At 39.6% G+C, this 144,179-nt stretch overlaps 1 long non-coding RNA gene and 1 pseudogene across 1 annotated transcript; one reads left to right on the top strand and one right to left on the bottom strand.

Moving 5' to 3' along the window:
• Positions 1–26,318: 26,318 nt before the first annotated feature.
• LOC129042712 (large ribosomal subunit protein eL6-like) lies at positions 26,319–27,148 on the top strand (annotated as a pseudogene).
• Positions 27,149–35,235: 8,087 nt separating this feature from the next.
• Positions 35,236–130,900, bottom strand: LOC129042894 (uncharacterized). Its single transcript, XR_008504230.2, has 3 exons — positions 130,513–130,900; positions 90,213–90,355; positions 35,236–37,810 (listed from the first exon to the last, which is right to left on the bottom strand). It is a non-coding gene; the product is annotated as an uncharacterized LOC129042894 (long non-coding RNA).
• Between the last annotated feature and the right edge of the window lie 13,279 nt (positions 130,901–144,179).

Raw genomic sequence — 144,179 nt, 5'->3', positions numbered from 1 at the left:
CCACATCCATAGGAAAAAGGGGAGAGTACTACATCAAGGGAACACTCCTTGGGACAAAAGAAGTTGAACAACAGCCTTCAGAACTAGACCTTCCCTCTGACAGAGCCTACCCACATGAGAAGGAACCAGAAAACCAACCTGGTAATATGAAAAAACAAGGCTCTCTAACACCCCAAAAAAATCACACTAGCTCACCAGCAATGGATCCAAACCAAGAAGAAATCCCTGATTTACCTGAAAAAGAATTCAGGAGGTTAGTTATTAAGCTAATCAGGGAGGCACCAGAAGAAGGCAAAGCCTAATGCAAGGAAAAAAAAAAAAAAAAATATATATATATATATATACACACACACACACACACACACACACACACACACACACACATGAAGTGAAGGGATACATATTCAAGGAAATAGATAGCTTAAAGAAAAAACAATCAAAACTTCAGGAAACATTGGAAACACTTATAGAAATGCTCTGGAAAGTCTCAGAAATAGAATTGAACAAGTTGAAGAAAGAAATTCAGAGTTCGAAGACAAAGTCTTCGAATTAACCCAATCCAAAAAAGACATAGAAAAAAAAGAATAAGAAAATATAAACAAAACCTCCAAGACATCTGGGATTATGTTAAATGACCAAACCTAAGAATAATCAGCGTTCCTGAGGAAGAAGAGAAATGTAAAATTTTGGAAAACATATTTGGAGAAATAATCAAGGAAAACTTCCCCAACCTTATTAGAGACCTAGACATCCAACTACAAGAAGCACAAAGAACACCTGGGAAATTCATCACAAAAAGATCATCACCTAGGCACATTATCATTAGGTTAACTGAAGTTAAGGTGAAAAGAAAGAATCTTAAGAGCTGTGAGGCAAAAGCACCAGGTAACCTATAAAGGAACACCTATCAGATTAACAGCAGATTTCTCAGCAGAAACCCTACAAGCTAGAAGGGATTGGGACCCTATCTTCAGCCTCCTCAAACAAAACAATTATCAGCCATGAATTTTGTATCCAGCAAAACTAAACATTGTATATGAAGGAAAGATACAGTTGTTTTCAGACAAACAAATGCTGAGAGAATCTGCCACTGCCAAGCCACCACTACAAGAACTACTAAAAGGAGCTCTAAATCTTGAAACAAATCCTGGAAACACATCAAAACACAACATCTTTAAAGCATAAATCTCACAGGACCTAAAAACCAAAAATACAACTTAAAAAACAAAAACAAAAAAACAAACTACACAGGCAAAAATAGTATGATGAATGCAATAGTACCTCACATCTCAATAATAACATTGAATAAAAATGGCATAAATGCACCACTTAACAGATACAGAACTGCAGAATGGATAGGAATTCACCAAACAACTATGTGCTGCCTTCAAGAGACTCACCTAACACATAATGACTCACATAAACTTAAAGGGGTGGAAAAAGGTATTTCATTCAAATGGACACCAAAAACAAGCAAGAGCAGCTATTCTTATATCAGACAAAAGAAACTTTAAAGTAACAACAGTTTAAAAAGACAATGAGGGACATTATATAATGGTAAAAGGCTTCCTCCAACAGGAAAATATCCCAATCCTAAACATATATAACATTGGAGCTCCCAAATTTATCAAATAATTACTAATAGACTTAAGAAATGAGATAGCATCATAAAAATAGTGGAAGACTTTAATACTTTATTGACAGCACTACACAGGTCATGAAGCCAGATAGTCAACAAAGAAACAATGGATTTAAACTATACCTTGGAAAAAAATGGACTTAACAGATATATAAAGAACATTCCATCCAACAACCACAGAATACACATTCTATTCAAAAGCACATGGAACTTCCTCCAAGATAGACCATATGAGAGGCCACAAAATGAGCCTCAATAAATTAAAGAAAATTGAAATCATATCAAAAAATATCTCAAACCACAGTGAAATAAAACTGGAAATCACCTCCAAAAGGAACCTTCAAAACCATGCAAACACATGGGAAACAAATAACCTGCTCCTAAATTAGCATTGGGTCAAAAATGAAATCAAGATGGAAATTTAAAAATTCTTCAAACTGGAAGACAGTAATGATACAACCTGTCAAAACATCTGTGAGATAGCAAAGGCAGTGCTAAGAGGAAAGTTCATAGCCCCAAACGCCTATACCAAAAAAGTCTGAAAGAGCACAAACTGACTATCTGAGCTCACACCTCAAGGAACTAGAGAAACAAGAACAAACAAAACCCAAACCTGGCAGAAGAATGGAAGTAACCAAGATCAGAGCAGAACTAAATGAAATTAAAACAAAAAAATACAAAAGATAAATGAAATGAAAAGCTGGTTCTTTGAAATGATAAATATAATTGATGGACCATTCACAAGATTAACCAAGAAAAGAAGAGAGAACATCCAAATAAATTCAATAAGAAATGAAATGGGAGATATTACAACCGACAGCACAAAAACACAAAAGATCATTGAAGGGTGCTATGAACACCTTTATGCACATAAACTAGAAAACCTAGAATAGATGGATAAATTCCTGGAAAGATATAACCCTCCTAGCTAAAATCAGGGAGAATTAGATACCCTGAACAGACCAATAACAAGCAGCAAGAAAGAAATGGTAATTTTAAAATTACCAAAAATAAAAAAATCCAGAACCAGATGGATTCAAAGCAGAATTCTACCAGACATTCAAAGACAAATTGGTACCAATCCTTTTGACACTATTCTACAAGATAGAGAATAAAATCATTCTATGAAGCCAGCATCACCATAATACAAAAACCAGGAAAGTACATAACCAAAAAGAAAAGAAAACTACAGACCAATATCCCTGATGAACATAGATGCTAAAATCTTTAACAAAATACTAGCTAATCAAATTCAACAACATATCAAAAAGATAATCCACCAAGATCAAGTGGGTTTCATACCAGAGATGCAGGGATGATTTAATATATGCAAGTCAGTAAATGTGATACACCACATAAACAGAATTAAAAACAAAAATCACATGATCATCTCAATAAATGCAGATAAAGCATTCAACAAAATCCAGCATCCCTTTATGATTAAAACTCTCAGAAAAATCAACATAGAAGGGACATACCTCAAGGTATTAAAAGCCATGTATGACAAACCTACATCTAATATAATGCTGAACGGGGAAAAGTTGAAAGCATTCCCTCTGAGAACTGGAACAAGACAAGCAAGCCCACTCTCACCACTCTTCTTCAACACAGTACTGGAAGTCCTAGACAGAGCAATCAGGCAAGAGAAAGAAATAAAGGATATTCAAATCAGTAAAGAGTAAGTCAAACTATCACTATTTGCTGATGATATGTTTGTTTACCTTGAAAACCCTAAGGACTCCTCCAGAAAGCTCCTAGAACTTATAAAAGAATTCAGCAAAGTTTTTAGATACAAAATTAATGTACACAAATAAGTAGATCTTCTATACAACAAGAGCAAGCAAGCTGAAAATCAAATCAATAACACAACCCCTTTTACAATAGCTGCAAAAAAAGAAAAAGAATACTTAGGAATGTACCTAACCAAGGAGTCAAAATACCTCTACAAAGAAAACTACAAAACACTGCTGAAAGAAATCATAGATGACACAAAAAAATGGAAACACATCCCATGTTCCATGGATGGGAAGAATCAATATTATGAAAAATCATCATACTACGAAAAGCAATCTACAAATTCCATGCAATTCCCATCAAAATACCACCATCATACAACACAGAATTAGAAAAAACAATTCTAAAATTCATATGGAGCATTCAGGGGAGGAGCCAAGACGGCCAAATAGGAACAGCTCCGGTCTACAGCTCCCAGCGTGAGCGACGCAGAAGACGGGTGATTTCTGCATTTCCATCTGAGGTACTGTGTTCATCTCACTAGGGAGTGCCAGACAGTGGGCACAGGTCAGTGGGTGAGTGCACTGTGCGCCAGCCGAAGCAGGGGCAAGGCATTGCCTCACTCGGGAAGTGCAAGGGGTCAGGGAGTTCCCTTTCCAGGGGTGACAGATGGCACCTGGAAAATCGGGCCACTCCCACCCGAATACTGTGCTTTTCCGACGGGCTTAGGAAATGGTGCCCCAGGAGAGTATAGCCCGCACCTGGCTCAGAGGGTCCTATGCCCACGGAGTCTCACTGATTGCTAGCACAGCAGTCTGAGATCAAACAGCAAGTCGGCAGCAAGGCTCGGGGAGGGGCGCCTGCCATTGCCCAGGCTCACTTTGGTAAACAAAGCAGCCTGGAAGCTTGAACTGGGTGGAGCCCACCACAGCTCAAGGAGGCCTGCCTGCCTCTGTAGGCTCCACCTCTGGGGGCAGGGCACAGACAAACAAAAAGACAGCAGTAACCTCTGCAGACTTACATGTCCCTGTCTGACAGCTTTGAGGAGAGCAGTGGTTCTCCCAGCACACAGCTGGAGATCTGAGAACGGGCAGACTGCCTCCTCAAGTGGGTCCCTGACCCCTCACCCCTGAGCAGCCTAACTGGGAGGCACCCCCCAGCAGGGGCAGACTGACACCTCACACGGCCGGCCACTTACTCCAACAGACCTGCAGCTGAGGGTCCTGTCTGCTAGAAGGAAAACTAACAGAAAGGACATCCACACCAAAAACCCATCTGTACATCACCATCATCAAAGACCAAAAGTAGATAAAACCACAAAGATGGGGAAAAAACAGAGCAGAAAAACTGGAAACTCTAAAAAGCAGAGCACCTCTCCTCCTCCAAAGGAACGCAGTTCCTCACCAGCAACGGAACAAAGCTGGACGGAGAATGACTTTCACGAGCTGAGAGAAGAAGGCTTCAGACGATCAAATTACTCCGAGCTATGGGAGGATATTCAAACCAAAGGCAAAGAAGTTGAAAACTTTGAAAACAATTTAGAAGAATGTATAACTAGAATAACCAATACAGAGAAGTGCTTAAAGGAGCTGATGGAGCTGAAAACCAAGGCTCGAGAACTAGGTGAAGAATGCAGAAGCCTCAGGAGCCGATGCGATCAAATGGAAGAAAGGGTATCAGCCCTGGAAGATGAAATGAATGAAATGAAGCAAGAAGGGAAGTTTAGAGCAAAAAGAATAAAAAGAAACGAGCAAAGCCTCCAAGAAATGTGGGACTATGTGAAAAGACCAAATCTACGTCTGATTGGTGTACCTGAAAGTGACGGGGAGAATGGAAACAAGTTGGAAAACACTCTGCAGGATATTATCCAGGAGAACTTCCCCAATCTAGCAAGGCAGGCCAACATTCAGATTCAGGAAATACAGAGAACGTCACAAAGATACTCCTCGAGAAGAGCAACTCCAAGACACATAATTGTCAGATTCACCAAAGTTGAAATGAAGGAAAAAATGTTAAGGGCAGCCAGAGAGAAAGGTCGGGTTACCCTCAAAGGGAAGCCCATCAGACTAACAGCGGATCTCTCAGCAGAAACCCTACAAGCCAGAAGAGAGTGCGGGCCAATATTCAACATTCTTAAAGAAAAGAATTTTCAACCCAGAATTTCATATCCAGCCAAACTAAGTTTCATAAGTGAAGGAGAAATAAAATACTTTACAGACAAGCAAATGCTGAGAGATTTTGTCACCACCAGGCCTGCCCTAAAAGAGCTCCTGAAGGAAGCGCTAAACATGGAAAGGCCCAACTGGTACCAGCCACTGCAAAATCATGCCAAAATGTAAAGACCATCGAGACTAGGAAGAGACTGCATCAACTAACGAGCAAAATAACCAGCTAACATCATAATGACAGGATCAAATTCACACATAACAATATTAACTTTAAATGTAAATGGACTAAATGCTCCAATTAAAAGACACAGACTGTCAAATTGGGTAAAGACTCAAGACCCATCAGTGTGCTGTATTCAGGAAACCCATCTCACGTGCAGAGACACACATAGGCTCAAAAGAAAAGGATGGAGGAAGATCTACCAAGCAAATGGAAAACAAAAAAAGGCAGGGGTTGCAATCCTAGTCTCTGATAAAACAGACTTTAAACCAACAAAGATCAAAAGAGACAAAGAAGGCCATTACATAATGGTAAAGGGATTCATTCAACAAGAAGAGCTAACTATCCTAAATATATATGCACCCAATACAGGAGCACCCAGATTCATAAAGCAAGTCCTGAGTGACCTACAAAGAGACTTAGACTCCCACACAATAATAATGGGAGACTTTAACACCCCACTGTCAACATTAGACAGATCAATCAGACAGAAAGTCAACAAGCATACCCAGGAATTGAACTCAGCTCTGCACCAAGCGGACCTAATAGATATCTACAGAACTCTCCACCCCAAATCAACAGAATATACATTTTTTTCAGCACCACACCACACCTATTCCAAAATTGACCACATACTTGGAAGTAAAGCTCTCCTCAATAAATGTAAAAGAACAGAAATTATAACAAACTATCTCTCAGATCACAGTGCAATCAAGCTAGAACTCAGGATTAAGAATCTCACTCAAAACTGCTCAACTACATGGAAACTGAACAACCTGCTCCTGATTGACTACTGGGTACATAACGAAATGAAGGCAGAAATAAAGATGTTCTTTGAAACCAATGAGAACCAAGACACAACATACCAGAATCTCTGGGATGCATTCAAAGCAGTGTGTAGAGGGAAATTTATAGCACTAAATGCCCACAAGACAAAGCAGGAAAGATCCAAAATTGACACCCTAACATCACAATTAAAAGAACTAGAAAAGCAAGAGCAAACACATTCAAAAGCTAGCAGAAGGCAAGAAATAACTAAAATCAGAGCAGAACTGAAGGAAATAGAGACACAAAAAACCCTTCAAAAAATAAATGAATCCAGGAGCTGGTTTTTTGAAAGGATCAACAAAATTGATAGACCACTAGCAAGATTAATAAAGAAAAAAAGAGAGAAGAATCAAATAGATGCAATAAGAAATGATAAAGGGGATATCACCACCGATCCCACAGAAATACAAACTACCATCAGAGACTATTACAAACACCTCTATGCAAATAAACTAGAAAATCTAGAAGAAATGGATAAATACCTCAACACATACACTCTCCCAAGACTAAACCAGGAAGAAGTTGAATCTCTGAATAGACCAATAACAAGAGCTGAAATTGTGGCAATAATCAATAGCTTACCAACCAAAAAAAGTCCAGGACCAGATGGGTTCACAGCCAAATTCTACCAGAGGTACAAGGAGGAGCTGGTACCATTCCTTCTGAAACTATTCCAATCAATAGAAAAAGAGGGAATCCTCCCTAACTCATTTTATGAGGCCAGCATCATCCTGATACCAAAGCCTGGCAGAGACACAACCAAAAAAGAGAATTTTAGACCAATATCCTTGATGAACATTGATGCAAAAATCCTCAGTAAAATACTGGCAAACAGAATCCAGCAGCACATCAAAAAGCTTATCCACCATGATCAAGTGGGCTTCATCCCTGGGATGCAAGGCTGGTTCAATATACACAAATCAATGAATGTAATCCAGCATATAAACAGAACCAAAGACAAAAACCACATGATTATCTCAATAGATGCAGAAAAGGCCTTTGACAAAATTCAACAACCCTTCATGCTAAAAACTCTCAATAAATTAGGTATTGATGGGACGTATCTCAAAATAATAACAGCTATCTATGACAAACCCACAGCCAATATCATACTGAATGGGCAAAAACTGGAAGCATTCCCTTTGAAAACTGGCACAAGACAGGGATGCCCTATCTCACCACTCCTATTCAACATAGTGTTGGAAGTTCTGGCCAGGGCAACTAGGCAGGAGAAGGAAATCAAGGGTATTCAATTAGGAAAAGAGGAAGTCAAATTGTCCCTGTTTGCAGATGACATGATTGTATATCTAGAAAACCCCATTGTCTCAGCCCAAAATATCCTTAAGCTGATAAGCAACTTCAGCAAATTCTCAGGATACAAAATCAATGTACAAAAATCACAAGCATTCTTATACATCAATAACAGACAAACAGAGAGCCAAATCATGAGTGAACTCCCATTCACAATTGCTTCAAAGAGAATAAAATACCTAGGAATCCAACTTACAAGGGATGTGAAGGACCTCTTCAAGGAGAACTACAAACCACTGCTCAAGGAAATAAAAGAGGATACAAACAAATGGAAGAACATTCCATGCTCATGGGTAGGAAGAATCAATATCGTGAAAATGGCCATCCTTCCCAAGGTAATTTACAGATTCAATGCCATCCCCATCAAGCTACCAATGACTTTCTTCACAGAATTGGAAAAAACTACTTTAAATTTCATATGGAACCAAAAAAGAGCCCGCATTGCCAAGTCAATCCTAAGCCAAAAGAACAAAGCTGGAGGCATCACACTACCTGACTTCAAACTATACTACAAGGCTACAGTAACCAAAACAGCATGGTACTGGTACCAAAACAGAGATATAGATCAATGGAACAGAACAGAGCCATCAGAAATAATGCCACATATCTACAACTATCTGATCTTTGACAAACCTGACAAAAACAAGAAATGGGGAAAGGATTCCCTATTTAATCAATGGTGCTGGGAAAACTGGCTAGCCATATGTACAAAGCTGAAAATGGATCCCTTCCTTACACCTTATACAAAAATCAATTCAAGATGGATTAAAGACTTAAATGTTAGACCTAAAACCATAAAAACCCTAGAAGAAAACCTAGGCATTACCATTCAGGACATAGGCATGGGCAAGGACTTCATGTCTAAAACACCAAAAGCAATGGCAACAAAAGCCAAAATTGACAAATGGGATCTAATTAAACTAAAGAGCTTCTGCACAGCAAAGGAAACTACCATCAGAGTGAACAGGCAACCTACAAAATGGGAGAAAATTTTCACAACCTACTCATCTGACAAAGGGCTAATATCCAGAATCTACAATGAACTCAAACAAATTTACAAGAAAAAAACAAACAACCCCGTCAAGAAGTGGGCGAAGGACATGAACAGACACTTCTCAAAAGAAGACATTTATGCAGCCAAAAAACACATGAAAAAATGCTCACCATCACTGGCCATCAGAGAAATGCAAATCAAAACCACAATGAGATACCATCTCACACCAGTTAGAATGGCAATCATTAAAAAGTCAGGAAACAACAGGTGCTGGAGAGGATGTGGAGAAATAGGAACACTTTTACACTGTTGGTGCGACCGTAAACTAGTTCAACCCTTGTGGAAGTCAGTGTGGTGATTCCTCAGGGATCTAGAACTAGAAATTCCATTTGACCCAGCCATCCCATTACTGGGTATATACCCAAAGGACTATAAATCATGCTGCTATAAAGACACATGCACACGTATGTTTATTGCGGCATTATTCACAATAGCAAAGACTTGGAAGCAACCCAAATGTCCAACAATGATAGACTGGATTAAGAAAATGTGGCACATATACACCATGGAATACTATGCAGCCATAAAAAATGATGAGTTCATGTCCTTTGTAGGGACATGGATGAAATTGGAAATCATCATTCTCAGTAAACTATCGCAAGAACAAAAAACCAAACACCGCATATTCTCACTCATAGGTGGGAATTGAACAATGAGAACACATGGACACAGGAAGGGGAACATCACACTTCGGGGACTGTTGTGTGGTGGAGGGAGGGGGGAGGGATAGCATTGGGAGATATACCTAATGCTAGATGACGAGTTAGTGGGTGCAGCGCACCAGCATGGCACATGTATACATATGTAACTTACCTGCACATTGCGCACATGTACCATAAAACCTAAAGTATAATAATAATAATAATAATAATAATAATAAATAAATAAATAAATAATAAAATTCATATGGAATCAAAAAAAGTACCCACATAGCCAAACCAAGACTAAGCAAAAAGAACAAATCTGGAGGCATCACACTACCTGATTTCAAACTATACTATAAGGTCATAGTCACCAAAACAGCATGGCACTGGTATAAAAATAGGCACATAGGTTAATGGAACAGAATAGAGCACCAGAAATAAACCAAAATACAGCCAACTGATCTTTGACAAAGAAAACAAAAACTTAAAGTGGGAAAAGGACACCTTTTTCAACAAACGATGCTGGGATAATTGGCTAGCCACATGGAGAAGAAAGAAACTGGATCCTCATCTCTCACATTATACAAAAATCAACTCAAGATGGATCAAGACTTAAACCTAAGACCTGAAGCCATAATAATTCTAGAAGACAACACTGGAAAAATCCTTCTAGACATTGGCTTAGGTAAGGATTTCATGACCAAGAACTCAAAAGCAAATGCAATAATAACAAAGATAAATAGCTGGGACTTAATTAAACTAAAAAGCATTTGCATGGCAAAATGAACAGTCAGCAGAGTAAACAGACAACCCACAGAATAGGAGAAAATCTTCATAATCTATACATCTGACAAAGTACTAATATTCTGAATCTACAATTAACTAAAATCAGCAAGAAAAAAACAATCCCATTGAAAAGGGGCTAAGGACACGTATAGACAATTCTCAAAAGAAGATATACAAATGGCCAATTAACATATGAAAAAATGCTCAGCATCACTAATGATCAGGCAAATGCAAATCAAAACCACAATTCAATAACAACTTACTCCTGTAAGAATGACCATAATCAAAAAATCAAAAAACACTAGATGTTGGCATAGATGCAGTGATCAGGGAACACAAATACACTCCTGGTGGGAATGTAAACTAGTACAACCACTATGGAAAACAGTGTGGAGATTCCTTAAAGAACTAAAAGTAGAACTACCATTTGATCCAGCAATCCTACTACTATGTACCCAGAGGAAAGTAAGACATTATACGAAAAAGTTACTTGCACATGCATTTATTTATAGCAGCAAAATTCGCAATTGCAAAACCGCGGAAGCAGCCCGAAGGCCCATCAATCAATGAACAGATAAAGAAACTGTGAGATATTTTATATATATATATATGTGATGGAATATTACTCAGTCACAAAAAGGAATAAATTCATGAGGTGGATGAGATTGGAGGCTATTATTCTAAGTGAAGTAACTCGGAAATGGAAAATCAAACATCATATATTACCACTTATATGTGTGAGCTAAGCTATGAGGACACAAATGCATAAGAATGATACAATGGACTTTGGGGACCTGGGAGGAAGGGTGGGAGGGGGCAAGGGATAAAAGACTACAAATAGGGTGCAGTGTATACTGTTCAGGTGACAGGTGCACCAAAATCTCACAATCACCACTAAAGAACTTACTCATGTAACCGAACACCACCTGTACCCTAATAACACATGAAAAAATAAAAAATAAAAAATTTAAATATTTAAAAACTAGAAAAAAGACAGAGCTATTAAAGGAATTGAATCTTTTAAATCCTTTGAAATTAAAGGAATTTTCCAGTGCCTCCTCTAAAAAAAATTTAAAAATAGAAAAGCCTAGATGATTTCCAAACATTTAAGGGGAAAAAAAAAACACCAATTTTACACAAATTTATGCAGGAATTTTTTTAGAGAGAAATGTTTTCCAGCCAATTTTGTGTGACCAGCATGCCAGCATGGCATTAATACTAAAACCTGAAAAAGAAAATTAGAAGCCAACCTTCCTTATATCAAAATTCACTTAAAAATTTAGCAAACAATTATGGGACATATAAAATAATTCTCAATACTAAGTGGGCTTGATTCCAGAAATGTAAAATTGGTTAACACATTTGAAAATCAATTAATGTAATTAAACACATTAAGGAGAAAATTTCTATTATTTCAATAGACATAGGAAGTGCATTTGATAAAATTCAATACCCATTTGTGATACTTTTTAACTCTTAGTAAACTAGAAAAGGAAGAGAACTTCTTCCTTAGTCTGATGAATAACAGCTACAAAAAAACCTACAGCAAACATAAAGTTAATACTAAATATCAAAAGCTTTCACTTTCAGATCTTAAATAAGATAAGGTTGTCAGCTAACATCCCTTCCATTCAACAGTGTACTGACTATCTTAGTCAGGACAATAAAGCAAAAAGAAGAAATAAAAAGCATGATAATTTGAAAGAAAAAAGTAAACTGCCATTATTCAGAAACCACGTGATTACTACATACAGGAATTCCCAAAGAATCTACAATTAGAATTAATAAGTAACTTGAAAAATGTCTATGCAGATATTTTCCTATGCCATGTTCTAGAGGCTTTATAGTTTTACTTGTCATACATATGTAGAGCTACAACCCATTGGAAATAATTTTGTGTATTTTGTGTAAGGTAGGGGGTCAAATTTTTATTTTTTTATATAGGGATACTAAATTAACTCAGTATCATGGATTTAAAATACATCCTCTCACCACTTCTCTTCAGTGCCATGGATTTTTAAATTAACTATGAATTCCATGTGATTCTGAACCCTCTCTTCTGTACCATTTACCTCTGTGTGTGTCCTTGTGTCAATAGCACATTATCTGAAAACTCTCCAGTATTATTCATCTTTAAAATCACCAGGCTGGGCACGGTGGCTCACGCCTGTAAACCCAGCACTTTGGGAGGCCACGGCGAGCAGATCACGAGGTCAGGAGTATAAGACCAGTCTGACCAACATGGTGAAACCCTGTCTCTACTAAAAATACAAAAATTAGCTGGGAATGTTGGCACATGCCCGTAATCTCGGCTACTCAGGAGGCTGAGGCAGGAGAATTGCTTGACCCCGGGAGGCAGAAGTTGCAGTGAGCTGAGATTGCACCACTGCACTCCAGCCTGGTCAACAGAGAGAGACTCTGTCTCAAAAAAAAAAAATCTCCTTAGCTATTCTTGGCCTTTTACATTTCTATATCCATTTTAGAATCAGCATGCCAACATTCACAAGAAAGAAAAATTCTTACCAATTATATATTATACATATATAATTATTATGTTAAGACATATAACGCTTATAACATATCTTTATTATCTCAAAGTTAATATACTTGTTAAGAAATATTTGCTGTGTATGCAGTAACATCACTTCTCTTAGTAAGTCAGATGCACATCTGTTAACACACAGCATGCCCTTTAAAACATCTACATATAGTGCTTAGGCTACTTATTGTATTGGGGAAATCATTTTGAGTTATTTCCTGAATTTTATTTTGTTTAAAGCGTTTTATTGAGTTTAGGGCATGTAAATATACATATTCACTGCATAAACATCCACCTCAAAAATGTCCCAGTGAGAAATATTTACGCCTCATCAAGTTTGGTTATTAAAAACCAAATGGCATCAAACAGGAAGATGTTCTGAGAGGTATGCCAGTAGTCACTTCATGGAACAAGAAGACAGAAATGCCATGAAATGTCACCTGTTGGCCAGGTATGGTGGCTCATGCCTGTAATTCCAGCACTTTGGGAGGCTAAGTTGGGAGGTTCTCTTGAGATCAAGAGTTCAAGACCAGCCTGGGCAACATAGGGAGATTCCATCTCTACAAAATAAAAATTAGCCAGGTGTAGTAGAATGTACTTATGGTCCCAGCTATTCAGGAGCATTGCTTGAGCCTGGGAGGCTGAAGCTGCAGTGAGATGTGATCCCACCACTGCATTCCAGCCTGGGTGACGAGGCAAGAGTCTGTCTCTAGAAAATAAAATAATAAACAGTCACCTGTTATTCTGAATCTTGGCAATCATTAATTTAAAAAGAAGTCAATGTTCTGTTGTATGGTTTCTATCCAGAAACATTTAGTTACTCTGTGATGAACAAGCAGAAGGTGAATAGTTGGGTTCTAGCAGGGCTTTGAAAAAAAGAGACAAGTTGTGGGTTTGCAAGGGAATGCTTACAGGGATGGGCCATGGACTCAGAGCTGAGAGAGACAACTGCAGAGACTGATGCCCAGTGAAAAAAATGTCCCGGTACTTTTCTATTATGGAAGTTTTAAAGAAGACTTTAAGAAGGTTTCTGTTATTTCCAAGATTGAAAGTGATATATGAGGCTTATTTGACCAAAATGTTGTCAAAATGGACTAGGCTGATGAAGAAAAGTCAAGATCATCCCTCCCACCTTCTTCCTTTCCCCTCTGTTTTTCTGATTCTTGCTTTTTTTTTCCTTTCTCTCTTTCCTGTATCTTTCTCTTCTTCTATTTTCTCAATTTCTAACTTCTCTAGCCTAATTTACTCTTTCATTTCTAATTATTTTCTACTTTCTTTTCTTCCCCTGTTCTATTTCCAGATTCGATCTTATCTTTCTGTGGCACGCCAGGATTGGAGAAGAGTGGACATCCAGGTGACAATGATTAGTAAATAACAGTTCTCTTTCAACCCTCCTTGTCTCTCTGCTACTTACAGACATCGTACTGAACTGTTATTTTTATAGTCTGTTTCTTTTTATCTTTTTATTTTTTTGAGATGGTGATTTGCTCTGTCGCCAGGCTGGAGTGCAGTGGCACGATCTCAGCTCACTGCAACTTCCATCTCCCAGGTTCAAGTGATTCTCCTGCCTCAGCTTCGCAGGGAGCTGACATTACAGGTGCATGCCACCATGCCCAGCTAATTTTTGTATTTTTAGTAGAGACAGGGTTTCACCATGTTAGCCAGGATGGACTCGATCTCCTGACTGCGTGATCTGCCCACCTCAGCCTCCCAAAGTGCTGGGATTACAGGTGTTAGCCACCATGCCCAGCCTTATTTCTTTTTAAATAGTATCTTACCTATACATTATGTGTTATGTTTTTCAAAGGCACATTGTATTAATCTGTTCTCAAACTGCTATGAAGAAATACCCAAGACTGGGTAATTTATTAATATGAAGAAAAGAGGTTTAATTGACTCATAGATCCGCATTACTGGGGAGGCCTCAGGAAACTTACAGTCATGGCAGAAGGCAAAGGAGGAGCAGACACCATTTTCACAGGATGGCAGGATGGAATGAGTGCCGAGCAAACAGGAATCCCCTTATAAAACCATATAAAAAGAACTCACTATCATGAGAACAGCATGAGGGGACCCACCCCCATGATTCGATTATCTCCACCTGTTCTACCCTCGACACGTGGGGGTTATGGGGATTACAATTCAAGATGAGATTTGGGTGGGGACACAGAGACTGACCATATCACTCCCATATATATTACATCATGCACGTCTCATCACACCTCACTGGCAAGTTCAAGGAAACCTGTTTCTCCAAGTATTCTGCTCAGTAGGGAGGGAGATCAGTTATGGGCACAATCTTCTACACGCCAGCCATTCCTGTTCTTTCAGAGAGTTAACTATTTGCCCTTCAGCCTTAATTTAAAAGTTTTGAATTCATTAACAATGCAATTTTCAAAATGAGGTTTGGTACAAGATGCTTAATAACTAAAACCTAGATTCCATGCTGGGATTTCAGAGGACCAAGCTCAGACCCCGGAAGGCAGTAATTTGAACTCAGACAGAAGAATAATACTGACACTACAGTCTTGGGTAACACTTTATGGTTTACAAATCACATCTCTATGCATCATTTCACTGCAACTGGCAACACCCTTGTAGAGGACGTGGGTCTACCTTTAATTAATGAGAACTGTCGGTTGCTGTGCTCCCGTCCCACCTTGGAGGTGGCAGCATTTGTATCACCCAGACTGGGGCCTCTGGCCATGGATTGTACATTATGCAGCACTAACGATGCAATTAATCCCCTACATTAGCTGACACATCATTCCTTAAAGTAAAAATTTCCAAGTTGAAACCTTAAAAAAAAAATAGTTGAAAAGGCAAAGCTAAGAACCAGCTAAAAAAGACTTGTACAAGGAGTCTTAATTCATTCTCGGCTTCTGCCTATTATATTGACAAATACACTACTTTAATCTCTCCCTACCAGGCCTTGCACACAGTGGTCAAGAGGCCACTTTATTAGAGTTTATTTTTTTCATCCATTGGTTGGAAGAAAGGTTATGGGTACAAATACCTCACAGCCAGTATTAAAAGGACATACTGGCAGGAAAAAAAATTATATAGTCAGTCTTGCTAAATTAGTTTACCTAAAATTGTATGTGTGAGTGATTTTAATCAAAATCTAATTTCCCCTCTTTTTAGAGTAACTGAAATGAGATTTTTCTAATTTACTTTTTGCAGTTCAAGTTTCTCATAATTCTTCTATGGTAGTGACAGCACCGTGAACGCGTCTGCTGCTACAAAGCATTAAAAAAAAATTAGATTTTCAAATTGATGTGCTAAATTAAAAATGTTTAATGTTTCTCATCAAAAGGCACAGGAGTATGCAAGGGGCCTCCAGTACAGTTTAAAGCACAATATTTTTTTTCATCTGTTTCTTTAATTCACGACCCAGGGCCACTGTACTGTGAAAATTAACAAGCTATAAGTAAAAGAGTCCTTGTAAGCAGTGTCCTCTGAGAAGCTTCCTTTTAATTTCCTCCCGTCCCTTGACATGGTGACCTTAAGGATGCCATACTAAAAAAGGATGTGAATGCCTTGGGTTTGTTTTTTGTTTATTTGCTTGTCGTTGGGTATGTGGGGTGTGTGTGTGTGTGCATGTGTGTGTGTTTCTTTCTGCCCCTGTTGGAATTTGCCAGATGTTATTAGGGTTTGTGAGCCTGTGAGTGATTGTAACTCCCATGCTTGACTAGCTAATTCCAATAATTTAGAAAATCATATTGCTTCTGTAAATTGGCTCCAGTTGTTATATTAAAATCCAAGCTTCTGCCCTGACTAGATGCCCGCTGCCTAGCTCAAGGCAAGCTGGACATATCCCAAGAGCCACATATCCAGACTTTGGAAGATGACTCAGCAGGTGAAGAAGGCTTGGAAGGGGATTTGCAGCCTTGTACTCAGCTTTTACGTGCATTAGATTCCCACAGGTAGCGTGTGAGTGTTTAGAACCATCTCTTGCTGAAATTGAATTTTATTTCTGAGATACTGGTAAACATAAGATCCAGTTATCAGATACCACAGCATTTTCTGCTTTTATGAAATAGGGTATAAGGTTCCATTAGAATTGAGGCAGCTACTCCTATATGGTCCCTCTCTCCACCAGTCCTGGCATTGTGTGGTTAAAGAAAATGGGTCTCTAGAAAGAAAAACAAACTTGCCTAGGGCCACACAGTAATTCCCAGCAGAGCCAGGCCAAGAACCTAGGTAATCTGGTACCCATTTCAATGATATATTAAATCCATGGATTTAACCCATCCCAGTGAAGTGTCTCTTGCTGCCTGATTTGGCTCAGAGCAAAACCATCAGCTCCCATCCCGCAAGCAAGCATGAAAAAACATGTTACCATTTAATGCTAAGTAATATCAGCCATACATATTGATAAGAAACGGGTAAAGAAGAGAGAAGGCAGAGACCATGGTTCCTTCCACCTCTCAATGGCCAAAGCCTTTGACACATTTTTCTAAAGTCACTGAGATTTTAGAGCAGCTCTAGTTTGTTTTTCTCTCCTTTCTCTGCCATCCACAATTCATTCATTAAACCATATCACTTTCTTATTATTTTTTGCCAGCTCATATCTCTCCCTTAGATCAAAGTGATCCTTAATGGACTCTAGATCACCAAAGCCCTGCTATCTGGAAGTTCCAATAAAGCATGTGTTGGAAACAGTCTCCAATGCAACAATATTGATAGACTGGACCTTTAAGAGGTGATTAGACCATAAGGGCTTTGACCTCATTGATAGATTAATGTCATTGCTGCAGGAATAGGTTCTTTATTGCAAGAGTAAGTGTTATAAAAGCAAGTTTAGTCCTTTCATGTTTTCATGCCCTCTCTTTCCCTTCCATCATGGGATGACACAGCAAGAAGGCCCTCACCAGATGCAGCTTTTGGTCTTGGACCTCCCATCCTCTGGAACCTTGACCAATAAGTTTCTGTTTATTATAAATTACCCACTCTCAAGTATTCTGTTATAGCAGTGGAAAACAGACTAAGACATTACCCAAGACATTAGACTTCTAAATAAATAATAAGCTCTTGATCTATCCACAGAGTACACATCTCTAGAAAGCACCTACATAAAAATTCTAATGGTGGGAATTTTGGTTGCTGTGGGTTAAGGGAAAGAACTATTGGAAGTCATCTTAGCCTTGAGGTATCTTGGGTCACACCACACAAAGAGCAAGTCTGGCTTTGCTTCTCCATCACCAGATAAAGCAAGCTTTTGTGCTATTACTTTCCAACACTATTAGAAGCAGTGAAGTAATATGGAAAGGTCAGCAAAGATTCCGTCTTGATGGAGGATAGTAGAGAGATCCTAGTTCATTGTTTTTTCTGCCTTCACATGTTCTATCAGTTCATGCTGACCTAGGCTAAAATCTTCACCCACCCCAAACTACCCCCAAAAATTCAGTTTAATTTTTGTTTTGAAAAAAATTCCATATTCTTTCTCCCTATTCACTCGTTCTGGGATTTTCTATATGTCATTAGGCTGCTTTGTGGTTTCAAATAATTTTGTGTATTATTTGTTCTATGGAAGCTGCAATTAAGCCAAGTAATAATGTATTGAGGTCATTTTCTCCCTTGGCATAGTGTAAGCATAATGAAAAAGGTGACCGCACCAGTGCTGTGAAGGTGATACTTTCTGCATAGTGCTGTGGGTATTAAAGTCTGAGGACAAAAAAAAATCCATTCTCCTAGAAATTAGAAATACAATTATGATGAAATTAGCCTCCTCTACCAAGTTGCAAACAAGTTTCCTGAGACTGGGGCTGTATCTTATTCATCTTTGTACAACCCCTATAACTTATTCATGGTAGGTATTCAACAGTTACTGACTTAATAAAGAATTTAAAGACTTTGATGGCAACCCTGGTTGTCAGTGACCATCAGTTATCATTTCCTAAACTGCAATGCTTTACCCCATAGGAACTGATATTTCCTGAACTGTACTTAGGAGCCTTGGAGTTGGCAGGTCCTACGGGGCAGTAAGACAAGAAGGGGTCTAAGGTTCTACTAGGTACTAGGACATGTAGGACAAAGGGTAAGAGGGTAGGAGCAGGAGAGATAGCCAATGGCTCACTGAGTCAAAGAGCTTGAACCTCAAAGAATCTCTTTTATTTTTCAGCTTCAACTTGTACCTCAAGCTAGAACAAAATGAGGAAGCAAAACTTCTGAAACAATGGGGTAACTGTGAAGACAAAGCTTGCAAAGACTTCATGGTTTCAAGGCTTAGCAATGAATGCTTACATGAAAGAAGTGTGTATCCAGGGCTATGTTGTAATCCCAACTCATCATCATTCAAAACATCCTAAACATCACTTATCTTGAAGTTTTAATAATAAGAAAATGTAAGTTTTAACCTTTTAACCAACAAATTTTACATAGAATGAATGAGTCGGAGTTCTGCAGAGAAACAGACTAATAGGATATAGATATATATTATATATAAAGGGAGATTTATTATAGGAACTAGCTCACACAGTTATGGAGGCTGAAAAATTCCATTATCTGCCACCTGCAAGATGGAGAAATAAGAAAGCCAATCGTGAAATTCAATGAAAGTCCCAAAGCCTGAGAACCAGGAATGCTGATGTCCATGGGCAGAAGAAGACAGATGCCCCAGATCAAACAGATAGAGCAAACTCGCCCTTCCTCTGCCTTTTTGTTCTATTCAGGCCCTTTAACAGGTTAGATGATGCCCACCCACATTGGTGAGGGCCATTTTTTTTACTCAGTCGACCAATTCAAATGTTCATCTTTTCCAGAAACATCCTCACAGATACACCCAGAAATAATGTTTTCACAGCCGTCTGGCCATCCTCTAGCCTAGTCAAGTTGACACATAAAATTAACCATCTTATAGGGCATCATGTAAATAAAAGTCTGGCAATGAAGGTACTCACAAAACCATTTAAGGCAACAAACTGTTTTTAAGTACTTTAAAAGCTCACACTGATGTATAAACAATAAAAGTTAATTACATATCATTCTGATACGTTCACAAAAAGATCTATATTTGGCAAAACATCCTGGCAATGTTTTGTTAGCCTAGCATATTTACTGCACTCATTTGAAAGTAATAAAGATGGCATTTCTGAAAAAGTATCCCATAATTCAAACTATTCACTGCCCCCTCTGTAAGCACAAACCACAGAGATTTCACTGTAAATCTTGAAAAAACGCTCTGCCTTATAAAATGCTACCAATTCGCACTTTAAGTTGCTTAAGTACAGAGTCAAGAAGCGTTAACTAGTCACAGAGTCTTAGACTACTGGAACTAAATAGGTAAATTCTAAGATTACTTTGCCTCACCACCACATTATACTGATAAAGCAGTCTTGAGAAAGTTAAAAATTTTGCCCAAAGTAAAGCAATAATATGTAGAATTAGGACTTTAACCTTTGTGCCTCCTACCTCCCAAGCTATATTAATTCAAAAGATTGCAGATCTAGCACCTTATGTTGCTATCTTTTATTCTGTAACAAATAATTTTGGAATTACAGAGGAAGCTGCTGTGGAACAGAGACTCCAGCTGACTGCAGGATTCTAACTGCACAATGATTTTGTACGTTCCTGTTCTCTTCTTCCATATAACAGCAAACATAGTGTATTTCTCCTTTTCTAAGGTATAGCACTTGCTTCTAGACTCTCCATGGGCCTGTTTTGTGGATGGGTCTAATCACACAGAGGAAACTTCTTTCCTTACTTGATAGTTACATGGGGAGATAATGTATTTTTTTGCAGCTTAGCCCCAAAGCAATCAGTTGACAAGTCCAGAGAAGACCCCTGTGGTAAAGTGAAATATAAAGACTCTCTGGGTAGCAGGTATTTCCCTTTTAATGACAGCTTAACTGGTGAAGTGTTGAGCAGAACACTGCTGTTTATTCCTGCTGTTTGCATTGGGCTGGAAGCCAGCCCAAACCTGCCTTGGTGACATTTCAGGTCAGATTATTATATCAGGAAATTCCCACATAGCCAGTGGACAGTGGAGGGCTGCAGCCTGCACACTTGTAACTAGATCCAGAAAAGGAGAAATTCAAGGAAAGATGGGCACCCTAGGTCTGTGGGGCATAATGAAGGCTTTAAGGGGGCAGAAGAGAACAAAGTACAGGCTTTGCCTGAAATCTACATGTCTCTGGTTTAAGAAGAAAATTACATAGTAGAATGACAACATGAATGGAGGACAAATGAAATCATGTTTAAGGCTACAGTGACTCATCTTCTCATTCTTTCACACAGTAGATTTATGTCATTAAGCTCCTCGAACGGTAAAGTACCCACTAGTCCATGGATGAGTATTTGAAAGCTAATATGCTTGAAACTTCATTAAATGTGTAATCTGGCAGAGTGGGAAAAATGTATACAAATAACTTTTAAGTGTAGTAAAATTGACCTAAAAACAAAGTTCTTTCCTAATTTGAAGGCTGCAGAGGATACTTTTTGAAGGCTGCAGAGGATTTGAAGGCTGCAGAGGATTTGAATTTGAAGGCTGCAGAGGATACTTTTGAAGGCTGCAGAAGATATTTTTCTGATCAAGAGTAATAGAAATTTTAAAATTTGAAGGCTGCAGAGGATACTTTTCTGATCAAGGGTAATAGAAAAGACTTAAAGGAAACATGAATTTGCATAAGGAGTAGGACTTCCATCAATTAGGAGAAATAAAATAACTTCATAAGTTTAGCAATCAGTATGAATTGAAGTTTGGGAAAAGGGATGCGGACATGTTAGGGAATACTAGGAAAAAAGAAGGACCCCTATTTTAAATGGAACGAGGCTCTTTGTAGGAAAATAATAAAAATTAAGCCTGAAAGTACAAACTTGGCTAATATGGTTGAAGTGCCTCATAAATGTGAATAAGAAATGTTTTCTTTCATTGAGAGATATTGAATGTTTTTGGTACCAAAACACCAGCCATTTGGTCTAGGTCCCATTGCTCACTGCACAGAAACCCCATCACAGAGACAAGTATTGCCAAAGAGGAAGTCTTTATTCAAGTGCTTCAGCCAAAGAGATGGGAGATCAGTCTCAAACACATCTCTCAAACCACCTAAAATTGGGGGTTTACATAGCAGAGAAGGAATGTAGTATGTGTGAGAAAGCAGGGATTAGGGATTAGGAGGGTAAGAAAGAGGAGCTGGTCAACAGAAAGCAAGCAGTCGGTAGGTAAAACAGGAATTAAGGAGAGGTAAGGAAGATGAGTTTCACTTCCTTAATACCATCTGGGAGGCCTGAGAGTCAGTTTCCTAAGAAGGAATTCAGATAAGACAAATGTAAATTTCAAGCTTTAAGACCAGGAGGCTCAATTTTTATTTGTCTCAAAAACAGTCGTCTATGGGCTGGTTTCATTTTGACCAAGGGAGTGAGGACATTGTTTCAGTCTCCACCCAAGGCAGGCAGAGAATAGAAGGAATAAGACAGGATGGAAGGGAATGGTAAATGAGGAAAGCAGGGGGAAAGGAGGTCAAATGGGGCTGGATTCCTGATGAAAAAAAAAGAAAAACATAGAAGGGGAGAGTGGTAGGAAGGGTAGGAATGAAGTAGGGCTAACTTGGGGCAACAGGAAGAGAAGCATAGATACATGGCAGCTCAGAAAAAGGTCTAAAGAAAAAAGTCAACCAAAGAAAGAAATGGCACACAAAACCAAAGCTCTGGGCTCTCTGTCTTAGACTGTTCAGGCCGCTATAACAAAATGCCACAGACTGGGTGGTTTATAAGCAACAGAAATTTATTTCCCACAATTCTAGAGACTGGGAAGTTCAAGATCAAATCACCAACAGATTCAGTGTCTGGTGAGGACCTGCTTCCTATTCATAGATGTCCATCTTTCGGCAGTTTCCTCACATGGTGGAAGAGGCAAGGGATCTTTCTAGGGCCTCTTTTATAGGGCACCAATCACCCTCCAAAGGCCGCACCTCCTAATACCATCATCTTAAGGGTTAGGATTTTAACATAGACACTTTGATTCAGTCCGTTGCAAGTGGTGTTGAGGCAGGATGTGGTTGGGACCCAAAATTGCAAACAGAAGGAGCCCAGAGAAGTTCCCTGAGACAACAGCAAGAAAAAAGAATGATCCACTGCTCAAGAACCTTGCAGTACAACACACACCAGTTTCAGTGTCTAATGATATATGTCACTAGTTGGTTGGATATATTGAAAATAAGCAGCCAAATGAAAGAAAGGGTTTGGTTTACAAAATGCTTTTCATCCAATTTGTCAACTCATTGACATGACGTGGGGTGCAGGAAAAATGGGAACAGAACTAAAATATGGAATGGCTGGACGATGCTGATTGCATTCATTTAAAACACAATTTTAAATGCAGATTTTTTAAAAAATAAAAGCTGGTTTGTTAGGAGAAAATGGCAGGTTTGATGTGAGTCAGTGAGTTTGAGAAGCTAGCAAAATGTCCAGACAGTGACATTTAGACAATTGAAATTCATGGATTCAGCTCAGAAGAGCAAATGTGTTGTACAAAGGATCTAGACTTTTAAAATATTCACACATTGGTTAGAGTTGAAACGAGGGGTTGTGTAGAAAGACAAAAATTAATAATAATCATACAAATTCAAAAATACATGTTCTAAGTCAGTACATGGGAACCACAGTGAGGAGACCATCAAGACCTCATAAATGAGTTTCTCCTTAGAGGTTTTATATATCTATATATATCTCAACATAAAATGGATCCAAAAAAAGACAAGAAGAGATACTTCAAAATTTTAAAGAGACAGAATGATTCCTGAAATGAGCTCTATCCCATACTCATAGAACAGTCTTGGCACACGATAGATGATCAACAAATATTGGGTTATTGAAGATGAATATGAATTGATTGTAATTAGAAGATCCATGTCTAAGAAACAAAGACATCAGTGAGAAGTTGGGTTGATCAGAGCTAGAGCAGCGGAAAGGCAGACACTTCATCATTCTCTGTAGCCCCTGGGCAGACTAAATCATACAGTGGAAAGGAACAAATGAGGATATTTCAGGCACAAACTTCCAGGACTTAGTTTTATGATTGAGTGTTTAAAGGCTTCAGGCTATTAAAATCAGAGAACTCTCCCAGTTATGTTTCTAGGCATACCTAGAAACCTTCTGATTATAATTTGGCTCCCATGCAGTTTTTCTACAGGAAGATGTGCTGTCAAATATAAATGAATATTTGTTCCCTTTGGTCATTATATTTCTCGCAGTAAATTAATAAATTTCCATTTTGTTTAACATATCATTGTCTTGTGAACTTTATCTCTTACGTCCTCCAGCATGACTGAGTTCAGTCATTTCTTGGATAGCAAAAGGATTACATTTCTAGGTTTGCAGGGCTGAGAGCAAGACTCTGAACCACAGGGAACCCAACAAGTTACAGTATTCTGAAAGATCTCTCAGGAGCCGGCCTACTGACATCCTTTAATTAGCTGACAGGAATAGTTCTAGATGGAGCCACACTGTACATGTTTGGCAAATTAATTTGAAACTCAATAAATTTTAGCCAACTTTCCAAGAGTAGAAATGATGAACTTTCAAGTTTTCACTGGAATTATAGCAAGCCTTTCTTTCCCGTATTGACAGAAAGAGAAGTATAGTATAGTATAGTATATTAAGAACATATATTCTGGCCTTAGGTTGCCTGGGTACCAATTCCGCTCTCCACTTACAGACTGTGTGAATTTGAGAGAGGAGTCTGATGTCCATATTAATTTTTTCATTAATAAAATTGAGATAGTAATACTATTTATCTCACAGAGTTAAATGAATTAATATTAGTAAATATTTAAAATAGAAGCTGCTACATTTAAAAAAATGACAATGCCAAATGTTGTCAAGGAGACAGAGCAACTGAAACTCTCATATATTACTGGCAAGAATGAAAAATGTTACAGCCCCTTTGGAAAACTTTGGCAGTTTCTTATAAAGTTAAAGATATACTAACAATATTATCCAGCAATTTCACTCCTAGGTATTTACCCAAGGGGAAATGAAAACAATGTTCACATAAGAACCTGTATGCAAATATTCAAGCTACTTTATGCATTATTACAAAACACTGAACATAACCCAGATGTCCTTCAGCTGATGAATGGATAAACAAACTGTACTATATCCATATAATTGAATACTATTCAGCAATAAAAAGGAACAAGCTCTTGATATACTTAACATGAATAAATTTCAAGTGCATTATCCTAAATAAAAGAAGCTAGACTCTGAAGGTTACATACTATATAATTGCAATTACATAACATTCTGGAAAAAGTAAAATAAGAAGAGAAAAGAGATCAGTGGTTTCCCAGGGCTAGGATAACAGGTGTTTACTACAAAGGGATTTAAAGGAATTAGGAGGGCGGAGGGATGAAACTGTTCTGTGTATTGACTGTAGTGATGCTATACTATTATATGTATTTAACAAAATTCATAGACCTATACACCAAAAATGCTACATTTTACCACAATAAAAATGATATAAAGGAGGAAAGGGAGGGGAATAAATTAAGGAAGAGAGGGAAAAGAGAAAGGAAGAAGGAAAGGGAGAATGGGCAGGAAAAATGAGAGCGAAACACTGTCTGGAACATAGTAAGTGCTATAGAAATGTCCGTTAAATAAAATTTTTTTAATGTGGCATGTTTTACATAATCATAAGACTCTTGTCTAAAAAAATATTGGTGAAATTATTTCCTAAGTCCTTATAGGAATAATACCTGGAGTAGATAAGGAATTTATGTTCCTTATGGGAAAACAATAGAAGATACAGATGAGTAAAACAATCACATATAATTCCACCATCTAAACATGACCACAACTGAAAATTAATTCACAGCCTGCCAGCTTTTTACTACAGGTGAATAAACCATTTTTTAACTTAGGAAATTGTTTTATACCATATATTTTGTTTTGGAACTACTTTCCACTTAGCAATATGTTCTAAAAATACATAGATCTGCATCATCACTTTTGAGGACTGCTCATTTATGCTACCAAGACTGTTGCTGAACATTTCATTTGGCTCCATTTCTTTGGTAGTATAAACCAGACTGTGTTAAATATTCCTGGTATACATATCTTTGTACATACAACATTATTTCTTTATGGTAAATTTCTAGAATGGGAATTGCAGTATTGAAAAATAAACATTATATAATTTTTCATTCATAATGCCAAATTACTCCCCAGAAGATTATATAATTTACTTTCAGCAGCTGTGAATGACATTTGGGGCTGTATTTCAGTGGTTCTTTTCCTTCAAAATCTGATAATCCTTTTTTAATACTACTTTGCATACTATAAATGTTGGGGTTTTTAATGAAATGATTATTAAATGAAACTTGAACACTAGGAAAATGTACTGAATTTTTATCAAATGATATTAAACATGATTAGGGTTCTTTCCCATCTTGCAAGATGGCAGGTGAAAAAGGTGAGAAGCCGATAGTAAAGAGAAGAAACCTGAAGCCAAGAAGGCTGATGCTGGTGGCAAGGTGAAAAAGGGTAATCTCAAGGCTAAGATGCCCAAGAATGGGAAGCCCCATTGCAGCCACAATCCTGTCCCTGTCAGAGGAATTGGCAGGTATTCTTGATCTGCTATGTATTCCAGAAAGGCCATGTACAAGAGGAAGTACTCAGCCACTAAATCCAAGGTTGAAAAGAAAAAGGAGAAGGTTCTTGCAACTGTTACAAAACCAGTTGGTAATGACAAGAACGGTGGTTAAACTTCACAAAATGCCCAGATAATATTCTGCTGAAGATGTGCCTGGAAAGCTATTGAGCCACTGCACAAAACCCTTCAATCAGCACGTGAGAAAACTGTGAGCCAGCATCACCCCCGGGACCATTCTGATCATCCTCACTGGACGCCACAGGGGCAAGAGGGTGGTTTTCCTGAAGCAGCTGGCTAGTGGCTTGTTACTTGTGACTGGACCTCTGGTCCTCAGTCGAGTTCCTCTATGAAGAACACACCGGAAACTTGTCATTGCCACCTCAACCAAAATTGATATCAGCAATGTAAAAATCCCAAAACATCTTACTGATGCTTACTTCAGGAAGAAGCAGCTGTGGAAGCCCAGACACCAGGAAGGTGAGATCTTCAACACAGAAAAAGAGAAATACGAGAATACAGACAGCGCAAGATTGATGAGAAAGAGGTGGACTCACAGATTTTACCAAAAATCAAAGCTATTCCTCATGTGTTTGCCCTGACAAATGGAATTTATCCTCACAAATTGGTGTTCTAAATGTCTTAAGAAGAACCTAATTAAATAACTGATTAAAAAAACATGATTAAGAAAATTAATCAGTTGAGCATCTAAAATAACTTGTGGATTATTTGGGGGTGTCGCCTACACTATTGTTGGCTAGTTTTACTAGGCAGTTTGAGGAGAGGTCATTTCATTTTGTATGAAGTGACTTTATTTTGTATGTGGGGACATTTCTTAGAAAAACGATGATATTCCAAATGTCTCTAGAACATGTAAATCATGAGACTTTGAAATTTTGTCTTATTGTTTAGCATATTTACAAACGGTCTCGAAGTACACTTGCCAGAGTGGCCTCTCTCTTTGGAGCAGGACCCTAAATCAATGACCTTCTACTTTTCTGTTAGATAGACAAATGCATTTTCTTCATCCAGTTAAATCAAATGTTTTCAGAATCCAATAAGCACCAACCTAGCCTGCTACAATTTCCCTGAATCCACAAACAAAAATCTGAATTTCATTCTGCCCAAAAGATTTATACTTTGTAAAACATACATATTTCATCCCCATACTGCAATCCCTCACAAAATCATATTATGGTTTTGGAAACCACCTCTAGGTTTATTTCAAGTAAATCTTGGTCAAGAGAAGAGAAAGTCAATTGCAACCTCAACACCCAGAACTAAGAAGCAAAAGTGAATGTGTATTTAGCTCAGACAGGATAACTGGGTCAATTTGGGGACCTCAACATTCTTAAAAACTGAAGAACTCTAGTAACATGCATATTCCCAGATAACTGCTAGCCTATGTGTGTTTCTAAGAATATACTGCTCTGAATTATTTTCCTTAATAATCTAAACTTTCCAAAGAATTATATTCTAATTCATCTTATATGAATATTATTGTGGATTTATTTTATTTGTTAATTGCCCCCATGAGACAGAAAGAGTAACAACCTGATAAAAATGTTTGCGCAACATATTCAGTAATTACTTGACACATCATGATTGCTTTTAAATTAATATATATTAACATCTAATTACATGCTGGGTATTGCATTAGGCTCTAGGGAAAATTGATGCTCATGCAATAAGTCTTCATGGTCATGGAATGTGCAGTGCAGAACCTTTGTGACAGACAGGGAGCTTCATGCTCAGATATAAGCGACTGGACTGAAAGGCGGTTGAGTTCCTGTCATCCTCAGCTGGTTGCTAGGCCCTGTCGTGTATTGATTATTGAAACATTTTCATTCCACATGCTCTGGGAAACTGACCTGAGCTCAAATATTTCAGTTGTTTGGAAAGCAGAGGTGCTGGCAGGAGTTCAGCTGAGCAGGGAGAGAGAGCTGAGCCTCCAGGTGTTAGAGGAGCCGATTAAAGCAACAAGCCAAAAATGAAAGGATTAAACCTTCAATCACTTACTGCAATCGCTTATAAGAGGCTAAAACCTGAGAAACCTGTACCAACTCCCCTTATTCCATCTTCCTCCAGAGAACAGCACACTGACAGTGGGTCAGATGAATCGACACAGACTGCGGGGCAGTCTGACTGTTGAGGGAGCCCCAAACAGCTGCATGGACTCTGAGGTGGAGGGAGGAGGGCAAAGAGGGAGGGCTAGGAGTGGACATGGACTGGGTCTTCAAGACTTCCCCTTCCTCCCTGCATAGGGAGGCCCCAGCAGAGGAGCCTGAAGAAGCCCCCTGCCTAAGGCCTCAAATTTTGTTTTTAAGCTAGCTTGGTGTGGTGGCATGCACCTGCGGTCCCAGCGATTCTGAAGGCTGAGGCGGGAGGATCACTTGAGCCCAGGAGTTTGAAGCTGCGGTGAGCCGTGATGACAGCACTACAATCCAGCCTGGGAAACCTCAGGAATGAAGGTGCCAGCACCAGGAATGCAAATAGGGAAGAGCATGACCTGCCAGAGGGGCCTGAGGGCTTGAGTGCAGCTCCCTGCACAGATTAGAATACACTGGTTGTGCACTGAGTCTGGTGTGGGGAGAGCAGCTTCTCCTAAGAGCCTGCCAGGGAAAACCTTTGTAATTGCTGATAGTCAAGCTTCAAAAGAGAAAGTCACCATTGGTTTTTAACCAAGAGCCAAGTTCCTCAGGTGTCAGTATGATTGAGATCTTAATCATAGACATCTATGTCTAATAATGAGAACCAATGATTTCTCCTAATTGTTCAACTCTCTCCAGAGATTTGGGTGGGGGAAGTGGGAAAGTTTCTGAGGGCTTCATCACCTGGGAGAATTCCTATAAATCCCAACACTAGAATCTCTTTACGTCTTGAAAACTTGCCAGGATTCTTGTGCCTTCTACAAAGAGTTCTAAAGGAAGAGCAATACCTTAAACTGCTTTTTTAAATACCTTCATTGTAATCAGTCCAGAAATCTGAAAGCAATGCCCTTGGAATTGAAACTAGGATAAATAACTGAGGGGAGGGAAGAAAGAGAGAGAATTAAAATTAAATTAGCTGCCCAGGCACGGTGGCTCATGCCTATAATCCCAGCACTTTGAGAGGCTGAGCCAAGGCAGGAGGATTGCCTGAGCCCAAGAGTCGGAGATCAGCCTGGACAGCATAGTGAGACTCTGTCCCTACCAAAAAAATAAATAAATTTTTGTTTTTAAGTTAGCTGGGTGTCGTGGCATGTACCTGTGGTCCCAGCTACTCTGGAGGCTGAGGTGAGAGGATCACTTGAGCCCAGGAGTTTGAGGCTGCAGTGAGCTGTGATGACACCACTGCAATCCAGCCTGGGCAACAGAGTGAGACCCTGTCTCAAATAAATAAATAAATAAATACATTAGCCGTAATTTTCCTAAGGCCAAGCTTTGGGAGAAAAATTATTATTTCTTCATAATTACCTTTTCCAATAGTTCAAGATTTTTATCCCAGCCTGCTGTTTTATTTTCATTACAGTATTTTTTCTCCAAGAAATGTACTCATGGCATGATTTCTTAAGATTCATGGTGTCTTCAAGCTCATATAACCTAAACCACTCATTTTTAGGTGTTCTCTGGCATAACCCAACTCATACAGCCCAGTTATTGAGGGAAAGAGGAAGCCCCTCGTTCTCCTGAACCCCCATCTGGGGCTCTTCTGACAGCACACAGGAGCTCTTCTCCACTGTTTCCTTTTTCAAATCTGATGTGACTTAAAGTCTTAGAGGAGCAAAGCTTTAACTTCTTCAAAGAGTGTCATCTATGTCTAATAACAGAATCAGGTTTTCTGTTACTATCAGAGAGAGATCACTTTGAATTCCTACACCAAATCTTCGGTGTCCTTCAAAAAGCAAGTTGTTAATAGTCATATTAGGATAAAAGAAACATTTTCAGGGAAGGAGAGGGTTCAAAAACCTGCACTAAAAATGCTTACTCCATAGATCAGTAATCCTGGGGTGTAATAATTAATATAGCCTACAAATGCTTAAATTTAACAAAGGAAATATCAACAGGTACATTCATTCTAGTTTTTATTGTATTGTGAAATTCAATAATAACTACTTGGAAATAATCTAAAAATGTGTAAATCATGGCATTTGCCTCCAGGAATTTATAAGCCAATACAGAAAATGCATATAAAAATATATGTAGTACAAGAATAGAGTTTCCAAGAAGCAAAAGGAGTCTCTTGACTAAGAAAATGGAGCGCTTAAATAATGAGTGAGGTCTGGACAGGAGACATGTTGAGGGATGGGTCATTTCAGATAAGGGGAAGAAAGAATCTGGTAGCAGGAAATTACAGGAACGTTTAACAAAAGATGAGTATCCTTGATGACTAAGTGTAGGATACAAAAAAGTGCACAGTGGAAGGAAAGACTCCAGCTAATATTGAAGACACTTTGTAGAGGGTATTAAAGGCCAAGCTTTGGTGTTCTTTCCTTTTTACCTGATGTGGTGGTCACTGCAGGCTACAGGAAGGCTACAATACATTCATGGGACCATTCATTCCATTTACAAAGCCTTGCCTCGGTGGGGTTTGCATCCTGTTTGTAGTTTCGTTGCTTTATCAATTAGCTAGGAATTACCTCAGTGTGTTTGGGTGGACAGGAATCAGAGAGTTGGCATCCTATTTTTTTGGAGTCATTAAAAGTTGATTCTGACTGGGCACTGTGGCTCACACCTACAATCCCAGCACTTTGGGAGGCCGAGGCAGGTGGATTGCTTGAGCCCAAGAGTTCGAGACCCTATCTCTATTTTTTAAAAATGATCCTTTCTATGGTTTCCAATTAAAAATGTTCAGCAGCTTAGCTACCAGGGAAGTTGGCCATCTTTACCTGGCAGAAAAACTTTCAGAGTCAATAGACTGACTTTCATTATTTAATTGAGCTTCATTTTTATAACATTCCAAATAGTATTGTGGCTGTCACTTTCACCACTATAAACCATGAGAATACAACGTTTCAAGTCCAGGATATCTAGAATCTCAGCCTAGAGTATCAGAAGGGGCTGTTCTCTGCCTGAGGACCTCTATGACTCTAATGAAAAGACAGGCTTTCCTGGATATTTCCTGGATCCCATCCTGCTTGGGATTTATCTCTTCAGGGAGCTGACAGTCAGAGAATAATCACTTTCGTGAGTCGTGCAGGTCTGGTAAATACCTCAGTGTCTTGTCACCAATTCTTTGCCATATTCATGAAATCCATGAAATGACTCTGCTAAGCTATTGGCACCATGCATTCTCTCTGTAAGGAACCACAGGAAATTCACCCACATCTCATTCTCCCAGTATCAATCCCAACTCTACTTGAACATGGGCAGAAACTTTTGTCCTTCTTTAGATTTGGTCTTACACTATAAACCCCTGTGCTGGCCAGAGGATGATATAAGGTCTTAACCCATTTCATGGTAATTCTAGTCATTTTCCTCCTCTCCAGTTGAGTGTTCTTACCTCTCCAGTATAGTGTGCTACTAATGGAGCTAATATATCTTTTTAAAAATGAAAACAAAAACAAAACAAAAAACTTTTCTGAGGGGAGCTAAGCAAATGATAGTTTACACACTTGCTAAAGAAGGCATTGACCAACTCAAGTTCAACTAGCATAAAACTATTTAAGCTGCATCTCCACAGGAAAAGCAGCATTTTCCACTATGTTCTAATTTGTTTTTAATCAAAGTACATTCCTCCTCATGAATAGCTGCTTTCATCTGCTTAGTTATATATGATTTAACTTAAATGTTGGCTATTTCAGAATAGCAGGTAGAATGCTTAAATTCTTCCTGCACCAACTGCATTACATATTAAATATCTCTCATATCAATTAGTACAGTCCCAAATACTGAGCAGATTAGAAACAAAAGCTTACATTATTTCTGGATCCTAATCTAGAGGGAAGATCATATATTGATTCCTCTCTAAACTGATGCTAGAATAATCTTGCTAGTTATTTTCAACTCCAGGGTGCAAAGTAATAGCTGTTCTCTTTATGGTTATGTGATGTGAACTATTGACAAAATTACACTGTAATTACTATATAGAGTCAAGGTAATTACATAGCAATTGTCCTATAATTATTAGATTTTGTATCTGATTTATAAACTGCCATATGAATTATGTGGTAATTAATACTGGGTCTTCCTGGTGTAATTTAGTTATTATTCATTAGTTCATTAGGAAATTCTGCATTCACACAGATCAGTGTGTTTAAGCCATAACAATCAGTGTTTAAATCTCTAAGACTTAGGAGTCTGACTCATGCATTCAATAACTCAAAAACTAGTGTAAAGCTATTTATGGTTTGACAAAATTAACCAAAGTAATCAAACATGATTCTAATCCAAATTATAATATTTAGGAAACACATATATTTTTCAATGTTTAGGTGTGTGACACACACTTTATTTTTGCAAACTACTACCAGTTCCATGTCCACTCCTACCAAGCTGATAAATGTGGAGTGTCACTTACTAAAAAGAGAAAGTAAAAGGAAATCTGACCAAGCGCTGCCCAAAATGTTTTCTACAGTTATTCTCAATCTTGGCCACATATTGTAATCACCTGGAAACCTTTCAGTACTTACTGATGTTTAGTACTCTGGAGCCTAACCCCAGAGTTTCTGATTTAATTGGTCTGGGGTGAATCTGGGTCATTAGAAGGTCTAAAAGTCTCCCAGGTGGCTACAATGTATATAGCCCGGCCCATTTTTATTTGCAACCCAGGTTGGGCACCACTGATTTTGAAGCATCATTAGAAATGAGACCTAAAGGTTGCTGGATGTTTGCAATTTCCAAAACTCTAAAGTTAATTTTTGCTCATATGTTTGGACAATAGAGTCAAGAATGCCAGTTTTCATACTCTTGGTAATGAAGCTTATGTGGCTTGCTCCACCTTGCTAAATGTGTTCTATCACCTACATTAACTTCATTATTCAATTTTTAAAATTTTATCAAAGAATACAGGAACATACTTGAAAAAGTCAAATAGTGCCATAAGGTTTATAATGGAAATCAATAGTTCCCTGCTTTACTTTGCCCCAGTGCAAGGTTATAATCCCTAGAGATAATCAATATTAACTCTTCTATTCCTAAACAATATGCTTATACTGCTACGTCTTGATTTTACAATTTGATACCCTATCATTTGATTTTCTATCCATCCAACTCATTCCGCCGCTACGCACACACTTCAAATCCCTCTCCCAGCTATCCAAAATACTTAAGCTACAAGTTGATTAAATCAATACTTAACGGTTATATAATTATGATGGTAAATATTTTTGACAGCTGAAACTTGTATATAATACTGTTTGTAACTGTCTCAAGGAGGGGAATATTTGGTCAATATTCCATGTGCCTATCCGTAAATTTTTCTGTTTTAAGCATGCTGCACATACTAATTTCACCCTCAAGACAACCTATATGGTAGCACTATCATTATTTCCACTTTGCAAAAATAAAAATAAAAGTGAGTTAAATGTATCTGCCTGGTTAGTAAGTAATGAAACTGGGATGGAAAACCAGGTATTCAGGGTTCTTGAAGCTGAGCTCTTAACCATCATCCAAGACAGTAAAATAAGTGATAAGCAGTCAGCCAGTCTTTTGTGCCCCTGCCTGGGGCTGCTCCAGCCTGGAGCAGTTGCTTTCTCACAGTCTACACAGTTATCTACCTGGAACATCCCCAGTCATAGGACTTCCCCTCATGCCCCTGTCCTTTGGGTCTCTTCTTTCCTGAACCTCATACTCTTTCTCATGCCTGATCCTTATTTATTAAAACACCACCATAGTAAATTCCCTACATAGGGAAAGGGAGGTAAAGTTTTGGGGGCATGAATATGTAAAATGTCTTTCCTTTGCCTGCGCAATTAATGTATTTGGCCAGTGTATTTTCTCTTGTGGCTGAAACAAATTACCACAGACGTAGTGGCTTAAAACCTACATTTATTGGACAGTTCTTGAGATCAGACTCTAAAATATATCTGCAAGGCTAAGTTCCTTCTGGACGATCCAGGGACAATTCATTTCCTTGCCCATTTTTGAGAATGCTTTGAGAAAGCACCTACATTCTTTGGCTTATGGCCCTTTCCTCCAACAACCTGTTTCTATTCCTCTTCTCCAGAGTTTGGAATTTTCTTTTGGAAACCATTCATCCTGTAAACAAAAGTTCCCTGAAAAGAAATTTGGAGGAAAGAGATTTTATTCCAGTAAACAGTTTGCAAACAGGAGTTCTACACATTCTTTGTGTAAAACCAAAGTGAGTTCAAAGAGAGAACAAAGGGAAGACTCAGGTTTTATGCCAAAAGTTCCCACCCAGGTTCCTAATCAGGTCAATTTATGCAAATGAAGAATTCAAACTTGTTTAGGTCTGATTGGTCAATATAGCTGAGCCCTGGTTGGTTGGTACAGCTGAGTTCTGAAAGTCCTAAAGATAAAAAGTGTCTGGTTTTCAGGGAACTCAGAGTATGTGTGTGACCCCTAGTCAGCAAATGACCACTTGGTTTCATTTTAAAATTAGGCCCAGTATTCATTTAAGATCAACCTTGAAGAATTGGCTCTTATAGATTCACATTTTCTCACAGTCCTCAGAATTTTGAAGACATTGATTTATTGTGTTTTTACCATCCTGGGCTGCCCTGGAGGAGCATAGGGCCAATACATTTCCTTATTTTGTAAATGTGACCCGATTTTTCACCTCTCAATGTAACTTTCAGAAACTTCAAGCTACAATGAATGTCTGGGTGCAAGTCTTTTACATTAATCATAATGAATGCTTAGTGAGCCCTTAATATATGAAAACTCATGCTTTTAATTGCAATTAAAACAAAAATTGACAAGTGGCACCTAGTTAAACTAAAGAGCTTCTGCACAACAAAAGAAATTATCAACAGACAACACACAGAATGGGAGAAAATATTTGCAAACTGTGCATCTGACAAAGGTCTAATATCCAGAATCTATAAAGACATAAAACAATTGAACAAATAACCCCATCAATAAATGGGCAAAAAACATGAACACTTCTCAAAAGAAGACATACAAGTAGCCAAAAAACATATGAAAAAATGCTCCACATCACTAAGCATCAGAGAAAATGCAAATCAAAACCATAAGATACCATCTCATGCGAGTCAGAATAGCTATTTTTAAAAAGTCAAAAAGCAACAGATGCTGGTGAGGCTGTTGAGGAAAGGGAACACTTATGCACTGTTGGTGGGTACGTAAATTAGTTCAGCCACCTGGAAAGCAGTTTTGAGATTTCTCGAAGAACTAAGAGTTGAACTACCATTCAACCCAGCAATCCCATTACTGGGTATATACTCAAAGGACAATAAATTATTCTACCAAAAGGACATATGCACTTGTCTGTTCATTGCAGAGCTATTCACAATAGCAAAGACATGGAAACAACCCAGGTGCCCATCAGCAGTGGACTGAATAAAGAAAATGTGAGATAGAGAGATAGATAGATAGATAGATAGATAGATAGATAGATAGACAGATAGATAGATATACACATACACACATATAGTGTCCATATATATATATATATATATATATAGACCACTACACAACCATAAAAAAGAACAATATCATATCTTTTGCAACAACATGGAGGAAGCTGGAGGCCATCATCCTAAGCGAATTAATGCAGAAACAGAAAACCAAATACCACATGTTCTCACTTATAAGTAGGAGCTAAACAGTGGGTATTCATGGACATAAAGATGGCAGCAATAGACACTGGACCTCCTAGAGAAGGGAAGGAGAGAGGGGAGCAAGGGTTGAAAAACTACCTCTTGGGTACTATGATCAGTACCTGGATGAAGGGATCAATCATACCTCAAACCTCAGATTCATACAATATACCCAGGTATTAAACCTGCACATGTATCTTCTGAATCTAAAATAAAAGCTGAAATTACTTAATAACAAAACCAAAAAAATGCAGCTTTTCCATTCTGAAAAGTTTTATTAAATTATTTCCTTGATGTCTCCTCCCATTGTCTCTTTTATTTCATTCTAACATTGTCAAATTAAGAGTCAGGGCTCTTAAATTGAGTCTCCCCTCCAGTTTTATACCTTTTTGTCATTTCATACTTTCTGGCAGATTTCTTCAACTTTAGCTTCCGACTTTTCACCTGATCTTTTTCTCATTTCTGCTGTATATTTTTGCATTCTGGGAGTTCTGCCTGGTTATCTCATGTTGCCTTTTGTTTATTTGTTGTTGTTGGCTTCTGTTGTTGGTTTTTATTATTCTTGCTTTTGATAAGGCTATCTTATTGTTTTATGGATACAATATCTGCTTTTGTATAATAAACATATGGATTATAGTTATTTTGTTGTTTAGTGTGTTTTGTTTTACTTTTAAATTTTCTATTGCTCTCTATATTGTTTTGTATTGTCGAATTTGCTTTTTTGTATCATGATCCCAGAGGGCAGCTCAAGCTCCAGTCATTACCTCTGCATTCCAGCCTGTAAGACGAGGATGAAGAAGTAAAAGAACAAATCCTACGAACATGTCCCTTAAATCATATACACCTCTTCCATTTACATTCCATTGTTCAGAATTTAGTAACATCATGGCCCCTAGTTGTAAATAAGGCTAAGAAATACAATTTTTTTCTTGTTTTTTTTTTTTTTTTTTTTTTTTTTTTTTTTTTTTTGAGATGGAGTCTCACTCTGTTGCCCATGCTGGAGTGCAATGATGCAATCTTGGCTCACTGCAACCTCCGCCTCCTGGATTCAAGCAATTCTCCTACCTCAGCCTCCTGAGGAGCTGGGATTACAGGCACATGCCACCACACCCAGCTAATTTTTGTATTTTTAGTAGAGACAACGTTTCACCCTGTTGGCCAAGCTAGTCTTGAACTCCCGACCTCAAGTGATCCACCTACCTCGGCCTCCCAAAGTGCTCAGGTTACAGGCATGAGCCACTGCGCTAGGCCACAAACTTTATTTTATAAGGCCGTGTGCCCAGCTGAAAACTGGGGGTCTAGTTGTATCACAGATGCACCTGACAGCAATAACTTAAGAAATAGGAGTTGCCACATGGAGGTTACATGGAGGCAGGTGCTAGGTGAAAATCCTATATAAACTGCATGCTTTTTACAAGCAGCTGAAATTCTCCTGTCCAGCCTGCTGCCACTGGAGTGTCCTTGTATGTAAGTTCCCCCAAGTAAAACGCTATGCCTCATTTGTTGGCTCTGGGTCTCTTCTTCAGGCTCTTGAACCTGGTGCCATCCCTGTTGAAGCTGATGGGGTCTTGCAGGAAACTAGGATAAGGGAAAAAAGAAAAATAGATCATTGGGAACAACCAGTAAGTAGTCTCCACCTCAACTTTTATTAATTAATGTGAATTATTCCTCCAAAACCCAACTTCCACAGTAATGCTATAACTGATACATAGGCTACTTGATAGCCTATCTATGCCACCTCCACCATAAAGTATTCACTGATGATCATATTGATGATTCTGAACCTGTGAACAACTTCAGTTTGCAAAGATTCAATTTGTTTGTGATACTGAACTTAACTAAGGCAAGAACATAGACAAGAAGGGTTTTGTTTTGGGAAGAATGATTCAACAGGAAGGGTCTTCTATTTAACCCACCATAAACATTAGAGATGACGTAGCCCGCAAGTTATCGAACAGTGGTTTAAACTTTGCAGAAATGGATTTTTCTCGCAGATAAAACTCTAGCAGTATATAGTCCAAGATGCAAGGATGACTTCATAACAATATTATGAACCTAGGGACCTATTAATCAGAACTTTTTTCCCAGCGGGTGTCAGGAATCTTCATTTTCACAAGTAACTTGAATAAGTAATTGTGAAGCTGCTGGTCTCTGGAAGAGTGAGAGTGAGAAAAGGAAGGCAGCGCATACCTGGAGCTACTACAAAGATGCTAATATACAAGAATTTGCTTCATCATCTTCAGATTTGTTTCTCTAAGGATGTAGAAACACTTTTGTTTGGGCTATGTGTTTATTTATTTATTTCTCAGGAAAATACCAGCACAGCCTTGAGAGAGCAAGTGCAAACAAGTTACATTGCCCCTAGGGTGCCATTTACCCTCTGCTAAAGCACTGGTCTCCAGACCACACTTTAAGAAACACTGCCTTAAAATAAAAGCATAGTCGTTTAACCTAATCTCATTGAGAACTCTCTGGCCGGGCACAGTGGTTCACGTCTGTAATCCCAGCACTTTGGGAGGCCGAGGAGGATGGATCACCTTATGTCAGGGGTTCGAGACCAGCCTGGCCCACGTGGTGAAACCAAGTCGCTACTAAAAATACAAAATTAGCCAGGCATTGTGGCGGGCACCTGTAATCCAAGCCATCTGGGAGGCTGAGGCAGGAGAGTCACTTGAACCTGGGAGACAGAGGCTACAGTGAGCTGAGATCGCACTACTGCACTCCAGACTGGGCAACACAGTGAGACTCTGTTGAAAGAAAGAAGAAGGAAGGAAGGAAGGGAGAAAGGGAGGGAGGGAAGGAAGGGAGAAAGGGAGGGAGGGAGGGAAGGAAAGAAGGAAGGAAGGAAGGAAGGAAGGAAGGAAGGAAGGAAGGAAGGAAGGAAGGAAGGAAGGAAGGAAGGAAGGAAAGAAGGAAGGAAGGAAAGAAGGAAGGAAGGAGACTCTCTGTAAATGATCTCGCCATTGACACTACTGGCTTACTGATTTCTTAATTTTCACAGGGAATGTGTTGTTGGCGGTGGAGTCCCAGGATGGAGGTGAGAGAGTGTCAAGTGACAAGAAGGGGTAAGAGGTAATACTGTAATTTAAAAATTATTTGTGAGCACAAAGAAGAGTCCTTCAGCTAATTAGTTAAAAATAAAGCCATTAAGTTCTCCTTTATACTCCTTCCCTGCAATGCTAGAGATCATTAAACCCCAAGGAACGTCTGACACAACAACGCACCAAACAGCCACACCTGTTTTCATTCTATTTGTGTTTCCATCACTTTCTGGGGAGGAAGAAATCTGTCTAACCTGATGACTCTGAATGGGGCATTCAGCAAATGGTATTTTGCTTCACATCAAGTGATTTCTTCCTAAGAAATCATCCCTGTTACAACAGCAAGACAATTAGAGGAGCAGTGAGAAGGATTTGATTAATACTGCTTCTGATTTTTCCTATTTAACCAGAATGTGGATATTTATGCCAGAACAGTAAAGAAGTTTCGATCCCAAATGGGTGCACAGACACAGTGGTGGTATCTTTTTCAAAATTATTTTTTCACAGATGGGGTGATGGAGTCTTGCTATGTTGCCCAGATTGGAGCACAGTGGCTATTCACAGGCGTGGTAATAGCTTACCACAGCCTTGAATTCCTGGGCTCAAGCAATCCTCCTGCCTCAGCCTCCTGAGTAGTTAGGACTACAGGCATGTACCACCATGCCAAGCTGTTGATATCTTTTAATATGTGTGGTGGTGTATATGTGTGTACATTTTAATTGCTTACTATAAATCAAAAGTAATCAGATGTGTATTTATACATAGTTTCCTCAGTGTTTTGCAGATCTGGGGAAAGTCTTTATCAGAAGAGGATTAATTTTGTTTCATTGCAAGTGGGCATTACATGCATACCCAGAAAGAAGTTATTCGGACAACAGGAGTAACCTATAGACCCTATAGACTTCCCTATTACTCAGCTTTGGTGCCCTTAATGCCAGAATCATGGCCTTAGAACCTCAGCTTGGAGAACTCCTTAGCACTCACACAAGTTAGAATGTATTAAATAAGGCTAAGCATTACTTGCCAAACATAATTCTAATTGTGAATATCCTTTACCATACAGTCTTCTATTCATTGGGAAGCATATTTTTTGATGTTCTGTGTAGTTAAAAAAGCAACACAGAATATCATAAGACATTCCATAGGCAAGTTGGTATCAAAAGATTATTTGCTTTCTTAATATCTCTTTTTTCTCTGTGGCTTCAGCATTACATATTTAATTTGCAAAGAATTTCAAGCAATAAGAAGAAAAAATACGAAGAACCCTAGGAATGAATTCCCTGGAACACCCATGTTTTTATTAATCTGAATCTTAATTATGAGCCAATGCATAGGCACCACATGTAGATTGTTTTAATGATTAGGTCTTGAACTTGGAAGTTAACATGTTTCACCACCTGTGCTGTTTAGTACATCACCACCCAACGAGAACAATTTCCATTTAACTAGCTTTCCCTGATCATGTCCCTGATCTTTCTCTCTCAACCCATATGTGCATATGTACACACATGCACACACATACACACACCGCATCTCCTCTAGTTTCCCAATTATGCATTTTCTTCCACCTGGTCTCTAATCTCTCACCACCTGTAATTCTATAATACATGCACATCGACTCCTGAACATAGAACAGATAGATTCTGGGTAGGCCTTATGGAAAGCAGTCCCATTTCTGTATAGTCATATCTTACTGTATACGCACAGGGATATTTACAGTTCTACACAAAGTAATTTGTTGTGGAATATCACAATTATCCTCAAACAAGTGCAAAAAAAATGTAATACACAAAATATAAGATCCTGGCTTGTTTTAGTTATCTATCATTGTGCAACAATCATCCCAACACTTGCTTTTTAAAAAGTGACTTAATTTTCATGATCCTGTAAGTTTACAGGGTTGTTCTTCTGGCGTTTTCTCTAGGGACTATGCATGTTGCTGCATTCAGCTGGCAAGACAGCTAACAGTCAGGCTCAGCTGAGATAACGGGGATGGTGCAGTTTCCCTCTTGTGACCTTTCCCTCTTGTGACCTTTCATTCCCTCTTGTGTTGACATGGCAACAGCTCAGGGCAACATTCCAAGAGGGAAGCCCTAATAGAGGAATGCTTAACAAGTCCCTATTTGGGCCACATTTGTGATGTCCCATTAACCAAAGCAAGTCAGTGACCAAGGCCAGAGTCAAGGTGGGAGAGGAATACATAAGTGCTTGGATATTGGAAGGTGTGACTTACTGGAAGTCATTACTCTAACAACCTTCCACATGGCCCAATATCATACAGTCATCCAAAGCTATGGGACATGGACTCTTCATATGAAGGATGAGGTATCTGAATACAAACAATCTAAAAATACTTTTATTTATGTGTGTTCTGTAGGGAATGATTTACCTTGAAGACAGGCTCAATAAATGAAAAACATTCCTGGGTTATTCAAAACAATTGATAACCTCTTTAACACAAGACATGCATACTTCCTACCATGAACAAAAATCAGAGAGAACAGGAAAAATGTGACTGAGTCACTTCAGGGTGGATTCCTTTCTCTTTTCAGCTGACATTTCCTGTGCATATGTGCTCCTGTGACCATGTATCAACAAGTCCAACTCAATGTAGACTAGTATTAGATTAGCAAGTGTCTTGCTCTAATTTTTTTCTCTATATCCAGTGTCCTTACCCTGGAGTGTGGGACAAGTTGTTATTGAGAAGGAGAACCTCTGAGGACAAGAAAAACAGGCTAATGAAGCTCCAGTTTTTCAGGAAAGAGGAAACTAAGTAACCCTGAGAGAATCAAGCAATCTAGTGGTATCTGGGGGAGCTCTTCGAGAAGCAGGTGGGCATCTTATTAGATGATGTCTGCCTGAGTTATTCCTCAAGAGGTGTGTGTAATTTGCTTTGCACTTCTCTGTCCCTTTTGGTTGTTCCCTGAGGACCAAGGGAAGTTCCATGGTCTCATAAGTTACTTGAATTTTATTCAAAAAAATAAACCTCATAAATAGAACCAAACACCTTCATTTTTATGCACATGTGGACATTCCTTTTAAAATTTTTAATACTAACCCCAGGAGGGGAAGTTTTCCTTGACTACATTTTTTAGGTTACCTCATTAACAGGCTCCCTGCCATGACCTTCTTTGCAAGTCATACAGAACACTGCTGTAGCTGTTCTGTAAAACCAAAATCCTCCAGCTCTAGAGAGGGGACACCGAGGAGAACTGCCATGAATATATTTCAGTTGAAAGTTCCAGGAAACTGCTTGAAGGACCAAAACTTTCCTGCCTGCCAAATCTCAGAACCCAAACACAAGCCACTAGAGCCAGGAGTTTGGTCTTAAAATCTGTTTTAATGGACTGGGCAATCTAATCTTATAACTAGATCCTATTCACTATTAATTATTAAAATAAAGTTAGGCTCCTTTAGGGGCATAAACACCTTCTATGGTATGAGACTAAATCTCTGTATCAATAAGAAAACCAGATTGGAATGGAAAATTCTCAGGTGGTCCAGACCACCAAGGATAACTTTGTTGGGCTTTGAGGTTTGGCATTATAGGAACTAAGGTGAATCAATCCAGCCAAATATTTTAGCCCTCCAATACCAATTATGGTGTATGGAGCCAAAGCTAGAAAATGCCCTGAATGAGTATCTAATCTATATATACCTAAGCCTCATAATATTTATTGGAGTCCTTGCTGTCCGTCCATGCCTATCCCAGCCATGCCAAAGTATAGCTGCTAAAGACCTGAAAGCTATTGTCTCATACAATCTGGGCTCAGAAACAGCGACAAGTTCAGGCCATAGGTCTCCATTCTTACTTCCTACTCACTTGTAAATACACTGTAATCTGGCTTCTGCCTTTATCACTTCTCCTTGGCAGCTCTCCCTAAATGAATTACAAAATTCGAAGATGGTCTTCATCTTCTTTGAGCTCTCAGCTGATCATTATTCTCTTTTTCTTTTGGTTTTATAATGTTTTTTAATTAGCATATAATTTTTGTATTTAATAATATAGAATATCATCCATCTCCCACTTCTTTTGTCCCAGTCTCCCTCTGATGCTCCTTTTCTGAAGAACCCAACAGGAAGCCAGTCAACAAAAAACACCTGGGAATTGCAAAGTCCCAGCCCCAGCATCAGAAAGTAAAGCATAAAAGAATGAACTTGGAGGTGAGGCACATTAGCTTAATAACCCGTAAAAAAGGCAAATTTGTGTTATGATGGGCTTTTTAAGTATCTATTTGGTAGAAATCACAGATACAACAATCTAGGCCAAGAGTTTTCCTCGTGAATAACAGTAGACTTAAGTTTGTTTATAATCATAAAAATTCATACTTAATTCTTGTGTCTTGTCAGTTTTGACAAGTTGTATTTTTCAAAATATTAACTATTTATTTTAAAATATTTATTTATAACCTCATATCTTCATATTATTTTTAATGACTCTCAAATATATAGCAATGTCCTTTTTTTCATTCTTGACATTATCAGTTTTCTATTTTTTTCTTTTTATCCTTAATTGGTCTTCCCAGAATTATATTGATTTATTGATATTTTCAAGGAAGCAATTTATTCATTTGATTCTGATGGTACACTCTTTTGTATGATTTGGCTAATTTTATTAATTCCTACCCTTATCTTTATTTTACTTTCTATGGGCTTAATTTATTGTTTTTTCTAACTTCTTTACATAAAGACATACTCATTTGTTTTTAGCTTTTCTATATATACATGCACACACACACATACACACATACATACATGTAATCTACATACCTCCCTTAAACAGAATTTTAGCTATACCTCACACATTTTTATCTCTTACATATTCATCCTGTGTCAACTCAGAATATTTTCTCATTTTTATTGTGATTCTTGTTTGATCCAGGAATTACTTAGATGTTTACTTTATAATTTGAAAATATTTGAGACTTTTTCACTTACATTTTGCTGTTGATGTCTAGCTTAAGTTTTGCAGCTTGTGTGTAACTGAAAAAATCGAAAATAGAAAAAAATATTGTTGTGCAGTGTTCTACAGTGTAAACTAAGCCAGTGTAATAATAATCTGTTAAATTTCACAGCTTCACTGACATTTTGTTTTTCTACTTGGTTTATCAGTTATTGAGGGAAGTGTATTAAAATCTCCTACTGTCTCCTATAGTGATAAATTTATTTATTCTTTTAGTTCTATCAACTTTTGCTTAATTCACCTTACTGTATATATTATTACTGATACAAGTTTAGAATTATTATACATTTCTAGTGGAATGCTTCCTTTATTATCATGAAATGTTCCACTTTATATCTAGTAATGCTTTCAGCCTTACTGCTGTTTTTTCCAAGATAATATATCATTTTTCTCTGTCTGTTTTATGATCTTGTCTTTTGTTTTCAGCAGTTTCCGTGTGGTGTGTGTATGACTACCTGTGATTTTCTTTGCATTTATCCTGCTTGTATTTGTTGCTTGATGTCTTTAATTTTTGAGAAATTTTTGGCTGTTCTCTCTTCAAAGATTGCTTCTGACTGATTTCTTTCTTTTTCTGGGAATTTACACGTATGTTAGAAGTTTTCACCTTGTCCCATATACCTCTTATGTCTTTTCTGTATTTTCTTTCTTTTATCTCTCCTACTTTTCAGTTGTCAACCTTTCAGCCATTGCTTTTGATGTGGCAAATGCTTTGAGGGGAGCCTTAATATCATGTGTGATTCCTCTCTCAGGGCTTTCCTCCTATCTAGGATCTAGGGTTTACAAGTCCTTAATGTCTCAATGGCTCTCCACGATTTTCAAACAGATTAATTTTAATTTTTTCTGACTTTTCTAGTTCTTGGCAGGAGGGTTAGATGAAACAACATAGTTTGTCATTCTATCGTACTATTATGTTATATTTTCATTATTTTTCAGATTTAAGTATTTTGAGTTTTCATCAAAATTTTTCTACGACATATAAGTTGTTTAGAAGAGTGTTTCTCAAAAATATAGAAATTAAGTCCATATATATATGGTCAACTGACATTAACAAGAGTACTAAGACCATTGAAAGGGGAAAGAAAAGTCTTCTCAACAAATGCTACTAGGACGAGTGAATATCCACAACAGAAGAATGAAATGACATATAAGTTGTTTAGAAGAGTGTTTCTCAAAAATATAAAAATTAAATCCATATGTATATGGTCAACTGACATCAACAAGAGTACTAAGACCATCGAAAGGGGAAAGAAAAATCTTCTCAACAAATGCTACTAGGATGAGTGTATATCCACAACAAAAGAATGAAATTAGACCCTTACTTCATATCATATACAAAAATTGGCTCAAAATGGATCAAAGACCTAAATATTAAGAGCTAAAACTATAAAACTCTTATAAATCTTCAAAAAAAAGTATAAATCTTCATACAGATTTGGCAATGGATTCTTAGATATGACACAAAAAGCATAAGCAACAAAAGAAAAAAATGAATCAGACTTTATTAAAAGTAAACACTTTTATGTACCAAAGGACACCACCAAAAGAATGAAAATGCAACCCACAGTATGGGAAAAATATTTGCAAATCATATATCTGTTAAGAGTATAGCATCCAGAATCTTAAAGAACTCTTACAACTTAACAGCAAAAAGACAACCCAATTAAAAAATGGACAAAGATCTTGAATAGATATTTCTCCAAAGAAAATATACTAATGATGGGCTGGGAGCAGTGGCTCACGCCTGTAATCCCAGCACTTTGGGAGGCTGAGACGGGTGGATCACGAGGTCAGGAGTTCAAGGCCAGCCTGGCCAAGATGCTGAAACCTCGTCTCTACTAAAAACACAAAAATTAGCCAGGCGTAGTGGCACGTGCCTGTAATCCCAGCTACTTGGGAGGCTGAAGCAAGAGAATCGCTTGAACCTGGCAGCAGAGGTTGCAGTGAGCCGAGATCATGCCACTGCACTACAGCCTGGGCAACAGAGCAAGACTCCATCTCAAAAAATAAAATAAAAATAAAAAATAAAATAACGAAAATATACTAACGATCAATAAGCACATGAAAAAAATGATTCCTATCATCAGACATTAGAAAAATTCAAATCAAAATCACAATGACATAGCATATACTACTTCATACCCACTGGGATGATTATATTTTTAATGTAAAATCATATTGACAAGGATGTGGAGAAATTGGAACCTACATACATTACTGGTGGGAATGTAAAATGGTGCAGTCACTTAAAAAAAAATGTGGTGGCTTCTCAAAAAGTTAAACATAGAATTATCACGTGACCCAGCAATTCTGCTCTTAGGTATTTGCCTAAAAGAAATGAAAACATATGTTCACATTAAAACTTAATGTATAACTGTTCATAGCAGCATTATTTGTAATTGCTAAAAAGTAGAAACAACTCAAATGTTCATCAACTGATGAATGGATAAATAACACATGGCATAGTCATACAATGGAACATTATTCTGCAACAAAAGAAAAAATTACTGATATGTGCTAGTACCTGGATCGACCTTGAAAACATTATGCTAAGAGATAGAAGCCAGGCACAAAAGGCCACACCTGGCATAATTCCATTCATGTGAATGTCCAGAATAGAAAAACCTATAGAGACAGAAAGTAGACTAGTGGCTTCCAGGGACTGGGGTTGGGGAGGAGTGGAGAATAATTGTTAATGGATATGGAGTCTCTTTGGTGGAGGTAATGAAAATGTTCTGTAATTAGATATTGATGAAGGCTGGGCAACTGTGAATGTATTGTAATTATTAAACTATACACTTTAGCCTGGTTAAAATGGTGAATTTTACGGTATGTTAGTTTTACCTCTAAAACAAAAAAATTTAATAAATATATGGATTGGATTTTTGCTATAAATTAAACTGTGATCAGAGAATGTGGTCTCTAGAATATTAAATCATTGAAATTTGCTGAGCCTTGCTTTGTGGTTTAATATATGGTCAATTTTTATAAATATTTCATGTGTGCTTAGGAAGAATGCATGCTTTATAATTATTGCAAGCAGAGTTCTATATATGTCCAATGTATAAAGCATGTTAATTTTGTCATTGATCTATTTTACTTCTACACTAATAATTTGTTTCTTTGATCTATTAATAAGGGGAAAGACATGTCAAAATTTCTTATTTGGGTGGTGTATTTGTTAATTTCTCCCTGAAGTTCTATCAAGTTTTGCTTTATACGTTATTGACTAGATTATTAGTTAGATGCAAGTTTAGAACTATTATATTATCCTAATAAATTAAACTTTTAATCATTATGTAATAAACACCGTTATACTTCTCATACTTTTTATCCAAAAGTCAGCTTTTCACTAAACTCAGTTTCGGTTACCTTTGGTTTGGATTTGCCTATATTTTTCCTTTCCTTTATTTTCAACCTGATCATGGATTTTCATGCTTTAGGTTGTATTTAAAAGATTAGATGGCTGCCTTTATTTTTGCTCTTAATCCAATTTGACAAACTGCATTTTAATCATCAAATGTGGTTCTTTTTAATTTACTGTGATCACAGATATATTTGGACTTGGTTTTATCTCATTTTTTGCTTTTGATTTTTTTCTGTCTTTTTGTTCTCTTCACTTTCTTTGTATAGATTTTTCTTGTTTGAATAATTCTTTATTCCATATTTTTCTCTACCTGTTTGGAAATTATGTACTCTATTTCTATTTTTTTAAAAGTTACCTTTGAAATTTAGCATCTATATGTAACAAATCTAAAATTAGGAGTTTTTCTCTCACTCTTATCCATTCAAGAATTCTTAGAACATTTTAAGTCTGATCACCTCAATTCTGGCTTATATACTATTGCTCCTCAGTATTTTAATTGTGTCTTTATTAGCAACAACAAGTTATCTATTATCATTATATAGACATTGCTCACTTATCTACATTTAAAAATTCATTTGCTCACAATTTTATTCTGCATCTTAGGCCTTTTCAAAACAATTTTACTTCCTCCTGAATTATATGTTTCAGAAGTTTCTTTTGTGCGGATCTATTACTGATTAACACTCAGTATGTAGTCAATATTTAATTATATGAAAATCCCTGTATATTACTCCAATTTTTGACATAGAGACAATTCTAGACCAATATTTTTCTCTCTGAATTTAATATATATTTTATTAACATATGCAATTATTCTGACTTCCATTTTTTCAGGTTTTAAAAAAGCCTATTCTAAGTCTTTTGGAGGGGAAAGAAGGTTATAATTTGTCTTTTCTACATGGCTATATCTTAGATCTCTTTGTCATTGATGTTCTGCAGTTGCTCAACCTTATAACTAGGGGTAGATATCTTTTCACTTTATTCCTCTTGGTAAACATTATCTTTCCTGTAACTGTGGCTTATATAGTATCAGTTCTAGAAAATTCTCAAATTTATGCTTTCAAATATTGCCTCTCCTTCAATATTTTTATTTTTTCTTCCTAGGGCTTCAAATACAAGTATGTTAGGCACTCTCATTCTCTTCTCCATATCTATTAACCTCTCTCGTATTTTCCATTGCAGCTTTCTGCGTGACATTCTGAAAGTCTTCAGCTCTGTCTTTCAGTTCACTAATTCTTTCTTCAGCCACATCTACTCTGTTGTTTGGTCCATCCCTTAAGTTTTTTTTTTAAATTGACAATTACATTTTATTTTAAAGTTTATCTGCTTCTTTTTACATCTATATGATTACTTATATGTATTGCCATGATGTTTCTCTTTTTTCCCATTTTAAAAAAATTCTTTAAACATTCATGCATAGTGTGGAAGACAAAATAAAACTTCCATCGCCAATGATGTCCTCATTCAAATCCCCCAGAAACTTTAAATATGCTACCTTACATGGCAAAAGAGACTTTGTAGATGTCACTAAGGATCTTGAAATTGGAGACTATCCTGGATTATCTGGTATTATCTATATTTATATTCCAATATAATCATGAGGGTTCTTATAAGAAGAAGGTAAAAAAGCAAAGTCAGAAAAAAGAAATGTGACAAGGGAGCCAGAAGTTGTAGTCATACACTTAGAAAATGGAGGAGGGAGCCATAAACCAAGAAATGTAAGTAGTCTCTAGAAGCTAGAAGAGGCAAAGAAATTTATTTTCCTCTAAAGCTTCCAGAAGGAACATATCCCATACAACATCTTAATTTCAGACTTCTGAAGTCTAGAACTGTAAGAGAATAGATTGGTGGTGTTTTAACTCACTAAGTTTTGCAGTAATATCGTATAGCAGCAACAGAAAGCTAATATGTATAGTTATCTCACATCCACAGATAATAGTTTTATTATCTAAAATCCTTGAGGAATTAAATCTGTTGTTTCTCTCCCTCAAGATGATTTGTGAGCTCATGATGGTTGTTTATTCAGGATTCTCTAGAGAAACACAACCAATGGGATACAATGGGGTATATCTGTGTCTTTGAACACACACACACACATAAGGAGTGTTATTATAGAAATTGGTTCACACAGGTTCTGCATTAGTCTGTTTTCACACTGCTATAAAGAACTGCCTGAGACTGGGTAATTTAAAAGGAAAGAGGTTTAATTGACTCACAGTTCTGCATGACTGGGAAGGCTACAGGAAACTTACAATCATGGCAGAAGGCAAAGGAGAAGTAAGTACGTTATTCACAAGGTGCCAGGAGAGAGAGAGAGAGAGAAGGGGGAAGTTCTAGATACTTATCAAACAACCAGATCTCATGAAAACATACTCACTATCATGAGAATAGCATGGGGGAAACGGCCCCTTTGATCCAATCACCTCTCACCAGGTCCCTCCCTTGACAGGTGGGGATTACAATTTGGATTACAATTCAAGATGAGATTTGGGTGGGGTCATAGCCAAAACATATTAGTTATGGAGTCCAGGAAGTTCTACAATCTGCTGTCTGCAAGTTGAGAACCAGGAAAGCTAGTGGTGTAACTCAGTCCAAGTCTGAAGGCCTGAAAATCAGGAGGCCAATGGTGTAGATTCCAATCTATGTCTGAAAGCCCAAGAACCAGGAGCACTGGTGTCCAAGGGCAGGAGAGGATGGATTTCTCAGCTCAAGCCAGTAAAAAATTTGCCCTTCCTCCACCTTTTTTGTTCTATTTGGGCCCCTAAAAGCTTGGATGATTCCTGCTCACATGAGTGAATGCGGATCTTCTTTACTTCATCTACTGATTGAAATGTCAACCTCTTCTGGAGATATCCTCACAGATGTATCCAGATATAATGTTTTACCAACTATCTGGGTATCTTTTAGACCAGTCAAGTTGGGCTAAGGGGGTTAACAATTACAATGGTTGATTTTAACTTGTGGAAAACCTGGAGTCTCCATTGAGAATATATTTCTCTGGATAGTATTTCGTTTTGCTTCTCCTAAAGCCTAAGGTTCTACCTATCTGAGATCATTCCAGTTCATTCCCAATTTCATGGGTTACATCTGGAAATCTTGAGTTCCATTCCCTCATTTTGTCACCTGCCTGAAGCACTTTTTCTACAAGCATAAGGATATATTAACATTTCTCAGGGAAACATATTTACAAAGAAAAGCTATGCACATTGTGTAAAAGCCCTGCAGGAGATCTCTTTAAATGTGTTCACTGTTCACCGTTTTAGTTTCAGCTTACATTGTTTTATTCTTTTTCTTTTCTTTGAACCTTGAAGATTTCCTCACTTTATGACAGTCCAACTATGGAATAAAACTTTTTTAATGAAAACTCTTATCTTTTTTAATTTGAAGGTACACTCTTGCAAAAAAAAAAAATCTAATATGTCGAAGTTACTGAAGCATAAGTTTCTACACCACCCTTCACAACATTTCCTTGACTTTCAAGACACAACACCTTCCTGCCTCTCCTTCAGCCTCTCTAGCCACTCTGACTGTGCCTACTTTTCAAATTTATTCTTCATTGTCTGGTAAAGAAGTTTTGGAGTGTCTCAAGGATTTGTCATAGAGGCTCTCATTTCTCCCAATATTCTTTTTCATAAATGATCTCATCCACTCAGCTACATCACATTTTCCCTCTTGCATGGAGATGAATATCTAGTATCAATCTGTCAGGCAAAAGAGGCAAATAGTCAAAAGTACCCAAGAAAATATTTCAGGAATTGCTGTACTTGAGACAGACATACCACTCTCAAAAAATTCAACACAGACTATTTTCTACACAGGATTTGAAAGATTGCTGATTTCTTAGTTTATCTCCTAAAAGAATTGGCTATGAGTGTTATGGGATAAAGCATTTAGAATAGGAATTAGACATTACATAATTAAAGGAGGGCCTTATGTGAATTCTGGAAGTGGGTAATTGGAGGATTAGAAAAGAGTTATTGGCCAGGCATGGTGGCTCACGCCTGTAATCCTAGCACTTTGGGAGGCCGAGGTAGGAGGATCATTTGAGGTCAGGAGTTTGAAACCAGCCTGGCCAACATGATGAAACCCTGTCTCTACTAAAAATACAAAAATTAGCCAGGCGTGGTGGCAGGTGCCTATAATCCCCGCTACTCAGTAGGCTGAGGCAGGAGAATCACTTGAACCCAGGTGACGGAGGTTGCAGTGAGCTGAGATTGTGCCATTGCACTACAACCTGGGCGATAGAGTGAGACTCTGTCTAAAAAAAGAAAAAAAAAGTTATTAATTAGTTCTTCTTAAGCAATGGCATAGGTGAGAAAGAGCCTCCAAGGAAATCCAAGAAACCAAATAAGTTAAGCTGCTAAAGTGACAGCAAAGGGGAGCTTGCCTCTGTGGGTCCATGACCCACGGAGAAAGGAATTCTGGAAAAAATAATTTCTAGGTTAATCAAATTGACAATAGAACAATTCAACACAACTTAGAACAGATTCAAATTTAGATTTTAATTGAGAGATTATATATGAATGTTTAATGTCTTTCTCCTCCATTTGATATAAACATCATAAAAACAAGGACTATTTATTCATTATTTCAACAACTATTTATTGAGTACTTACTGTGATCCAAGTGTTTTTCTGAGCAGAGTATACAGCACTGAAGAAAAGAGATAACAATTTATTATTCTCGCATTAGTGGGTTGGAGGTGGGCAATGGACAAAATAATAATGTAATATACATATACAGTAAGCCTTCACTTGTGGTCATCAATAGGTTCTTGGAACTTGCAATAAAATACCATAAAATGTAACCAACTTTCTTTCAACAACATTATAATGATACAACTTTGTACAGAACATTGAACAAAATGATGTTATTCTAGGCCCTCCTGGGTATCATTTTCAAAGCATGGCCAAAAAACCTATAGCTTCTATGCCCTTCTATGTCTTCTGGCTATGGGCTTTACATAAGCTCAAATCAAATTGACATTTATCCCGCAGGATGCTAGATATTTCATGGTTTAAATTCCAGTTTCAACACATTTCTTACATGAAAGACTGCAAAAGTGTGGTGCCCGACAATTTAAATGACAATATTTGGCAGAATTTAATAACTTCATTTTCTATAAATTTGAAAGACTAATGAGCCCCCTTATCAGTAGAAAATGTGAGTTCTCCCAGTCTGGTGGGAGAACTGTCTGGCCATGCCTTGCTCAAATACCCTAAAAAACATTGCCTGTGGCAGCTACCAACAAACGGATGGCAATCTTCTTTATTCTCCACTCCTATCATATGTATGTTCCAGTTGGCTGAAACATAGACTCAGTGTGGTCTACACAAAATAATATTAAGATAGTAGAAATTTCTGGATATGATAAAGAGGGAGGAAATGTACGGAAATGGATTTATCACAAGTGACTTGCTTACCCATCCTAGTAGGGTCAGCAGGCTCTCCTTTCAACACAGTTTTTTTTTTTCCATAGGTTATTGGGGTACAGGTGGTGTTTGGTTACATGAGTAAGTTCTTTAGTGGTGATCTGTGAGATTTTGGTCCACCCATCACCCAAGCAGTATCCACTCCACCCTATTTGTATTCTTTTATCCCTCGCCTCCGATCTCCCTTCACGCCAAGTCCCTGGATTCCCTTGTATCATTCTTATACCTTTGCATCCTTGTAGTTTAGCTCCCACATATCAGTGAGAATATACAATGTTTGGTTTTCCATTCCTGAGTTACTTCACTTAGAATAATAGTCTCCAATCTCATCCAGCTAACTGCAAAGGCCATTAATTCATTCCTTTTTATGGCTGAGTAGCATTCTGTGGTGTGTGTGTGTGTGTGTGTATATATATATATATACACCAGAGTTTCTTTATCCACTTGTTGATTGACGGGCATTTGGGTTGGTTCCATGCTTCTAGAGCATTGGGCAGTGAGCCCCTTTTGCTCAGTAATACAACCAGACCTTTCAAAATTATTGCAGTTGTGAATTGTGCTGCTATAAACATGAGTGTGCACATATCTTTTTTGTATAATGACTTCTTTTCCTCTGGGTAGATACCCAATAGTTGGGATTGCTGGATCAAATGGTAGTTCTACTTTCAGTTCTTTAAGAATCTCCACACTGTTTTCTATAGTGGCTATACTAGTTTATATTCCCACCAGCAGTGTAGAAGTGTTCCCTGATCACTGCATCCATGCTAACATCTACTGTTTTTTGACTTTTTTATTATGGCCATCATTGCAGGAGTAAGGTGGTATCACACTGGTTTTGATTTGCATTTCCCTGATCATTAGTGATGTTGAGCATTTTTTCATATGTTTGTTGGCCATTTGTATATCTTCTTTTGAGAATCATCTATTCACCTCAGTTTTGGGAAATACATAGTTGGGAAGCCCTGAGATTCTTGAAAAGTGCTATGTTGGCTTCACTCCATTGGCCACGGATAAGGTTGAGAGATACTGCCATTGTAATGAGCTCTCTTATTTCCATGGAGATGATGGAATTGAGGCCAGGCAGAGGATAAATATCACTACCTAACTGCCAGAAGTAGAGCAGATGTAGTCATCATACCAGGCAGCAAGGTTCATGGTAATCAGAATGCTTTGACACATAGTTTTTTTGGCAGTAGATAACTGATTACAAGGTCCCTAGAGTCCAAATAAATGGCCTATCCTCTAACATCCTAATTGATTTCTATAACTGAACTGAAACTGTAAACCAGGAAAATAGATGATTTGAGACCTTCATCTAATTCCAGAACTAATCATTTCCCAGAGGCACATGAATAAAGAGAAGATTGCCCCATGGAGGAAGGTCCATGCAATATTATGTTTTGTAAATTGTCTGGTCTTCCCCCAAAGGATAGTGCCACCACTTCCTGGAATGACTGTACCCAGGAGAAAAGGGAATGACTGAAACTGTGCCCCAAAGAGTTAAAAAAAAAAAAAAACTAGTAGAAATTCTTGAGTTTGCAGGATGGCAGATAAGAAAAGAAAAAACTTGCTGAAACACTGAAACTTCTCTCCTTTGTAAGATAACAAAACTGGCTGAAATCAGTTGAAACCACTATAGCTGCATAAGTTTGCACAAAACAAACTTGCTGACATCATAGCTTGAATTTCCATGCTTCATACCAGCTCCCTCCAACTTTACACATGAGACCAAATAAGGAGGCAAGAAGAGATGGCTATACATGCCTGAGGACTTTCTAGACCTCTTTCCTTCCACCAATCACCTGCTAATCCCAGAATCCAGCCCCTAAACCTTTTCTAATAAAATTACTGCCGTGAAACCAGCACAGGGAGATAGATTTGAGCTTGACTCCTGTCTCCTTGTGAGTCGACTTGCAATAAAAAGCTTTTCTTTTCTCAAAAACGCGGTGTCGTAATACAGGCTTCTAGGGCATCGAGCAGTGAGCCCCTTTTGCTCAGTAATACAACCAGACCTTTCAGGGATTATTGGACACTGGTTCAGAGCTATTTTTTATCCCCAAGAATATCCTGATATCTACCAGTGCTTATGTAGGTTGCATAATAAATTTTTGCCTCAGTCTGTTTCATAAAGGGCTCACTTAATATGCAAATCCTTTCTGTGGTTATTTTCCCCAAGAATAGATAGTTGAACTATACATGCTCAGCAACCACTGGAACATCTACATGGGTTTCAACATGGGTTCCTGGCCTATGGCATGATGACTAGTGTACAGGCAGAGCCTAAAGGAGGCCTGTAGAGCCCCATATCCGTATGACGATAGTAAACTGGAACCAAAACCACATTCCTGGGGAGCTGCAGAAATTACCGCTAACGTCAAAAACTTGAAAGACGCAGAAATGATCATTCTTAGCGTCCCCATCTGACTCTTGGATTGGCTTTCACAAAAGACAGAAAGGTCTTGGCTGGACACAGTGGCTCACACCTGTAATCCCAGCAGTTTGGGAGCCCAAGGCAGGCGGATCACTCAAGATCAGGAGTTCAAGACCACCCTGGCCAGCATAGTGAAACCCTGTCTCTACTAAAAAAAACAAAAATTAGCCAGGCACGGTGGCAGGCACCTGTAATCCCAGCTACATGGGAGGCTGAGGCAGGGGAATCGCTTCAACCTGGGAGGTGGAGGTTGCAGTGGGCCGAGATCGCACCACTGCATTCCAGCCTGGGTGACAGAGCAAGACTCCGTTTCAAAAAATATAAAAAATAATAAAAACACAGAAAGGTCTTGAAGAAGAATGGTAAATTATCACAAACTCAATCAGAAAATTAATCTTTTATTCCAGATGTAGTCTCTTTTATATTTAGTTATTTAGTTATTTAGTTAGTTATTTTTGAGATAGGGTCTCACTCTGTTCCCAGGCTGGAGCAGTGGTATGATTATGGCTTACTGCAGTCTCAAACTGCTGAATTCAAGTGATCCTCCTACCCCAGCCTCTCAAGTAGCTGGCACTATAGACATGTGCCACCACACTCAGCTAATTTTTTATTTATGGAGAGAGTTTTGCTATGTTGCCCAGGCTGGTCTTGAACTCCTGGCCTCATGAGATCCTTCCACCTTGGCCTCCCAAAGTGCTGGGATTACAGGTAGGAACCACTGCACTGGCCAGATGTAGTCTTTTTACTAGAGTAAACCAATACATACTGAAGCACCTGGCATGCAGTGCTCATCTCGAAAATGCTTTGTTTTCTAAAGTATGAAGCAGAAATTGTTAGAAGTGGTTTCCTTGCACTTTTCGGTCAGGAGTATAATTTCACTCTGTTGCTTCAAGGCCACATCAGCTATCCAATCTTTGGCTATAATTTTGTTCACAGGGACCTCGGTTGTCTTACCATCTCATAGAATGTCATGCTGGACTGCTCCACTGATTACATAATACTGATAGAACCTGGTGAGCAAGAAGTAGCAGGCTGCCTAAATGCCTTGGCAAGACATAGTTGTAACAGAGGATGGGCAATAAACTCGAAGAAGATTCAACTCGGTGAACTTTCCGGAAGTCCAGTAGTCTGAGCTGGATATCGTCTCCAAAGTGAAAGACAAGTTGCTCTACCATATACCCCCTATCAGTACAAAAGAGGCCCACAACAAACATATGAAAAAATGCTCAACCTCACTAATAATCAGAGGAATGCAAATAAAACCACAATGAGATACCATCTCACACCAGTCAGAATGGCTATTATTAAAAAGACAAAAAATAGCGGATACTAGCAAGAAAAGGGAACACTTAGACACTGCTGGTGCTAATGTAAATTAGTATAACATATGGAAAACAGTGTAGAGATTTCTCAAAGAACTAACAATAGAGCTACCATCTGATCCAGCAATCCCACTACTGGGTACTATCCAAAGGAAAATCAACTGTTATATCAAAAAGACACCTGCACTTGCATGTTTATCACAGCACTATTCACAATAGCAAAGTCACGGAATCAACCCAAGCATCCATCAACAGTGGATTAGACAAAGAAAATACACCTTACATAATACACCATCACACAGCCATAAAAATTTAATCATGTCTTTTGTAGCAACATGGAGGGAACCAGAGGCCATTATCCTAAGTGAAATAACTCAGAAACAGAAAATCAAATATCACGTGTTCTCACTAGTAAGTGGGAGCTAAACAATGTGTGCATGTGGACCTACAGAGGGAAATAATAGACACTGGGGACTCCAAAAGGGGATAAGGTGGGAGGAGGGTGAGGGTTGAAAAATTACTTATTGGGTACAAGGTTCACTATTCAGTTGATGAATACACTAGAAGCCCAAACCCCATCCCCGCTATGCAATATATCCATATAACAAACCTGCACACGTACCCCCTGAATCTATAAAAATGAAAGCATTTTTTTAAAAATTTAATACAGAAGAGGCCTGATACTTGAGTGAGCCAATTTTGAAATCAACAGACGGCACATTTGAGTGTGTTGCTCTGATTCATTTATCAAGGATGAAACTTTGCACTGGAGTCCAGAATTAAAGAAAGTCTGTAGCTGGTACAGGCTTCAGTGCCAGTGGCTCTGGCACTAGGTCTTATTACCCAGAGGATTCAATGATACTTGTAATACCTATGACAAGTTGGAATAAGGTGAGTAATGTTATTTTGTGAAAAGTCCTACACTGACTTTTTAGGCCTAAGTGACAATGATCTGGGAGTTAAAGATATTTAATCATGATAGAATTAAAGTTCTTTTCATTCACATCCATAGATCCCTTTCGTAAACTTCATACCAATATGACATAGGTTAATGTTTTTAAATTATTTCTGAACTATCCATGACAAATCTCAATCATGCAGAGGTGCCAAGACTTGAGGATTCAGTCTATGTCAATCCCTAGAAATATATAGCGTAAAAAATGGTTTGGCCGGGCGCAGTGGCTCACACCTGTAATCCTAACACTTTGGGAGGCCGAGGCAGGCAGATCACTTGAGGTCAGGAGTTCAAGACCAGCCTGGCCAGCATGGTGAAACCCCATCTCTACTAAAAATACAAAGATTAGCCAGGCATGGTGGCGCATGCCTGTAATCCCAGCTACTCGGGAGGCTGAGACAGGAGAATCGCTTGAACCCGGGAGGCAGAGATTGCAGTGAGCCAAGATTGCACCATTGCACTCCAGCCTGGGGGACAAGAACAAAACTTTATCTCAAACAAAAAAAAAAAAAAAAAAAAAAAAGGCTTGTTAGATAGCATGAAGACATACAAAAGTAAGAGACAAAAAAAAACAGTATTTTTTTTTTTTTTAAATAGTAGTGATCCGTGAGCTATCAAAAAGAATCTTGGAAGAGTTTCTCTCCCACGTAAACAATCTTCTCAGCCAGGCGCAGTGGCTCATGCCTGTAATCCCAGCACTTTGGGAGGCTGAGGCGGGCAGATCACCTGAGATCAGGAGTTCAAGACCAGCGTGACCAGCATGGAGAAACCCTGTTTCTATTAAAAATACAAAATTAGCCAGGTGTGGTGGCAGGCACCTGTAATCCCAGCTACTCGGGAGGCTAAGGAAGGAGAATCGCTTGAACCCGGGAGACAGAGGTTGCAGTGAGCCGAGATTGTGCTACTACTGCACTCCACCCTGGGCATCAAGAGCGAAACTCCATCTCTAAATAAATAAATAAATAAAAACAATCTTCTCTAATTCTCATTCTATAATTAAGGTTTTTCTCTTGCACCCTGGGGGATTCTGTAACATCAACAGGCCAAAGCAAAAAAGCAAAGCCAAAAAAAGTCTCTTAAAGTTTTGAAGGTCTTTTTTTTTTTTTCAACTTTTATTTTAGATTTGGGGGTACATGTGCAGGTTTGTTACCTGGGTATACTGCATGATGCTGAGTTTTGGGGGACAAATGATCCTGTCACCCAAGCACTGAGCATATTACCCAACTGCTTTTTAATACTCACCTCCCTCCCTCCCATTAGGAGTCCCCAGTGTCTGTTGTTGCCATCTTTATGTTCATGAGTACCCAATGTTTAGCTCCCGCTTTTAAGTGAGGACATACAGTATTTTGTTTTCTGTTCCTGTGTTAATTCGCTTAGGATAATGGCCTCCAGCTGCATTCATGTTCCTACAAAGAACATGATTTCATTCTTTTCTATGACTACAAAGCATTCCATTGTGCATGCACCCCATTTTCTTTATCCAATCCACTGTTGATGGGTACCTAGGTTGATTCCATGACTTTGCTATTTGATGGTCTTCTAAGAAAAAGATGATGAGAAGAAATGCCTTGAGAGATGTAACATCTACAGTCTGTATACAGTTTTTCTCTGTAAAGTTCTCTTTAACCACAAGTGAGAATAAAATGACTTATCTTGAGACAAAGACTTAGTAGTCATGGTAAAATTATTTCTGTGTTTCTGAACGCTGGTCAGTCTAGACTTCATCCCTTCTAGTTTCTTAACTCAAATGTAGCTTAAAATCAAGTTTCAGACACAAAATGACATCCCTAAAATACAATGTTTTAACAACCCGAAAAGACTGTTTTCTAGAGTTTTTATATATGATTTCCATAATGGTAATAAGAGCAAATAATAAGAGAAAAGTAATTGTAATACTGGTAGTGTGTTTAATGAGATTTATTTAATGGGTAGGGCCTTAAATAAAGAAATAATAGGTGCACAGAGCACTTAAAGCAGCAATAACTGAAATCTTATTGAAACCATTACTTTGCTCTTAAGAAATATTTTATTTCATGGTTTAAAAATCACACTTTCAAAGGAAATCAAGGAGAAACACTTTTAAAAACTCCGGTTTCTTTTAAGGATGAGTAATATTTTACTTCTCTATTCATAAAAATACTAGAACTCTTTCCCTTTTATAAGGCTATGTGTTACCTCAGTGATGGTGGAACGGACAGCTGGCTAGGTTTGAGTCCTAGCTCTGCCCCCTTCTTGTTGTGTGACTTCAACCGATATTTAACTTTGCTAATCCCGTTTCCTCAACTGAAAGATGATCATAATAATATTATTATTATATTCACAAGGCTATTTTCAGGATATTGTATGTGATTTTATTTCTATTGCATCAATTAGACACATAGAGTTTCATCTGGCAACTTTCATCTGGTCTTTTATATCTTAAAAGATATAAAAGTAGCATAGGAGAAAAATGCAAAATTATCTACTCCCTCTTTTTGCATCCTTTACTATGTTTTCCTATTCCAGGAGCACTTCTGACAATATTGCAAACAAATCAGAATTTGTTCTTCATACCCAAACCTCTACTTTCTTTGTCATTTTGACCTTAATAAAATATGTATGTGACGATGGGGTATGGTGGAGAAAAAGAGCACTGAACTCAGCAGCCAAGAAATCTGGATTTGAGTCGCAGTTCTGCCACAGTCTGGAAGTGAGGCCTTGAGCAAATCCCAACCTTAGTGAGTAACGCATTGCAGGATGTGTTCACTCCTTGGTAGTCATGTTCTCTACTCTTGGCAAACCTACACCAGAGTCTCTGAGCACTTGGTTAGAAGGCTGTGGATAATTCCAGAACTCTGGACAAGTATTCATCATTCTCACTTTCTTACAATTTACATCTATCTTGCTCATACACCAGCTATCCCCTTGCCAACCTGTTTGGCTTTCCAACTTGTCTCTTTTTTTTTAATTTTTCAATTTTCAATATGATAATCATATACTAAACTGCTTATCAAGCTTCTAACACCAACTTTGGTGATAATAATAGTAAGTATTTATTGAGTCCTTAACAATGTATTAAGCATTGTGTTTTACAAACATGATTTTATTCATTTCAATTAAGCTCTATAAAGAAGGTATATTTATTGTCTCCACTATATAGATGAGGAAACTGAGGCTTAGAGGGAATAAGTAAATGTACATTTTAAAACAGGCATCTAATTAGCCACAGGAAAGCTAGTGCTTTTGTTTGGCGTTTAGAGCCTGCTTGTTTGACTCAAGATCTAAATGAGGTCCACATTTTCCAATTGGTTGATGTCTCTTGAATTTATAAGTGCCCTCTTCCTCTGTTTTTTTTTTTTCTCGTAATTTATTTTTAAGGAAATTAGGTCACTTGCCTTGTGCAATTTCCAATAGACTGGATTCCACTGATGACATCTCCTTGCTGTTGTTAAATATATTCCTTCATCTTTTGAATTTCCTGTATTGCCAGGCAGTTGTAGGGAATTGATCAGACTCAGGCTTGATTTTTTAACAAGACTACTTTAGAAGCAATGGTGTGCTCTTCAGTTAGTGGTATGTAATGGCTGGTTATTTCTCTTTTTATAATGTTAACTGCATTATGTTCAGTGCCTAGATCCAGCAGTTTATCAGGAGAGTCCATATGATAATATTCTAATTGCATCATTCTTATTTTATTAGCAGAGATATTTCTATAAAGATTGTTTCCCTATATCTATTATTCAATTATCCAATGATATAGTTCATGGGAACATCAAAATAAATATTGATCCTTTCCCTTTATGTATCAGTTTTCAAAGTGACAAGTGAATTCATTAGCATTCTTCTGTGGTGAGCAGATGTGTTTGTTTTCTCAGAACTGTTATAAACAGTTTTATGGTAAATTCATGGATTTCATTATATGTGTATTTAAATTTATTACAGTTATCTTTATTGATGTTCATGTGTTATACATTTGGCCAAACTCAAGTTGTCTCCTGAAACTTTTTGACAAAACCTTAGTGGTTTTTGTTCTCAATGACACCAGCAAGGAAAGAATCCACCGATCATACAATTGCTTTTTAATTTACTCTACTCTATACACACTAGTCACAAGAATGACAGTACCAAAACTATTGCCGATAATATGAGTATGATGATCACTTTAAGATTTTTTTTTTTGGCGATTTTTTGTTCCTACATTTGCTACTAGAAATATAGAACCAAACTGCTGTTTTAAGGTCTTTTGGAAGAGCTCAAATTCTAACTCAGGCAATGTGACTGAAGAGTTGACTCCAAACCATGGTAACCAAAGGTATCTATAACCCACTAGACAAGGCCTGCAATTCCTCACCCATTTGGGACAAGTGATCAGAGCTTTTAGACAGCGCAAAGGCACAATCTATGAGATCCCTGCTGCTTCTAACTTTATACAACCCTAAAACCACAAATACAGCTCCTGCAAATGGTGTGCAGATCTATGCTGTGGAAGAGTTAACATTTAAAATAAGTTGTTTACTTGAATTCTATAAATCAGCTGTTAGCACCAAAGATTTCTCAGATATGATGAAGTTTCACATTTCCCTAAGAAACAAATTGATCCATGCAAAAATGCCAAGCTTCAGAAAAGCTGTTGAGAATTCTCCCAGCAAAGAATGAACCGTGATCTTCCTCTCTTCCTTCTCAGTACAGTCTGACTTCTATGAACATCTAATGATAATTCCAAGGACTTCCCCTCTTCCCTGCCATCTATTTCTATTAATAAAGAAAAAGCAGTATAGTGCTTTTAAATTGATTAAGCAGTGTCACATCGTTTTGAACCAGTTTATACTCTACCAGAAGTGAATGAGAGATCCCGTTTTGTTTCTCCACATTTTTACAAAAGCTTGGTAGAGAGAAACTTTCTATTAACTTTTGCCAATCTGGTAGAGATGAAATGAAGTCTCATTGAGATTTCAATTTGCATTTCACTGAATACTAACAAGGTTGAACATCTTTTCTTTTCTTTTCTTTTTTTTTTTTTTTAGACAGTGCCTGGCTCTGTCTCCCAGGCTGGAGTGCAGTGGCACGATCTTGGTTCACTGCAACCTCCACCTCCCAGGTTCAAGCAACTGTCCTGCCTCAGCTTCTTGAGTAGCTGGGACTACAGGCACGTGCCACCATGCCCAGATAAGTTTTGCATTTTTAGTAGAGACGAAGTTTCACCATGTTGGCCAGGCTTGTCTCAAACTCCTGACCTCAGGTGATCCGTCTGCCTCGGCCACCCAAAGTGCTGGGATTACAGGCATAAGCCACCACGCCTGGCCTAAGCATCTTTTCATCTGTTTATGGGTTATAAATTCCTTCTTTGAAATTTACATTCATGCTTTTTGACCATCTTTAAATTTAGTTGTTTAACTTTTGCCTAATGATTCATAGGAGGTCTTTATACGTTCAGGCTACTAAATCTTTGTTGATTACATTTTTTTGGCAGATATCTTTTCTCAGTTTATGGTTTGTCTTTTTACTCTCTTTATGGTGTCTTCCAATGAACAGAAGTTCTTATTTTTTAATGCAGTTGAATGTATTAACCTTTTCCTTTATATTTGTCCTTTTTTATTAATCTTGTGGAAAAAGTCATTCACAACCAGACCTCATAAAGATATTCTCCTGTATTTTCTTCTGAAATGTTTATGGTTTTGACTTTCTTAACTTTCATATTTATCCTTAATTTAATAGGAATGTAGTATTATATATAGTTTGAAGTAGAGATGCAATTTCATTTTTGTTCGTATGAATAATGATTTCCTTGTGGTCTGCAATGCAGCTTCTGTCGTATATCAAGTTTTCATATAATTATGGCTCTGTTTGTGTTTCTGTTGTCCTGTGGGTCTTGTCCATGTCTGCACCCAGTGCTACAAGGTCTTAACTACTCTAGCTTTACAATAAGTCTTGATATCCGGTAGGGCAAGCTCCCCACACAACCCACACATATCTTGTGTCACTTTTCCAAGAGTGTCTTGGCTCTTTGTGGCCCCTTTCTATCTATATAAATTTTATAATCACATTTTCAAACTCCATAAAAATACTTGAGACTGTTTTTGAAACTTACTGAGTCTCTAGTTTAATCTGGAAATAACTGACATCTTTATAATATTAAATCTTTCCATCCAAAAAAATTATCCTATACAATCTAGAAAACACTAAACAATACCTTATTTATTACCTATTCATAAATGTATCTTTGTTAAAAGTAGAAATAATGTCTGTGAGCCTGGGAAGAGGGGCGCGTGACGGGTTGTCTGAAGAGAAAGCACAAAGAGGCTTCTATGGTAATCATTTATATCTTAACCAGGGTGGTGGGAATATGGATGTTTATTTTATTATCTATCATTCTTCAAACTGGACATATACAGTTTATATACCCTTTTGTTCACATGGCATGTTTCATAAGACAAAATTTAAGACATGCAATAAAGGAGATATTTGCCAAACCAATTGATTTAGAACAAATGTGTTAAATTTTTGAATTTTTCTTCCCATCATATAAACTTGCACATAATGAACTGTTAGTCCAATATTTCCAAGAATAACTATGTCCCTCTGTGTATCATGATGAAAGTCTTTGTTTAAAAAAATGATTGTTTCATTCTATCATAAAGAGACATGCACACATATGTTCATTGCAGCACTGTGTGTAATAGGAAAGACTTGAAGTCAACCTAAATGCCCATGAAAGGTAGACTGGATAAAGAAAATGTGGCACATATACACCATGGAATACCATGCAGCCACAGAAAAGAATAAGATCGTGTCCTTTGCAGGAAAATGGATGGAGCCGGAGGCCATCATCCTTAGCAAGCTAACACAGGAAGAGAAAACCAAATACCACATGTTCTCACTTATAAGTGGGAGCTAAATGATGAAAACACACGCACACAAAGAGGGAAAAAAGAAACTGGATCCTACCTGTAGAGGGAGGGTGGGAGGAGTAAAAGGAGAAGAAAAAAACAACTACTGGGTACTAGGCTTAGCACTGGGGTGACAAAATAATCTGTACAATGAACGCACATGACACAAAATTAATTACCTATATAACAAACCTGCATGTGTACCCCTGAACCTAAAATAAAAAAAAAATTAATGATTTTTTTATTTTTAAATTTACTAGCATTCTTGAGTATACTGTTTCTCTATGAGCTGTGGTCATTCCTTTTGCTCTACATGCAGGCTACTATAGTCCAAATGGAATTGGGTATACATTCATTCATTTTTTTTTCCAAAATATATGCATAATTTACTGTATGGGGAATAGAAAATATAAGAAGATAAATATTAACATTCTTGCATACAAAAAGAATATATAAAGTAAAATGAATTAAGACAAGTGCTCAAATAACTACACTGTCTGATTTAAAAAGTAGAGATAATAATGATAAGCACAAAATGACAAGGGGATCCCAAGGCAGATGAGTTGACATGTGACTGAAGGAGGCAGAAGACTGGGGATAGTCACAAATCATCACCTCGTGGTTTAAACATATGCAAGAAAATGTGTCAGTGTTTCAGCCTTTTTACTCATATTCTAGGTTTCTGTCTGGCTGAAAGAGGCTAACAATTGGATTCATGATCATTGAGCCCATTCTCTTCTGGCTCCATATTGTGTCAGTTTGGGGTTTTCAAAACCTGAAAGAATTTCATCTCTATTCCAACCCTCCCATGACAAAGTTGAGAATTATTTACTATTCTGCAATTATTAAGACTACATAGTCTTAGGATTTGCAGACCCTAATTCTGCAAAGTGGGCAGACTGCTCTGTGCAATGATTTTACCTGCCCAAAATTCTGCAGTGAACCCTGCATAATTTACATGCACCTCAGAGAACAAGCCTGAAAAGAAGCCAGTGCTAATTGACTGAATCAACCATGTCAGTTGGCTGCTTTGGTTTCATAGAAACCTGTTCACACATCCAATAAGTTCTCTGAGGAGAATAAATTTTAAAACATATAATCTGATATTGTGATGCCTATTCTCTACTGTCCATTGCCTCCCAGCCCCCTCTCCTGGGCTCTAAATAATTGTTTGACTAAACTTTTCCACTTTCAATTAATTTCATTGGTTCTCTGTTTGCATAACCTGTTAATATCCTGCAGTCAATAGAAGGTGTGTTCAGTTGCCAGAGGAACTTAAAATATTCCTAAGAGATACGGACATGAAGGCAGAAAGAGCATGCAAGCTATACAAGAGGGCTTACACAGCTAATGCCATTTTTCTCACTTCAGATCCCTGAGCCAAAACCTTCCATGGGACACTCTGAGCAATCATTGACATTTCCAAAATGGCAACACTAATAACATGAAGAGTTCTTCATGTCTGAAGGTGCTGGTGATTTTTAAGCATGAGCACAGATTGAAGGCTGTATTCTTGGCCTGCTGGAGCTGCATTTGCACTTATTAATGCAAGAGTTTGTAATAATTAAATTCAGGCCCACTAGCACTTGCTGCCATGAGAACCTTGTCTCCCAAATGTGTATAGAAGGAAAGCCCAATTGCTCACTGAAAGGATTAGTAGCTTCACATACTATCCTGAATCCTGGGCACTGTTTCAACCTTCTCCAATTATGTGAATTTATAATAAGAAGTGATCTGAGAGGTTGGCAGAGTAGGTATGAAAGCAAGAGCTGATTAAAATTTATCCTGCCTCTTTGAAACAGTTCTTTCTTTAGAATATTTTTGTGTCCTAAGTAATAAATTTTATGGGATTGCAATTTATGGGAATCACGTCACCTCACTGTGTACCTTAAGGTTATAGCTTTAAGAAATTATCTTCCAGGAAGTTTAGTACAGACTGCAAAGTAGGCACATGGAGCTAAGCCATTATAACACCCTTGTGATGGTTAATTTCATGTGTCAACTTGACTGGGCCATGAGGTATCCTGATACTTGGTTAACATTATTCTAAGTGAGTCTATGAGAGTGTTTCTGGATAAGGTTAATATCTGAATTCATAGACTAAGTGAAGTAGACTGCCCTCCTCAATACGGGTGGGCTCTTCCAATCTAATAAAAGTCCAAATAAAACAAAAAGTCAAAATAAGAGAAAATTCTTTCTCTCTGCCTGTTTTCAAGCTAAGCTATCAGTCTTCTCCTGCTTTCAGACTTGGACTCAGACTGGAACTAACATCATCATCTCACCTGATTTTCAGGCACTTGGACCCAGACTGGAACTATACTAACAGCTCCCCTGGATCTATAGCTTGCCAACTGCAGATCTTGGGAATTCTCTGCCCTCTATAACCATGTGAGCCAATTCCCTATTTTACATATTGTCTATTGGTTCTTTTTCTCTGTAGAACCCAGACTAATACAGCTACTATTGTTTGAATGCATCCCCCAAAAGTTCATGTGATGGAGATTTAATTGCCAATGTAACAGTACTAAGAGGTGGGGCCTCTAAGAGGTGATTAGGTCATGAGGGCCCCACTCTCATGAATGGATGAATGCCATTATTGCAGGAGTAGGTTCATTATTGTCAGAGTGGTTTCCCAACAAAGTGATGAGTTCAGCCTGATTTTCTCTATGTCTCATGTCCTTGCTTCTACCTCTCTCTCGCCTTCTGCCAGGGGGGTGACCCTTGCCAGATGCCAGTGCCATGCTCTTGGACCTTCCAGCCTCCAGAACTGTAAGCCAAATACATTTATGTTCGTTAAAAATTACCCATTCTGTGATATTCTGTTAAAGCAACAGAAAACAGCTGAGATGACAGCCCTTATCCCCACTATTTTTGAATACAGACTCCATTTCTGATAGTGCAGACTTTCACAGGTCCATTCAGCAACAAGAGATCATAACTTGCAAACTCTAAACAACCACTGATTTCTTTCTTTGAAACCGGGTCTGGCTCTGTCACTCAGGCTGGAGTGCAGTGGCACGATCTTGGCTCACTGCAACCTCCGCCTCCCAGGTCCAAACAATTCTCTTGCCTCAGCCTCCTGAGTAGCTGGGATTACAGGTGTCCGCCACCACGCCTGGCTGATTTTTGTATTTTTAGTAGAGTCAGGGTTTCACCATGTTGGCCAGGCTGGTCTCAAACTCCTGGCCTCAAGTGATCTGCCCACCTCAGCCTCCCAAAGTGCTGGGATTACAGGCATGAGCCACCACTCCCAGCCTTGATTTCTTATTTATTCAGAAAAAAATAATACTTTTGCCTTGATAGCTGCTACTGAGTAACATATGTACTCTAGTACAAAGAATTGGAAATAACTTCATTCAGCTGCCTAGCCTCACAGGATCATTGACGCAAACAAAATAGGTAGCCCTCAATCTTATTAAAGCACATCTCTTGAATGTTTAAGAGTTTAATTTTTATGTTAATTTTTCCATTTAATTTGCACAAGTCTTGATCTTGCTTAGTCTGATCCACTTCTACAAATCATGAAGAAGTTGAGCACTTATAGTCACCTATAAGTGACAGGGCTAAGCCTTCTCAGCAAGCTTACCACCAAGCACAGTTTGGAGAAATGGTAGATCATCATCCTCATGTATAAGAATATTATGAAACAAAAACAAAAATGAGGGAAGGACTTTAAGTTCTATACAGGGAAGCCCTGTTTAAATCACAGTTAATTTAGAGCATGCTTTTAAATCTATAAAATAGCATTGGTAACACTTCTCTTTCTCCTCAAATGAAGATATAATATGTACAAACAAAATATTTGCATAAATTTAAAATATGTGTAACCATAGAAATCTTTCAAAAGTAAAATCAGTAGTCTGGGCGGGGTGGCTCATGCCTATAAAATTCCAGCACTGTGGGAGGCCAATGTGGGTGGATCACCTGAGGTCCAGAGTTCGAGACCAGCCTGACCAACATGGTAAAACCCCTTCTCTACTAAAAATACAAAAATTAGCCAGGCATGGTGGTGCGCATCTGTAATCCCAGCTACTCAGGAGGCTGAGGCAGGAGAATTGCTTGAACCTGGGAGGCAGAGGTTGCAGTGAGCTAAGATCGCGCCACTGAACTTCATCCTGGGCAAGAGTGAAACTCTGTCTCAAAATAAATAAATAAATATAAATAAAATAAGTAAAAACAGATCTACATGATAAAGTGGATTAGTTTAATTAGCATGTAGCCTTTCCCCTCTTTTTGCCTCAAATGTATGCCAGTGTACCCCCTGCTATACCTGAGAGCTCTTTGTTTTTTATACTGTAATGTTATCTCTGGAATACATCACCCAAAGCACAAAAACAAAGAAAAATTTTTATCTTTTTTCAAAATTTAAAAGCCTTCATGCTGCAAATAATATCCTTAAGAAAGTGCAAAATCCAACCTCAGAATGGGAGAAAATATTTGCAAATCTTTTACATAAGGAATTTTATCCAGAACATGTAAAGAACTCTTACAACTCAGCAATAAAAACATAATCCAATTTTAAAATAGACAAAGAATCTAAACAAACATTTCTCAAAAGCAGATACACAAATGAATAAGCACATGAAAAGATGCTTGGCATCATTAGCCATTAGAGGAATGTAAATGAAAACCACAGAGCAGTGTCACTCGATGCCCACAAAAATGGCTAGGACAAAGAAGACAGACAGTAACAAGCATTAGGCCGGGCGCCGTGGCTCACGTCTGTAATCCCACCACTTTGGGAGGCCGAGGCGGGCGCATCACTTGAGGTCAGGAGTTCGAGACCATCCTGGCCAGCATGGTGAAACCTCATCTCTGCTAAAAAACAAAAATTAGCCAGACATGGTGGTGCACACCAGCTACTCGGGAGGCTGAGGCATAAGAATCGCCTGAACCCAGCAGGAGGAGGTTACAGTGAGCCGAGATCGCGCCACTACACTCCAGCCTGGGTGACAGAGTGAGACTCCATCTCAAAAAAAGAAAAAAACAAAGAAAACCGTTGGTGGGATGTGAAGAAACTGGAACCCTCATGAATTACTGGTAAAAATGTAATGTAGTACAGTTACTTTGATAAACACTTTGGCAGTTCTCAAAATGCTAAACATAGAGTGACTATATGAACCAGTAATTTCACTCCTAGGCATATACCCAATAGATATGGAAACACATGTCCCTACAAAAACTTGTACATAAATATTTATAGAATCATTATACTTTTATTTTTACTTTGTATTATTATTATTTTTTTTTATAGAAACAGGGGTATTGCTATGTCGCCCAGGCTGGTCTCAAACTTCTGGTCTCAAGCAATCCTCCTACCTCAGGCTCCCAAAGTGCTGAGATTACAGGTGTGACCCACCATGACTGCCCCATAGTAGCATTTTTATGATAGCCAAAAAGTGTAAACAATCGAAGTGTCCACCAACTGATAAATGGATAAATAAAATGTTTATCCATTATATAGAATATTATTTGGCAATAAAAAGAATGAAGTATCAATATGTGCTACAGCACGAATGAACCCTGAAAACATTATGCTAAGTAAAAGAAATCAGTCAGAAAACACTGCATATTAAATTTTTCTATTTATATGAAATGTCTAGAATAGGCAAATCTATAGAGATAGAAAATAGATTAGCAGTTGCCAAGGGCTGAGGAGTTACTGCTACCAGATACAAGTAGTAAATGAAAATGTTCTAGAATTGCTGGATAATGGTTGCCCAACTCTGTGAGTTACTAAAAACCAACTAATTGTATACTTTAAATGGTTGCAGTGTATGCTATGTGATATGGTTTGGCTGTGTCCTCACCTAAATCTCATCTTGAATTGTAGCTCCCACAATTCCCACAGGTCATGGGAGGGACCCAGTGAGAGGTAACTGAATCATGGGGGCAAGTCCTTCCCATGCTGTTCTCATGATAGTGAATAAGTCTCATGAGATCTGATGGTTTTATAAAGGGGAGTTCCCCTGTACAAGTTCTCTTCTCTTCCCTGCCACCATCCATGTAAGACATGAGTTTGCTTCTCCTTGCCATCTGCCATGATTGTGAGGCCTCCCCAGCCATGTGGAACTGTGATTCCATTAAACCTCTTCCCTTTATAAATTACCCAGTCTTGGGTATGTCTTTATTAGCAGCATGAGAACAGACTAATACACCATGTGATTTATATCTCAATATGAAACATGTGGTTTTTGGGGGGTTTTTTTTGATTGTTTGTTTTTGTCAACTCTAAAGCAGGAACTCCATTACTCTGTGTGTACTCATTTGAATTGTGAGTTGGAGAAGTACCACAGTGAGGGCTGCAGTATTTTTGAGGCAGCATTTGTGGAAGTTTGTAGCACTGCATACACTTCTGATATCTCTAACCCATTTTTCCTCCTTAACATTCACTCAGAAAAGTTTAGAATCATTTATACAATAGCAGATAAAAGAATCCATCCAGGAATACTTGAAATCCCTTACTTGAAGCCATTGCCAGGTCTGGGAAGGAAGACATTTGCACTCTGTGGCAGTGAATTCTCTGTGTCCCCTAGTGTATACCGGCAGCCTTGGAGCAGTCATAGCCATCCGAGACCTACCATGATTGTGATGGCTGCACTCTTTCAGTACAGTGCTTCCCCCATCCACCCCAGTGTCTGACTTGTAACTGTTCTCTGGTTCTCAAATTAGAAATGTTTACTGGGTAAGCCTCTTAGGAGATATTATAAAAACACATTTTCCGTGAATGTGCTACTCTGAATTTTCACCCAAAAGTCAGAATTAAAATGTCTCCACATTACTTGAATCAATCCTAAGTAGTCAGGTAAGTACTTAAGGAGGCACATTAAACTCAATGGCATTTGAATGTCGATGCACTTGCCCTGAGAGTCAAGAATCCCGAGATCTTTTGCCATTACCCCCATAGACTCAATTTCTTTTTTGGTAGATATTACCCCATCTCCCCTGTACCTTACAAGGATTCCTACTGAGGAGAATAAATTGAATTATCGTTTTTATTTAGCATATTGAACACTTTCGCAAAGTGGGTGAAATTATTACAAGACTGGATCTTTGAAAAATATTTAAGTAGGGGAGAAAAGATTGATGTTCATGTCTAGGTAGCAACATTTGATTTTACCTAAATTTAGGAAATAGTTTCAGTAGTTCTCCACCTGCTGTCACAGTCACACATAAGATAGGTCAAGTCTGGGTAGTGGTTGAAGTAAACCATCCCAGAAAGATTTTGCCATGGAAAGTTTGTGTGTACCCTTCACCCTGAAACCTAGAGGAGGGCACAGTGGGCTCTGCAGAAATGGAAGTTGAGCAAAGAAGCTTTCGGAAATGAGACAGGGCAAGCAAAGGAAATGAAACCAGCTTTGCAAAAATTATAGTAGTAAGAAAATTATGACAGTGAAACAGATCTGATCTAATCTACCTCCATCTTGTCTTTAACCTCTAAACTGCCCTCATTCCTGGACTTGGACCAAGTTAACTTTGGGAGACATTTAGTTTATAGTTTAAATAACAGCCCTTCCCCAAAACTAAACCATGTTTATAAAGCTAATGAGAGACCACCAGGTTAGGAGGATGAGGAGCCTGAATTCTGCTAAGGTGTAGATTTAAACAATTACCAGCCATTACTCTGGAGGCCACAAGGTTTGCAGCTTCCCCAATTACTCCTGCAGATAACCTCACAATTGCAGAACCTATGACTGGCCACTTGAAATGTCTTTCCAGGGTTTTGCATTTCTGATGATGAATGGCTCCACCAGGACCTACCAACCTGTCTTGTGGCCCCACCCAGAAGCAGATTCAGTGCAAAGGAACCATACCATTTTCCACATCCCCATGATTGCACCTCCAACCAATCAGCAGCACCGATTCCCTAGCCAACTCTCTCCCCAAACTATCTTTGAAAAACTCTAGCCTCCAAATTTTGGAGGAAGCTGATTTGAGTAATAATAAAACTCCAGTCTTCCATTTAGCCAGCTCTACATGTGTAAAACTCTTTCTCTACTGCAATTCCCCTGTCTTGATAAATCTACTCTGTCTGGGAAGTGGGCAAGAGGAACCCACTGGGCGGTTGCAGAAACCAAGGGCTGGGGTTCTTGCTGATGAATCCTGGCAAGGCAGAGTAGTCACTGACAACAGGCTCAAATGGAAGTTAATAAAACACAGAATATACACTGGCCATTTACATTTATTGCACATAAAACCTCTTTGCACACAAAAGATAATGACAGATGCAAAAACAAGAATGCTGAACAGTGCAGGCCTGACAGTAGGGAATGGGAGAGGTGCCAGCTCCCCAGATTAAACCAAACAGGCAGCTCCCTGCAAGGCCACAGGGACTGGGGAGGGAGAGGAGGCAGGGCTTCTAGGGCTACTCTGAAATTGGTGTTTTCCTCAACCAGGAAGTTAAATCTACCATGGTAAATCTATGGGTGCAGTGGAGAGTGGGGCAGCCCCCAGGAGTGGAATGCAAGCTACTTAGTCCTCAAATAAACCTGAGATGGTCCATGTAGCCTGATTTGGCATTTTATGGACCATCCTCTGCAAAAATCTTCAAGCTGGGTTACGTTGTCTATTAGATGGAAAGTTGCTTGAAACCCCAAAAAAGGTAGCAGCAGGTCTGGTAGACTGCAGTAGTAGCAGATGAGAGTCCACCCCTAAGGGGTGTATGTTTCTAAGCAGTCCAGCCTTCTCCACAAAGAACCGGTTGTTAGGTTTTTCATATAGGTCCTTTGTAACACCTCTCAGTTTCCACCTAGAAAGAGCTGTGGACTGACTGCCTGACTTATTGACAGCCCAGAGGCCCTTCTTTAGGCAAACTTCCTCGAGCTCCCTTACTGAAGTCCCAACACCAGTTATTCTGAAGAAGCACTGATTTTCACAACAGAACAAACACAGTCAAGATGCGTTTGTGATATTGAGCAGTAGATGCAATTGAACCATTCTGAGATCCTCCCTTTCTCTCCAACTCTAAACTCCCCCATGATGCTCTCCAAGGTGCAGCAGCTGCTATGGACAGTCTGGAGACTGGAAAAGCATCCGTGCAGGTATTAACATGGAGAGCCCTTTTAGCTCAGTCTTGCTAACTGGGAATCTGGGGGCTCCACTTTCTTGCCCAGCTGTCATCTCCCTGGAGTGATGCCCGCTGGAGTCACATTGCTGGTCTCAGACTCTTCTTAGTTTGCTTGCAAGATTCTGCACAGCTGGGAGCAGAGCTGCAGCCTCCTTAGCACAGCTGAAGAGAACAAAAGCTTCAGGGGCTGGAAGATAATGAGCTCCCCCTTCCCTCTCACCCCCATCCTCACTGGCCCCATCCCCCTTTTCCTCTGACAAGTGGAAAATCACCCAGAAGCTTCTCTTGCCACTGGGCCTTTATTTATTTATTTCTTCACAGGGTGATGGCATTGCTTCCCTTGCTTTTCAGAAGCTAAAATGCTTTGGCAGCCAAGAATGAGAGTGTTTGTCTTAATTCTGCCCTCTTGGCATGTGCCCTTGCAGAAAATGGCTTGCTGTTTCCTCTGCCGCTACCACAGTTGTGGTGGCAAAGATAAACAGCCCATCAGTGCCGAGCTGAAAAGAAATATAGAAAAGGGGATGGGAGTAGTTTAATTACTTTGAATGGCTTTTTGTGTTCTGTGTGATTGCTTCCTATGATACAGTAGTTTCTCATTCTCCATGCAAGCTCTGTGTTTCCATTCATAAGAATAAGACTGAAGCAGGAAATTGGCTTTCAAGAGTGGGAGAGAGAGAATGAGGGGACTGAGAGGTTGGCTGTTTCAGTTAGAGGAAAGTGAGTCGTGGAGGGTTCCACATGGCTGAGCTGAACTAAGAGCTGGACCAGCTCAGGAAGGCCTGATAGCTTTTTTGTCCAGCCCTGGGGAACAGGTGTGCCTTGGTCACAGCGAAAGTGAAACCCACTGGGGCAAAGATGGAGTCTCACAAAGCCTAGGAAGTGATCCTAGCAAGGGTGAGCAAGGTCCTCAAGCAAAGTCAACATGATTCTGGGGCTGCCCTCTTCCTACCTGAAAAAGTGGGGGTAGAGGAGAGGAGGGTAGAATAGTCTCTGTGTGTGTGTGTGTGTGTGTGTGTGTGTGTGTGTGCAATTCTTTTCCAATGTATCCATTTTAGGATAGAGTCTAGATTTTAGGCTCTGGTCTGAAACCCAGGAGAGCGCTGTTCCTTCCTTCTATACTATCCATCCTTACATACTTTTCATTTCTGTAAATTGAGAATTTACCATTCATAATAATGTCAAAGTCACCTTTATGTATGACATACCTATATGATCAAAAGACATACTACCAGGCCATTTGTCTCTAAGAATCAAGTATTCTTATTACATCCAATCAATGTGACTGACTCCAGTTCATGCATTTTTCCATACAAATTAAATTGCCTTCTAAAATAAAAATAGCTTGAATACGTTAAAGAAGTTTGCTATTAGAGAAAGTCCAGTGATAAATCATTGTGTAATACAAATAATATATGTGTCTGTAAATTCTAGTGTTTTGTGTTGGGTTTTCTTAAATTAGAATAAATCTGTAGTGGGGACATTTGAATTAACAACTGAGACTTACAAACCTATCCAGAAAATCGAGGATCCATTGTGTGCAGAGTATTTCTAGACAACAGGGTGGAAGAAATTAATGGCATCTCTAGCCATGAGCTTACAAAAGAAAAGAGATAGAACCATCAGATAGATACATGGAACCTTTACACAGAGCAGGCAAGTCAAGCAGCTACATGAAGCAAGCCTGGAGATGCATTTTGCAATCTATAAAGTAACTAAAAATGATAACATCTACCATTGTTATTGCAAGATGCTCATAAATGTGGATAAAGAAGTTTGGAGAATAAATTCTTTTAGGCTCAAATGCTTCAGATGAAAATAACAGGACACCAAGCCCTGAAATAACATCTTATATACTCTAAATGCAAAAGGTGTAAATGTTTGCCTCAAATTCAAAATCCCAAAAAGAACAGGCAAATGGGAAGAACATATCAAGACAGCTAAAATTGGTGGAGAATTGGAGGGGGTTCACCAGGAGAAACTTCTCTGGGACAGTGTAACCCAGAAAAATTGTATTTCGGCTCAAGAAGAAATGTGCCTAGGAGGGTATTACAGTAAGAAGAAAAGGAGAAACACAGAAAAGAGATTTAAAAGCTATAAAACAAAAAAAAATGAGACAAAACTGGGAGGAGAAATACAAGGTGGTACCAGGAAAAGCCAGCCTTCTATAGTCCTTTCCTTTTCTCTGTTTTCTGCATTCCCCTTCCTTCAGTGCTCTTGTCTTGTCATGTGGATGGTCATTTTCAAACCCCATGCATTCCTCTGGGAGGAAAGGACATCATCAAAATGATGGCACTGTCTCCTCTATGCAAAAGATAAGTCCAGAGTCAAGTATAAAGGATCAGCTACAGACCAGGCCAACACCAGAAAGCAATGGATAGTGAAAAGAAAAGATCTAATCTTCCTCCTAGACTGATCATGATTCCTGGAGATCTACAACATTTTCAACATTCACCTTTTTTTTTTTTTTTTTTTTGAGAGAAAGGATCTCGCTCTGTTGCCTGAGGCTGGAATGCAGTGGTGTGACCATAGCTCACTACAGCTTCAAATTCCTGGGTTCAAGCAATGCTCAAGCAATGCTCCAGCAATGCTCCTACCTCAGCCTCCTGAGTAGCTGGGACTACAGGCACACGCCACCACACCTGGCTAATATATATGTATATATTTTTGTAGAGATGGGGTCTCACTATGTTATGTTGCCCAGGCTGGTCTCAAACTCCTGGCCTCGAGCGATCCTCCCACCTCAGCCTCCCAAAGTGCTGAGATTACAGGAGTGAGCTACCACATGCAGCCCTTACATTTACTCTTTGTTTGATTTTAATAAGAAAAGGAGAGCGGATAAAAGCATTTAGGAATTTGAAATCCTGGGGATCTCCACTGGGAATGGTATATCCAGTTTGACTGTTGTCCTTAGGGTATCAAGGCCATGGTAGTGAAACCAGAGTAGGAGGTCTTGATGCAGGGGCCATACGGTGGGTTAATGGAATTGAGGAGAGGAGCAAGTAGCAGAGAAGTCAAATGGGGACTGCCAGAAGTGCAGATCATAAAGGTCACCATGGTGGACATGGTAAGCCATAGGCAGGTAGGAAGTAGCACCAAGACACTGGGTATCTGGCAAGAGTGACCAAGAACACATTCACCAGAACGAAAGACACGATGGGGAATGAGGGAGCATTGGAGAAAGAACAGCCTACTTCGAGATTCTAATCTCAATACTTTTTGATCATGGGAACTTTTGACCACATGAGGATAACAAAAATTAGTTAGCAGTTTGACCTTTAGCAAGTCCTTGGAAAGAATATCTATCTGAGAGTCCAGTTCCAATCCAGATCTCTTTTTAACTAGCAGTGTGACCTTGGGCAAGTCACTTTACTTCTTTGAGCTTGACTTTCTTCATTCTACAATAACAGTGGCCTGTAGCATTATCTAATCCCATAACTGTTTTCCCCATTGACTTTAGGTTATTCTAGACTAGTGTAGTCTAGTCAGATGAAGGAAACAAACATAAAGAACAGGGCCTGGATAAGAAAATCCCCAAATAGCATTCTCCTAGTGGGATATTCTGCAGCAAATGTTACACAAAACAACCAGAAGTCCAAGGTCTGGAGGTATCAGTTGCCTGTAAATGTCAAGACCAGGTTGGGAATATCGTCTTAAACTACAAAAACTTCAATAACATGAATAAGATTTTGATTTATTCTGTTTTGATTTATTCACCGAATCTCAAAATACTAGTATGAGAGGAAACCCTTTGAAACTTTATAGAGGAAGTTGTTCACCCAAAGGGTAATAAACTTACCAAATGCATTATACCAGCAGGTGGTACAGACAGGACATAAATGTATAAATGGGTTCAAACATTGCTTGGGAAAGTTTTATGAATGGCCAAGTCATTACAAAGTCAAATATTATAGAAGAATGGAAATATTTAAGAGTTACATCTGGGAAAACAGTAAGGCTGTCCCTCATCCTTCAGGGCCTTCTAAGTCAAATCAGAAAATATCAGCTCCATGTTCTACTGCTAAAAGTACAGTAAATCTTTGCTTTATTAAAATGAAGGGAACATCACAGTAAGGAAAGGAAGAAGAGGTTGTGGATTAAGAGCTTCCAACACGTAGAGCCATGATAATAGCACTGAAGTTAGGCACTTGGTTTATGCTGTGGTTTGAGTTTGTCCCCATCCATACCCATGTTGAAATTTGATTCCCAATATGGCACTGTTGAGAGGCAGGGCCTGCTGGGACATGTTTGGGTCATGGAGGAAGATCCCTCATGAATGGCTTCGAGCCATTCTTGCAGTAGTTGAGTGAGTTCTTGCTCTCACAACACTGGATTAGTTCCTGCCGGAGTGTTCCTTCAAAAGTAGGTTGTTATAAAAGCAGAATCCCCCTATGATTTTGCTTCTTTGCACAGGTCTGCTTCTCATTTGACCTTCTCCCCCATGTTATGGAGCAATACAAAAGCCCTCATCAGAAGCCAAGCAGATGCTGGCACCATGCTTCTTGTACTTTTCCAGCCTGCAGAACAATGAGCTAAATAAACCTCCTTTCTTTATAAATTACCCAGCCTCAGGTATTCCGTTATAGCAACACAAAATGGACTAAGACAGTCCAGCAATGTCTTAATATATTCTGCTTGTATCTTTGAGAGAGGATTGTCATGTGATTAATACTAACTTGGATAATATCAATCCAGATTGTATTAGGTTTTAGCACTAAAAGAGATTCTAAGAGGGAAAACACTCGTGTTAGTCCAAATTATTATTTATTTTAGTAGTGGCTGTTGAATGCAAGCTCCATGAACTATCTCCTGCAGTTTGCCTTCATGAACTGGGGCTCATCAAACCTTTGGTGCCACTGCATCATCATCCCACACAAACCACTTGTACATAGTACTTCGGCCCAATCCTACACTACTGGAAAACAACTCAACCCTCGGTTTCTGAGATATGTGTTACAGTCTCATCTTAGGCCTCTGTAGAAGTATGTGTTCTTAGGTTGAAACATGTTAATGGGTGTTCTGCCTAGGTAAGGATTGTAGAAATGGGCTCTGAGCGCATTTACTTTTCTCCTCGCATTTGTAATCAGCCTGTCATTTCATTATCTGCATTCCGTGTTGGCCATTTGGGATCATTAAGCAAAACCTAGCTATCGCTGCATATTACTCGGTACGTTTGCTCTAATAAGCTTTTGTAAATAAAACCCGAAGAGATGAAAAAGGCCAGTATCTGATTACATGCAACCAATTTGGTCTCATTAGGTTCTTATAAGGAGAAAAAGTAAATATAATCTTTATAAATCATACAGCTATAACAGAGATGCCTGGCAAAATTCATTAGTTAAGATAATAAGAGTGAAGACCATTTAAACGTGCATAACAGTTTGGTTTATGAAGCTGTTAAGTACTATTTCATCCACTATAAACTTTTACAAAACTCACAGATAAAGATGGAATCAGGCAGAGGAAATCATATATTCTTACATGATTCCCTAAGGTTTTGGCTTAATAAACTGCTATTAAAACAATGATAAAAACTAATGCTCATCTTGAATTTTTCATTCAAAGAAACCTGAGTGACATATAAAGCATTAATTTGTTTTCCCTAGATGCCTAAAGCTTAGAAACAGTTTATTCAACCTATTTTACAGAGGATACCATTGAGGCTCAAAGAGATAAAATTATAAGCTAAAGAAACTACAGCAAAATCAACAAAGGAACAGAGAGGATACCCTAAGGTTATTGCTTCTGAAGTCAATGTAAAGTTAGAATTTTCATTAAAAACAAACAAATGAAAAAAGACTGGATACCTCTTTTTATTGCTTGGCTTTAAGCATAATATCTTGATTTGATTCTTGGGTGGCAAGAATCAAACGACTCTTTAGATTTGGGTATTGCTTCTCAACTGCAGTATTTATTTGGGAATAAAAAGTAAAACAAATACCTAGAGATGGCAGAACTTGGAGTTAGACAACCTGGTTTTAGGAATTGGCTCTGCTTCTCCCTCTATGACCTTGAGCAAGTCACTGAATGGACCCAGTGCCTTCCTATGTGAAACAGGAATAGCAATGCTGAGAGAGGAAAGAAGATGCTTCATATTGACGGTGGGAGAACTTTGCAAAGTTTAAGTTGCTATCCAAATATTACCTATTTTTCTTGTATTTTTTCTGTCTTTTCATTATATACTACAATGTTTTGAGAATTAGCTCCAATCTCCTATACCTATCACTTTTTTTCCCCATACATATCATTTTAATATTGTCCATAAGGCTTTGCCTGATGGGTCAGTACAACGTTCCATCTCAGCACTGGGGAAGCTGAGGCACTCCTAAGGAGTGGTTCTTCTTCCACCACCTCAACCTCACTACCTCTAACTAGATGTCAGAATTTAATTCTCATATTTGGCCCAAACCTGTCAACCCGGGGGAAACCGGTTTTCTGAACTGCCAGAAAGAATGAAATGGGAGAAGCAACAGTCGGCTCTCTTCCCACGCTCCCATTTCGGTCAAGTTGCCATCTCCCCAGCACACACTGCCACTCAGCTCCTGCGGTTTTTATTTCTATTACTAATCAGTGCCTCTTCCAGAGTCCAAGGCACAGACTATTCCCCAGTCTGTCTTCCAATATCACCCATCACTAAGTGAATGTCAGTTATAGCAAGTAAAGGAAGAATAGGGAGGGTTGAGGGGAGGAGAATGGGGAGAAGCAAGTATCATCTCAGGCAGTTGAGCTTCACATGAAACATCCCAGAGCTAAATTGCATATACACTGCAAAGGGCCTAAGAGAACCACTGATTTTAAACAAAACGTATAAGGTTAAACAACATATAATGTCCGCTGGGTGGCATGGAGGAGGTTTGCCCAGGAAGGGTGTACAGTGCATGTTAGGAGATGGAGTGGGACAAGGAGGAAGAGGGAGTTGGATTTTTTTTTTTTCTGTTTTTCCTCCATTTTAAATAGCAGTGATGTAGCTAGCCGAAGTACAGCGCTTCTTACAATAGATACAACAGTGCCACCTACAGCTAAGAAGGGATTGTCCTTCAAGCCCGCCAGAGGCCAGGACTGAAACTGATTACTTCGCACTGCCTTAATGAAGCTTCCCCAGTTGGGGCTGGATGGCTGTTCCACTGTACAGTCTGCAGACAAGACTTGGAGTAACTGCTTGCAGAGCCCAAGGATATACGGGCTGTCTTTGCTGATGTTCGTCAGCCCACTGCAGCTTCTCTTGAACTGAGTCCCAAAACATAAAAGAAAAGATCTTCTATATGATAGCCCTCAAACTTCCCCCAACCCCATCAAAATGCAAATTTTCTTGGGTTTTCCTCCCAGTATCCTATTCTTTGCATGTTAAGATAATGCATGCAAATTTTATGCATTTCGCTCAGAGGCATCTAATTAGACAGATTAGCTCGTAGACTCAGTAACCTTCTATTTTATTCTTCTGAAAAGGTTATGTCAGTTAGGAACCTCTCACTCCTAATAGGCATCAGGCGCAGAGCAAGTTTGTATATGAGCAAGAGCTCACAGGTCTCTGTGTGTACACAGTACATAAACAAGTGCATTTTGTTATGTATATTTCTGTGTGTTTGCATTTGAGGGCCTTCACATGCATTTGTATTAAAAGTCCTGCATTGGCCAGGCACAGTGGCTCCTGCCTGTAATCCCAGCACTTTGGGAGGCTGAAGCAGATGGATCACTTAGGGTCAGGAGTTCGAGACCAGCCTGACCAACAAGACAAAACCCCATCTCTACTAAAAATACAAAAAGTAGCCGGGTAGGGTGGTGCGTGCCTGTAGTCCCAGCTACTCAGGAGGCTGAGGCAGGAGAATTGCTTGAACCTGGGAGGCAGAGGCTGCAATGTGCTGAGATTAAGCCACTGCACTCCAGCCTGAGTGACAGAGCGAGACTCTGTCTAAAAAAAAAAAAAAAAAAAAAAATCCTCCATTGCACCAGTGCAATCAAAGTGCACTTTTCCATAAGAAAAAGGGAAATAAAAGGTTGGCTCACAAAGGTCCAAGAAGTAGGAACATCTGATTGGCATAAGAGCTGAACAAAGAAAATGAAAGAGAAAAAACACATATACATTTCCTCCTTTGTTCTGAAAGTGGATTTTGATTCTTGTTGGCATGCCACCAGTCTGCAATTCAGAAAGAAAGAAAACTCACTTATAAGGGAAAGATAAACTAGAGGCGTGATGCTAACAAGCTCTCAAATTGACTAAAGCATTGTGGGTTGCCATGGAAAGAGATCTTTTAAACTGTGAGGGTCATTATTCCCTGCCTCTAAAAATCCACCAGGTGTGCCAGCCTAAGATCTAATTAGACAAGCAAGATTCCTCAGAGCAGCAGCTGGGATGACTTCCTGATACTTTCTCTTCCTTGAAGAGTCTTCCAATTCCCAAGAGTCATCCAGATGTGTGTTTAAGTCAACCACTGCATAAAGCTCCCTGCAATCAACACCACCTCTCCCAGCATGCAGGAGTCAGTAAAGCTTTAAGGTCAGAGGGCACAAACTCAAACACCTGCCTGTGTCATTTGATTGAGGCCAGTTAGGATGGTCACAAGCTGAAGAGCTCTTGCTTGTTTAAAAAGAACAGCCATTACTCAGTGCCAGCCAGTTGCTGCCTTGAGGAAATGCAGACCCTCTATTGTTAGATTTTCTTCAAGAGCAGCCAGAATCCAAATGTGTCTGTGAAAACTCCTGATTTTTAAATGTTGGCAGCAAGTCAGAAAAATGGAAAACCTTGTGCTAGGCCAAACAAATCTTGGCCAGTGGCCTAATTTGACCTGGAAAATGCCAAGGCAGCCCCTGATTTGGGTCATTCGCAGCCCTAGAAAATCTATATTCAAACCATGCCCAAGTATTCTGCCTCCACTGCTTACTTAGGGAAGAAACTTTCACACTTTAATGCCTTTTTTAATCCTGTTTCACCTGCCTGGGTTGCTCTTTCCTTCCATCTCTGCCTGTCAAAATCCAATATCAAGGGCCAACTCAAATGTCAATTTATTTGTAAAGTCTGCCAGAATCACTGCAGTCAAAATTAATCACTCCAGTAATGCTACGTTTTTATCTCTATTCTTGAATTTAGCAGTCTGCCTCCTAGTAGGGGTAAGCAGTGTTGATGTAAGTCCCAGTTGTGGGCCCTTGAGAACTAGTAATGTGTCAAATACATATCCTCTCTCTCTGTCCAGTGCCCAGCACAGAGCCTGTGTTGACAGTTGGTTTGAATTTACATGGGCAAGATACTAAATGGGAAATAGTGCATGCAGCTCATTGGCACGACTCATGGCAGCTCAAAAACAATTCAATCCCAGCCTTACATGAACATGCCAGGTGATCAGATGACAATACCGTACTGTGCTTCCAAAATCAGGTCTACATAATGGTGATTAAATCAATGAGTATTTGATTAAGATTAGTATCTCTGCCAGACTCCATGGATCTAGTAAGTAAAACTAGATTGTTATCATGATGATGCTATAACTTGACTTCCTAAAAAACAGGGTTCATTTTTTTCATGTTTTGTCCTATGTGCCCATCACACATTCTGACACAGTGAAAGATTTCAGTAAAACATTTGTGATGTTTAGTCATGATTATCAAAACAAGTCTATAATGAGCACCTAACTCCATGCAAAGAACAGCACACTCTGCGGTGGTTACATGATGCAGTAATCTCGGGGAGGGAGTTGCAATCTAGCTGAAAAGCAAAACGTATTTATGTGAAAAAAAAAAATAGTTGCACTATCAGTGCATGGTGAATTCCAGAAGGTACTATGGAGTTCCAGTCAAGTGGCATGCCCTCTGCTTACTTCTGGGGATTCACAAAGAACAAGAAGCAGCGCCCACCCTCAGAGAGACCTAGTATCCTCTATGGGAGTGTGAAATAGAAAAATCACTGTGGGCTGAGCACTCAGAAAAAGTGAGATATGAAATCACAGAAAGGAGGAACCTAGTCAGGTCTAGATGAAAACCGATGATCTATTGTTTTAACATTAGGGTTATTTCCCTAGGAAAGAAAAAATAGGAGGAGGATACTGAATAATTTTTGCTAAAGGGAAAATATTCTAAAATGTTGCTGCTTCTAGGTGACAGCAGCCCCTGTGAGATCTAGGGATCTAAAAACCCCTAAACCTCAACCATGGGATCATATCCACATTAAGAACGATACAGAAGCTGCCAGGAAGTAGAGAGTCAGAGGGTGGTGAGGTCTGAGAGAGGAAGGAGAGCTCTTCCTGGACAGATGCCCTGGAGATGCTCACAGCTCTTATTACTCTGGGGGACACTGGTGCTGAATGGAATAAAGACAGTGAGATGAACCCCTTGCTACACCCTGGCATCCTCATGCTCCTGGCCTCTGGTCTCCCAAACAATGCTTCCTATAGAAACTCCCAATGCTGTCATGGATCACCTCTGTCTACCCAAAAGCCTCAAAACCCACTGGTGAAGCTAGGCACGGTGGCTCAAGCCTATATTCTCAGCACTTTGGGAGGCCAACGCGGGCAGATCACTTGAGTTCAGGAGTTTGAGGCCATCCTGGGCAACATGGAAAAACCCTGTCTCTACAAAAAATACAAAATTGGCCAGGCCTGGTGGTGCATGCCTGTAGTCCCAGCTACTAGGGAGGCTGAAGTGGAAGGATGGCTTGAGTCCAGGATATCGAGGCTGCAGTGAGCCATGATTGCACTACTGGACTTCAGGCTGGGCTGGAGTTTTCTTTTGAGACCCTATCTCTAAAAACCAAGCAAACAAACAAACAAAAACATGAGTGAAGCTTCCCTGTTACGGGTAGAGAGAGGATAACAGCCATGATCACTGTTTACACTTTCCTTTGCCCAAACTGAAATTGGGCAGAGAAAGTCTTGACAAAAAGAAAAGAATGGTCCTGGTTTTAGGATAAGCCTTTCCCTTTTAAGCGGAAAAGTTGATGTCATGAAATCTGTTGTGACCACCTTGCCCACCAAGCAGAACAATCCGCCCATGATATGTGTCAGTTTATAATTTATAATTGACCAGTAAAATGGAGGACATCTAGGGAAAGAAATAAAAAATAGAGAGGAAAAGAAGGAGGGAAGAAAGGAAAAGATCAGTCTGACAGGGAATTAAAACAAGAAGGGTTTATTGAGATAATCTGAGTTAGGTCTGGAGTTTAAGATCAGGGGTTGCCAGAGATAAGCACAGGAAGATGAGGAAAAGAAGAAAAAAATTAAGGAGAATCAAACCCCTGCTTCTCAAGCCCATGCTCTGCCAATAATTTATTCTTTAGAAATAAAAAAGGCAGACAGATCAGAAGATGGGAGAAAAACAATCAACACAAAAGTGGAGGTGTCAACCTGAGCAGATTTCAAACTGAAACAAAGAATTTATATGATTAGCTGCAGTTACATAGAGATGTATAAACATCTTGGGCAAAATGATACCAAGCAAAACTCTAGCACTTCATGGTGCCGTATGTGTAGTTTAGTCTTTTGATATCTATTTTATATTCTGCCAGCAAAAATTTTGTCGTATCTTATGTGTTTTGCCAAGTTCTTTATTTGGGATTCTTCCTGATTTAAATATTTTTAGCTGCAGTGGTTTTTTAATCATGAGGGTATTGTTTCAAAAGGAATTATTTTATGTGCATCCGAAAGCAAAATTGAAGACCAATTCAAATTCATCTGAGATCATCCTATAAGTGAAGGACACTGTGGAAAAACACAGAAAGCTGACCTTGAGAACTGTCATATGAAGGGATCTCAGATTTCTATTACAAAAACACAGTTAGTGGGTGGCCTTTGCTGATGCCTCCCGACGATGTTGATTGAAGATGGCAAATTGCAACTTCATCTGTGTTCATCAGAAAATAAGGCCCATTCACTCTTCCCACCCTGAAATCCAGCCTCTTTGCAATCAGCCAGCTTTCTCAGTGGCCTACAATTTGGATAAGAGGAGCATGAATGGATGACTTTCTAGAAAGAAATATAATGTCTTGCCATGTCATTGTTTCTCTAAGGAAGCAGTACCACCCTTCATTTGGGGCTTAGTGGCTCAGAACTAGCACCTGGAAGAAAAAAGAATTAAAACTTCAAGACAGATGTAATTCAGAACTTTCCCTTGGTGGGTATCTTCCTCTCAAGCTCTGTCTGTAAGGGAGGGGAAGGGGGCAAATGCATCTGTTCATGGAGATAGTTGCTAATGGGTAATTTTCTGCTTGTCCCCAAGCCCTACAGTCCTTTACCCCCCAAAACATTATGCAGAAAGAGAGGGTCAAGCTCCTTATGGCAAGAGAAACATAAACACAACTGTTAAGAAATACAGCAGCACCCCCTAAAGCCTTGGCTGTAGGGACACCTTGGTTTTTCAAACCTACATACAGACATTGGGTTGCTTCTTTCACAAAGTACTTCATGCCTCATATATTTAAGTTGATTCAATAAAGGCATTGTTCAGAGTGGAAATGTGTAGTACGACCAATGCAGTCCTTTTTTACAGCTAACCAATTATGGGCTAAAAGAACAATGTGAAGTCTCTTTTCCAATTGTTTGTAGGAGTGTGTTCATTCCAAGCCATTACCGCATGTGTCTGTCAGAGGGAATCTCTGCATCAGGCTGTAATGAGGCACATTAGCTTTTTTTCCGCAACAAAGCGTTACATGGCCTGGCTCTATGACAGCTCAGAGATTATGGTTCAGGAAGCAGCTTCAAATCTAGCTCTCTTTCTTTCTAGAAAATCCAACAAGGCTGCAGTTATCAGGGAAGCTCTTAAAACCACAGGCAAGGAAGGAGGAAGAGTCTATCAGCACTTTGGGAAGCCAACGCAGGTGGATCACTTGAGCTCAGGAGTTCGAGATCAGCCTGGGCAACATGGTAAAACCCTGTCTCTACAAAAAAATACAAAATTAGTCAGGCCTGGTGGTGCATATCTGTAGTCCCAGCTACTAGGCAGGCTGAAGTGATTCTAGGGATGCAGCTCTAGAAGGATGTAGACAGGCACTGCTGCCTGCAGAAGGAGAGAAGTTCCTGAGGGCTGGTGACAGTTGCCTCAAGGAAAGTGTGTAGTACCATGGGGAGGCGACAAACAGGGAAGCCCAGGGTCTCAACCTACCACATCTCTCTCCAACATTTATTGTCCCTCTGCCTTAGAGTCAAGCAGCAAGCCTTTCTCTAACAAAAGACATCATTCGCATTTTGCTGTTCCCTCTTGGGTCACTTTCTGTCTGCCTCTCCAGATCCAGACTCTTCCATTCTCTTCCAGGTTCTTATCCTGATAGCCTGATCTGGATGGTTTCATCCATTTCCCAAGATGGTAGCTTCCTGATTAGGCTCCTGGGTTCATAGGGAAAGAGGAATGAAGCCAGGCAAAAAATCAGAGCAATGCAGCAATGAAGGTGTTTGCTTGTCCTGGCTCCTTCCCTCTGCTCCTTTAGGCTGGTTCTGCCCCCAGCCTGAAGGGCACTGTTCACTGGAGGTGGCTTCCTCCACACTGGGCTTACTGCTCCTAGGGACCCTTCTTTCCCACTCAATCCTAAGGATCTAATAATAATATCCTATCCTCTCCCCTCACCACTCCTGCTCCACGTTACCACACTAATACTTGTAAATAAATCATCCTGTTTGGAGGACACCATCTGTTTCCTGTTGGGACCCTGACTGAAATTGTCTTTTCCTCCTTCTACCTCCTTATAGATTAGAAAACTAAACCTCAGAGAAGTCAAATTGCTACTTTTCTTTAGACTTACAGCTAAAAAGTAGCAGAACTAGGATCTAAACCCAAGCAGCCTTGTTCCAGAAACTTTTCTTAGAGCCTCTGAACTATGCTGCCTCAATAACACATGAGACTAGAAATGTAGTTTTGCTTCTCTGCACCCATCAAAATCCTCCCCATCCCATTCAGTAGGAGTAAAGCTGCCCTCCTCCATGACCTTCTCCTTAACCGCTCCAGCTCCATCATCAGTTCATTCCCGTGGAGCATAGTGTCTGTGCCACCCCCAGTACACATACCAAATGCTACTTCATCCTATCCTTTAATTATCCATGTACATATTCTTGTTTCTCCAATGGATAGAAAACCTCCAGTAGGACAGACATTGTGGCTTCCATGTAACCCCCATTGTCCTTAGCCTACAGTAAATATGGTGGCCTGAGTTAGTCAGCAGAACAATGATTGAGAAGGAATTTCCATGGCTATATTATCTGTCAAAAAAAGCAATTGCCCCAGTAATTCATGGATTGTTCTTAAATTTAGATTTTTTAAAAAATGAGCAGTGGAGGCCGGGCATGGTGGCTCACGCCTGTAATCCCAGCACCTTGGGAGTCCAAGGTGGGTGGATCACCTGAGGTCAGGAGTTTGAGACCAGCCTGGACAACATGGTGAAATTCCATTTCTACTAAAATTACAAAAAATTAGCCAGGCGTGGTGGTGGGCCCCTGTAGTCCCAGCTTGGGAGGCTGAGACAGGAGAATTGCTTGAATCCTGGAGGTGGAGGTTGCAGTGAGCCGAGATTGCGCCACTGCACTCCAGCCTGGGCTACAGAGCAAGACTCTGTCTGAAAAAAAAAAAAAAAAAAAATGAGCAGTGGAAAAGTGACAGATGCTAAACAAGTAACAGTCACCTGGAAGCAATGACAGGTGGCCCTCAGTATCCATGGTTCCACATCCATGGATTCAGCCAACTACGAGTTGAAAATATTTGAAAAATAATAATAATTAAAACTAACAATACAACAATCAAAATAACACAAGTGAAAAAAATACAGAATAACAACTGTTTACATAGCATATACATTGTAATAGGTATTATAAGTTATCTAGACATGATTTATAGTATACAAGAAGATGTGTGTAGGTTATATGCAAACACTATACCATTTTATATCAGAGACTTGAGCATCCGTGGATTTTGGTATTCACGGATGTCCTGGAATCAATCTCCTGACAATACTGAGAGACGACTATATTTATAATCTCAGAATTGCTTATGGGGAAGCTACAATAAAAGTTGATATTGAATACAACTACAGTATTTGCATATGTTTCTTGAAGTTTGTGTTGTTGGTCATTTTTCACCTCCTTTTTAACAAGCAGAAATGCAGAGTTTCAGAGTGGCTGCTACATATATTAACATAAGTAGACTTATGATGTAGTGAAGAACGCTGCTATGATGTCCCAGCCTGTGCCCTTAACAAGAAGAATAGAACTGTTACTAGCTATGTACTTTCTCCCACTGGAATCTCTTCAAAAAAAATTACAGAGACAACTATAGAACATTTCCTTTACCAGCAAAGCTTGCTCAAGATTCCTGTAAAACTCTCATACTGTGTCAGCAGTTGCTGAAGAACCACCAGTACAACTCAATGGCTAGAAGAGAACTTCTGGAGCTTAACTGCTTGGGTTCATATCCTGGCTCTTCTACTTGTCAGCTATAAGTCTTGGAAAACTTAGTAATGTAATCTATCTGGGGCTCAGTTTTCTCATCTATAAGATGGGTATACTAATAGTACTTACCTGCCTCATGTTGTAAGGATTAAATGAAGTAAGCACAAGCGTCTAGGAAAGGGCTCGATATTTACACAGCACTCAGTGTTACTTATTATTGCTGAATAAGCAACCGGCATGTGATGATTACGACCTCTGAGGACTGTTGCTAGGACTTCCTAACACCAACACCTAGAAGTTTCCAGGAAAGACAACGTAATGCTCTCTAGTGTTTACAAAGACTGTGCCTGAAGGTATTAGAAAGCTCCACAGGTCTGGTCCCATTCTTGTGAACAGCATGCTGCCAAAGTTTTGTTGTTGTTGTTGTTGTTGTTGTTGTTGTTTTAAGTCTTGGTCTCCCTCTGTTGCCCAGGCTGGAGTGCAGTGGCATGATCTCAGCTCACTGCAACCTCCGCTTCCTGGGTTCAAGCGATTCTCCTACCTCAGCCTCCCAAGTAGCTGGGATTACAGGCGTCTGCCACCACACCCAGCTAATTTTTTTGTATTTTTAGTAGAGACGGTGTTTCACCATGTTGGCCAGGCTGGTCTTGAACTTCTGACCTCAAATGATCCACCCACCTCAGCCTCCCAAAGTGCTGGGATTACAGGCGTGAGCCACCACTCCTGGCCTGCCAAAGTATTTTCATGCATAATTGGGAGAAGGCCTGAAGAGGATCTTTCCAGTGTATTATACTATTTTACAACTGGGGAAACTGAGGCATCAAAGGCATAGGGAGACTAATTTATACATGAATATTTACGTGGCTCCCAAAATATGCCCAGCTGTGTGTGCAAACCAGTGGTGGATGCAAATAAACTATAGGCTGCCCATCTAATGTGACCCAATACATCAAGGTAGAGCCCAAGACTCCCAACCCCAGGTTGCTGCCACACCCCAATAGCACTTATAGACCAAGGAGCAGCTCTGTTTTTGAGAACAAGCTAAACACCTCTTGAGAGGAAGACGGGTTGCTTTCCATCACAAGACTACAACAACATTGAGGACACTGCAAATTCATTTCCTAATTCATGCAACCTTCATTCATTCTTCTATTACTGCCATTCAGGTAACTGCCATTCAGCCACTTACCACATATGTGCTGGAAGCCAGTGGAATGGGAAGGATACCATGACAGCAAAGCAAATAAAGAGCCTTTTTTCCTTGATAGGCCTCTTCCTTCTTTATAATCTTACCTTTTTATTACCTTATTAAGCATGGCATGCACAGAGGGCCTGCAAAAGGAAAGAAAGAAATAATTTGAGTGTCGGTTTGGCAGCAACTCTCCCTCCCAGGAGAATTGAGCTCATACACGTAGTTTATTACCTTCTCGTGCTCCTGAACACGGCTTAAAGCCATATAATATCTTTTGGTGGGTTAAATGAGAAGCAGCTCTCTCTAGTCTGTCAATCAAATCAATTTCCCCCTTGAATAAAGGAAGTTAGTATTTTACCCCCTCTGGCTGCCAAGGAAAGTAAGTTTCTTCTTGCTCTCTGCCAGGGATTCTATGGCAGGAGGAGAGAGGAGAGAATGTGTCCTGGTGATCTAGGTGGCTGGCACCTGGCATGAGGGGGCCACTAGAATGAGGAAGGGTCTGTTTGCACTCTCACAGTGGCACTAGCACTCCCACTTGGCTGCTAGTAGAAAAATCACAGCAACTCTAGCATTTTCTTCACAGCCATAGCTTGGCCAAAGCAAAAATATGGACATTTCACTGGAGTGATCAAGACAGAATCCAGATCACAATGGATTGAAGAGTGAGAGGGTAGTGAAGGAGGGAGGAAAGAAAAGAGAGATATAGCAAGAGTAAAAACATCTATCTCCTTTTCTTGGAAAAAGCCATTTGCCATATGCTGAAGAAATATGTGGTCATCTTCAATTTAATTCATATCAAGAAAGATTAATTAAGCCACTGCTATATATAAGGTATTTGACTGGATCCTGGGGAGAAGGGACACAGATAAACAGGAGTGCTTGCTATCTCTCTGTGGTGGTGCCTGAGTATTCCCTCTTTTAAGTCTTCGCTTAGATTTCACCTTCCCCATGAGGTCCACTCTGACTACCTTCTCAGTACTGCAACTGACCCTCAGCACACCTGTAACCCTTACCACTACTATACCTTTTTTTAATTCCATAGCACATCTCCTTCCAATAAACTTTATATTTACTTGCTTTTTTATGTTTATGACTTACTGTCAATCTCCACACAGTATAAGAATCTTTGTGAGTTCTATTCCCTGATGTATTTCTTTTTTCTTTTCCTTTTTTTTTTTTTTTCTAAGACCGAGTCTCGCTTTGTTACCCAGGCTGGAGTGCAATGGCACGATCTCAGCTCACTACAGCCTCCGCCTCCAGGGTTCAAGCCATTCTTCTGCCTCAGCCTCCCAAGTAGGTGGGACTACAGGCACCCACCACGCCCAGCTAATTTTTGTATTTTTAGTAGAGACGGGGTTTCACTATGTTGGCCAGGCTGGTCTCGAACTCCTGACCTCAGGTGATCCGCCCACCTCGGCCTCCCAAAGTGCTGGGATTACAGGTGTGAGCCACCACGCCCAGCCTCCCTGATGCATTTCAAGTGCCTAGAACAGTGCGTAGCCTATCATAAACACTCAGTAAATAGTCAGTGAATCAATAAATTAATGTTTCTCCCACAGTCTGAATACATTTTCTGCTATCTACTGAAGAATCAGCTGGAATTACTGAGAACCTTTAAGAAAAATAGGTACCTCTCTGATAAATAAGGAGTGAAGGCAGAAAACCACTTCAGGCCTTGAATGAGTGGATACATCCTTACATCTCAGTGATCTCGCAGTGCAGCTGAATTTCCACAAATCACTATCCTGTTGTTTTTCTTCACAGATTATTCCTCAATCAGTGTGCAGCTGGGTCATCCATTACCTTGGCTCTGATATTTCATTCTTGAACCTAATGCAATACCTTTTCTTACTTTGTGTAAGGACACTCACGACATGATGCAGATAACTTATGCATTAAGGATATGTTATAGAAATTTCATCAATTCTGTTGCATGTCAACAAGCATGTATTTCTTTTTTTTTTTTTTTTTTTTTCTGAGATGGGGTTTCACTCTGTCACCCAGGCTGGAGTGCAATGGTGCAATCTTGGCTCACTGCAAAGTCCGCCTCCCGGATTCAAGTGATTCTCCCATCTCAGCCTCCCGAGTAGCTGGGATTACAGGCACCCGCCATCATGCCTGGCTAATTTTTGTATTTTTGTAGAGATGGGGTTTCACCATGTTGGCCAGGCTGGTCTTGAACTCCTGACCTCAAGTGATCCACTCGTCTCAGCCTCCCAAAGTGCTGGGATTATAGGCATGAGCCGCCACGCCTGGCCAACAAGCATGTATTTCAAAGGTATGTTGCAGCTTTCAACATATTACACCGCTTAATCATCAACAGATTCCCACAGTCTGGCCCGTCATGATGCCATAAATACCTGCCTCTCTCCCAGGAACACAAACTGGGCTATGAACAAGAGATAGATCCCACTCTAGCCCAGGCACACTCCTTGACTAGCTTCGATTCCAAATCGCTTCTTTCCAACACCTCCCATGTGGAACTCTCTGAACTGGCACATTGCAGCCCAGTGACAAGCTCTAGAACACCCAAGCAGAGATTCTGGCAGAGAGCCAGATAGTCACATTTTTTTTATTAAAGTCTAAACTTTCTAGATAAGAAAAACCTCACTCCAGGTCACAAAGTCAATAAATGGCAGTGAGATGAGATTATGCTTCCTACATTGCTGGAGCGCCTTTCCCACAACATAATGCTGCACCAGCCTTTCATGTTCAATGACTCTTCTCCCTGGCTCCTCCTTTCCTTTGAGATGAAATTACTATCCCCAATGTGATTTACTCCAGGGAAAATAGTGGCCAATAGCTGATGCCCCTTATTCTCTACACTAATTTCTATTAAAAAAAATAGACCTCTATAATCTTTATTCCTAACTTACTAGAAAAAAACAGCATCATTCTCTTGCTGATAAGAACCACCATGGTTAGGTCCTGAAGCCATAAAGACATACCTGCTTCACAAACATGACTCCCTATGTCCAAAAGAAAAGGGCTATGATGTGAATTAATACTAACTGTCATTCTCTGCATTGAAAAAGTCTCATTAAATCCAAGTACATCTGCTCTATGGCCCAGCAGTGATAACATTACCCCTTGGGCTTGACCTAGCTATTGGAACTATGAAATCTTATACCGACATCCACTAAAGCCAGCTAAAATCCTTTTTCCTCACTCTTTAACTCTGCCTTTCCTTTCTCACATATACAGGTATATGAGTTAGCTTTTTCCATGAAAGAAACCACTCTAAACTTAGTGGCTTAAAACAACAGCCATTTAGGTCATGATTCTGCTTTGGGCAATTCTGGAATGGGCTCAGCTGATCTCAGCTGGCCTCACATATGTGTCTGAAGACAGTGGCTCAGCTTCTGGGTATTAGTTCATTGCCAGCTGGGCCACTAGAGGAACTGAGCCACTTGCCTCTTATTATGCTATAGGCTTGCATGTCTTGGTCGCATGAGGACCTAGGATTTCACTGTACATGCAAGCACTTTTCAAGTCTGTGAGTCTGTTAGTGTCCATTAGGCAAAACAAATCACAAGTCTAGCTCAAAAGTTGAGAAAGACTAATTTAAAAAAAAAAAGAAGAAGTTGGCCAGCTTGTAATCCCAGCACTTTGGGAGGCCACGACAAGAGGATCCCTTGAGACTAGGAGTTTAAGACCAACCTAGGCAATATAGAAAGACCCCATCTCAACAACAGTTTAAAAATTAGTCAGGCACAGTGGCACACACCTGTAGTCCCAGCTACTTGAAAGGCTGAGGTGGGAGGATCACTTGAGCCCAGGAGGTAAATGCTGCAGTGAGCTATGGCTGTGCCAATGCACTCCAGCCTGGGTGACAGAGCAAGACTCTGTCTTTATAAAGAAGAAGAAGGAGAAGGAAGAAGAAGCTACAATGTCTCATTGTAAAGGCATGAATATAAATACAGGGAGGGAAAGAAATTGCAGCCATTTATTTTTCCAAGTTTCCATCAGAAAGGGATTGTGAGATGTATAAGTGCTAATATGGGGAGAACAGTGGGGATGTTTAGCAATCGCTAAATCATCTAGTCACACCTAGTCTCCTCAAGAGAATATTGGGTGGCCGGGCACGGTGGCTCACGTCTGTAATCCCAGCACTTTGGGAGGCCGAGGCGGGCGGATCACGAGGTCAGGAGATCGAGACCATCCTGGCTAACACGGTGAAACCCCGTCTCTACTAGAAATACAAAAAAAAAATTAGCCGGGCGTGGTGGCGGGCACCTGTAGTCCCAGCTACTCGGGAGGCTGAGGCAAGAGAATGGCGTGAACCCGGGAGGTGGAGCTTGCAGTGAGCCCAGATCGTGCCACTGCACTCCAGCCTGGGTGACAGAGCGAGACTCTGTCTCAAAAAAAAAATAAAAAATAAAAATAAATAAAAAAGAATATTTGGTTAGGGTACCTCGTGCATTCATTCATTTATTCAACACATATTATTGAGCACCTACTATGTCCCATGCACTATTCTAGATACTGGTGATATAAAAGAAACAGACAATCCCTGTTCTTGTTTTTTTCCCAGTTTTTTTTATTTTATTTTATTTCAATAGGTTTCTGGGAAACACGTGCTGTTTGGTAACATGAATAAGTTCTTTAGTGGTGATTTCTGAGATTTTGGTACACCCATCACCCAAGCAGTGTACACTGTACCCTATGTATAGTCTTTTATCCCTCACTCCCCTCCCACTCTTTCCCCCAAGTCTTCAAAGTCTATTGTATCATTCTTATGCCTTTGCATCCTCATAGTTTAGTTCCTACTTATGAGTGAGAACATATGATGTTTGGTTTTCCATTCCTGAATTACTTCACTTAAAATAATGGTCTCCAATTACATCCAGGTTGTTGTGAATGCCATTATTTTGTTCCTTTTTATGGCTGAGTAGTATTCTATGATGTGTGTGTGTGTATATATATGTATATATGTGTGTGTGTATATATATACACATATATGTATATATGTGTGTATATATATACATATATGTATATGTGTGGTATACATATATATGTGTGTGTGTATATACATACATATATATGTGTGTGTGTATATACACACACACATATATACACACACACATATATATACATATATACACACACACACATATATATATCACAATTTTTTATCCACTCGTTAATCGATGAGCGTTTGGGCTGGGGCTGGTTCCATAGATTTGCTATTGTGAATTGTGCTGCAATAAACATGCATGTGCAAGTATCTTTTTTGTATAATGACTTCTTTTCCTCTGGGTACATATCCAGTAGTGGGATTGCTGGATCAAATGGTAGTTCTACTTTTAGTTCTATAAGGAATCTCCACACTGTTTTCCATAGTGGTTGTACTAGTTTACAATCCCACCAGCAGTGTAAAAGTGTTCTCTTTTCACCATATCCATGCCAACATCTATTATCGATTATGGCCATTCTTGCAAGAGTAAGGTGATATCACATTGTGGTTTTGATGTGCATTTCCCTGATCATTAGTGATCTTGAGCATCTTTTCATATGTTTGTTGGCCATTTGTATATCTTCATTTGAGAATGGTCTATTCATGTCCTTACTCCACTTTTTGATGGGATTGTTTGTTTTTTTCTTGCTGATTTTGTTTGAGTTCCTTGTATATTCTAGATATGAGTACTTTGTTGGATGTACAGATTATGAAGATCTTGTCCCACTCTATGGGCTGTCTGTTCACTCTGCTGATTATTTGTTTTGCTGTGCAGAAGCTTTTTAGCTTAATTAAGTACCATCTATTTATCTTTGTATCTTTGTTTTTTATTTTGTTTTGTTTTGTTTTTTTTTTTGCTTTTGGGTTCTTCATCATGAAGTCTTTGCCTAAGCCAATGTCCAGAAGAGTTTTTCTGATGTTATCTTCTAGAATTATTATGGTTTCAGGTCTTAGATTTAAGTCCTTGATCCATCTTGAGTTGATTTTTGTATAAGATGAGAGATAAGGATCCAGTTTCATTCTTCTACATGTGGCTTGCCAATTACCGCAGCACCATTTGTTAAATAAAGTGTCCTTTCCCCACTTCATGTTTTTGTTTGCTGACAATCCCTGTTCTTATTATGCTTACAATCTAGTGAGGACACAGACAATAAAAAAGTAAATGTATAATAGTTCGGACTAGTAAGTGCTATGGTGGAGGAAGGAGCAGCAGATCCCTCTGGGAGTCTTGCTATTCAGCCACTTTAGAATCCGCCTCCCTCTCCTCCCTTCACCGAGTGGACCATGGAATGCACGGTGGCTGGTGAACTGGCACTGGTGAGAGGAAAAACGTAGGATTGGAAAGCAGTCGCCCACCAGGTGAATTGATGCCGAAGCTAGACAGATGGTTCAGCATGATGGACATTTACCACAGGGCAGAGCCAGATCCAACCTTTCAAGAAACAGGGACCTCCGATGAGTGAGAAAACAGTGGGATGGAACCTCAGGAGGCATGAATCACTGCACTGGAGGGAACGGTTTGTGTCTGCGGCCTGCTCTGTATTTGGGAGCTGGTTTTCACCAAAAGACATGTTTAAGCACCAATAAATGTCTATCTTTCCAAAGCTCAAACCTTACTCCCCCCAGCTTCCTTCTTTCCCCACATTCCAGTGCTCCCTGAGCCCTTTTATCTAAGGGTTAAAGTAAAGTGAAATACATTGGGAAACGGGAATTTCCATCCTCTTGTCAATTAGGTCCAGACAAATGTCTTTCTCTCGACCTTCCCAGATCCTCCACTACTCTACAAGGCCAGCTCTGTTTCTTTCTCTCCCTGACTGTCTCCACTTCTAACAAAAGGGCCCCTGAAACCAGCTGCAGTTTCTGAGTGGGTAAGAAATGTCACTAATAGGAGGAATAGCCATGAACCACAACACTAAAAACCATCTTTTCGGTCTCCCACCCCATATGTGACATGCGTGTCCTTGGCCCTAGGGGTGGACAGTTCAGCTTTCAAAGGGCAGACTAAGTTTTTACAAGAGGCACTAGAACATACTGGTCGTGAATATGGGCCTGGAAAAAATTACTAATAGGTACTAGGCTTAATACTTGGATGATAAAATAATCTGTACAACGAACTCCCATAACATATGTTTACCTATGTAACAAACCTGCACATGTACCCCTGAACTTAAAATTAAAGTTAAAAAAAAAAAGAATATGGGCTTGGGAGTCAAGGAGTCTTCTTAACTTAGGCTCTGAAGCAGTGCAACCTTGGACAAGTGTTTTTTATCATCACTAAGCCTCAGTATTACATTCCTAAAATGGTAACAGCAATGCTTATAGAGTTTTCAATTGGATTAAATGGGAAATGACATATAAGGGCTTTGGGCATCGTGTCTGACATAGTATAAGAAATGGGAGATAATGTTACTAGCATTAACTTATTTTATTGAAGAGGGAGGCTGGAATCAGGCTGTTTCTGCAGAGAATGCCAAGAGACAAGAAGTTGCCCAGCCTGCGAATAGTGACTGACAGGTGCAAGCAGTCTCAGAGTGGGTTTGCTGGCAGGTGGTTAGGGAGTGAGGTCTATCTTCTTGCTGTTAAGTTCATTTAAAAATAATATAAAAGCACATCTGGTGCCGTGATGACATACACGATCCTGAGAGCCAGAGCCTTCCTCTGGTTGCCCTGAAGACACCCCCGTACCCAGAACAGGAGACCGGTAGGTGGCAAAGGGAGGGGCTCCACAGTTCCTGCAGCAGGACAGCACGGTACCCAAGGTCTTCTCATCCTCTCTCCTTCCAGCCTTCTCTGATTCTCTCTAGGTGGGCAGAAATGCCACCATCCATTAAAGCAAATGTCTCAAGATCCTTTTAAAAATCAGCTCACAAAATGATCCTCCAGGATTTACCTCTGATGGTCAAATTAGATAGTTTGAAGCTTAAACAAAAATGCTAAAAGATCATGAGGGTAGAGAACTAGAGAAATAAAGAAGTCAAGGCTGGGAGCTGTGGCTCGCAGCTGTAATCCCAGCACTTTGAGAGGCCAAGGCAGGAGGACTGCATAATGCCAGGAGTAGGAGACCAGCCTGGGCAACATAGCAAGACCTCCATCTCTACAAAATAAAAATTTAAAAATTAGCCAGGGCACAGGTGGCACAGGCCTGTAGTCTTAGCTACTCAGGAGGCTGCAGTGGGAGGATTGCTTGAGCCCAGGAGTTCCAGGTTATAGCAGGCTATTATAGCACCACTGCACTCCAACCTAGGCAAGAGAACAAGACCCTGTTTCAAAAAAATAAATAAATAAATAAACAAGGAAGAAGAAGTCATGATTCATGATGCTGAGTTCAGGGACATTTGCTTTCCTGAGGCCTCCTTTACCCTAATTCATGCTGTTGGAGGGAGCTCTGTAAGCACGTATCAGGCTAGCCAGCTTCCACTCCCACACTGCCACCAAGATGCTCAGTGGCAGCAGGCCTCATGCCCTCTCATCTTTAAAAGTGAAAACTTTTTCTTGGTCAACATTTATCAGACTGGACTTCTAACCACCTACTGCAGAATCACCTGGGGAAGTTGCTTTCAAACACAGAATGTTGGACTCACCTAGACCGCTGGCATCTGAGAGGATGGGTACGAGAGATCTGTGTTTCTAAGAGTCTCTTCACAGGCCAGTTTGAGAACCACTAGCCTAGGAGATTTCCGAAACACAAAACTACTAATTCTAACTAGCTATGCTACTCAGGGAAAACATTAGCAAGATGTGAGTCTCCTTTCGGGGCATATGCAATCTAAAAGAGACTCCTCCAAGTCAGCAACAGTGAGCATGATAATCTAGCTAACATTGGAGGCATCCTTAGAACTCACAGTTCTGTCTCCCTGCTGTTCTCTCCCAGCCAGGAACTCCCCAGGGTCACAGCTCTAACTCACAAAAGCTGGCAAGCCCTGGCTGTCATCTTCACTACATAACTCAAGTCCAGCTCTTAGTAAATGTTGACTGCATGTATGTGCACACACAAACACACACACACACACAAAGCTGAGGTGTATGGAGAGGTCATCTTGTGTCAGTCCCTTTCATGTGTCACTTTACTAATCATCAAAACAATCCCAGAAGGTAGGTACTATTTTGTTCCCATTGTAACCATGACAGCACGTAAGGTTCAGTCATTTGTCCACAGTCATCCAGCTAACCAGTGGCAAAATCAGGATTTGATCCCAGGTAATAAGATGCCAGAGTGGGTGTTTTTATGTTCCCCTGCATAACTTTGTCTCCAGTGGTGGAATTTTAGGCATCAGTTTTAAAGGAAAGTCATAAACCCCTGCATTTCATCTGTGATATAAGGAGAGTTGAATTCACAGGTCTCAACTACTCTTCCATCCTTGAAAGTCAATTAAGCTTAACAAAATCGGGTGCATCCACTGCCTAAGGCAATGGATTTCTACAAGGTAAAAGCAATCTGGAAAAGTGCAGATACATTTTGGGTGGTCACATTGCCTGGGGGACAAAGGTGTGTAGAACTCAAGGTGGCTAAAGGGTCTACAACTCCAAACCGGCCCACGCCCAGGAGAACTGTCCTCTGCAATGCAACAGGAGCCTCATGGAGAAATTCACATAGGCAATGGAAATACAGTGGTCAGTTAATGAGTTCTAATAGTGCTGTCCCAAGACAAGGAGGACCACTGGACATTCAGAGCCTTGTCAGTCCCTCTCCAGCTCAATTTCAACAGTCTGAGCATTCCTGCTAAGTGATTTGGTTTATGAGAACTCCGGCAATTTCAGAAGAGGTCATCTCTAATAGGAAAAAAAAAAACAGACTGGCATTTGGGTGTCACCCCAACTTTACCTGAACTGTATCAAAGGTGTTATTATTCATTATATAGAGGATTCAGAGCAAAATAAAGTTTATCTGCAATTGTGTAAACCTGATCTATATGGGTAACTGGAGCATGAAAGATTGCAATAGCATAAACAAAGACAGGATAAAAATGTGCTGCTATATGAGTCTGTCCCCAGTAATGGCTATATTAATCACCATTATCATTATAGTTACCCTCCTTGGCATCATCATAATCAATCCAGCAACTGTTTCCCTTGGTGATGTCTCCTTATTACAGCACGGTATTAATTGTATCCGAGCTGATTTTCTGCTCCTACTGCTTAACAGCTGTGTGGGAGTAAATATCCCTCAGTCAAACACCAGCTCAGACTGCCAGGACTCAGGAAATTGATCCAGATGTGAACAGCAGGATCAGAACACAGCTGCAGAAGAGAATACACCAGTGTCTGTGCTAAACTTAGTGATGAGCGTCCAGTTATAGAGATTATAAGACTTCCTTTCAAATACAATGAGCCATCAAAGAGTTAACAGCTTGAGTTTTGCTTTTGTTAGTTTCATCTAGGTCAGGAGCATTCATCTAAGGAACTTTTGTCTAGCTCTTTCAAAAAAAAAAGAAAGAAAAAAACAACCACCACCAAGAGAATAACCACATGGATTCCCTAAACATGTGATTAAAAACTATAACTATCCCAAATGCGTATTGTGTTTATTGGGGAACAAAGCTATCTCAGCACTTTCTTTTATTTCTAAGTACATTTCAAAGCACTTCAGTTTGTGACTTCCACAAATTAGAGCTCTCACACTTTTCTCCCTAAACAGACCAAGGCAATTGCATTCTACAGCAACAGCTATTTTTGTTCCTCCCTTTTGAGTCTCCAACTGGCTGGCAAAAGTGCCAGAAGACCTGTTGATTTGTATATCTTCGTTTTTTGTTTTTTGTGTGTGTGTTTTTTTTTTTTTTTTGAGACAGAGTTGCACTCTTGTTGCCCAGGCTGGAGTGCAATGGCACGACCTCGGCTCACTGCAATGTCTGCCTCCCAGGTTCAAGGGATTCTCCTGCCTCAGCTTCCCAAGTAGCTGGGATTACAGGTGCCCACCACTACACCTGGCTAATTTTTTGTATTTTTAGTAGAGACGGGGGTTTCACCATTTTGGTCAGGCTGGCCTCAGGTGGTCCACCCCGCTCAGCCTCCCGAAGTGCTGAGATTACAGACATGAGCCACTGTGCCTGGCCAATTTGTATATCTTTTGTTGCTTTTCATCAGTTTCACTGCCTCTTGGCATCACAAACTGTATTTATTTTGGGTGACTTTGTTTTAAAGATCTAGCACTGAGCTAAGATTCAGGACACTTAGCTACTCTTCTTTTAAGTTTTCTTTCCCTTTTAATTGACACATAGTCATTGTTCTTATTTATGGACTAGAATGTGATCCTATACTTCTAGACATTGTATAATGATCAAATCAGGGTAATTACATCACCTCAAACCTTAATCAGTTCTTTGTGGTGAGAATATTTAAAGTTGTCCCTTCTGTTAACTATGCTTCTTAATGCCTTGTTTGTATAGGTGGGTCTGAAGAGGTCCCGTGAACCGTTGTTTCTTCATCTATTAAAAATGGGAATAAAGGCTGATCTTTGCACTGCTCCCTGGATGAGCAGTCTTGAGGTGCAGAGGAGAGATCATGGGGCTTAGCAGTGCAACAAGCCCTCTCATGTCCTCTAGGAAGATATGTAAGACAAGAAAAGCTTCCTGCGAAGTCAGGTGCCGTGCATGCCAGGGGCCTCAGGAAGCTGTCCTTTGCCCTACTATACCCCTGCTAAGAAACCGCCCTTGGTAAGGTAGGAATAACAGGCTCACAGATTTTTACATATGAATGCAGTTTGCTTCAATATATGCAATAATAAAAAGTTGCAACCAGCCTAAATAGCAATGCCATTAAGTAAGTAAATTATAGTACATCCATTCAATGAAATATTATGCAGCCATGAAATTAAGGTTTTCAAAGATTTTTAAAGCCAACATAGAAATGTCAAGGTAAGTTTCTAAAAAGTTAAAAAGCATTCAATCCAAACATCAAATTTTAGCACATCCATACATACAGGTCGTTATTGTGTGTATTTCTTTGTATATGTAAAATGTATGGGTGTATAGAGGGAGAGAGAGATGAAGATTGAGGGAGAGATCGAAAGCAGAGAAAGAGAGAAAGAGAAATATACCAAAAATATTAGCAATTGTTTATCACTTGATGGGCTCTTATGTTCTGATGTTTGTTTACATCTTTCAAATTTTCTCATAAAAATATTTGCTACTTTTATAATCAATCAAATGAATATTATTTTTAAAACGAATTTGTGTGTGAAACTATTAAAATTAAATTTGAAAATCATTTTATGATATGGCAAAATGCCTATCTTAAAAAATTAGAATAAATTCCTATGATTGCAACTCTGTCCAAAAGTTATGGCTGAGAAGAAGTAAATACATTCAAATATTAGTGATACAGAAGGGCATGATCCCTTTAAGTGATGCAGAAGGGGGAAAGGGAAGTGCTGGGAAGGAAATGGCATAGTCCCTTTAATGATATGGAAGGGCTCCACCTCCAGGGCCTGTGCCCACAGACTTCAGTGAGGACAGGCATTTTTGTTTTTTCTGCCCAAATGTTGCATTTCCCAAGACCACCCTGGCCTGCCACACCCCCATCCTGTGCCTATAAAAACCTGAGACCCTAGCAGGCAGACACCCAAGTGGCTGGACATCTAGAGGAGCACATCACCGGAGGAACACACGAGCTGAGCAGCCCGACTCCAAGGGAAAACCATCTCCCTTCTGGCTCCCCCATCTGCTGAGAGCTACTTCCACTCAATAAAATCTTGCACTCATTCTCCAAGCCCATGTGTGATCTGATTCTTCCAGTACACCAAGGCAAGAACCCCGGGATACAGAAAGTCCTCTGTCCTTGCGATAAGGCAGGGGTCTGATTGAGCTGACTAACAGAAGCTGCCTATGGATGGCTAAACTAAAAGAGCACCCCGTTAAACATGCCCACTGAGGCTTCAGCTATAGGCATCCACCCCTAGACACTGCCGTGGGGTCAGAGGCCCACAGCCTGCCTGTCTGTATGCTCCCCTAGAGGTTTGAGCAGCAGGACACTGAAGAAACAAGCCACACTCCCATCACATGACCCGCGAGAGGGACAAGGGAACTTTTCCCATTTCGTTAACATTGGTTATTTCTGAATGATAGAATTGGGGTAATCTTAACTTCTTTCCTTTTCTGAATTAGAACAAAACAACAAAAATAGTTTTTCTTTTTTTCTTTTCTTTTTTTTTTGAGAGGGAGTCTCACTCTGTCACCCAGGCTGGAGTGCAGTGGCAGGATCTCGGCTCACTGCAACCTCCGCCTCCCAGTTCAAGCAATTCTCCTGCCTCAGCCCCCTGAGTAGCTGGGATTACAGGCACGCACCACCATGCCCAGTTAATTTTTGTATTTTTAGTAGAGACGGGATTTCACCATGTTGGTCAGGCTGGTCTCGAACTCCTGACCTAGTGATCTGCCCACCTCGACCTCCTAAAGTGCTGGGATTACAAGCGTGAGCCATCATGCCCTGCCAAAAATAGTTTTTCAAGGGCTAAAAAATAGGAGTGTTGATATTGGCAAAAATTGGCATTTTTTAAAGTTAAAATATTTAAAAATGTAATATTTAAAAGATCTTAAAGATTAAAAAAACATTTTGTGTACCCAGTTATGTGAATTCCCTTCTCACAGATGAAATATATATCTTCTAATACATAGAGAGGAAAGGGACTTTCCTTATTCTGCACATAGCACCATGTAGCTAATAAAATAACTCTATAGTCCCAGAGAATAATCAGGCCAACTATTACCCAAATGCATATCCCATCAGCCTGCACTTGCAGCCTCCATTCCCATGTATGTCAGGGAAGCTATAGGCTAGTGCTGCTCTCTGCTTCAATGCTGGAAGAGATTTGTTGAGACTGAGGAGTAAGAAGTGGATTATTAAAAAGCTCTTTTTTCAAGATCCAGCATCAACTATTCCAAAGCAAAGTTTATAATAGCCTCTTAACATTTCTTCTTGCCAATGGTGTGGAAAGTCAAGTTGTGAATAATTAAACATATAATTCCAAATGAGACAAATATCACTTACTGGCTTTGAGAAACGTTGCGGAATGGTACAGCCATTTTAATAAATAAATTCTTAAAAAATAATTGAATCCTGAGGACATGTGAGTCATTTCTCTCACACTGTAAAATGTACTAGTTTTTCCAACCCATAATTCATGACATATATACATCTATTTGTACCAAAATGGCAAATCTTAGACTAATGAGCATAACATATTCATCTTTGTCAAATACATATTTTTGAAAGGAGGATATTGCAATTATTAAAATTGAATTTTAACATTAATAAGCATCTTTAGCTTTTTTTCTGTATAGAAATGTGAGGGATTTTTTTTTAAGTCTTTGGGTTTTCGCCCTTGTCTTGACTGTAACAAGGAATTTGGACTCACTCATTTCCTATTTTTTAACCCCACCTCAGCCCTTGCCTCCTTTGTGGTCTTGACTCCCTCTCTTCCTGAGGACAAAAAAGACAGATCACTCCATATGTGACTGTAGAAGCTATCTATCAGAAGCATATGTGTTTAATCAACTTTAATACCCCTGCAGTCCAGAAGAAGTAAAATATTCAGAACTGGGAATAATTATAATTTCCATCACATTAGCAAGGTTTGCTGGCATGCCAGAGGGGCAGGGCCCTCACCATCACTCTGCTGAGGCTGGCTGGCAGCTTAGGGGACAGTAGGCAGTGGCTGACCTGCACACAACACCAAGCCTCTCTTGCTCTCAGTTGTGCCCTCTCAGTTGTACCTCAAGGTTCCCCTGCAACCTTGAGGTAGCATCCACTGTGATTAACAAAGAAACTGACTGATCTTTCTCATTTTCCTCAAAGTGTCCTTAATATTACTCTTCATTAAGAGGAGCAAATCAAAATCTGTTGATTTTACAAGCCAGAGAAAAATTAGTGGGCTCATGGGCATTCCAGATAAGGAAGTTCCCTAGAACATAAGCTGTGTTCCCATCAGAAAGGCCAGCAGCTACCTACTAAGCCAGGCTGAGATCCTCAGCTCCACATCTTCTCTCATAACAGGAATTCCCTGGCTCCCACACAGTTCTCTCTCCAAGGGAAATGTTCGAAGGAGAGCCCAAGAATGCTGGCAAAGACACAGAAGACCTGAGTTCTTATCTGGTCTCTCTTACTAACCACACAAGCTCTGTGAGCTATTTGATTTCTCTGAGTTTTGATTTGCTCTTTTGTAAGGTGAGAAGAAAAGTGTCTGCCATTTCTACGCTTGGTACTGTTGTGTAGCTCAAAGACAATGATGTTTGTGAAGGCCTTTTGTCCACCATAAAGCACTAGGATAATAACTAAGAAGTGGTATAAAGGAGTTTTGGAGTTGCCAAAAATGAAACATATCCAATCTGGGCAGGGTGGGGGAAAATGCACCCTCTCTTACACTGCAGAAACAAAAATAAACAGGTGTAAATTTTGCAATTTCATCTGACAAAGGTCTGAAATCCAGAATCTATAAGAAACTTAAACAAATTAACAAGCAAAAAACAAAAAATTCCATTAAAAACTAGGCAAAGGACATGAACAGACACTTTTCAAAAGAAAACATACATGCAGCTAACAAGCATATGAAAAAATGCTCAATATCACTAATCATCAGAGAAATGCAAATCAAAAAACTGTAATAAGATACCATCTCACACCAGTCAGAATGGCTATTATTAAAAAGTTAAATAACAGGTGCTGCAAGGCTGCAGAGAAAAGGGAATATTTATACACTGCTGGCAGGAATGTAAATTAGTTCCACCATTGTGGAAAGCAGTGTGGTGATTTCTCAAAGAACTTAAAACAGAATTACCATTTGACCCAGCAATCCCATTATTGAGTTTACACCCAAAGGAATATAAAAAACACATGCACATGTATGTAAATAGCAGCACTATTCCAATAGCAAAGACATGGAATCAACCTAAATGCCCATCAATGGTAGACTGGATAAAGAAAATGTGGTACATACATATCATGGAATGCTATGCAGCCATAAAAAAAGAATGAGATCATGTCCTTTGCAGTAAAACGGATGGAGCTGGAAGCCATTTTCTTATGTAAACAAATGCAAGAACAGAAAACCAAATGCTGCATGTTCTCACTTACAAGTGGGAGCTAAACATTGAGAACACGTGGACACAAAGAAGGGAACAACAGATACCAGCATCTAATTGAGGGTGGAGGATGGGAGGAGAGAGAGGATGAAAAACTATGTATTGCATACTATGCTTATTACCTGGGTGATAAAACAATCTGTACACCAAACCCCTGTGATACGCAGTTTATCCACATAACAAACCTGCAAATGTACCCCTGAACCTAAAATAAAAGTTTTTTAAAAAAATGCAATTTAACAATATTTGTCAAAAGCCTTCCAAATGTGCATAACCTTTGACCCAAAAGATTCACTATATTGCCATTATTTAATTTTTAGTCACAGTGCATCAGATGTGAAGAAATTATTTTGGTTAAAGCCATTTTCTGTTCTTCAGACTTAGTGATATCACCCACATCCATTCTTGTTAGGTAATTTGAGCATTGAGAATGTTGTCAATGACACCTGTAATACAGTAACTTCACATAAAATTAAAATAAATTGCATACGTCTTAAAAGTATTTATGCTTTTTCATTCACTTGTACATATATAATAATAAAATGATCACCTGTGAATTTATGTGCATATGTGCTTATGTGCATATGAAAAGGTTAGAAAATAGAATGGCAAGAGATCACCGGTTAGATACGGGAGACAGAAAAAGTTTTTTCTTTTTAATTTGAAGAGCTGTAGTTCTGAATTTGTTTTACAATGAATACATTTGCTTTTGTATATTTTTAAAAGCTAGTTTTAATTTAGAATATAATACAAATCATTGTGTGATTAATAATCCATCCAATATTAATAATAACCACCACAGAGATGCAGAAAATGTACTGAAAAGGGTGTGAGCTGGAAGAGTGGGTGTCATTTAGTAGTGACAGACGGAGGGCATTCCAGTCCAAAGTAACAGTAGTAGTTAAGGTTTCAAATCAAGAAAGAAAATAACATGCACAAGGTAGGATCAAACAAAAACCTCTGATGGGGAAGTAGTTATGAATAATAACATCAGGTAGAGGGGATGGAGGCAGACAGAGAGGACCTTAAATGTTGTCCTGCCAGCAATGGAGGCCATTGGCAGTTGTGAAGCCTGAATGCTTAATTTTGAAATCTTTATATTTAGGATACAGGCAGATCTATTTGGATGTTAATGTACGATGCCAGGTATGTAGGAATTTATGAGTAATGAACAGAAAGGACTATGGGAGCTATTTGGGCTTCCCTTGGAAGGAGAAGAAAACAGCTCTGCTCCCCATTTCAGTGATTTACTAGATAGACGATTATCAAACAGCTTAAAACAAGTTATTATTTCTCATTATTTTGAAATCTGGACTGGGCTTAGCTGGGCAGTTCTGGTTCATGCAGTATCTGCTAGGGCTGAAATGCCAAGATTGCTGCATCACTCATGTATCTGCTGTCTCCCTTAGGCTAGTGTCAGCAGCTAGGAGCTGACCAGACGTCAAGAACTGTGAAGGATCTGAGATAATACCCTACTTACAAGTTAACAAATTAGTCTGTCACATTCATGGATGCTGGGAGAAGTCCTATGTGAGGGACAAAGAACTTTATTTATTTTTTATTTATTATTTTTATTATTCATGGTACAGGAGTCAGCATGAGCTGTATGTTTGCATGAGTTCTCCTTGCCCCTCCTCCCCACCTCCCACCCACTTATGTCTCATGAGAGCAACAGAGTGGCTCCAGCAGATGCTGCTCACACAGTGGGATTGTCCCACTGCTGAGGAGCTCTGAGCTTAGGATGCTCCCAAACCTGTAAGGGAGCTTCTAGCAAAGATGCCCAACCTTCCTCCCAGGAGGAGACTTTCTCTTTATTGCCCCGATCAGGAAACGAATCTGCCCTCTGCCCAGGAAGGAGACCCTATCTCTGTCTTCCAAGGATGTTTGCTATACAAACATCCTTGAATAAAAATATCCTTAATAATAAGACAGTTCAAGACAAAATTTCCCCCTACCATTGGATGTCTCTCTTCCTCTATATGACCTCTCCATGTGGTGGCATTATGGTCACAGGCCGATGGTCTCAACACAGCTAGACATTGCATATAGTGGCTGGTTTCCAAGCAGACAGAGTTGGGAGGTGCCAGACCTGGCACCACATCACTCCACAGCATGCTATGGGTCAAAGCCCATTTCAAACCAGCCCAGGTTCAAGGAGAGGGGAAATACACTTCACCTCTCAATGTGAGAAGCAACGTATGCTGCTGGGAGGGAAAAAGTTGATCACATCTATGTTTGGGGCACATTTACCATACTCCCTATCAAGTAGAAGCAGTGGTTTCTACACTATGGGAAGTAAGCATTACATTTATTTAAAATATTTTTTTTTTAATTTTAATTTTAAAGAAAAGTGGTCAATGAAAACAGAAAGGCTGGGTAAGAAATATGACAGTGCTCAAAGTATACCTGAAATGGAAAAAGTTTAAGAATTTCTCCCGTCCAAGCACAGTGGCTCATTTATATAATCCCAGCACTTTGACAGGCCGAGGTAGGTGGATTGCTTGAGTCCAGGAGTTCAAGACCAGCCAGCGCGACATGGTGAAACCCTATCTCCACAAAAAATACAAAATATATTAGCTGGGATTGGTGGTGTGTGCCTGTAGTCCCAGCTACAAGGAAGGCTGAGGTGGGAAGATAGTTTGAGCGCAGGAGTTCGAGGTTGCAGTGAGCCGAGATCATGCCACTGCACACCAGCCTGGCTGACAGAGTGAGATCCTGTCTCAAACAAACAAACAAACAAACAAAAAATTACTCCTTACAGAACCCCAGAAATACATAAGTACAGTGGTTACCAATCCTAACCTGAGTACAGATACTCAAGATCTGCCCAAGAAAATATGACTAAGAGATTTTTGATGGGGTAAAAGAAGGTGCATGTTTAAATATACTGTGCCACAGGTTAATCTCTTGCATGTTGATGGCCAAGAATCCTCTGGCATTGGTGTCTTCCTTCATAGAGATTTTGCCCCATCTATACAAACTATAGTTTTGCTTGTATTTTCATTTTAAATTTCCGCAGTTTCTATTGCTTCCATGCCAATATAGAGCACCCTTTATAGGGTCCCCTAGCTGGGGCTCAACACTCCCTAAAGGGGGTCTCCCTGGGAATTCTAAAAGAGTCTTGATAAAACTGTGAGCTAAGAACTGGTGTGGACTAGTGCTTCCCAAACCGAACCAAGCCTCAGAAGCATCTGTGTGGCTTTTAAAATTGCATATTCCCAGCCAAGTGTGGTGGCTCAGCCCTGTAATCCCAGCATTTTGGGTGGCCGAGGTAGATGGATTGCTTTGAGCTCAGGAGTTCAAGACGAGCCTGGCCAACATGGTGAAACCCCGTCCTTACAAAAAATACAACAATTAGCCAGGCATGGTGGCCCACGCCTGTAGGTCTAGCTGCCCAGGAGGCTGAAGTGGGAGGATGGTTTGAGCCCGGGAGGTGGAAGTTGCAGTGAGCCAAGATGGTGCCACTGCATTGCAGCCTGGGTAAAAGAGTAAAACCCTGACTCAAAAAAATTATAATAATAAAAAATAAATAAAATTGTTAAAATGCATATTTCCCAATGGCTCACACCTATAATCCCAGCACTTTGGGAGGCCAAAGCAGGAGGATTACTTGAGCACCAGAGTTGGAGACCAGCCTGAGCAACATAAAGAGACCCCATCTCTACAAAATTAAAAAATTAGCATGTTGGCACATGCCTGTGGTCCCAGCTACTCAGGAGGCTGAGGCAGAATGATGGCTTGAACCCAGGAGTTCCATGAATTCAAGGCTGCAGTGAGTTATGATCACACCACTGCATCGGCAACAGAGTGAATCCTTGTCAAAAAAAAAAAAGCATAATCCCATATCCAACTCCAGATCCATTGAGATGAAGTCCAGAAATCAACATGCTTCCAGATCATTCTCATGAAACTAGTCTGGCTTATTCTAAGCGTCCCACCCTAGAAACTTCTAATTTAGCTGGTTTCTGTCCAAACACTTTGTCACTGTCACTGGAACCCTCCTCTCCTCCCCACTGTCACCAATTATAGCTACGGTTTCCTACCCTTCAGTTCTAAACTGTCTTAGAGAGGCAGCACCTTAGGAGAAAACTATTGCTTTGGATATCAGTGAAATAAGAAAACACACCCCTTTTCAATAAACAAAATAACTGCCATGATTGTTAGCTCTTTGTTGGATGGAGCAAAAAAAAGCAATACAAGGTTCCAGGAGGTATTAAACAGCCACATATTTAAAATTTGAGAATGTATAGCCCATCCTAGAGGCACTCAAAAATCTCTATTCAGTCCCCCTCCAAAATTTCAGAGTTGCCCCTCAAGGCTGTTTTCAAATACAAAACCATCCAGGTAAAAAGGTAAAGTCTAACTACTTGTCCTAAACCAGTGGTCATTGCTGTCACCTTTTGAGCAAACATTTTATTCATCAAATACATTTCTAAGTGAAACAAGAAAATCTTTTCAAAATATTTATAAATCACATCTATGTGTGCCGTGAAGAAATGACAGGCTAAGATAAAGATCACAAACTGATCTCCCCCAGGCTGGCTGTAGTTCTTAGATGTGTTTTCTTTGGTCACCACAGGCTTTTTAAAAATTGTGCTAATATCTTAAAATTCCACATAAAAATTTGTATTTCTGGTATCTCCTTAAAAAGGCCTGGGGCCGGGCACAGTAGCGCACATCTATAATCCCAGCATTTTGGGAGGCCAAGGCAGGTGGATCACTTGAGGTCAGGAGTTCGAGACCAGCCTGGTCAACATGGTGAAACCTCATCTCTACTAAAAATACAAAAATTAGGCAGGTGTGGCGGTGGGCGGCTGTAGTCCCATCTACTCGGGAGGCTGAGGCAGGAGAATCGCTTGAACCCAGGAAGCAGAGGTTGCAGTGAGGCAAGATTGTGCCACTGCACTCCAGCCTGGGTGACAGAGCAAGACTCCATCTCAAAAAGAAAAGTCAGGAGGCCTGGGATCCCTGGACTCACTCCTGATGGCCACAGTCGTCTGAGCTGAACAGAATCTTTCTCTGTTAGATGTGGCATGTGCTCTCCAATTTGCCACATCTCCTACCCTCCATCTGGCCTTGTTTGAGGCTTATTAACTTCTTAGTCCCTGAGGCATTTCAGTTTTCCTTGTTTGCTAAGCAGTGGGGTCTCTGCAGAAGTCGACACACAAAAAGACTGAGAACGTATTCAAAGAGAAGCAAACAACATGAAAAGTATCCAGACTAAGGGAAGGTTGAGGGCAAAGAAGAAACTAAAGCCAGCAGAAAGACATCAGGACTAAAAGTCACTAGACCAATTGCTACAAGATCCAGGTTCTAATCCCAGCTCTGCCACTCAGCTAAGAGGTAACTCCAGCCATGTCACAGAATGCCTCTGTGCTTCTGAGTCCTTCTCTGTGACCTGAAAAAGGAAGCAAACTGATGTCTTAGGATCTTGAAGGTGTAAGACAGGAGTCATCAAACTACAGCCCACAGGTCAAATCCAGCCAACTGCCAGTTTTTACACTGCCCACTTGTTAAAAATGGTGTTTGCATTTTTAAATGGTTGGAAAGAAAATCAAATGAAAAATATTTTGTGATACAGGAAAAGTATGCAGAATCCTAATTTTAGCAGCCATAAATAAAGTTTTGTTGGAACACAGCCACACTCATTCATTTACATACTGTCTATAAGGGCTTCCATGACGCAATAGCAGATTTGAGTAGGAGCAATGGAGACTGTATGGCCCACAAGGCCAAAAATATGTATCTGACTCTTTTCAGGAAAAATGTATTGACCCCTGGTCTAAGACATCATTCTAAGCTGCTCCATTAAAATATTAAACTCTGCCAGATAGTTCCTCATTTGTATTTATATAAAACATTTTTTTTTTGAGATGGATTCTTTCTCTTCTCCCAGACTGGAGTGCAGTGGCACAATCTTGGCTCACTGAAACCTCCACCTCCTGAGTTCAAGCAATCCTCTCACCTCAGCCTCCCTGAGTAGCTGGAATTACAGGTGCCTGCCACAATGCCCAGCTAATTTTTGTATTTTTAGTAGAAACGGGATTTCACCATGTTGGCCAGTCTGGTCTCAAACTCCTGACCTCAAGTGATCCACCCGTCTCAGCCTCCCAAAGTGCTGGGATTACAGGTGTAAGCCACCATGCCTGGCTGTATATATATAAAACATTCTTTATAAAACAATTTGCTGGCTCGGGTGACTATTTCAGGGGCAAGGTATTTTAAGTGTGATCAAAACATTTACACAGGCCTTTTTTCCATGAAACAGTAATAACAGTCACTATGATTTACTGAACACATACTGTGTTCCTGGCACTTCACGTGTATTCTCTCATTAGTATTCTCTGCAATCCATTGAGGTTTTATCATCTCCCCTTTTTAGGTAAGTAGACCAAAGCTTAGGAAATTTAAATAATATTCCCAAAGTCAAACAGCTTATAAGTGGCCAAATGAAAATTCAAACCTAGGTCTGTCTGACTCCAAAATCCAGTTCATTATAAATGCCATCATTTATTAATCTAACACCTGTACCCAGGAAGGCTCAGGCTAAAGATAAATTGGGAATAACACCATACTCTGCTGTATCCAAAATGTTTTTTCTCTTTAACCCCATCTCATCCCTAATTCTAAAACTCTACATATAATAGATTCACCTGATTTCCTCTCCCCTTAAATCTCATCTTTCCCCATAAGAAACATTGCCGTGGAAGTTGAGGATTCCCAGTGATTCTCGATTTGATGTTGGGGTGTTTAGTCCTCACGAAAATAAAGCCCCACCAGCCACTGAGATGTGCTCAGCCAGTAGTGGGTTCATCTGTGCTACATTAATGTGGCCTTTGAACATTCTCTCCCTCATCACCAGGAAATGAAGGCAAAAGAAATTCTTTTAAAGAAAATTGTGTCTTCTACGATGAGTTTGACATTCTTCTTTAGTGGCTGTTAATTTTCACCTTTAATATTCTCACCTTTGTCTTGGCAGTATTGTTTAGTTAAATCCAATGTGTCTGGAATGGAAAGAAACTTATCAAGCAGTACATTTGTGCCTTTAAGCAATAGAAACCCCATAAATCAAAGAAAGCGGGAAGTAGAAAAAGAATTGAGCTAGAGCAATGGGTGAAGAGGAGGCCAATAGAAATAGAAAGATGAGCAACAGACATCCCATGGAATAAGGAGACAGATGAATTGAGGGAAGAAGAAAAGAAGAAAGGGGACCGCCAAATGGAAGAGACAAAGAGAAAGAGAACAAAGAGAAAAGAAATAAAAAAGAGATAGTCATTGTTCCCAGAGGAGAAAGAACATATCCATCCCCCACATTTCCCTAATCCTTTTCCCATCTTAACCAATCTGCAACAGTTCCAATTTGAATCCAAATCAGGTCTGAGGTTTGGGATTCACTAGTAAACTAGCTCTGATTCCCTAATCCCAGCACCGGATGTTTTGGGGTGTTGGGATTTGGAGGTAATTAATTCAGCCACCTGTAACATTCGTTCAGATGTTGCTACCTTTTCATCTCAGTACAAAGTTAACTGCAGATGCTGAGCAGTTGCTCTCCCCACCCATGACTGTGACAGTTCTGAACAACTGTGTATCGTTCTTCCTAGCAATCTTGTTAGCCCTGTTGTCCTTTATTTCCAAGCGGCAGATATTTAACTTTTTGTAGAGATCCTAGAGAGAATTTATAGTTTTCTATACTCTTTAAACTTGTTTATTTGTGACTTCTTTATTGTGCTGGCTGTGTGCTGATCTTGTTATAAAAAATACAGAAAGAAAAACCTGTATTTAGTAAAGAGAGTATGATTTCAGTTTCTCGAATATAAGCGCTCATTGCTTTGTGAACTAAAGCAGATTTAAAATAATTTCCTGAAGGGAATTGAGGGCCAGCCTGGTAGCACCCCCTCACCTTGCCTTCACACAGACGTAGACACCTGCTATTTGAGAAACTGACCTCTCTGGGGGCCTTCTCAGCTTTTTTCTGTCACATCCAAAGTGGGGTATTTACAGGTATTCACCCTGCAAAACTGTGATGATAATCATTAAGGAGTTTAAAAATATTGAACTCTTTACCCCTCAGTATTAATCAAAAGTTTTAACAGAATATAAAGAGAAGTGTATTTGAAAGGCATCAGATAAAATCATTCCTCATAATATTCGCTGAGCATATGATAGGACCTCCCCTGCCAGACTAACACAGAAAGACCTTTGTGGGCCAGGAAAGTGCTCCACTTTTTTTTTTTTTTTTTTTTTCTTGAGACAGAGTCTTGCTCTCTTGTTGCCCAGGCTGGAGTGCAGTGGTATGATCTGGGCTCACCGCAACCAACCTCCGCCTGCCGGGTTCAAACAATTCTCCTGCCTCAGCCTCCCGAGTAGCTGGGATTACAGGTGCCCGCCACCATGCCCCGCTAATTTTTTTGTATTTTAGTAGAGATGGGGTTTCACCATGTCGGCCAGTCTGGTCTGGAACTCCTGACCTCAGATGACCCACCCAGCTCATCCTCCCAAAGTGCTGGGATTACAGGCGTGAGCTACACACCATGCCCAGCCAGTGCTCTACCATTTTGATCACATTTGGTAGCCTTCTCCTCACCCCACCTGGCCCAACCTTTTATGGCATATGCCCTGGTTAAAAGAATTGATATCAAAGTTAAGCAAACTTGCAGAAGACCTGGAATGAAAACCCATGTCTCTGACTTGAAACCCATTTTTCTTCCCACTCTATCATATTGCCTCCCACCTTTAGAAATAAAATGATTTCTCCCAACAACAGAGATGCCTTCTAGTTCATAAAGTAAATGCCTGTCTGATCAACAGGCAATTTTAAGAATTCCAATATACCTCCTCCCATCTTTGAAAAACAAGGCCATAATGTAAACCATTTGATCAAACATAGAATTTGTAATAACCCTTTAGAAGTTGAAGGACATTAAAAATGGTGCCAGATAATAAGCATGCTGAGATTGTTATCTGCATTTCAAAGGATCTCTTGGGAGAAGGAAAAAGGTTGGTCATGCACAATTATCTCGTAGAGCAGTTTTTAACCACTCCAATATGTTGGTGGCAAGATTTAATCTTAACGGGAGGATACCTTTATCAACCATTGGGATTTATCATGCACACAAAGCAATTTAGGCATGCATGGTTCCTGCCTTTCTAAGGATCTTTCTAAAATGGAATTCCTCTCCATGGATACTCATTTGTATTGGTGGAATTTCTTGCTAAGAAAACAAAGCATCTTTCAAAATCCCAGGTTGTTACCAACTTGTCATATCAGAAAGATAATATAATTTCAGCGGAATATTCCCTCTCCTGTCAAAAGTTAATGAGATAATGAGCTCAGTTTAATTTCCTGGTAAGGGCACCATTTTCAAATCACAAAAGCCCCTGATGATTCTGGCATTGCTCACTGCCTTCATTCTTGGCGCCTTCGTTTTTGGTGCCCTTCATTTTCAGAGAGAAAAGTGAAAGGTACAAATTTCAGTTTGAGCACAACCTTTCCCCAATCTCAATTTCATCATTTTAGCCTTTTTTTTTTTTTTTTTTTTTTTTTTTTACATTTCTGGCCCAAGTATCTACCCTCTTCATTAAAGAAAATGTGGGTAGATACAGATACAGATATAGATCTCTCCGTGTGTGTGTGTGTGTGTGTGTGTGTGTGTGTGTGTGTATGTGTATGGAGAGACAGAGAAAGAAGAAACATAAAATGGCCTAGACATGAATACCTAGCTGAATAAGAGTCTGTCTCAGGACTGGGTGCGGTGGCTCACACCTGTAATCCCAGCACTTTGGGAGGCTGAGGTGGGTGGATCACCTGAGGTCAGGAGTTCGAGACGAGCCTGATCAACACGGAGAAACCCCATCTCTACTAAAAACACAAAATTAGCCAGGTATGGTGTTGCCTGCCTGTAATCCCAGCTACTCAGGAAGCTGAGGCAGGAGAATCGCTTGAACCCAGGAAGTGGAGGTTGCGGTGAGCCGAGATCGTACCATTGAACTCCAGCCTGGGCAACAAGAGCAAAACTCCGTCTCAAAAAAAAAAAGTCTGTCTCAAGGCATTCAGCCTAGAGTGGAAAACTGACTCAACCCTCCCAAGCATTCAGTGCAGGAAAAGGAGTGTAGACTTGTCAGAACCCCATGCAAGGAGCATTAAATCCTGCTTGGAGGAATCAGAAAGTCTTCTTAGAAGAGATATATTTGAGCTGAGCCTTCAAAGATTAATAAGAATACAGAGGGCAGAGGAAGTAAGCTACAGATACTCCCTAAACTCTTTAAATGTAGCAGAGACTTAGGATGTGTGGCAGGAAAGCAAGAGTGGACAAGTATATTGTGGCCTGGTGAGAAACTTGAATCCTATGTGAAGACTTTGTACTTTATCCTGTGGTTCAAAACAGTAACCACAGATTTTTCATCGGCAAGGGAGAAACAGCTTCAAGTTTGTATCTTAAGGAAAAAAAACTGGTGGTAACAGTAATGTTTACAGTAGAGTAACAAAAAAGTGAAGCCCGATAAACTTGTCAAGGGACATTTCAGAGACAGGATTGGAGATGGGAGAACCTAATCCAAGATATTGGGGACGTAAAGGAGAGGAAGGGGTACACACCTTTCTTAGACATGTTTCCTCCACCTAGTAGAGGAGCAGATGTCCTGTGAGCACTTCCATTTTCTAACCCTCCAGCCTTTAAACTCTAAACTGTTTCTCCACCTTCACACACACTTTGAGAGCCAAAAACAAGAATCCCTATGTTCATTTGAATCTTTTTTTTTTTTTTTTTTTGCTTAAAAATGAAGACTGGCAGATAACAATATCTCATCAGCTCAATCCTGAAAACACCAGCTGGTGGCCTCTTCAGGGTGACCTGGACAAGCAACAGAGAGCGTGGATAACTGTATTTGCTGTTGATTAAGTCTGAATTCCAGATTCTTTAAGCTCAACAGCCAGCTGGAATGCTGTTACCTTCCAGCAGATACACACATCCATCTTCATTTGGACTGAGAGGCAGAAGCTCACTTCTTTCATCAGAATAATGAGCAAAGATACCATCAATTATGAAATCTGCAAATTTTTTGTGATGGCATCTCTTCCTTTTTTTAAAAAAAAAATCTCTTATTTCCATAGGTTATTGGGGAATAGGTGGTGTTTGGTTACATGAGTATGTTCTTTAGTGGTGATTTGTGAGACTTCAGTGCACCCATCTCCCAAGCAGTATACACCACACCCAGTTTGTAGTCTTTTATCCCTCAGCCCCTTCCCACCCTTTCCCCCTGAGTCCCCAAAGTCCACCGTGTCATTCTTAGTTTGATGGCATCTCTTCCTATTCATCCCATCTGTATCAGTTCCTCATTCTGTCTATCATGTCAAAAGGGGCTCAGTGACATGAATACCTTTCCTCCTGAGTATTTTTCCCAATTCAGGTTTAAATTAATTTTCTGAATTTAATTTGGCAAAGTCTTCAGGACACGAGTATTTTAGGGCAGAGGTCTCCAAGCAATATAACGGAATCTAGTAACATATCTCAAAGTCTTTCTAAGTTACTCCACTTCCTTGTGATTCCAAAGGGATCTCTCTTGGAAGATGAGCACGGCCTGATAAAGGAACTATTCCTGCTCTGCCCTTTTACATCACAAGACCTCAACTGTATTTTTTGTCACAGATTTATTGAGATATAACACGCTTACCATAAAATTCACTCTTTAAAAGTATACAATTAAATGGTCTTAAGTATTTTCACAGAATCATGCAACCATTATCACTATCTAATTTTAGAACATTTTTATCACCCCAAAAAGAAAGCCCATACCCATTAGCAATTACTCTTTTTCCCCCCTTCCCCCTCAACCTCTGGCAACCATCATCTATTTTCTGTCTCTTTGGATTTGCCTATTCCAGACATTTCATGTAAATGAAATCATACAATATGTGGCCTTTGGTGTCTGGCTTCTTTCACTTAGCATACTTTGTTTAAGGTTCATCCATTTTGTAACACATATCAGTGTTTCATTGCTTTTTATTGCCATATAATATTCCATTTTATGGATATACCACATTTCTTGGCCCATTTATCAACTGGTGGGAATTTGGGTTGTTTCCACCTGGGGTGTTTTGAATAACAGTACGATGAACACTCATATTAAAAGTTTCTGTTTGGAAATATTGTTAATAGAAAAACCGGACTCCAAAATATTTTAAAGAGGTTTATTTTAAGCCAATGTGAGTGACTTTTGCCAGGGAAAACACAGTCTCCAGAAGTCCTGAGAAAATGTACCTGCAGCTATCAGGTTACAGTTTGGTTTAATATGGTGTAGGGAGGCAGGAGTTACAGGCAAAGACATAGATCAATACATGGAAGGTATACATGGGTTTGGCCCAAAAAGATGGGCTGTCTTGAGGGGGAGCTTACAGGTTATAAGTGGATTCCAAGATTCTTTAATTTTCAATTGGTTAAAGGAGCAAGGCTCTCTGTAAAACTTGGAGTCAGAAGAAAGGAATATTTTAAATTCAGAGAAGGAGGCTACGTAGCAAGATTATTGGCCGGCAGGCATGACTTAATCCCTGTCTTACATGGCCCTAGGTTTTATTTATAATTTCATACCTTATTGCCACAAAGAGTTTTGTTCAAATTAGGATTTAACATTAATGTGTGTGTGTGTGTGTGTGTGTGTGTGTGTGTGTGTCTATCAAGGAGAAAGAAAGGTCTATGTGTTAATACAGCTAAGGTTCTGGCCCTGTGGTCTGTTGTTGTGCCTAAACGCCACAAGAAAGGGGATAGGCCAAGTGTGGTGGCAAGGCAGGAGGACTGCTTGAGCTCAGGAGTTCAAAACCAGCCTGGGCAATAGAGGAGACCCCAGTCGCTACAAAAATTAAAAATTAAAAAATTAGCCTTGCATGATGGCACACACTTGTGCTTCCAGCAACTCAGGAGGCTGAAATGGGAGGATCGCTTGAGCCTAAGAGGTTGAGGCTCCAGTTATCCATGTGCTGGGCAACAGAGCAAGGACCTAGCTCCAAAAAAAAGTTGAGGGAGGGGATAAAATGAGATATGTCTGACCTCCCTTCCAATCATGGCCAGGAATTCAGTTTTTAGGGTTTTTCTGGGGTCCCGTTGGCCAAAAGGGAGTCCATTCAGTCAGTGAGGGGCTTAGGATTTTATTTTTAGTTTCAAAAATGTTTTCCCTTCTCTTGGGTATATATCTAGGAGTAGAATTGCTGGGTCAAATAGTAACTCTATATTTAACATTTTGAAAAACTGCCAAACTGTTTTTCAAAGTCCTGTATCATTTTACATTCTTACCAGCAATGTATGAGGCTTCTCATTTCTGCTTATCCTCACCAACACTTATTATTATCCATCATTTTTATTTCAGTCACCCTACTGGGTATGAAGTGATATTATATTGTAGGTTGCATATACATTTTCCTACTGACGATTGATGTTGGGCATCTTTTTAAGTGCTTATTAGCCATTTGTATATCTTCTTTGGAGAAATGTCTATTCAAATCTTTTGCCCTTTTTTTCTTTTTTATGAGACAGGGTCTCACTATGTTGCCCAGGCTGGAGTGCAGTGGCGCAATCTTGGCTCACTACAATCTGCACCTCCCAGGTTCAAGTGATTCTTGGGCCTCAGCCCTCCTGAAAAGCTGGGATTACAGGCGTGCACCACCACGCCTGGCTAATTTTTGTATTTTTTGTAGAGCCAGGGTTTCGCAGTGTTGGCCAGGCTGGTCTCAAACTCCTGACCTCAAGTGATGCACCCACCTCAGCCTCCCAAAATGCTGGGATTACAGGCATGAGCCACCAAACCCAGCCCCCATTTTTTAAATGAGTTATTTGTTTCTTATTGTTGAATAGTAAGAATTCTTCATATATTCCAGATACAAGTTCCTTATCATATCATATATCAGATACATGATTTAAAATATTTTCCCCGCTCTGTGGGCTAATTTTACTATCTTAATAATATTGTTTGCCACACAAAATTTTTAATTTTGATGAAATTCAATTTATTTTTTATTTACTTGCTTGTGTTTTTTGTGTCATATCCAAGAAACCATTGCCTAATCCAAGGTCACAAAGACTTACCCCTATATTTATTTCCTTCCAAGAGTTTTATAATTTTAGATTCATTCTGAATTAAATTTGTTTAACAGATGGTCTTACTCTGTTGCCCAGGCTGGAGTGCAGTGGCACAATCATAGTTCACTGCAGTCTTGAATTCCTGGTCTCAAGCAATCCTCCTGTCTCAGCCTCCCAAGTAGCTGGGACTACAAGTATGCATCACCATGCATGGCTACTTTTTTCTCTATTTTTTGTAGAGACAGGGTCTTGCCATGTTGCAAAGCCTGGTCTTGAACTCCTGGCCTCAGCAATCCTTCCCACTAGGCCTCCCAAAGCACTGTAATTACAGGCATGAGCCACTGCTTCTGATCTGAGTTAATTTTTGTATATGGTGTGAGGTAGGGGCCAGGACCTTAGCTATGTTAATACACAGATCTTCTTCCTTTCTCCTTGATACACACACAGACACACACACAGAAACACATACATCCATATTTCTCTCTCTGTCCTCCTTGCCTTCCCTCTCTCTTCTGAAGATAGCATACTTTGGTTGAAATCCCAGCTTCAGCTGTTAAAAGCTGAGACAATTGCTTTACCATTCTGGGCTGGCCTCTGTTTCCTCAGCTATAAGTTGAGAATAAACATACTTGTCTCATGGGATTGCCAGAATGTTAAATGAAAAGCCCCTCTCTGCTTTCCAACCAAAATTTCATTGTAGTTTCTCCTCACAAAAATGTTGAAGGACTATTGTTCTAAACCAGCAATTATCAAACCTGATTATACCACACAATCACCTGGCAAGCTTGTTAAAACGCAGATTGCGGATACCCACAGAGTTTCTTATTCAGAAGATTTGAGGTGGGGCTTGAGTATTTGCATTTCTAAGAAATTCCTAGAAACGCAGGTGATAGCATTTCTAGGAATTTCTATTAGGTGATAGCACTGAACGCACTTTGAAAACCACTGGGAATACAAAAGGAATGTGTGTGGTGGAGAGGAGAACACTTGAGAGCCATAGAAGAGCAAAAGCTCAAGGCTATAATAAATTTCCTGATATGAACCACAAGGCAAGAGGCAAAATTAAAATAAAAATTATCTTGTATATTTCAATGATATGATGTTTTATGTCTTTACTGATGAAGGGTAGCAAGAGATGGACTAAGAAAATTATATTTCACAAATCCCCAGATAATATATGTAACTTAATGAATCTTTAACTTCTCTTTGTAGGAAGTGGTATACAGTGCTGGTGAAATTACTCTTTAAATATTTATGTCAGAGGACTTCAAACCGAAGCAACTCCATTTTGAGTGAGGGCTAGGAAAATGAGGCTGAGACTTGCTGGGCTGCATTCCCAGAAAATTAAACATTCCTAGCCTCTAGATGTTTATAGTTAAGGGAACAAATTAATAATGTTTACTAAAACAGACCCAGACGTGGGAGTGTCCAGATATCCCAATATTTGGAGAACAAACGCATTCCTAATTTTGCTTTAAAGATAATAATATCGATTCTTGCAAAATATAGTAATTAAGAACATTAATCCTTTATCACAAACTCTTGTAGCAGAACACATCTCCCCGTATATACGAGTATTGTACCTAGGGTGGATGCATTCCTCCTCTTACTTTCAGGAACATCCCACTCTGTCTATGGAGCAGCTGTCCTTTCACCACTTTACTTTCTTAATAATTTGCTTTTGCTTTGCACTGCGGACTGGCCCTGAATTCTTTTTTGCGCGAAATCCAAGAACTCTCTCTTGGGGTCTGAATCAGGACCCTTTCCTGTAACATTTAAGGTAGAATTGGAATACTTGATTGGGACCAAGCTAATATGACCCCTGCCTCAGCCCTTAGTCTATCCTGACATAGGTGAGAATCCACACTGAGCTCAGTACTGATTAACCCATATTCTGAGACAACTGTCTAACCCAGGATCTCTCCTCTCCCTTTCTTGGTCTAACCTTTACCTGCCAGTATCTCATCTTTGAATTCTTGCCTCACCTTTTAGATCCTATCATTGCTCCTGCTTCTGACTGTCAGTCAAGAAAAAAATTACGAGACAAGTCTCAATCATTTTAGGAGACATATTTGCCAAAGTTAAGGACACACCCAAGAGACAAGTCTATGCCTTTCTCAGAAGATGATTTTGAGGGCTCCAAATGTAAAGGGGAAAGGGCAGGAAATAGAGAAGTACACAATTTTCATGTAAGCTGGGGGCAGGAAAAAATAGTTATTCATGCCTTTGGCTCAGCGAATCTGCATTTTTTACATAAGATGACATAAACAAATGTTGCAGAGGAAAAATGCAGAGAATCTGCATTTTACATAAGATAAAAATAGACCAAATGGGGAAGGGGAACAATCAGATATGCATTTGTGTCTGGTGGGCGGGGTGACTGCACCTGTAAAGATAAGTTATCGATTTACATTGCCATGGTGAACTTTAACAGATCACTAGGAATTTCCTTTTGGGCAAAATATGAGGGAGGTGTGTAGCTTTTCATCTAGTAGCCATTTTATTTAGGAACTAAAAGGGGAAGGCAGCTTTGCGTGACTCAGTTCGCAGCTTGACTTTTCCCTTTGGCTAAGTGAGTTTGGGGTCTCAAGATTTAATTTCTTTTCACATGACTTCAAACTTGGTGTTTGTTCTTGGTCTCCTTGGTGTATAAAGCATTCCGTTTCCTGTGGGCATGAACTTGCTGCATCCTTCCAGCACCAAGCATCTCCTGCCTCTAGGAAGATTTTAAGTTGCTAAAGAGAGTTGATCAGCTGGGCACGGTGGCTCTCACCTGCAATCCCAGCACTTTGGGAGGCCAAGGCAAGCAGATCACCAGAAGGTCAGGAGTTCGAGACTGGCCTGGCCAACATGGCAAAACTCTATCTCTATTAAAAATACAAAAATTAGCTGGGCATGGTGGCACATGCCTGTAGTCTCCACTACTCAGAGGCTGAGGCAGGAGAATCGCTTGAACTCGAGAGGTAGAAGTTGCAGTGAGCCAAGTTCAGGCCACTGCACTCCAGCCTGGGTGACAGAGAGATATTCCATCTCATAAAAACAAAAAAAAAAAGGTGTTCATGATTTATTAAGTGAAAAAAGGGATTACTTGACAATGTGCATATTATAAAAATGAATGTGTATGTACACAGAAATAGGCCTAAAAGTCATATATCACATTTGGAGAGTTATCAGAGTAATTTTATATTTCGAAGGTTATTTGCATTTCTTATTTTCTAATTTTTTTTTTTTGCATTGAACATCTGCTAGTTGTATACTTAAGATAATTAAATACCATAATATGCATCTAAATGTAAAAGCAACCAATAATCCAGCTGAAAATGGCAAAGGACATTAACAGTTCACAGTAAAGAAAATATAAATGGCCCTTAAACATATGGAAAGATGCTCACTTTATTCATCATAAGCAAGTTGAGAAAATAATCTAAAATTTTGACAATGTACTGTATTGGCAAAAGTTTTGAGGAAATACATACCATGCAACAAGGATTGCAAATTTGCCCAACTACTATAGAGGACAATTGACAAGAATTATCAAAATAACAAACGCATTTATACTTTGACCCAGCAATCTCATTTCTGGGAATTTGTCCTAGATATACTTGCATATGTACTTAACTAAATGATGTGTGTACATGATTTCCCCCTAGCATTGTATATAATAATAACTTAGAACAACCCCGATGCCCTTCAATCGAGAACAAGTTAAATAATTAATAGTACATTCATATAAGAGAATACTATATAGTGTAACACAGAATGAAGAAGATCTCAATACACTGTTATGTAAAGACTTCCAAGATACATTGTTAAGTGAAAAAAGCAAGGTCCAAAAGACTGTAGTATGCTACCTTTTGTGTAAGATATAGGGGATACTATGAGCTGAATATTTGTGTTCCCCCAAAATTCACAAGTTGAAATCACATGAATGAGATGAATAGCCTCATAAAACAGGCGTAAGGAAGCTGTCTCCCTCCCTTTTGCCTTCACATCCTTTCCACTATGCAAGGATGCAGTATTCAAGGCACCATCTTGGAAGCGAAGACCAGGCCCTCACCAGACACTGCATCTACCAGCACCTTGATCTTGGACTTCCCAGCCTCCATACCTGTGACAATAAGTGTATCTGTTTATAAATCACCCAGTGTGTGTTATTTTGTTATGGCAACACAAATGGACTAAGACAAAAATTGGTACTGTGAGTGCTATGTTATTATGATGAATATCTAAAAAAGTGGCAGCATCTTTGGAACTGGATAATGAGTAGAGGCTGAGCCATAAACAGCTATTCTGGTGAGGGCTCAGAAGAAGAGAAGAGCTATAGGGAGTGCCTAAATCTGCTTAGAGATTACTTAAGTGGTCACGATAAGAATGTTGACAGAAATATGGACAGTAGGCCAGGTGCGGTGGCTCATGCCCGTAATCCCAGCATTTTGGGAGGCCAAGGTGGGTGGATCACTTGAGGTCAGGAGTTCGAGACCAGCCTGGCCAACATGGTGAAACCTCATCTCTACTAAAAATACAAAAATTAGCTGGGCGTGGTGGCAGGTGCCTGTAATCCCAGCTACTCAGGAGGCTGAGGCAGGAGAATCACTTGAACCCAGGAGGTGGAGGTTGCAGTGAGCAGAGATCGCACCACTGCATCCTAGCCTGGGTGATAGAGCGAGACTCAGTCTCAAAAAAGAAGGAAGAAAGGAAGGAATGAAGGAAGGAAGGGAGGGAGCAAGGGAGGACAATTATGATGAGGTCTTACACAGAAACCTGTAACAGAAATAGCCTTTCTTAGAAGAAAGACTACCCCTGTTATAAAGTTGCAAAGAACTGGGTTGAATTGTATCCATGTCCTAATGCTTTGTGGAAGGCAGAACTTGTGAGCAAAGAACTAGGATATCTGGTGGAAAAAAATTACAAGCAAAGTATTGGAGGAGTTATCTGGCTTCACTTGACTGCTTAGAGTAAAATGCAAGAAGAAAATGAATTAAAGACAGAATTTATAATTTTTTTAAAAAAGCAGAACTTAAAGATGTAGAAAACTTTCAGCCTGGCCAGATTGTGAGGAATAACAAAGTATATTTGGAAGAGAATACCAAGGGCATGGCCAAGCTACTGTTTGATAAGGAATTAGTATGGACAGAAAAAAGACAGATACTATTCATCAACACAAGGGAAGAATGACCCTGAAGTCATTTCAGAGATTATAAGTACTGCCACTTCCATCACAGGCCCAGAGTTCCACGGCCTTGAGAACAGAATGGTTTCAAAGGAAGGACCCGGGCTCCTGTGGGACCTTGAGTTTCACTGTCCAGAGCCATCTCAAGTCTCTGCTCCCCACATTCTGGTGCAGTATCCCTTGGCTGCCCCAGCTGTGGCTCAAGCAAAGCCCAAGTGTGGCTTCAGCTGTCACTCCAGAGGACACAAAAGGTAGGCCTTGGTAGCATCCATGTAGTGCTAACTCTGCAAGCATGCAGAGTACAGAAGCTATGGAGACATAAATACCTCTACCTAGATTTCAAAGAATGCCTCCAAGAGCCTTGAGGCCCAGTCAGAGAACTGCCACAGAGGCAGGGCCACCATAGAGTCTGAGCCATGGCAATGCCTAGCAAAGCTATGGGGTTGAAACCACCCCAGAGAGACCCCAGTAGAGCTGTACTTAGTGGAGCCATGAGAGCAGGATGTCTGCCAAGACTCCAGACCTATAGAACTACCAGCATTCAGTGCCAGTGTGGGAGCACTGCAGGCACCCAACTCCAACCCCTGATTGCTGCTGAGTGAGCTAAACTCAGAAAAGCCATGGTGGCAGGGCTGCCCGGAGCCTCAGGTATCCAACCCCTGCCCCAGTGTGTCCAGAAGGCAGGGCATGGAGTCAAAGAAAATGATTCTCAATCTTCAAGGTTTAGTGTTGTTTGTCCTGCTGTATGTTGGACTTACTTGGGGCCAGTTACTCCTTTCTTCTTTCCAGTTTATTCCTGTTGCTATCCTACACCTGTACCACAATTGTATTTTGGAAACATAACTTGTTTAATTCTATACGTTCACAGCTGGAAAGATAATTTGTCTCAGGATGAATCCTACCTTAAGTCTTCTATATCTAATTCAGATAAAAATTTTTGAGTTGATGCTAGAATGAGTTAATAGGGGCTATTGGGATAGAATGAATATATTCCACGTGTGAGAAGGACATGAGTTTGAGGGGTCAGGGTAGAACGCTATGGTCTGAATATGTCCCCCAAAATTCATACATTAAAACTTAATCACCCATGTGATAGCATTAAGAGGGGGGGCCTTTAGGAGGAGATTAAGTCCTGAGGACAGAGCCCTCATGAATGGGATTAATGACCTTATTAAAACAAATGCAAGAGAGATGCTTCCCTCCCTTTTGTGCTTCTATCTTTTCCATCATGTGAGGGCACAGGGTACAAGACACCATCTGGGAAGCAAAGACTGGGCCCTCACCAGACACTGAACCTATGAGCAGCCTGATCTTGGACTTCCCAGCCTTCATAACTGTGAGAAATACATTTATCTGTTTACAATTACCCAGTGTGTGGTATTTTGTTATACCAGCATGTTTTAGTCCATTTTGTGTTGCTATAAAGGAATATCTGAGGCTAGGTAGCTTATAAGAAAAAGAAGTTTATTTGGCTCACAATTCTCCAAGCTTACAAGAAGCATGGCACTGGCATCTGCTTCTGGTAAGGACTTCAGGAAGCTTCCAATTATGACGGAAGGCAACAGAGGAGAAGACATGTCACATGGCAAGAAAGAGAGTAGAGAGAGAGAAGGAGACGTGTCACACTCTTTCAAACAACCAGCTCTCAGGTAAACTAATAGAGTGAGAACACACTCATTACTGCAGGGAAGGCAACCAAGTTTTTTACGAAGAATACGCCCCCATGACCCCAACACTTCCCACCAGGCCCCATCTCCAACACTGGTTATCAAATTTCAACATGAAATTTGGAGAGGTCACACATACAAACTATATCACAGCACAAATAGACCAATATAAAAACCTAACCTCCAAGGTGATGGTATTAGAAGGTAGGGCCTTTAAGAGGTAATTAGGTCAGAAAGGCTTTACTCTCATAAATGGGATTAGTGCCCTTATAAAAGAGCCCTAAGGAGACTTGCTTATTCCTTCCCTACCACCATGTGAGGACACAGCAAGAAGGTGCTTTCTATGAAACAGAAAGCTGTCACTAGACCCTGAATCTGCTGGTGCCTTGAGCTTCCCAGCTGCCACAACTGTGAGCAATAAATGTCTGTTGTTTGTAAATTACCCAGTCTAAGGTCTTTTGTTACAAAACTCCAAATAGACTAAGGCAGCCTGTATAGATTAATGTGTGCATATAATTCATTAGACATGGAGAGAAAGCCTTGAAGAAAAGCATAGGCTACATGTTAAATTTGCCAATTGAACAGAAAACCCTAAAACCATCTAGAAGCACCTAGGCACTTGAAAAATCTGGGGAGAATGTTTCTCAGCCATTCCCAAGAATTGATGGGTTTATTATTCTATTGCTTCCCCAAAATTTTCCCAGGTTGATGTGTCCTAAGGAAATAGCTGTATATACCTGCAAAATATAATGTAGGACACCACAGAAAAGAGAGTGATTTTTTTGCATTTCCTGAGGTATGGTGGGTAGTATGAAAAAGTAATCTGATGTCACAAGGCCACAATTTATCAGCTATGGAACCTGCTTTAATCTGATTCCACTTTTGTAAAATGGAGAAAATGGGAATACCTGCATTATCCAATTCACAGGAATGTTATCAGGATAAAAGTGATAATGTCTGTGACAGCATTTTGTAAACTGTAAAAGGCTACACTAATGACAGGCTTTGTATTTATTTTTAAAAATGACCTCTGACAACTAGACCTTATAAGGGTCATTATTTCTCAGAAAACCAAATATCATATCATTTCTTTTGCCCTTTTCCTCACTGTCATCAAGAAAGTGTAGATTTGGAAAAAGGCAAGAAAAGCATAGTAATGGCTGCTGTGACATTCACCATTACTTTATGAATCTTTACATCCAAACCTAGTATTTCTTTTTCTTTTTCATTTTCTTCCTCCAGTGTCACCAAAGCTAGTATTTAAGGGACATTTGTTATGCTATTTGTCATGGGTTGAATCTTGTCCCCCAAAAAGATATATTGAAGTCCTAACCCCCAGTACCTCAGAATGCAACTTATTTGGAAACTGGGCCATTGCAGATGCAATTAGTTAAAACGAGGTCATACTTGAGGAGGGTGGGCCCTTAATCCAACAGGACTGCTGTCCATGTAAGAAGACAGTGTGAACATACAAGGGAAGCATGCCACATGAAGATGGAGGCAGAGATTGGAGCTATGCAGCTGCAAGTCAGGGAACACCAAAGATCAATGGCCACCATCAAAGCTAGGAAGAGGCAAGGAAGGATTCTATTTAGACTCTCAGAGGGAGCATAGCCTTACTGACACCTGATTCTGGCCTTGCAGCATCCAGGACTGTGAAAGAATGCACATCTATTGTTGTTAGCCACCCAGTTTGTGGTACTTTGTTACAGCAGCCCTGGAAAACTAACACAGGCACTCACTTATTTCTTTCTCTCCATTTGATCTGCATACTTAGTCCAAAGTAAAGAAAAGTGCCTAGATCCCTATGCAACCTCCATCCATATCAGCAGAAGTCTCTCTACCTTAAGTCTTCTATATCTAATTTAGATAAAAATTTTTGAGTTGATGCTAGAATGAGTTAATTGGGGCTACTAGGATAGAATGAATATATTCTACATGTAAGAAGGACATGAATTTAAAGGGTCGGGGTAGAATGCTATGGCCTGAATGTGTCCCCCAAAATTCATACATTAAAACTTAATCACCCACGTGATAGCATTAAGAGGTGGGGCCTTTAGGAGGGGATTAAGTCCTGAGGGCTGAGCCCTCATGAATGGGATTAATGACCTTATTAAAACAAATGCAAGAGAGATGCCTCCCTCTGAGGTCCCTACCTGTGGACCTCAGAGTTACTCCAGAATCTTCAACTCCAAGCGTGGTCTATAGATGAATTAAAGTAATGAATAACCACTACTGTGGGGGCTGAATGGTCAGTGAAATTAATTTACACTAAAATATGTCCTCATACCACAGATTAGGCTTTCACTAAACAATGCTGAAACCAGGGCAGATAAAATATAGAAAGTTTTTCCTAGCTAACACTGTGCATTTGAGATATCTAGAAGCTCTTATGAAATATCAGAAAGTGTTTTCCCATGATATATGCAAATAACCATTGATGTGGCAGGGGAAGAGTTGTATTTTAATGAAAGAGACACTTGAAGTCAGAAAATCCCGCAATCACTGTTTCTATGCAAGTAATTATCTGTCTCAGATCTTATTCTAAAAAAAGAATAAAACAAGTTACCGATGCTCCTCACTACTTCACGCTTTTGAGCATGTGTGTGTTTGTGTGTGTGTGTGTGTGTTTGATAAAATTAATAATGCAGGTAAAGTTCTTGGATCCTTTTTAAAATAAAAGTGTTATATTACTTAATGGGAGTATTTTTTCAGCGCATCCTGATTCTGACATTTTCTGAATTAGTATAGAAGGCTACGCTTTTTTAAAACAATAAATGAAAATATTTTTCAATATATGGAGTTTAAAAAATCAGGTTACAAACAATATTGTAGTATAATCATATTTCTATTTTTAAAGACAAATAGGTATTTTTCTGTGAATAGAAAGAAAATTTTAAGAATACCAAATAACCTAGTGTCTAAGATATTTAAGAATTCTTATCCTTGGATAATAGGATTGTGGGAGAGATTTACTGTTTTCTTTCTGTCTACATTTTCTAAGCTACATATAAAGAGCATCTGTTCTTGCAAATAAAATAAAGTGTTTTTTAAACTATAAAATGCAATCATGGCAGACAAGAGGCAGGACTAGATTGAAGCTCTGACTTGGACAGACAGAGCAGCACGCGGAAGCTCGCATTGTGAGTTTTACCTCCAGATCAACTGCAAGAACAAACCAGGAATCCTGAGAGGACCCACAGACCCTGTGAAGGAAACAGATTGCTCCTACAGGACCTGGGAGACACCCCAAATACAGTGAGTACCCCAGTTGCAGAAGTAGGAAAAGGAGATCCTCCTTTGCTGAACACAACCCCCACTGGGGAAACTGAAGGTCTGTTTGTGGGAGAAGTTTCCGACCTTACCTGAAGCTGGGTCAATCTAGACAGCCGAACGAAATACAGCGGTAGAGGAAGCAGCAGGAAAGTCCTTGGGAACTCCCTGGGTCCCCAAGCAGCCCATTCCTGCCTGGCACCACAGGGATCCTTGGAGAGGGCAGCCAGAGGAGCGGGAGGAAAATGCCACAGGGAGAAGGAAATCTCCAGCTAAACTTTGTAACAATTTGAACTGGATAAAAACTCTCCTGGCTAGAAGTCGGGGGAAGGCATGAAACTGGTGTGCAGACTCCATAGGTGGGGGAAGAACCAAGCCCTTTTTTTTCACAGCTGGGAGGCAGGTAGCCTGGGACAAGTTCTCAGGCCCTGCTCACCCACTGCTTGGAAACATACTCGAGGCTGTTAGTGTGAGCACTGTGGGAGTGAGACCAGCCCTTTGGTTTGTGTGGGAGTTGGGTGAGGCCTATGATCGCCGTCTTTCCCCCACTTCCCTGACAACCTGCATGACTCTGCAGAGCCAGCCATAATCCTCCTACGTTCACAACTCCATTGATGTGGGAACATCACCCCCATCCCCCATAGCAGCCACAGCAAGACCTGCCCAAGGAGAATCTGAGCTCAGACATGCCTAGCCCTGTCCCCATGTGATGGGCCTTCCCTAACCACCCTGGTAGCTGAAAACAAAGGGCATATAATCTTGGGAGTTCTAGGGCCCTGCCCACCACTGGTTCCTCTCTATACTATCACAGCTGATGCTCTCTGAAAAGCACCACCTCCCTAGCAGGAGGCCAACCAGCACAAAAATGGAACATTAAACCACCAAAGCTAAGAACCCTCACAAAGTCCATTTCACCCCTCTGCAACCCCCACTGAAAAAGGCACTGGTATCCACAGCTGAGAGACCCAGAGATGGTTCACATCACAGGACTCTGTGCTGACAAACCCCAGTACCAGCTCGGAGCCAGGTAGACTTGCTGGGTGGCTCAACCCAAAAGGGAGATAGCAATGACTGCAGCTTGGCTCACAGGAAGCCACATCTATAGAGAAAGGGGGAGAGTACTACATCAAGGGAACACCCCGTGGGACAAAAGAATCTGAACAACAGCCTTCTGGCCTAAACCTTCCCTCTGACAGAGTCTACTCAAATGAGAAGGAACCAGAAAACTAACTCTGCTAATATGACAAAACAAGGCTCTTTAACACCCCCCAAAAATCACACTACTTCACCAACAATGGATCCAAACCAAGAAGAAACCCCTGGTTTACCTGAAAAAGAATCTAGGATGTTAGTTATTAAGCTAATCAGGGAGGCACCAGAGAAAGGCGAAACCCAATGCAAGGAAATCCAAAAATGATACAAGTGAAGGGATAAATATTCAAGGAAATAGATAACATAAATAAAAAAATCAAAATTTCAGGAAACATTGGATACACTTTAGAAATGCAAAATGCTCTGGAAAGCCTCACCAATAGAACTAAACAAGTAGAAGATATAAATTCAGAGCTCAAAGACAAGGTCTTCAAATTAACCCAATCCAAAAAAGACAAAGGAAAAAAGAATAAGAAAATGTGAACAAAGACTCCAAGAAGTCTTGGATTATGTTAAACAACCAAACCTAAGAATAAGCGATGTTCCTGAGAAAGAAAAGAAATATAAAAGTTTGGAAAACATATTTGTGGGAATAATTGAGGAAAACTTTCCTAGCCTTGCTAGAGACCTAGACATCCAAACACAAGAGCACAAAGAACAACTGCAAAATGTATCACAAAAAAGATCAACACCTAGGCACATTGTCATCAGGTTATCCAAAGTTAAGATGAAGGAAAGAACCTTAAGAGCTGTGAGACAAAAGCACCAGGTAACCTATAAATGAACACCTAGGCACATTGTCATCAGGTTATCCAAAGTTAAGATGAAGGAAAGAACCTTAAGAGCTGTGAGACAAAAGCACCAGGTAACCTATAAATGAACACCTAACAGATTAACAACAGATTTCTCAGTAGAAATCCTACAAGCTAGAAGGGATTGAGGCCCTATCTTCAGCCTCCTCAAACAACAATTATCAGCCAATAATTTTGTATCCACTGAAACTAAGCATCGTATATGAAGGAAAGATACAATCTTTTTCAGACAAACTAATGCTGAGAGAATTCACCACTACCAATTCACCACTACAAGAACTGCTTAAAGGAGCTCTAAATCTTGAAACAAATCCTAGAAACACATCAAAACTCTTTAAAACATAAATCTCACAGGACCTATAAAACAAAAATACAAGTTAAAAAGCAAAAACAAAGGTACAGAGGCAACAAATAACATGATGAATGCAATGGTACCTCATAATTCAATACTAACATTGAATGTAAATGGCCTAGATGCTCCACTTAAAAGATACAGAATGGCAGAATGAATAAGAACTAACCAAGCAATTATCTGCTGCCTTCAGGAGACACCTAACACATAAGGACTCAATAAACTTAATATAAACAGGTGAAAAAAGGCATTTCATGCAAATGAACACCAAAAGTGAGCAGGGGTAGATATTCATATATCAGACAAAACAAACTTTAAAGCAAGAGCAGTTTAAAAAGACAAAGAGGGACATTATATAATAGTAAAAGGCCTGTCCAACAGGAAAATATCATAGTCCTAAACATATATGCACCTGACACTGGAGCTCCCAAATTTATAAAACAATTACTAATAGACCTAAGAAATGACATAATAGACAAATAGACAACAACACAATAATAGTGGGGGACTTCAATACTCCACTGACAGCATTAGACAGGTCATCAAGACAGAAAGTCAACAAAGAAACAATGGATTTAAACTATACCTTGGAACAAATGCACTTAACAGTTACATACAGAATATTTCACGCAATAACTGTAGAATACATTCTATTCAACAGCATATGGAACTCTCTCCAAGATAGACCATATGATAGGCCCTAAAATGAGCCTCAATAAATTTAAGAAAATTGAAATTATATCAAGCACTCTCTCAGACCACAGTGGAATAAAACTGGAAATCAACTCCAAAAGGAATGTTCAAAACCATGCAAATACATGGAAATTCAATAACCTGCTCCTGAATGAGCATTGGGTCAAAAATGAAATCAAGATGGAAATTTAAAAGTTCTTCAAACTGAACAACAATAATGACACACCCTATCAATACTTCTGGGATACAGCAAAGGTGGTGCTAAGAGGAAAGTTCATAGCCCTAAATGCCTACATGAAAAAGACTGAAAGTGCAAAATCTGACTTTCTAAGGACACACCTCAAGGAACTAGAGAAACAAGAGCAAACCAAACCTAACCCAAGCAGAAGAAAGGAACTAACTAAGATCTGAGCAGAAGTAAATGAAACTGAAACAAACAAAAAAAAATACAAAAGCTAAATGAAACAAAAAGCTGGTTCTTTGAAAAGATAAATAAAATTGACAGACCATTAGCAAGATTAACCAAGAAAAGAAGAGAGAAAATCCAAACAACCTCATTAAGAAATGAAACGGGAGATATTACAACTGACACCACTGAAATACAAAAGATCATTCAAGGCTACTATGAACACCTTTATGCACATAAACTAGAAAATCTAGAAGAGATGGGTAAATTCCTGTAAAAATACAACTCTCCTAGCTTAAATCAGGAAGAATTAGATACCTGGAACAGACCAATAACGAGCAGCGAGACTGAAATGGTAATTTAAAAATTACCAACAAAAAAAAAGTCCAGGATCAGATGGATTCACAGCAGAATTCTACCAGACATTAAAAGAAGAATTGGTACCAATTCTTTTGACACCATTCTACAAGATAGAGAAAGAGGGAAACCTCCCTAAATCATTCTCTGAAGTCGGCATCACCCTAATACCAAAACCAGGAAAGGGCATAACCAAAAAAGAAAACTACAGACTGATATCCTTGATGAACATAGATGCTAAAATCCTTAACAAAATACTAGCTAACCAAATCCAACAATATATCAAAAAGATAACCCATCATGATCAAGTGGGTTTCATACCAGGGATGCAGGGATGGTTTAACATATGCAAGTCAATAAATGTGATACACCACATAAAAAGAATTTTTTTAAAAAATCACATGATCATCTAAATAGATGCAGAAAAAGCATTTGACAAAATCCAACATCTTTATGATTAAAACTCTCGGAAAAATCGGCATACAAGGGACATACTTCAGTGTAATAAAAGCCATCTATGACAAACACACAGCCAACATAATACTGAACAGGGAAAAGTTGAAAGCATTCCCTCTGAGAACTGGAACAAGACAAGGATGCCCACTCTCACCACTCCTCTTCAACATAGTACTGGAAGTCCTAGCTAGAGCAATCAGACAAGAGAAAGAAATAAAGGGCATCCAAATCAGTAAAGAGGATGTCAAATTGTCACTGTTTGCTGACGATATGATCGTTTACCTCGAAAACCCTGAAGACTCCTCCAGAAAGCTCCTAGAACTGATAAAAGAATTCAGCAAATTTTCTGGATACAAGATTAATGTACACAAATCAGTAGCTCTTCTATATGCCAACAGCAACCAAGTGGAGAATGAAATCAAGAACTCAACCACTTTTACAATAGCTGCAAAAAAATAAAATGCTTAGGGACATACCTAACCAAGGAGCAGTAATACCTCTACAAGGAAAACTACAAAAGACTGCTGAAATAAATTAGAGACAACACAAACAAATGGAAACACATCCTATGCTCATGGATGGGTAGAATCAATATTGTGAAAATGACCACACTGCCAAAAACAATCTAAAATTTCAATGCAGTCCCCATCAAAATGCCACCATCATTCTTCACAGAATTAGGAAAAAACAATTCTAAAATTCATATGGAACCAAAAAAGACCCCACATAGGCAAAGCAAAACTAAGCAAAAAGAACAAATCCAGAGACATCACACTACCTGATTTCAAACTATACTATAAGGCCATAGTCACCATAGTCACCACAGTACCATAGCATGGTACCGGTATAAAAATAGGCACATAGACCAATAGAACAGAATAGAGAACCCAGAAATAAACCCAAATGCTTACAGCCAACTGATCTTTGACAAAGCAAACAAAATCATAAGATGGGGAAAGGACACCCTTTTCAACAAATGGTGCTGGGAGAACTGGCTAGCCACATGTGGGAAAATGAAACTGGATCCTCATCTCTCACCTTAAACAAAAATCAACTCAAGATGGATTAAGGACTTAAATCTAAGACCTGAAAGTATAGAAATTCTAGAAGATAATATTGGAAAACCCCTTCTAGACATTGCCTTAGGCAAGGATTTCATGACCAAGAACCCAAAAGCAAATGTATAAAAGCAAAGATAAATTGTTGGGACTAAAGAGCTTTTTCACAGTAAAAGGAACAGTCAGCAGAGTAAACAGACAACCCACAGAGTGGAAGAAAATCTTCATAATCTATACATCTGACAAAGGACTAATATCCAGAATCTACAACAAACTGAAAAATCAGTAAGAAAAAAACAATCCCATCCAAAAGTGGGCTAAGGACATGAATACAAAATTCTCAAAAGAAGATACACAAATGGCCAACAAACATGAAAAAATGCTCAACATCACTAATGATCAGGGAAATGCAAATCAAAACCACAGTGCGATACCATCTTACTCCTGCAAGAATGGCCATCATCAAAAAATCAAAAAAATAGTAGATGTTGGCATGAATGCTGTGATCAGGGAACATTTCTACACTGCTGGTGGGAATGTAAACTAGTACAGCCACTATGGAAAACAGTGTGGAGATTCCTTAAAGAACCAAAAGTTGAACTACCATTTGATCCAGCAATCCCACTACTGGGTGTCTACCCAGAAGAAAAGAAGACATTAAATGAAAAAGACACTTGCATATGCATGTTTATAGCAGCAAAATTCACAATTGCAAAATCATGGAACCAACCCAAATGTCCATCAATTGATGAGTGGATAAAGAAACTTTGGTATATACATACAATGGGATTCTATGCAGCCATAAAAAGGAATGAATTAACGGCATTTGCAGCGACCTGGATGAGATGGAGACTGCTATTCTAAGTGAAGTAACTCAGGGATGGAAAACCAAACATCGTATGTTCTCACTGATATGTGGGAGCTAAGCTATGAGAACGCAAAGGCATAAGAATGATACAATGGACTTTGGGGACTTAGGGGGATGGACGGGAGTTGGGTGAGAGATAAAAGACTACAAATAGGGTGCAGTATATACTGCTTGGGTGATGGGTGCACCAAAATCTCACAAATCACCACTAAAGAACTTAGTTATGTAACCAAATACCACCTGTACCCAATAACTTATGGAGAAATTAAGATAAAAATAAATAAATACAAGAATGTCTCAACTCCTCAATTATGCCAATGTTTTAAAAATATGTACCTGTATTTATTACCAACTGTCAGATTTTACCAAATGGTAAGCCACAAATATGTTTAAAGTATCTATTTTCATAAAATAAGATATTTTTGGGAAGTTGGTTGAATAATATTGAAAAAATGATTTACTAGATGGTAAACCACAAATATGTTTAAAGAATCTATTCTTATAGAATAAGATATTGTCAGGAACTTAATTGAGTAATTTTTTTAACAAAATAGATTTTACCAAATGGTAAACCACAAATATGTTTAATTAATCTATTCTCATAGAATAAGATATTCTCAGGAAGTTAGTTGAGTAAATATTGAAGAAGAAGAAAAAACAAAAACAAAAACAAAACCATAGGACAGACCAGGAAAGAAGATGCTGTTTGGTCCAGGCCACACTGAAACCAACGTATAAGAAATAATGAAAGGAACAGGCGGTGTAGATGGCAGCTGGGAGGGCCAGCTCCAGAAGTGCAAAATCCTAAGTGCAGTGGGGAAGGAATGTCACTAAGAAATGTGTTACAATCTTTAGAATTTGAAGGTTTTTAAAAATGGGACTTGAATCAAATAACTGTGAAAATTATGGTTGCCAAATAGAATGTTATAAACACTGACACAGTAAAAATAGCAGTTGAGAGGTGGGGAGGGGAAAGGAGGTGGGGAGAGGTGTTCAGAGTGCTAATTTCTTCATCTTTATAACAAGGAGTCATTCAATACTGTCAAAAATGGAAACATGGAGTTATAAAACACACAAAGATTTCAGTTTCTTAATATCTTCCTAGTCTTTTCTCATAACCTTAAAAAGATCTTTTAAAAACCAATAACTCTTGAGGTGAAGAAATGTTTATATAAGTTCAACAATTCCTATAAATTCACTTGTTTCTTTTTCTTCCTAATTTCATATAAAACTAAAGTTAATACTAAAAGGAACATATTGATCTGATTCTATTTTATGAAATTACTGCTTGCCCTGTATCCACATGTATGGTGTATATAAATAGAATAATGAACACCAAATGCTACTGCTGAAAACTTCTGAGTGGTGGAATTGAGGGTGCCGGAATTTTTATTCTTCTCTATGCTTCTGTAAGTTTGCAAGACAAAAACATCAAAAGTAAAAAATATAGATATACTCAATCAATTTTATCCTTTCAATAAGTATTGAGTTAACTTAGAGTATTTTCTGAATAATGTTAACCTAGTAGAAGGGGAGATTTAAATAGTGGCATCCTCCTCATAGAAGAATCATTCTTTTGGCCAGTGCAGTGGCTCATGTCTGCAATCCCAGCACTCTGAGAGGCCTAGGAGGGTAGATTTCTTGAGGTCAGGAGTTTGAGACCAGACTGGCCAATGTAGTGAAACCCCGTCTATATTAAAAATATAAAAATTAGCTAAGCATGGTGACAGGGGCCTGTAATCCCAGCTACTTGCGAGGCTGAGGCAGGAAAATTGTTTGAACCCCAGAGGTGGAGGTGGAGGTGGAGTTTGCAGTGAACAGAGATTTCACCACTGCACTCCAGCCTGGGTGACAGAGCAAGACTCTGTCTCCAAAAAAAAAAAAAAAAAAAAAATCATTATTTTTCTTGCAGTGAATTTGAGGCATTGGGCCTTCTTCTTAGCATGTCACACCTATTGCCTGATTGGTGCAGAGTACTCAGTCTCCCAAAAGATCTGGAGGAGGCCAGAAGAGAGCCCTATTGCTGCATTGCTTCGTGTTTTAAAACTGCCTCTTGGTATTCACAGCCTCATGGAATTCAGTGGCTGGTTATATTATAAATTGGAAATTGGCCTAAAAGATGGACAATCAGGAATAAGAAAAAAGATACTCTCAGAGAGTCAAGAAGTAAAGCTTATTAAGGAAAGAGGACATTGAAAATATCTTAAATGTCAGCATCTATGAGTCAATCACATCAATCAGTATCATGACAAGAAAATATATTTTGCTACTGGAACCTAGTATAATAATTTTGTTTTATCGTTCCACTTACGGGAAGTTTGGTTCTTTTTTTAATTTTATTTTTAGAGACAGGGTTTCGCCGTGTTGCCCAGGCTGGTCTCAAACTCCTGGACTCAAGCAATTCACCCACCTCCACCCCCCAAAATACTGGGATTACAGGCATGGGCCACCGCGCACAGCTAAGAAAGTTCAGATCTTAAGTGAACAACAAAAATGGCTATCTTCTTTTTACAATCTCCAAAAGAGGAATCTCTTTTGATATAAATCTTTTGACAAATTATGCCCACATTTCCAAATTATAATGGTCAATGATTACAATTAAAATGAAAATCTAGGTCTTCAATTTCAAGGAGGCTGTTTCTGTCTTCACCCACATGAAACACTGTAAGTTCTCAGAATAGAACTTTCTCTTCTACACTAGCAATTCCTTTTTTTTTTTTTTTTTTTTTTTTTTTTGAGAGAGAGAGAGAGAGAGAGGCAGGGTCTTGCTCTGTACCCAGGCTGGGGGGAAATGGCGCAATCATAGCTCACTGTAACCTAAACTCCTGGTATCAAAAAATCTTCCCACCTCAGCCATCCGAGTAGCTGGGACTACAGGTAAGTGCTACCATGCCTGGCTAATTTTTTCACTTTATTTTTTATTTTTTGGAAACACAGGGTCTCACTATGTTGTCCCGGCTGGTCTAAACTCCTGGGCTCAAGCAATCCTCCTGCCTGGCCTTCTAGATTAGTCTGTTCTCACACTATTATAAAGAAATACCTGAGACTGGATAATCTTTAAAGGAAAGATATTTAATTGACTCACAGTTCTGCATGGCTGGGGAGGCCTCAGGAAACTTACAATCAAAGCAGAAGGCTAAGGGAAAGCAAGCTTGGACCTTCTCACATGGCAGCAGGAGAGAGTGTGACTGCAGGGGAAACTACAATTTATAAAAACATCATATTCACTCATGAGAACAGCATGGGGGAATCACCCCCATAATCCAATCACTTCCCTTCCTCAACAGGTAGGGATTACAGGTCCCTCCCTTGACATGTGGGGATTACAATTCAAGATGAGATTTGGGTGGGAACACAAAGCCAAACCATATCACCTCCTAGAGCACTGGGATTACAAGCGTGAGCCACCATGCCCAGCCAACAATTCCTTTTAACTATTTTTGCAAAGCTTTATATTCCATGTATCAAAACATCGAACAAGGAAGGCAGCATCAGCCAGTAACTGAATATTCAGTAAGCTCACTTCCCATGTAAGATGTCCCTTTGTTCTTCCTTCATCTTCTGCCATGATTGTGAGGACTCCACAGCCATGTAGAACTATGAGTCAATTAAACCTCTTTCCTTTATAAATTGCATAGTCTTGGGTATGTCTTTATTAGCAGCATGAGAACAGACTAATACGGTAAACTGGAACTGGTAGAGTGGGGTGTTACTGTAAAGATAACCAAAAATGTGGAAGTGACTTTGAAACTGGGTAACAGGCAGAGGTTGGAACAGTTTGGAGGGTTCAGAAGATAGGAAAATGTGGAAAAGTTTTGAAACTTCCTAGAGACTTGGAAGGCTCAGAAGACAGTAAGATGTGGGAAAGTTTGAAACTTTCTAGAGACTTGTTAAATGGCTTTGACCAAAATGCTGATAGTAATATGGACAATAAAGTCCAGGCTGAGGTAGTCTTAGATGGAGATGAGGAACTTGTTGGGGACTGGAATAAAGGTCACTCTTGCTATGCAAAAAGACTGGCATCATTTTGCCCCTGGCCTAGAGAGCTGTGGAACTCTGAACTTGAAGGAGAAGATTTAAGGTATGTGGTAGAAAAAATTCTAAGTGGCAAAGCGTTCAAGAGAAAGCAGAGCATAAAAATTGGGAAGATTTGCAGCCTGACCATGAGGTGGAAAAGAAAAACCCATTTTCTGGGGAGAAATTCAAGGGGCTACAGAAATATGCATAAGTAACAAGAAGCCAAATGTTAATCACCACCACAATGGGGAAAATGTTTCCAGGGCATGTCAGAGACCTTCACACAGCCCCTCCCATCACAGGCCTGAAGATCTAGGAGGGAAAAATGGTTGGGCTGGGCCAAGGGCCTCCCTGCTCTATGCTGCCTTCCGACATGGTGCCCTGTGTCTATGCTGCCTTCCGATATGGTGCCCTGTGTCTCAGCTTTAGCTCCAGCTGTGGCTAAAATGGGCCAACATCGAGCTCAGGGAGTTGCTTCAGAGGGTGCAAGCCCCAGGCCTTGGCAGCTTTCACATGGTGTGGAGCCTGTGGGTGCACAGAAGTCAAGAACTGAGGTTTGAAAACCTCCGCCTAGATTTCAGAGGATGTATGGAAAGGCATGGATGTCCGGGCACAAGATTGCTGCAGGGGCGGAGCCCTCATGGAGAACCTCTGCTGGGGCAGTACAGAAGGGAAACGTGGGGTCAGAGGCCCCACACAGAGTGCCTATTGGGGCACTGCCTAGTGGAGCTGTGAGAAGAGGGCCATCATTCTCCAAACCCAGAATGGTAGATTCAACAAAATCTTGCACTGTGCACCTGGAAAAGCCTCAGACACTCAACACGAGCCTGTGAAAGCAGCCAGGAGCTGGGACTGTACCCTGCAAAGCCACAGGGATGGTGCTGCCCAAGCCTTTGGGGGCCCACCTCTTGTATCAGCGAAACCTGGATGTGAGACATGGAGTCAAAGGAAATCATTTTGGATCTTTAAGATTTAATGACTGTCTTATTGGATTTCAGACTTGCATGGGGCCTGTAACCCTTTTGCTTTGGCCATTTTCTCCCATTTAAAATAGATATATTTACCCAATGCCTATACACACATTGTATCTAGGAAGTAACTAATTTGCTTTTGATTTTACAGGCTGATAGTCAGAAGGGACTTGCCTTGTCTCAGATGAGACTTTGGATGGTGGACTTTTGAGTTAATGCTGAAATGAGTTAAGACTTTGGGGGACTGTTGGGGAGGCATGATTGGTTTTGAAATGTGAGGACATGAGATTTGGGAGGGACCAGGGGTACGATGATATGGTTTGGCTGTGTCCCCACCCAAATCTCATCTTAACTTGTAGCTCCCATAATTCCCATATGTCGTGGAAAGGAACTGGTGGGAGGTAATTGAATCATGGGGGCAGTTTTTTCCCATGCTGTTCTCATGTTAGTGAATAAGTCTCAGGAGATCTGATGGTTTTATAAAGGGGATTTTCCCTGCACATGTTTCTTTTGCCTGGTACCATGTAAGACGTCCTTTGCTCTTCCTTTATATTCTGTCATGATTGTGAGGCCTCCCCAGCCATGTGGAACTATGAGAGCATGTTCATTGTAAGAGTAAGTGTGGTTTGCACTTCTTCTCCCCAAATCTACCCCAATGCACAGAAGCCAGTACAAGGGCATTCCCCTCAAAGTGTTTGAAAACTACCACTTAAGCACTGCTGTTTCAATGTGTTAAATGTTTAATATTCCCATGTGAAATTAAGGGAGCAATCTCTGTCCCTGGTCTCCTGCAACAGGATAGGGAAGAATATTAGGTATGAGTTCAAAAATTCAGTGAGTGTTTTAGAGTTGTTTGGTAAGTACAAGCGTCTGAGCAAATTAATCATTAAATACTGTCTGGACACAGTGGCTCATGTCTGTAACCCCAGAACTTTGGGAGGCCAAGGCAGGCAGATCACTTGAGGTCAGGGGTTCAAGACCAGCCTGGTCAACATGGTGAAACCCCATCTCTACTAAAAATACAAAAATTAGCCAGGTCTGGTGGTGGGCACCTGTAATCTTAGGTACTCGAGAGGCTGAGGCAAGAGAATCACTTGAACCCAGGAGGCGGAGGTTGTAGTGAGCCGAGTTTGCACCACTGCACTCCAGCATGGGCAACAGAGTGAGACTCTGTCTAAAAAAAATAAAATAAAATCATTAAATACCACAGAATCACCAGGATGGAAAAAGCCCGGGATTGGGAGTCATATGTCCCTGGGTTCCTAATTTCCTCTCTGCCAGTTCTGTGCTCTTTTGGCTAAATGGCCAAAATTTATGAGTCTGAGTTTTTGCATTTGTCAAAATAAGCCCTTACTGTGCCTTCTAATGTATAAATTCTGATCTAACTAATTAGCCCAGTAAAACATTGAAGATATTTCTGGTAGGGAAGCAGCTTGATTTAGTGAAGATGCTGGAAAAGTGGATCCTGAGAGAGACAGAGTCAGTGCCACCATGGCTGAGGAGGAACAGCAGGATCCTAAGGGCATGCAACAGTCCTAAGCACCACTGCAGAGAAGCCCACGCAGAATATGAAACATCCCAAGAAATGAGGAGCCCAGATAAGACTTTTGGTTCACATTAGCACCCAAAACAAATATTTTGCTGTAGGCTTTATTAATAACGCAGTCACCTCAGGGTTGGAGGTCTGCCCTTTATTCATCTGAGGAGGACTCTGACTTCTCTAGAGTATGTAATAGAATCCTTTTGCAGCTACAGCTCTGCCCCAGTGCTCTCTGTTAGAGGTGAAATGAGGAGAAACATGGGCAGAATCCAAGTTTTAGAGAAATCTAAGATCACAGAAGTAATATTTTTTAATTGCTCTTAGTGTGAAAAGAATGAAAAGATTTCCTAAAGCAGACATTTGACCACCCTATACCCACCATGATCATGTTTTCCTCATCTTTATCCATAAAACCATGCACAAACATGTGCACATATACTCACATGCACACACTCTACTGCCTCAATATTGTCTCTCTTGAAGATGCATATTTACCTTCTCAAAAATGTATGCATCAGGGTGGGGCTTGGTAGCTCATACCTGTAATCCCAGTGATTTGGGAAGCAGAGGTGGGAGGATTGCTTGAGCCCTGGAGTTGGAGAGCAGCCTGGGCACCATAACAACACCTCAATCTCTACAAAAAGAAATTCTTTTTTAATTATCCAGGTGCAGTGGCATGCCCCTGTAGTCCCAACTACTTGGGAGGCTGAAGCAGAAGGATCCCTTGAGCTCAGAAGGTTGAGGCTGCAATGAGCTATGATCTCACCACTGTACTGCAGCCTGGGCAACAGAGTAAGACCCTGTCTCAAAAAATATATATATATGTATCAGATTCCATTGTGTATTTCAGAAAAATCCACATGAAAGGACAACCTCTGCTCTCTCATCCACTGTTGTTATTAGGTCAATGTGAGAATAAAGAGTGGACCTGGAAATAATAGGATAAAATAGCCCTGACCCAGCTGGTTTAACCATGAAACCTCTGCTCACTAGAATCTCTGCCAGGCAGATGATATAAGGATTTATTAGTCAATGACAAAGAGGGCATCCACATGCACAGTTCTAATATGATCAACT

This window comes from Pongo pygmaeus, chromosome 7 (genome assembly GCF_028885625.2).
Source record: "Pongo pygmaeus isolate AG05252 chromosome 7, NHGRI_mPonPyg2-v2.0_pri, whole genome shotgun sequence".
Lineage (NCBI taxonomy): Eukaryota > Metazoa > Chordata > Mammalia > Primates > Hominidae > Pongo > Pongo pygmaeus.
Note: the sequence above shows the minus strand (reverse complement) of the source record. Positions and strands in the feature narration are given on the sequence as shown.